This window comes from Microcebus murinus, chromosome 14 (assembly GCF_040939455.1).
Source record: "Microcebus murinus isolate Inina chromosome 14, M.murinus_Inina_mat1.0, whole genome shotgun sequence".
Lineage (NCBI taxonomy): Eukaryota > Metazoa > Chordata > Mammalia > Primates > Cheirogaleidae > Microcebus > Microcebus murinus.
The window spans coordinates 51,721,470-51,865,648 of NC_134117.1; the positions used below are offsets into that span (position 1 = coordinate 51,721,470).

Below are 144,179 nucleotides of genomic sequence, written 5' to 3' on the forward strand. Positions count from 1 at the left end.
TATCTCTCTGTACCTCAGTTTCCTCCTTTTTAAAATGAGGATAATGAAAGTACCTACCTTTTAGACTTGTTGAGAAGATTAAACAATTTTTTTTTGCTGGAAATGTCTTCCACGAGTGTATCACTGTTCTTGCAACTTAGCTTTCCACTTTCCCGTGTGACTGTGGCAACAACGTGCTTCTGATTCAGCCCGTTGACTTAGCTGTAAAAATACGTTAATCAGAACTGCCTGGCATCTTTCTGAACAAGACTTTCAATAGTGCCCAGTATGCTTCACTTCATCCAGAAGTCTTTTCAAGCATCTTCAAAGAGGCTAAAGTACCTTTTCCCGATGGGACTAGGAGCCATCAGGAAAACAGATACACTTTCTCTCAAGACATCTCTCCAGCAGAACTTTTCCCCTCGGTTTCCAAGGCCTTGGCTTTTGTCATCCTTTCCGGTGTGTATGAGCAAGATATAACGCTATCATATAACCGGACATCCCCATGCAGATTTACGAAAAAGAAGAAGCAAGCGGTACTTCCAGCCAGGCCACCAAGCACCATCACTTACCTGCCTGACAGCTCAAAGCCAGCATTATATGTAACTTTGGCAGGATTAATCCCCTTCATTGCTCCACCACTGTTTATGCTGATGACAAAGACTTATATCCCTGTATTAGCTTTTACTCAGATGGCTTATGGAGCCAGTTTCCTATCTTTCTTGGGAGGGGTCAGATGGGGTTTTTTCCTACCAGAAGGTAGTCCAGCCAAACCGGACTATCTTAATTTAGTTAATAGTACGGCTCCTCTTGTGTTTTCATGGTTTGCCTTGCTTATTTCTGAAAGACTCAGTGAAGCCATAGTCACAGTAATGATAGGTTTGGGGATAGCACCTTGAACTTTTCCTCTTGCCACATTATCCCAACTGGTTCAAAGCCCTTGAGGATAGTAGTCACTTTATTGACCTTTTTTTCATTTATAATCACTTTAATAGTTAAAAATATGTATCCAGAGAAAAGACCTAAGAGACCTGGTCAAATAGAATAAATACAAAACTACACTGTAGATAATACTAGTATGCTGGCTGTAAACCTCATAAAGTTGTATTTGTCATCACCTTTTCCTACTCCTGTTTGGCTCTTTTTTCCCTCCCACCAATGGGCAATTTATTCTTCACAGATTGTTTTTCATTTCTAGAAATCATTATTCCATAGTAAGTACTTAAGCAAGGGTGTGAAAATTCCTGAAAAGTGCTTTTCATTTCATATTAGGTTAGTTTTCATTCAGACTTTTTATAGTCACCTACTTAAACATTTCAATGTTTTAATTGTCTTGAAAAATATAAAATAAACAAAGATGAAAAATCTCCCCCAAAACAAACAAACAAACAAAAAATGATTAAACAAATCAATGTATGTAAAGTGCTAGGAACAGTGCCATTGAGTAAGTGATTAATAAACATGGGCTATTATCATTATTTGCACTATAGGTTAACAATATCTGCCCATAGTGGTGTGGTTAAGATTAATTGAGGCAACGTATGTGATATGGTTAGCCCAGTGTTTGGTACATAGAAGGCGCTTAGAAAATTATAATTATGAAATATGTGTTATAGCTACTTCATAAGATTATTTTAAAGATACCATCTATGTGCTAGTTTCTGGGGATAAAGAAATAGAAACACCAGATGATCTTTGTTCTTGAGCTTAGAGCCTAAAAGGGACTGAATGTAATATGTTAGTCTTGCCTGGCACAAAGGAAGGTAGATAGCTGGTAGTAAGCATTATCAGGCACATAGAGGAAATAGTATATAACTTGGGTAGGTTTTTTCTAACTCTTACTCTGTTACATTTTGGGTTCTATTTGTCAATCAACCATCTACCATAATTACAAGGGTTTTTTGCGGGGCGGGTAGAGGATTGGGAGCTTCTTCCAATTCATACTTTTGAGTAACAGTCTAATTCATAGTCACTTTTCTTATCTGGTATTACAACAAAAAGCTACTGAGGACCAAGCCACCAGGAATTAATAGTTGAGACTACTCATAATTTAGTGAAGGAAACCCAAATAACTATCAGACATTTTACATTATAGATATTTCTTTAAATTTATAATAATTATAAAGAGGTAGCAAAGAGGATGATTGATTTTGTAGAAGCTTTTTGTCTCCATTTCCTCAGCATGTTGTTTGTTTTACCATTTGAGTCACTGTTTAAAATATTAATACAATTGATCTTTTAGAACTCTATTTGTCTTCTTAGGTTTATACATACTAAACTAGGATTTATCAGCCCCCATTATTGACATTTTCTTTTTTAATAGAGACAGGGTCTTGCTCTGTTGCCTAGACTGGACTGCAATAGTGCAATCATAACTCACTAATATTGAACTCTTGGGCTCAAGTGATCTTCTTTTTTTTTTTTGAGACAGTCTTGCTTTGTTGCCCAGGCTAGCGTGAGTGCCTTGGCATCAGCCTAGCTCACAGCAACCTCAAACTCCTGGGCTCAAGCAATCTTGCTGCCTCAGCCTCCCCAGTAGCTGGGACTACAGGCATGCGCCACCATGCCTGGCTAATTTATTCTATATATTAATTGACCAATTAATTTCTATTTATAGTAGAGATGGGGGTCTCGCTCTTGCTCAGAGCTGGTTTCGAACTCCTGACCTCAAGCAATCCACCCGCCTTGGCCTCCCAGAGTGCTAGGATTAGAGGCATGAGCCACCGCGCCCAGCCTCAAGTGACTGTCTCACCTCAGCCTCCCTAGTACTAGGACTACAGGTGTATGCCACCATGCCCAGCTAATTAAAAAAAAAAATTCTTTTTCAGAAAACTCCAAAGGCAATCACAGCAACAACAAAAATAAATAAATTGGACCTGAATAAATCAAAAGGCTTCTGCACAGCCAAAGAAATAACCAATAGAGCAAATAGACAACCTACAGAATGGGAGAAAATTTTTGCATGCATAATATACATCTGATAACGGGCTAATAATCAGAATCTACAAAGAACTCCAGTAAATCAGCAAGAAAATATCAAACAACCCCATTAAAAATTGGGCAAAATACATGAACAGAAACTTTTCAAAAGAGATAGACTAATGGCCAATAAAAACATTAAAAGTGGCTAACGCCTGTAATCCTAGCACTCTGGGAGGCCAAGGCAGGAGGATTGCTTGAGCTCAGGAGTTCGAGACTAGCCTGAGCAAGAACGAGACCCTGTCTCTACTATAAATAGAAAGGAATTGGCCAACTAAAAATATATAGAAAAAGTTAGGTGGGCATGGTGGTGCATGCCTGTAGTCCTAGCAACTCGGGAGGCTGAGGCAGAAGAATTGCTTGAGCTCAGGATTCGAGACCAGCCTGAGCAAGAGCGAGACCCCGTCTCTACTGTAAATAGAAAGAAATTAATTGGCCAACTAAAAATATATAGAAAAAATTAGCCAGGCATGGTGGCGCATGCCTGTAGTCCCAGCTACTCGGGAGGCTGAGGCAGAAGGATTGCTTGAGCCCAGGAGTTTGAGGTTGTTGTGAGCTAGACTGATGCCACAGCACTCACTCTAGCCTGGGCAACAAAGTGAGACTCTGTCTCAAAACAAAAAACAAAAAAACTCCTGGACTCACGCAAGCCTCCTGCCTCAGCCTCCCAAAGTGCTGGGATTACAGGTGTGAGCCACTGTGCCTGGCCAATTGTACTTTTGATGCACAAAAGTTTTAAACTTTGATGTTGTCCCATTTGCCTATTTTTGCTTTTGTTTTCTGTGCTTTTGGTGTCACATCCAAGAAATCATTGCCAAGTCCAATGTCGTAAAAATTTTCCTCATGTTTTCTTCTAGGAGTTTAATAGTTTTAGGTCTTTAATACATTTTGAGTTAGTTTCTATGTATATTGTAAGATAAAGGTCCAACTTTTCTTTTGTATGTGGATAGTAAGTTTTCCCAACATCAATTTTGAAGAATTGTCCTTTGAAGAAGTATCTTCTTTAAGTGGTTTTGGTCTTGTCAAAGATCATTTGACCACATACACAAGGGCTTTTTTTTAAAAGACTGTATTTTAGAGAAGTTTTAGGTTCATAGCAAAATTGAATCATATACTCCCTATACCACCCACACACTAATTTGCTTTTTTCAAGCTTCCTGATGTACAAATTTAGATTACTGATTTTTAAACCTTTTCCCAAATATATACATTTAATGCTACGGATTTCCCTCTAAGCACTACTTCAGCTACATCCCACAAATTCTAATAAGTTGTATTACCATTATCTTTTAGTTCAAACTATTTTCAAATTTCCGTTGTTCTCTTCCTTGATCTAGAGGTTTAGAATTATGTTGCTCAGTCTCCAATATTTATGGAAATTTCTATTTTCTCTGCTTCTCTCTAGTTTAACTCTATTGTGGTTAGAGACGGTATTCTGATTTCAATCTTCTTAAATTTGAGATTTTCTTTATGACCCTGCTTCGCAAACTGGATTTTGTTATGCTGAGAAAATTACGGTGCCTTCAGAGTATGAATTTTTTCTTTTTCTGCTTTGGTTATGTACAGAGTCCAGTGTGGTGGTTCCACACTAAGTTATGAAATCCTAACCAGTACTGTATTCAAAGTGAGGTCCTCTAGGCTTACACGACAGCGATGAGGATACAGCTAAAGCCGAGTAGCCTTCAGCAGTCTTCAGCAGCATCGTGGGACTTTTTAGGAAGGCCTTTTCCCCTCCCAGAAGAGCAGGGCAGAACAGTTGACTTGTGAGCCCTCTACAGCAGCGGTCCCCAACCGTTTTGGCACCGGAGACCAGTTTCATGGAATGCAATCTTTCCATGGGCGGGGGTCGGGGAGGCGGAGCTCAGGCGGTGATGCAAGCCACGTGGAGCGGCTATAAATATGTTAGCTCACCCCCCCACACGCTTACCTCTTGCTGTGCGCCCGCCCCCTCCTTTCCTAAATTTCATGCAAGATAATTTTTCCACAGACGCGAAGGGGGAGCTCCGCGGCCCGGACCACAACAGGCCACGGACCGGTACCGGTTCGCGGCCAGGGTTTGGGAACGCAAGCTCTACCTGACCTATGTGTGGGTTTTAGGAAGCCAAGGATGTTGTACCCTAAGGTTTTTTTTCCTTTTGGTCTTCTATTCAGAGGCGAGAAAGCTAACGAGTTCTCAAAACCCAGAAGGTCTTAGGGAAGCTGGGTGGCGGTCCAGAGCGGTGGACGAACGCCTCCTCCCTGGATCAAGGAGCACATCTCTTGTGAGGCCTAACGAAGCAGGGTAACAGCTCCCAGCCGCCTCGCCAGCCCGGCAAGCCAGCCAAGGAGAGCGCCTCCCGAACAAACCCTTCCATTCTTCCTTCCGTCTTTCTTTCCTTCCCAGCCACTCAAACTTCCACCCACAAGAGGAACGGGGTGTGGCCAAGGGGCGGGATAGCGAACCGCCCGTCCCGTGACAGAATGGAGGACAGGAGGACCTAGCCTACCAATAGCCGCTCAGGGCCCGCCCACTCGACGTCACCCACCGAGGCCCCGCCCCGTCCTCAGAAGGTGGAGCATGAGGTCCCGCCTCCAAACGGCCTCTCCTCAGAGGGCCGGGCGTAGGGCGGGGCGGGAGGCCGGGAGCCCGGCTGGGTGCAGTGGAAGGGGAGGAGAGGAAGGGCGTGGTCACGTGTGGCTGGCGGCCCCAGGTCACGTGACGGGGCGCAGTTGCTGAGGGAGCCCGGGCTGGGAGTTCTCCTGAGGGAAAAGGAGTGAAGTGGGGGGGACGCGGCGGCGGCGGCAGCGGCGCTGATAATGGTGAGTGCGCGGCGGCTCGCGCTCTCGCCTCCCACCCTTGTCCCGGAGCGCGCGGCTGGACGACCAACGGCGGGCCGGGCGTCGCAGGAGGAGGGGACGGGCAAGCAGGGCGGAGAGCCGGGTTAGGCCTGTTGGGCCACCCTGGGGTCGGGGAAGAGCGGGCGGCGCCGCCTCTTCCCAGTCTCCGCGAGGCCGGAGCGCCTATGGGCGGCAGCACGCTCTCCTGCCATGTCGGAGCCTCTGCCAAGCGTTCTTCGACCGCCTGTGGGGGCCCTGGCTGGGGGACTCGGACCCCGCCTGCGCGGGGCTTGTCGCTGCCTCCCCTTCCAAGGTAGCCTGTCCCTCGGCTCCTCCCAGGCAGCCTTGCTTCCATACAGGTTGGGTGACGCGAGAGTCCCCCTAGTTCCGGACTCTGCGGGGACTTGGTCACTCAGTGTGTCACAAGCTTGATAAACTCCAATATTTTTTAACCTGGATATGGTGATAGTCTTAGATTGCATTACCCCAATTCAGGCTTTATGTTGACACTTGTAAAATGGGAGAGGAAAAATAAAAGGACATTGGAATGGGGGACGTCTTTAACTCAAAAGACACCAGCTTGGTGCCTGCTTAGCATTGGCTCTCATTTTCTTCCCCAAGCCATTCTATGAACTTCACGCGTTGGGTTGTTGAAATGGCCTAGGAATCAGAGGGAGGGAAATCAGAGCGCTCTGGCCACAGTTAATGGGAAGCACGAGCATGGTGCTTCCCACTAACTGGCCGTGGTGGCGGTGAATTTTGCGTGTGTTGGCAATTTCTTCTAGACTGGATTCATTTGGCTCATTTTATGGTAATATTCGTTAATTCGTTTCATTTAGCAAGCGTACGTTGAGCACCTAAGGTGTACTCTCATACTGTCTGCTTTGCCAAAGCTCACTGGTTCAATAAACTGCTTAAGACTTTTAACTAAAGGCCAAGTCAGGTTTATTTTTTTAAAAAAAAAGTATTTTGAATAAATAAGTTTTAAAGTCATAAGTCGTGTTGCTTTCATTAAAAAAAAAAAAAAGTAAAGACGTATTCATTCTTGGAGCTTTCTTTCATTCAAGAAATACTTAGGTGTGTCCAGGGGCTGGGAGTAAAACTGAAACAGCCCCTGTCTGTTCTCTTATAGCTTACAACCTAGGGAGAGAGAAACATTTATTTGTGTAAATTGTATTTTTAACGTGGAAAGTACAGTTGTGACAAATACTTACAGGGAAGTATGGGGGGGGCCTTGCCTAGTCAGGTAGTTGGGGAAGGCTTCTTTAAGTGAATATAATTTGAAAAGAAAACTTAAAAGGCCCTCCTGTTTTTTGCTTATATATGTAGTTATTTTAATAAGCTTTTTGAATTATGTTCAAGGGCAATTTATTTTTATTTTCAATATACTTGTCAAGCAAAGTTATAAAGCTTTAGAACATTGAAATGGGTACAAATATAATATATATAGGAAAATTTGCTGTTTCATTGCTTATGTATGGGCTAAGTGAATAAATTTTGTCAGCCTCCCACTTCACCTTGAGTTGCATTTCTTTACATCCGTTGTACTTAGTGACATTTCTTCAGTGAGGGCTAAAAAGCTTGTTGTCTTTTTATGTCTCTCCATATAATTTTGCTAGATGTCTTACAAATTATGTGAAAAATCTTATATTAGTCTGAAGTCAGTGATAGGAGGTTTAGGCCAAGATTAGAAAACAATAAAAACAATTGCTATAGTGTTTTTGTGGTCATATATATTACAGTCTAGTTCTTTAAAAGCTCCCTAAGAGTTTTAACTTGTATATTAATTGTCTAGTATCGCTCTTGAAAATCTCACATGCTCCCTTGAAAGATATCTTTTCCAAAAAAAACTGAGTAGTAGTCTTACATTTTAAAGATCTCAAAACTGCCTTCTGTAATTTCAGCAAAAGTCTACATTAATGTAGCATAACCTTTTACAATTTTTATTCCCTTCTAGTCTTCACCATCCTGACAAGTCTGTATTTTACTTCCTCTTTCACATACCAGGAGAAGTATTATTTGATTTGTGAATAATTAGAAAAAATTTGATTTTATGACCTTTTATTTGAAATGACAGAAGATGCACATCCTGACAAAAAAAACTTCGATAACAAGACTTTGGGTAGGGAATCTTTTTATTTCACCTCTCCTTAGAAGGAAAACAAAAATGACAAGCTTCACCCCTCTACCCTGGCAGATATTTTTTTTTTCCTGTTGTCTGCTTGTTAAAATCTAAGACATCCACAATTTTCTGGAGGCTTCTTTTAGTAAGACTAGTTCATTTTTTAAGTTTCCTAATGTAAAAAACTGAATGTTAACCCAATGTTAACCTATTACTTTTCTGCATATGCTATAGTAGGCTTTTAAAAAATACCTTCTAGGCCAGGCACAGTGGCTCACACCTGTAATCCTAGCACTCTGGGAGGCCAAGGCAGGCAGATCATTTGAGCTCAGGAGTTCGAAACCAGCCTGAACAAGAATGAGACCTTGTCTCTACTAAAAGAAACAGAAAGAAATTAGCTGGACAACTAAAATTTATATATATATATATAATTAGCTGTGCATGGTGGCACATGCCTGTAGTCCCAGCTACTTGGGAGGCTGAGGCAGAAGGATTGCTTGAGCTCAGGAGTTTGAAGTTACTGTGAGCTAGGCTGACACCACTGCACTCTAGCCCAGGCAACAGAGTGAGACTCTGTCTCAAAAAAAAACCAAAAAACCCTGCAATTGTGATTGTATTGAAAAGTAAGTCAATTTTTTCCTTTTGGTTATGAAATATTTTGTGCATACAGAAAATAGAGGATAACACCTAGTTTTACGTATATATTTTTTTCTATTATATATATTATTTCGAAGTATTACAGGGTTCATTGTTAATATTTTAAAAAATAGTTTTACCATCTAAATGCATTCCTAAACTGTTCTGGTTGTTATTTAACTTTATTGAGAAGAAGGCTAGTGCATATAGTCTTTTTGCTTTGTTTTTGTCATCTTTTGTTAACATTATGTTTGTTAGCATCATTCATGTTTTCTATAACTTTAGGTTGTTCGTTTTCAGGACTGCATAGTGTGCCATTGTAGAAATAGATGGCACATGAGTTACTCATTCCACTGAGAATTGGGTGAGAATTGGGGATGCTTGCAGGTTTTGGCCCTCACAAACAGTGCTGCAGTGAATGTTTGTGAGTCTTATCATTTGTGCTCATGTGTGGAAGTCTCCTTAGGGTAGACTGGAAACGCTACATCAGAGGGTATGTGTATCTGCAGCTTGAATAGAGGAGGACAAACTTTTTCAAAAGTGGATACATGAATTTGCACTCCTCTATTTTGATGGGTGTGTAATGGCACCCCTACATATATATATATTTTTTTTTTAATTAGAGACGGGGTCTCGCTATGTTGCCCAGGCTGGAGTGCAGTGGCTATTCACAGGCGCGATCCCACTACTGATCAGCACGGGAGTTTTGACCTGCTCCGTTTCCGACCTGGGCCGGTTCACCCCTCCTTAGGCAACCTGGTGGTCCCCCGCTCCCGGGAGGTCACCATATTGATGCCGAACTTAGTGCGGACACCCGATCGGCATAGCGCACTACAGCCCAGAACTCCTGGACTCAAGCGATCCTCCTGCCTCAGCCTCCCGGGTAGCTGGGACTACAGGCGCGCGCCACCGCGTCCGGCCCTACATATATTTTTAATGCTTAAGAATTTTTAATTTTTAAAAATGGTATCAAAATAAGAATTATTTATAATTACATTATTAATTATGAAGTTTTATAAAACTAAATCCATTTAATACTGTTTTAGTGTCAATTTTAGTTTTGTTAAAATTTTGTTTAATTTTTTTTTTTTTTGAGACAGAGTCTCACTCTCTTGCCCAGGCTATAGTGCTGTGGCATCAGCCTAGCTCACAGCAACCTCAAACTCCTGGGCTCAAGCGATCCTCCTGCCTCAGCCTCCCAGGTAGCTGGGATTACAGGCACGCACTACCATGCCCCGCTAATTTTTTCTATTTTTAGTAGAGATGGGGTCTTGCTCAGGCTGGAAATTTTTGATTATTTGATCTTTTAATGTCAGCTTTTAAATTATAAGTGCAGCTTTATGTGTTAAGTATATGTATGTGGAAAAAGTTACTATAGTGTCTTCTTTTTTTTTTTTTTTTTTGAGACAGAGTCTTGCTTTGTTGCCTGGGTTAGAGTGAGTGCCATGGCGGCAGCCTAGCTCACAGCAGCCTCAAACTTCTGGGCTCAAGCAATCCTGCTGCCGCAGCCTCCCGAGTAGCTGGAACTACAGGCATGTGCCACAATGCCTGGCTAATTTTTTCTATATATATTAGTTGGCCAATTAATTTCTTTCTATTTATAGTAGAGACGGGGTTTCACTCTTGCTCAGGCTGGTTTCAAACTCCCAACTTTGAGCAGTCCGCCCACCTCAGCCTCCTAGAGTGCTAGGATTATAGGCATGAGCCACTGTGCCTGGCCTATAAAACAGTTTTTTAGTTTTCTTTGAAGTACCTCTGGGACATTTCAGGGGGACTGAGAATATTAATTTTAATTTTCCTGTCTTTGTTTTATAACTCACACGAGTTAATGTGGTGGGTATCATAGGAAGGAGAGCTCATTCCCTTATTGCCCTCACTGCCAACTGGTATTATCTTTTAACATACCTGATTTTGTTTACCCATCTAACAGAACTACTTGGAGGTGTCTTCCACCCTTTTATAATTGATCCTCCCACACAGCCCCCTTCCTTGCTGGCTCAGTTATTTGCATATAGTTGATAATTGGTAAATAGCAGCTGATTGATTTTGAGCTGCTTATATGTCTCATTTCTCTATCCTTTAGGAGAAAATGTCCTACAATATTTCAAAGTTTGCCATTTTGAGCAAGTTTTGAGTTTAAGACTTGGAGTATGAAAGCTAGTTAGTAAAGGGCATATGACCTATCATTGATACTTTTCATCTTCTCTTTTCTAAATTAATTCAGAATAGTTTTCCGATTAATATTAGTTTTCTGGTTAAATTTGAATTTGTTATTTGTAATGTTGCCAGAAAGGAGTCAAAAAGAAGGTTTGTTTTTTGTGTCTTTGGAATATGTTAGAATTACTAATCTGGCAGTTTTTTCTTTTTTTGGAGACAGAGTCTCACTTTGTTGCCCAGGCTGGAGTGAGTGCTGTGGCTGTCAGCCTAGCTCACAGCAACCTCAAACTCCTAGGCTCAAGTGATCCTGCTGCCTCAGCCTCCCAAGTAGCTGGGACTACAGGCATGCGCCACCATGCCCCACTAATTTTTTCTATATATATTAGTTGGCCAATTAATTTCTTTCTATTTATAGTAGAGACAGGGTCTCTCTCTTGCTCAGGCTGGTTTCAAACTCCTGAGCTCAAGCAATCCTCCTGCCTCGGCCTCCCAGAGTGCTAGGATTACTGGTGTGAGCCACCATGCCCGGCCGATCTGGCAGTTCTTTTATTTGGTTTCTTAAAATTATAGTCCCTTTTGTTAATAAAGGATTTAGGAAAATTCTCTCTCATTTGATCATTGTATCACTTTGCACCCTACAGCTTTAAGACGTCCTACAGCTTTAGGACATCATTAGCTTGCTTGCTGTTACCTTGCCACCTGAGGACAGAACTGAGATTTAACACAAGTTCCATGCTCTACTTTGCTTCTGTATCAATGCTAATTTGCTGGGAAAGGGCTAATCTTACCAACTATTCCACATTTCAGCTAATTTCTCTTGTGTATTCATTTATTATTGTTAGGATGGTATGTGTTTATTCAAAATTAATTTAACATTCAGCAAGTATTTGAATGCCTTCGACTAAATGCCACCCACTGCCTTAGATGAGCAAAGGATAAGGTATCTGTCCTCATGGAGTTTACAGGAGAGTCAGGTACTGTAAATAAGCCTTGTGAGACCTAAGTTTGGAGAGTCCAGTTTTGATTAGGAAGTCAAGGCCTCTTAAAGGAGATGAGTCAAACTGAAACTCAAAGGGTGAATTAGTTAGGATACTTTGTTTGGCTCTAGGACAAGAAGAACACTGGCAAATGTGATGTGTTGTTGCAGAAAGAAATCCGATCATCTGAGGCTGAGTGACTGAAAAGATAGATAGGGACAAGTATATGTAGGCCACATCAGGGAATACATTGTGTGTGTGTGTGTGTGTTTAAAATAACAATTGAAGTTAACTATAAAAAAGTACACAAGTGTATAGCTTGATGAATTTTCACAAAGTAAGCATACCCGAGTATTAAGTGCTCAGCTAGAAAAGACAGAACATTACTATTAATACCACCCCAAACCCTTTGTGCTTTCTTTCAACCACTTCCTGACTTCTAATACTGTATTGTACCTCACATGTTTTTGACTTACTGTATATGTGGAATCATATAGTGTATATTCCTTTTGTGTCTGGCCTCCTTCACTGGACATTATGAGATTCATCCTTATGTGTAGTTGTATGTCTTTAATTCTGTTGCTGTTTGGTATTCCCATGGTATGACTATATATACTAAAATTTATGTATCCATTCTCTTGTTGATTGATATTTGGATTGTTTGAGGCTTTTATGAGCAGTGCTGTTATGAACATTCCTCTAGTTGTCTCCTGGTTCATGTATGTATGTATGAGTTTATGTCTAGGATATATACTGAGGGGTGGAATTGTTTAGGTCATGGGATATATACATCTTCAGCTTTACTAGGTAATGGCCCAACTATTTTCTACAGTTGCTGTTACAGTTTACACACTAGCCCATTGAAGCATTTGTAAGCAAGGAGTGATATCAGATTTATGTTTTTAAAAGATTGCTCTTGCTGTTGTGTAGGGCACAGTAAGAAGGGATGTGGGATAACATAATAGGAAATTATTCTCTGTAAATTTAAAAAGACTAGAAGACTTTCATTGGTGGCAAAATAATCCATAACTATATCCAATATCAAAATTGCTAATGAATGCTGTGTTATTACCAATTAATGTGTTTTAGTATTGATAAGCAATTGATCTTCATCCTTTATTTTTGTCATATTTAGGATTTACAGAACAAAGTATGTATTTTTTTGGAAAAATTAACACAAATTTTATAAGTTTCCTCCATTAGAGCCAATTTTACTCTGAGGGCTTACACAGTGTAACATACCCTGTTCAGACCTACTATGGCAGTAGATTTTATAATAAGCAGTACATTGTAATAATTCATTTGGGCTTTTATGAGTAATTTGAATTGTATAAGTTATATAATGAAAGCACCTGATACAGGTATAACTAAAGGTAACTTTTCAAGTCCAGATGTTAAGAATTAACTTCTTAGATTTCTGATATGTGTTAGTATTTGAGTATTTACAGTGGTTACCAATGGAAATGATTGAAATTATAGCGTGCTTAAATTTGTTTAGGGTTTTGTCTTTTTTTGTGGCAAAAAACACATTACATGAATCCACCCTCTTAATAGATTTTTAAGTGTACAGTATTGTTAACTATATGCATATTATAATCAATTTGTTCAGTTTTGATGTAGCATTTGATATAAATTCTTACCATTTTCTTGTGAACTCACCGATTTGCAGTCTAATGATAGGTCATAGGTAATTAAATTCGTATTACAAAATGTAGTGACTAAACATGATATTTATGAGCATTTTCATTTTATTTCAGAGTTTTCTTGGAGGCTTTTTTGGTCCGATTTGTGAGATCGATATTGTCCTTAATGATGGAGAAACCAGGAAAATGGCAGAAATGAAAACTGAAGATGGCAAAGTAGAAAAACACTATCTCTTCTATGATGGAGAATCTGTTTCAGGCAAGGTAAATCTTTTGCTTGACAAAATTACCTAGTTGTAGGATATTAGAATTAGTCATCAAAATGGTCTGTGCTTTTTCTAAATTTGAATGATTTTATTAGAGCTGAAAATTTTTTTTCTGAAGGTCAGCTAAAATCCTTGATTGATTAGAACATTTACAGGAAAGATTCTTACCCAGGAAGGCGTTAAGGGGTAGAGTCTCTAAATTTCATGCAAAATTTTCTGTTTGTAACTGTGTACATCTGTCTAGCTTCTAAGTTTCTCTAGAATGGGACTGTGATCCACCCAAAGTTGATTTCTTCTATCTGTTGATCTCATTTCTTGTTAGTCTGTAGAGGACCTAAGTACCTTTGGAATGTATCTATGCATGGACAGATACATTTATGATGCCTTCCATAAGGTTTTGCTTTTTTCCCCTTTTCCTTACCCAGTGATGAAGGAGATTATCCTTATATTTTAGAGGCTGTGATCAATACTCAATAGTCTGTGATACTGGGGAATGATAATATCAAAGACAAAAGCATAGCCACAAAACATTTGAAGTAATTTTTAAAATATAAAATATTTACAATCCATGTTTGAAATTAAAAAAAAATAAAAAAATAAAAAAAAAATATAAAATATTATGATTTTTCTCCCTTGTTAAAGTAATATATAAATGTAGTAGACAATTTGGGAAGTAAAATATGTATAGTCTTATCATATGGAAATAATTCACTGTTAATATTCAGTATGTTCTGACTTCATTTCCTCTTCAAAATAAAAAAAAAAGATATTCAGTATGTTTCCTCCTAATCTGTCTACATTAATTAATGATTATGTATATGTAGTATATTAAGCATACCTTTTCCCTATTGTTGGATATTTAAGTAGTTTCTGTTTTTCAGATGGCTTTTAGTATATCATATTTTTGGTAATATGGACATTATATGTATACATTTTTCTCTAGACTTCTGTAGGATAAGATTGTTTCCTTAGAATAGATTCCTGGAAGTGAGTTGCTACACCAAAAGGCATGAATATTTGAAGGGTCTTAAACACATTAATCTGGAATATTTATTTGTATCAAGTAACTTCTCACCTGTAGTATCTTGTTTTACCCAGAGCAGCACTGAGTATGATCACTTTTTAATCCTTGCTAGTTTGATAGGCAAAAATGATCTTACTATTTTATTTTGCATTTTTTTGGGTTACTTAATAGGTCAGACTTAGGTTTTTTAGCTATTTGAGGTTACTTTTTTACTGCATTGTCTATTCTGGTCCTTTGCCAAATTACCAATTGAGGTCTTAGTGTTGTATCTGAAAGTGAATTTTTTTGGTTTTCAAGTTTACTTTCCTGGTACTTTCCTCCTTTAAAAAGATGGAGAGGAAGAGAGAGACCTAAAGTAGAGCAGACAAAATTATCAAAAGGATGGAACAAGGCTGGGTGCTGCTGTGGCTCATGCCTGTAATCCTAGCACTATGGAAGGCCGAGGCGGGAAGGATCGCTTGAACTCAAGAGTTTGAGACCAGCCTGAGCAAAAGCAAGACCTGGTCTCTACAGAAAAATAGAAAAATTAGCCAGGCATGGTGGTGCATGCCTATAGTTCCAGCTACTGGGAAGACTGAGGCAGGAGGATCACTTGAGCCCAGGAGTTTGAGGTTGCAGTGAGTTATGATGTCGCCACTGCACTCTAGCTGGAGTGACAGAGTGAGACTCTGTCTCAAAAAAAAAAATAAAAAAAGGATGGAACATGCATGTCAAATGAAAGAAGAGTAAAAGAAGAAGTGTTTGGCCTATGGAAAAGAAAACTTTTTAATGGTTTGGGTAGGAATACTAGTCTAATCTTTCTAGGGAGAGATTGAACCAGCTAGTAAATATCTTAGATATTTCATTTGTAGATAGAATAAGTATCTCTTTTACTAAGTTGTAAGCTCTTTAAGATCAGGGGATCAGAGTGTTCTGTAGTATCCTTAAAATATAGTGTTAATTGTATAATAGGTTTTCACTAGATATTTATTTCATTTATTTACTGATTTTATAGTTTATTGTTTTACTCTTTTTAGGCTAGTGGAGAATATTCTCTGTTTAGTTCAAAATAATCTTAATAGCATCTGGGCCAGTTGAATCTTCAAGGCTAATGTTTATGGAATAAAGGAAGAGGGGAATGTTTAAGATAAAAATAAGCTACTTCAGTATGTTTTTTAAAAAATAGCTGATGTTGAAATTATAATTTGTAATTGCTAGAAATCATATGTAGACCTAATTAATAAGTACAGATTATTTTTTAAAGATGATAAATTCTCTTACAGGTAATTTTTTTCTGTTCAAAAGTTACTGTATTTTGAATCCGTTTATTGGCCTGAGATATTTTTCATTTTTAACCTTTTTATTATAAAATAAAACCCGTGTACAAAACCCCACAAACCAAAAATAAATTATTATAAGATACATTTCTTTGTAATCACCAAGTAAAGAAATAGTATTTTGACAGCTACCCCATATGTCCTGTCCCAGTCACAGCACCCTCCCCTCAAAAGTAACCACTATGCTGACTTTTATAGCAGTAAACTTTCTTATGTTTTCTTTTTTTTTGGTGATTTTTTTTGAAGACAGGTTCTTGCTCTTTTGCCTGGGCTGGAGTGCAGTGGTGTCTGCAACCTCAAACTCCTGGACTCAAGGGATCCTCCCACCTCAACTTCCTGAGTAGCTGGGACTATAGGTGCGTGCCACCGCACCTGGCTAATTTTTCTATTTTTTTGTAGAAATATGAGGTCTTGCTATGTTGCTTAGGCTGGTCTTAAATTCTTGGCCTCAAGCAGTCTTCCTACCTTGGCCTCCCAAAGTGCTAGGATTACAGGTGTGAACCACTGTACCTGGCTATATTTTTTTCTTTTTAAGCTTTTTTGAGATATATACAGACACCATAAAATTCACCCATTTTAAGTATATTTAAAATTTAGAGTCAGTTTACAGAGTTGTGCAACCATCGCTATTATCTAATTCCAGAATGTTTCCATTACTCAAAATAATCCCAAAAAACAAAACAAAAAAATCTTATACCATTATAGTCACTCTCCATTCCTTCCTCCTAGCCCCTGGCAACCACTAATCTACTTCATGTTTCTATAAGAATTTACCTATTCTGGACATTTTATATAAATGGAATGATACAATGTGTGGTCTTTCCTATCTGGTTTCTTTCACTTAATATAATGTTTTTGAGGTTCTTCCATGTTGTAGCATTTGTTGTCAGTATTTCATTTTTTAAATTGCTGAATAGTATTCCATTTTGTTTACTCACCAATTGATAGTATACCACATTTTGTTTACTCACCAGTTGATGGGCATTTGAGATGTTTCCACCTTTGGGCTGTTTTAACATTTGTTTACCAGTTTTTGTGTGGACTTATATTTTCATTTCTCCTGGGTATATATACCTAGAAGTAGGATTGCTGGGTCTTAGTTAAACTTACGTTTAACTTTTTAAGCAATTGCCAAGGACCATAGGAGTTTTTGGTGGTTTCCTTGCTAACTGGTATGACAATATATTCTAGGGTCTTAATACATTTCTTATTTCAGACCTGAAGTTGGCCAGATCTTTTAACCATAATTTGCATGTTAGGAATGTTCATTGCTACTGGATTGGTCATTGTTTCTAGGCTTTTCAGTGGATAGATTTTATCCTGAGATAAAATACCTCAGGAGTTCATTTTGTGATTTCCTATGTAGTTTCAGAACTATAGGGTTTTTTACTTAACCTCTTTTATATTACATATGTATCTCCTCTCTTCTGCACCAAGAATCCTGGCTTTCAGAGGCATAGGGGAAGATACAATTAGCATATCCCATAATTTACTCATTTGCTTTATTCCACATATATATACATACAATAGTCTCAGAATAACAATACTAGTATTACCAATACCAATATAATTATAAAATTAGTTAAAAACTATTTTGCATCTGCTGTCTCTATTTTACCCCCCTTTCGTAAGTACACCATAAGTACATTGCCAGAGCCCTTTTAGTCCTCATTTAGTTTTCTTTCATAAATAACTGTTCATATAATGCTCACCACCAGTCCTTATGTCTTCGTCTCTTTAGTTGTTTTGTTATCTGAACTCATTCTCTAGTTAATAGAATAGATGAGATTTCTCAGGAAATGCTCATGAGGACAATAGTCCCTAAGTTTTTGCATGTTGATAATGGCTTTTTTGTATCCTTTATATTTGAAGGTTAGTTTTACTGAATATAATAAGCTTGGATTACATTTTCCTAAGTATTTTAAATCTATTACTCCATTGTCTTCTGGCATAGAGTATTCTTGACAAAGCCCAATTTAATTTTCCTTATAACATGGCATACTCTTTTGCCTTGATACCCAAAGGATTTCTTTTTCTTTTGCTTTAAGGTCCAGTGATTTTACTAGAATATGTCTTGATGTTATTCTTCTGGGGTGATAGTCTCAGATCCCTGGTATGTATTTTCCTTAAATAGCTTAATTTTTTCTTTTAAGGAAAGTTTTCTTGAGTTAATAGCTATTAGAATTTGTTCCATTCCTTTGCTTTGGTTTTCTTCTTCATTTATTATCATTATTTTTTATCTTATTTGACTATCTTCAGTATTAGTCCCTTTTTCTTGAGTCCTTTTTATCTCTTTAAATTTCAAAATTTCTTTTCACCTTCTATTTTTAAGATGTTGTGTTTTTTTGTTCTTGTATTCCTTCTAGTTCACCCTTCCTTTGTAAAAAAATTTTGTAAAATTTATTCCTTTCTTTCTTTTTAAGACAAAGTTTCACTCTGTTGGCGGGGCCAGATTGCAGTGGCCTCATCATAGCTCACTGCAATCTCAAAGTCCTGGGCTCAAGCCATCCTCCTACCTCAGCCTCCGAGAAGCTGGAACTACAGGCTTACGCCACAACATCCAGCTTATTTTTTCTATTTTTTGTAGAGGCGGGGTCTGGCTGTGTTGCTCAGGCTGGTCTAAAACTCCTGACCTCAAGTAGTCTTCCCTTCTCGGCTTTCCAAAGTGCTAGGATTATAGGTGTGATCCACCACAGCCACGCTTAAAATGATTTTTTGTTTTTGCTTCTAATTCTTTTCTGATTTTTCTCATCCTAAATTTTTTTTTATGTATTATATCATTTTCTTATATCTTGTAGCCTGTTTTGAAATAAGTTATAGTTTCGATCTGTCTTGTCTATAGAGTTGTTAATATGTTCCTTCACTCTTTTCTTAAAATAACATTGTATGGGATTTGACTTTGATATTTTTATGTGAAATTAGCTTTCCTAAACTTTTGAGGGTTTGATTTAGAATAGTTTTTCTAACCAGCTGTCCTAGATGGTAGATCTGGCTGGTTAGTTTTGAGAGTTCACTTATTAATGGATTGTGCAAAACCCCTTCCAGTTTTAGCTCTAATTCTGTTTGACCCACTGTGCTTTCTAGTGAATATATGATAGCAATTTTGGGGTTCTTAGGTCCATGAGCCACTCCATTGCTTACTTTTGAGTCTTCCTGGTATCATGCAGCCACTGGTATCATGGAGGTTTTGCAGTCATAATGGTTCGTTCCTACTCACTGTATTTTGTTGTCTAGACAACAAAAAAATCTAAGGACCGTATTTACACCCCCCCACACACACACACAAAATCACACAAACAAACAAGGTATCCCCACAATCCCAAAATACAATGAGTAGGAACAAACCAGTTTAGTGATATGTATCAAAAACTTAAAAAATGAATATCATTTATAGTAGACAGAATAGGCTGGATTATACTGTGTTAACAGACAACCCCAAAACTTAGTGACTTAAAAACAACAGCGGCTTCTTTCTTGCCCAGGCAACATGTCCCTTGAGTCAGGTGAGGGCCCTGCTCTTTGCCATGTCTACTTGTGGAGCAGCCACCCCTGGAACATTACAGTCATCATGGTAGAGGGAGAGAAATTTCTACAGGGTCTCTTACAAGCAATGAAATCCCCCATCCTAGAAGTAACAAAGATTACTTTTGATAAAATTCATTATCTTTAGAGTCAGTCTCATACATCACCCAACTACAAGGGGGAAAGGGAGCACAATCATACTATGCACTCAGAATGTATAGAGCTGGAAATATTTGAGCAGTGCTAATAATGATTAGTATTAATTTGACCCCAGAATTCTTCTGATAATAATTTATTTGTACTGTTTATAATATTAAAAAATTGAAAGCCACTTAAATATTCAAACATAAAAAACTCTAAATTATGATAAATAACCATTAAATGCTTATAGTCATTAATGTGATGATATAGATCTGTATTTATTGACATGAAAAGAGGTTTGGTATAATATTTATCGAATACTTGCCATGACTTGGATATTCCTCTAAATTCTTCACAATCACTCATTTTTATTCTTTTCAACAACTCTTTGAGTTGTGGGTACTGTTAATATTTTTGTTTTATAGATAAGGAAATGGTAGCTCAGAGGTTGAGTAACTTGTTCAAGATTGTACAGTTAATGTCGTGTAAAATGCGTTACAGAACAACATACTATGTCTTCATTTTTTGTAAAAAATGCATAGAAGATTTCATTGTGATTTAGTTTTACATATCCTAAAATTAGTACTTTGAATTAGTGTAATAGGAAACTAATAGTAAAAACAAGTTGGAGTAAATAAGATGAACATCTTTGTAGAAATGTGGGACTACTTATCTTTTACATGGTCTCTATGTTTCTTTCATGTTATATGTAGGTAAAGAGAGCAAATACATTAATACAGGTTGAATATTTCTTTTTTTTTTGAGACAGAGTCTCGCTCTGTTGCCCATGCTGCAGTGCCATGGCGTCAGCCTAGCTCACAGCAACCTCAAACTCCTGGGCTCAAGCAATCCTACTGCCTCAGCCTCCTGAGTTGCTGGGACTACAGGCATGTGCCACTATGCCCAGCTAATTTTTTCTATATATTTTTAGCTGTCCAATTAATTTCTTTCTATTTTTAGTACAGATGGGGTCTCCCTCTTGCTCAGGCTGGTCGCAAACCTGACCTTGAGTGATCTTCTGTCTTGGCCTCCCCGAGTGCTAGGATTATAGGCGTGAGCCACCAAGCCCGGCCCAGGTTGAGTATTTCTAATCCAAAAATATAAAATGCTTCAAAATCCAAAACTTTTTGAGCACCAACATGATGCTCAAAAGTCATGCTCAAAGGAAATATGTCCATTGGAGCATTTTGGATTTCAGATTTTCAGATTAGTGATACTGATCCAGTAAGTATAATGCAAATATTCCAAAATCCAAAACACTTCTGATCACAAGCATTTCAGGTAAGAAACACTCAACTTATATATTAATTTTTAAGATTTTTAGCATCATGACCCATATATACTCTTTTTCTAAAAGTACTCAGACATCATTTTTATAATTTCTCTATACATACATTCATTTGCTACTAAAAATTAAAATAGCACATTGCAATTTCCTCTTATTGCAATTCAGATTTTTTTTTTTTTGAGACAGAGTCTCGCTTTCTTGCCTAGGCTAGAGTGAGTGCCATGGCATTAGCCTAGCTCACAGCAACCTCAAACTCCTGGGCTCAAGCAATCCTTCTGCCTCAGCCTCCCGAGTTGCTGGGACTACAGGCACGAGCCACCATGCCCGGCTAATTTTATATATATATATATATTAGTTGGCCAATTAATTTCTTTCTATTTTTATAATAGAGACGGGGTCTCGCTCAGGCTGGTTTTGAACTCTTGACCTTGAGCAGTCCGCCCGCCTCGGCCTCCCAGAGTGCTAGGATTACAAGCGTGAGCCACTGCGCCCGGCCTGCAATTCAGATTTTTGAAAATGAGAAAATCTAATTAATTATTATGCTCTAGCAAACTACCCAATGTTCTCTACATTCTTTCCCCACAAGTTACTTTGGTTCAAATTTTCTTTCCTTTTTCTTTTCCCTTTTCCTTTCTGAGACAGAGTCTTACTCTGTCGCCCTGGGTGGAATGCAGTGGCATCATTACGATGATGCAACAACCTCAGACTCCTGGGCTCAAACCATCCTTTTGCCTCAACCTCCTGAGTAGCTGGGACTACAGGCACGTGCCACGACCGCCAGTTAATTTTTCTATTTTTTTTAGTAGAGAGGTCTTGCTCTTGCTCAGGCTGGTCGCAAACTCCTGAATTCAAGCAGTCCTGCCTCGGCCACTCAGAGTGCTAGGATTACAGGTGTGAGCCACTGCACCCAGCCAAATTTTCTTTTGTTAATGGAAACAGGGTCTTGCTCTGTCACTTAGGCTGGAGTGCAGTGGTGCGATAATACCTCACTGTAACCTAAAACTCCTGGTCTCAAGGAGTCATCTCACCTCAGCCTCCCAAGTAGCTAGGACTATAGTTGCGTGCCACTACACCTGGCTAATTTTTGTTGTTGTTGTTTATTTTTTGTAGAGACCGTTCTCACTATGTTGCCCAGGCTCAGTTCAAACTCCTGGCCTCAAGTGATCCCCTTGCTTCAGCCTCCCAAAGTGCTAGGTTTATAGGCTTGAGCCCCTGTACCCAGCCTGCTTCAGATTCTTTATATTGGGTTTCATCTCAGTGACTTTGGGCTTCTAAAAACCCATGGGAGTACTTGAGACCCATTGGTGCTTCTTTGGGTTAAATCAAAAAGTGGAACTAAAGTATATTGAAGCCATTCAAATATGTTCAAACTACACAGATCCCTTATAAATTACTGGTATCAAGATAGGAAGGAAAAGATACAAGAAGAAGACATCACAACTCATCATAGCTTTTTAGACTACTGGTAGACAGTCTATCCTAGCGTAAAGTAGCTTTCTCAACCTGCTGCAAAAAATTACCAGCAAGAAAGAAAAGTACAAGAATAAGGTTTGTTGCTTAATTGGTTCTGTGTCATTCCCTATTCTAACATTCTCAGAAGCATCCATCCCATCTATGATAAATGCAGCAACTGCAGCCACATTTGAATGGTTCATTTCTTGATTCATTCTGAACTCCTTTAAGCCCCGTGTCTATTAGTTCTCTTTCAAGCTGAGAAAAATCTGTTGAGTAAGAGGTATCTTAGTTTTATTATCCTTTCCACACAGATGACAGTGTCCTTATTCCTCTCCTCCTGTAGGTCAGGCCATCTCTGATCTCTTGGAAGATTCTTTTCTCTTCTGTCCTGCTGTTTGGTAAACCTTCTGGTTGAGGGGAAGGGAATTTGGTACCAGGGTAGAGAGTCAATTTCTTTATTAATGTTTTGGTTTAGATGGGATGAGAGGCCTCTGAATTGTCCTGGGAATTTTCTTCAGTGAGCATTTATGAAGACTCCAAGATCAAGGGTGGGTTAAGCTTTTGTGATGGTTCCATCGGTGATCTAGGTGATCTAGTCACAGCTGTAAGCTCCTCCTGGATCTTTGGGTCCCAGTGGAAAGTGCTGCTAGACTCTCAAATTGCTACAAGGTAGCCTGGAAAGAACTCTTTAGCCCAGAAAAAGCCTGAAAACCCAAACTCCAACAAACAGGGTAAAGGGCTCACCCCATTTGTACTCTTAAAGCTTATTAAGGATTACAACAGCTTTTGTTTATGTGGGTTATATAATTGATATTTACTGTGTTGGAAATTAAAACCGGAAAATTTTTTAAGTGCATAGAAATTCTATGTGGATTATACAAATAAACTTAAGTTAAAAAAAACAAAAGAGAAAATCTACATGGATATATATTAATAAGTTAGTGATTATCTCTGAATAAGGGTGGCTGTCTACCCTTTTTTTATGCTTAAAAAATGCCCTTTTATTTTTAGTTGCTATCTGTGAACAAGGATTAATTGTTTTGAAGGTAATCTTGTGCTCAATAAAATGAGGATAACTAAGGAATATGAAAAAAAGTGGTATTTGTAAGAATAACCTTAAAAAGACTAACTTGAGCTCTCCCCCCACCCTTTTTCTCTCTCTTCCTTTCTCTCTGCCATATGAGAAAAATAAAAAGGATAACAAAAAGACTTGATAATCAGCTTGAAGCTTTTAAAGCTAAGAAAAACATTTTAAACATTATATTTAGAATGAGAAGATAAATAAAGAAAGAATATGCTCATTTAGCACATCATTTAATATAATAAATGTAAAAGAAAGCTTTTTTCCTCATCCCCAAAAATATTTAAATTGGGAAAGGTAGAACATTAAAAGAGAATGAGAGCCTCATTATGATTAAGGAGATTAAAAATAAGTTAATTAGTTTTCAAACATTCTGGTGACTAGACAAGATGAATGTTATGTTACAGTACTGAAAGAATTTTGTAGAACTGATCATAGAATCTCTGTGAGAATCACCTTTCGTAATTGTGGAAAATGGGAATGGTTCTAGAATATACAAAAAGCCTCTATTTTCAAAAGATTTTGTTTCAGGTGAACTTAATATTGATTCCTCGCATGCCTCTAAAAGAGGTTATTAAATGGATGATTTTTGAGCACTTGAAAAGAAAGCTTAAAAGAAAGAGAAGAGGCCGGGCGCGGTGGCTCATGCCTGTAATCCTAGCTCTCTGGGAGGCCGAGGCGGGCGGATTGCTCGAGGTCAGGAGTTCAAAACCAGCCTGAGCAAGAGCAAGACCCTGTCTCTACTATAAATAGAAAGAAATTAATTGGCCAACTAATATATATAGAAAAAATTAGCCGGGCATGGTGGCGCATGCCTGTAGTCCCAGCTACTGGAGAGGCTGAGGCAGAAGAATTGCTTGAGCCCAGGAGTTTGAGGTTGCTGTGAGCGAGGCTGACGCCATGGCACTCACTCTAGCCTGGGCAACAAAGCTGAGACTCTGTCTCAAAAAAAAAAACATAAATAAAAAAAAATAAAAAAAAAAGAAAGAGAAGAAAAAGCATTGGTTATCTATGACCCAGCATGTGTCACTAAGAACATACCTTGCCACTCCAGTCTAGGGTTTCTGAAATGTCTTAGTAGATTAAAAAGGTGACTGGGCTAAAGTTGGAAGAACTAGCCTTGACTTTACCACTGTCTTGGTAGGTACCCTGGACAGTCATTTAGCTTCCTGGATCTCACCTGTAAATCAAGGAAGTTGACCTGGATCATTAGTTTCCAAATGTACCTTTGCATTGGTAGGATTCTCTGCATGAAAATCCGTCATATATTAGATATCATCTTGAGTCTTGGAGGTCTGACATCCTGTCCAAAGCCAGAGTAAATTCCTTTTACAATATTCGTGATGTGTGAGCGTATTTATGCATACTTTTCAGGGTGTGGGGATTCTACTGTCCTGGTAAAACTATCCATTCTGCTTTTTCGAGGTATACATAATAAATCTAATCCCTTTTCTGTGTAGGAGTTCTCTTTAAACATTTTCCAGACCACTGTCTTATTTATCCTAAGTCTTCTCTAAGTTAAACATGCCATTTCCTTTCATTATTGCTCAAGAAACATGGATTTTGAGTCTTTTTTTTTTTTTTTTTGAGACAGAGTCTCACTCTATTGCCCAAGCTAGAGTGCCGTGGCGTCAGCCTAGCTCACAGCAACCTCAAACTCCTGGGCTTAAGTGATCCTACTGCCTCAGCCTCCCGAGTAGCTGGGACTACAGGCATGCGCCACCACGCCCAGCTAATTTTTTCTATATATTTTTAGTTGGCCAATTAATTTGTTTCCATTTTTAGTAGAGACAGGGTCTCTCTCTTGGCTTGGCTGGTTTTGAACTCCTGACCTCAAGTGATCCACCCGCCTAGGCCTCCCAGAGTGCTAGGATTGCAGGCGTGAGCCGCCGTGCCCGGCCTGGATTTTGAGTCTTAATCACTCTTATTATTTTCTTTTAGATAGTGAATTGAGGGTTTGGGGATTCCCATGTGTCTAGGTATCATGGGAAGAGCCTGTGGCCATATTAATTCAGAGAAAATGGAGCTGATGACTATTACTGTAAGCCAGGTTGGATGCAGAGGCTTATGCCTATATTCCCAACACTTAGGGAGGCTGAAGTGGGAGGATTGCTTGAGGCCATGAGTTCAAGACCAGCCTGGGCAACATAGCAAAACAAAAACAAAAATCCTCTAAGCCAGTTCTAGGTTCCTGGAAGCATTCTACTGCTCTGCTGTTAAAATGATTGGATTACTATTACATTAGCACTAAAAAAATGAAATACTTAGGTATAAATTGAGTAAAATATGTATAATATTTGGGAAAATTGTAAAACTCTGATGAAAGTAATCAAAGAAGGTCTAAATAAGTGGAGTGATAGTTCATGTTTGTGGATAGGAGAACACAATATTGTTAAGATGTCTGTACTTCCCAACCTGCTCTGTAGATTCAACTCAATCCCAATAAAAATTTCAACAAGTTATTTTGTGGGTGTCGACAAACTGATTCTGATATTTATATGAAAAGGCAAAAGATTCAGAATAGCCAACACAATATTGAAGAAGAACAAAATTGGAGAACTTGACACTACTGAACATTAAGACTTACTATAAAGTTATAACTCACGACAGTCTGATATTGGTAGAAGAAGAGACAAATAGATCAATGGAACAGAATAGAGAGGGCAGAAATCGACCTACACAAATATAATCAACTGTTCTTTGACAAAAGAGCAAAGATAATTTAGTGGAAAATAGTCTTTCCAGCAGACAGTGCTGAAACAACAGGACATCTACATGCAAAAATATGAATCTAGACACAGATCTTACGTTTTACAAAAATTCTTTTAAAATGGATCATATACCTAATTAAATGTAAAGTGCAAAACTGTGAAACTTCTAGAAGATAACAGAAGAAAATCTAGGTAACCCTGGGTTTGGCAATGAATTTTTAGAAATAAACCAAAGGCACAAGCCATGGAAGAAAAAATAGATAAGTTGGACTTCGTGAAAATTTAAAACTTATGCTCTGAGAAATATAACATTAAGAGAATGAAAAGACAAGCTACAGACTGGGAGAAAATCTTTATAAAATACATCTGATAAAGGACTTGTGTCCAAAATACATACAAAGAGTTCTTAAAATGCAATAATAGGAAACAACTCAGTTAAAAAGTGGGCAAAAATATCTGAACAGACACTTCACCAAAGATATAGAGATGGCAAATAAACATATGAAAAGATGCTCAACATTATATTATTAGGGAATTGAAAATTCAAACAAAAGTGAGATAACACCTATTAGAATGGTAAAAATCCAAAACACCGACAACACCAAATGCTGGTGAGCTTGTGGAGCAACATTAAGTCTCATTCACTGGGGGTGAGAATGCAAAATAGTATAGCCATTTTAAAAGACAGTTTGACAGTTTCTTGCAAAACTCTTACTGTACATTCTAGTAATTGTGCTTCTTGGTATTCACCATATTGAGTTAAAAACTTATGTCCATACAAAAATCTACACATAATGTTTATAGCACTTTTATTCATTTAAGGTTCCTCCATATCTTTTTGTGACTTAATAACTCATTTATTTTTAGTGATAAATAATATTAAATTCCATTGTATAGATGTATCAAGTTTGTTTATCCATTTACCTACAGAAGAACATCTTGGTTGTTTCCAAATTTTGCTCATTTGTCTACTTAGTTTACTCTTTTTTTCTTACTGATGAAGATACTTTGTATGCTCTCGATAAGAGTCTTTTATGTATTTGGATATGGAGTCCTTTGTCTATATATGTATTGTAAATATCTTCCACTTTCTGGCTTGACTTTTCACTGTCTTTTGATGAACAGAAGTTCTTCATTTTAATGTACTATAAATGTTTATTGTTTCCTTTTTGTTTATGCTTTTCATATCCAGTTTAAGAAATCATTGTATACCCCATGAGCATGAAGATATTCTCCTGTTTTCTTTCTCTTATACATTTTTTTTTTTTTTTTTTGAGACAGAGTTTCGCTTTGTTGCCTAGGCTAGAGTGAGTGCCGTGGCGTCAGCCTAGCTCACAGCAACCTCAAACTCCTGGGCTCAAGCAATCCTTCTGTCTCAGCCTCCCAAGTAGCTGGGACTACAGGCATGTGCCACCATGCCCGGCTAATTTTTTCTATATATATTAGTTGGCCAATTAGTTTCTTTCTATTTATAGTAGAGACGGAGTCTCGCTCTTGCTCAGGCTGGTTTCGAACTCCCGACCTTGAGCAATCCACCCACCTCGGCCTCCCAGAGAGCTACGATTACAGGCGTGAGCCACCGCGCCCGGCCTCTTATACATTTTTTAATTTTATACTTCACATATAGATTCTTGGTTTGCTTGGAATTGATTCTGTCATTGGTGTGACATAGAAGTGAAGATTTTTCTCCCATATGCATAGCTAATTCACCCAGGACATTTATTGAAAAAAACATCCTTCTCCCGCTGTATTGTAATGTCACCTTTGTCATAAATCAGAGGTCGTTTGGGTCTATTCTGGCCTCTCTGCTCTGTTCTGTAGCCTATTTGTGGCTTATACTTTTTTTTTTTTTCTTTTTTAAAAAGTACCCTTATTGAGTTATAATTCACATACCATAAAATTTAGCCTATTAAAATGTGTAGTTCAGTAATTTTTACTACATTTGTAGAGTTGCGGAAGCCATCATCACTATGTAATTCCAGAACATTTTCATCACCCCCCAGAAATATCCCATACTTTTAGCAGTCACTCCCTGGGAACCACTAATCTATAAATCTACTTTCTTTCTTTCCTTTTTTTTTTTTTTTTTTTTTTTTTTGAGACAAAGTCTCACTTTGTTGCCTGGGCTAGAGTGCCATGGCATCAGCCTAGCTCACAGCAACCTCAAACTCCTGGGTTCAAGCCATCCTTCTGCCTCAGCCTCCCAAGTAGCTGGGACTACAGGCATGCGCCACCATGCCCAGCTATTTTTTTTCTATATATTTTTAGCTGTCCAAGTAATTTCGTTCTATTTTTTAGTAGAAACAAGGTCTCACTCTTTCTCAGGCTGGTCTCGAACTGCTGAGCTCAAACGATCCACCTGCCTCGGCCTCCCAGAGTGCTAGGATTACAGGCGTGAGCCACTGCGCCCGGCCCCATAAATCTACTTTCTTTCTCTATGAATTTGCTTATTCTGGATGCTTCATATAAATGGAATCATACACTATGTGGCCTTTTTGGGTCTGACTCCTTTCATCTATCTTAATGTTTTCAAGGTTAATCATATTGTATGTATTAATACTTCATCCTTTTTTTTTTTTTTTTTTTTTTTTGAGACAGAGTCTCGCTTTGTTGCCCAGGCTAGAGTGAGTGCCGTGGCGTCAGCCTAGCTCACAGCAACCTCCAACTCCTGGCTCAAGCAATCCTCCTGCCTCAGCCTCCCAAGTAGCTGGGACTACAGGCATTTGCCACCATGCCCGGCTAATTTTTTGTATATAGTAGTTGGCCAATTAATTTCTTTCTATTTATAGTAGAGACGGGGTCTCGCTCTTGCTCAGACTGGTTTCGGACTCCTGACCTCGAGCAATCTGCCCGCCTCGGCCTCCCAGAGAGCTAGGCTTATAGGCGTGAGCCACCGCGCCGGCCAACTTCATCCTTTTTTATAAAAAAATTGTGGTAAAATGTGTATTTATAGCATAAAATTTGCCATTTTAACCATTTTAAAGTATATACTTCAGTGGCATTAATTACATTCACAGTATTTTGCAAAACATATATTTCCAAAATTTTTTCATTACCCCAAACAGAAATTTTGTATCCACCAAACAATAAGCATTTGTTTTATTTATTTATTTATTTATTTTTAAAGAAACAGAGCCTCACTTTGTTGCCCAGGCTGGAGTGTAGTGGCATGATCATAGCTTACTGCAGCTGGGAACCCATGGGCTCAAGCAATCTTCCTACCTCAGCCTCTCAAGTAGCTGAGTGTACAGACATGAGCCACCATGCCCTGTATATAACTCTGTATTGCCCCTTTTTCCAGCCCCTGCTAACCTCTACTTTTTGTTTCTATGAATTTGCCTATTTTAGATATTTCATATAATATTTGTCCTTTTGTGCCTGACTTATTTAGCATGTTTTCAGGGTTCACTCATTATAGCATGTATCAGAACATCATTCTTTTTTTTTTTTTGACCTAATAATATTTATTCCTTTGTATCATATCCATGTGGTACAAGTATAATACCACATTTTGTTTATCCATTCATCAGTTGAGGTCATTTGGTGTTCTACTTTTTGCCTATTATAAATGATGCTGCTGTGAACATTCATGTGCAAATTTTTGTGTAAACATATGTTTTTACGTCCCTTTGGTATATACTTGGGAGTAGAATTGCTGGATCATATCTTAACTCCATGTTTTAACTTCTGGAGGAACTGCCACACTTTTTCCAAAGCAGCTGTACCATTTTATGTTCCCTCCAACAATGTATGAGGGTCCCAATTTCTCCATGTTCATGGCAATACTTATTATAGCTATCTTAGTAGGTGTGAAGTGGTATCTAATGATTTTGATGTGCAGTTCCCTAATGGCTGATAATACTGAGCATCTTTTCTTGTGTTTGTTACCACTTGTGTATCTTTTTTGGAGAAAAGTCTGTTCAAAGTTTGATTATTTTACAGTTGAGTTGTTAGTGGTTTTTTGTTTTTTTTGAGACAGGGTCTCACTCTTGCCCAGGTTGGAGAACAGTGGCACCATCACAGCTCACTGTAACCTTGAATTCCTGGGCTTAAGTGATCCTCCAGAGTAGCTGGGACTACAGACATGCGCCACCATGCCTGGCTGATTTTGCACTTTTTTATGGAGTCTTGACGTGTTATCCAGGCTGGTCTTTAACTCCTGGCCTCAAGTAATCCTCTTGTCTCAGTCTCATAAGGTGCTGGGATTACAGGCATGAGCCACCTTGCTTGTCCAGAAGTTCTTAATGTATTCCGGATACAAGTCTCTTATCAGATAGGTGTTTTGCATATATAATTGCCCATTTCGTGAGTTGTCTTTTTACTTTTTTTTTTTTTTTCCAGAGAGGGTCTTACTCTGTTGCCCAGGATAGAGTGCAGTGACGTCATCATAGCTCACTGCAGCGTCAAACTCCTGGGCTTAAGTAATCCTCCTGCCTCAGCCTCCCAAGTAGTTGGAACTACAGGTGCACATGACACTTGGCTAATTTTTGTAGAGACAGAGTCTTGCTCTTGCTCAGGCTGGTCTCAAACTCCTGACCTCAAGCAATCTTCCCACCTCCACATCCCAAAGTGCTAGGATTATAGGCATGAGCCACTGTGCCCTGCTTCGTTTCATCTTCTTGATGGTGTCTTTTGTAGCACAAACTTTTCAATTTTTATGAAGTCCAATTTATCTATTTTTTTCTTTTGTTGCTCATGCTTTTGGCATCATAATCTAAGAAATCATTGCCTAATCCAAGGTCATGAGGACTAATATCTTTTTTCTCTCAGAGTTTTGTAATTATAGCTTAGGTATTTTTATCCTTTTTAGTTATTATTTGTCTGTGGTGAGAGATAGGAGTCCAGCATGATGATACCTAGTTGTTTTAGCACTTTTTGTTGAAAAGAATATTTCTTCCCCATTGAATTATCTTGGCACGCCTGTGGCATATACTTTTAAAGGTTAGAACTAGTTGCTGTCTGGCAAAAGTTTTTTGGAGTGTTTTTGAAGTATTATTCCTTAAGACTACTGGAAATATTTAGATTACCACAAAATCAATAGGGAAATTCTTAAAAGTGACTTACTCAGGTTCTTTTTATCCTTACTTAGAGTATTTACTTTTTGGGTTCATGTCAAGTAACCAATCTTCTTTAAATCTAGTTCGACTGGACTGTATCCTAAATTTTTTATGCTCTAAGACTATATCTGATTTAGGTTCTCCCTTTTAAAAATAGAGCTTATATCCCTGTACCTCTGAGTAGTTTTGGGAGAGTCTTGTTGACTGTGTTTAATTAAGTATTGAGGTATAGTGTTTTTTTTAATTGTGAAAACTTTGACTAGTGATTTATCTGGGAATTTTTTGTGGGGAGGGCTTCATAAATTATAATTCCTTAACCAAGACATTATTTTTTTTTTTTTATTTTTTTTTTTGAGACAGAGTCTCCCTTTGTTGCCCAGGCTAGAGTGAGTGCCGTGGCGTCCTAGCTCACAGCAACCTCAAACTCCTGGGCTCGAGTGATCCTTCTGCCTCAGCCTCCCGGGTAGCTGGGACTACAGGCATGCGCCACCATGCCCGGCTGATTTTTTTTTATATATATATCAGTTGGCCAATTAATTTCTTTCTATTTATAGTAGAGACGGGGTCTCGCTCTTGCTCAGGCTGGTTTTGAACTCCTGACCTTGAGCAATCCGCCCGCCTCGGCCTCCCAAGAGCTAGGATTACAGGCGTGAGCCACAGCGCCCGGCCCCAAGACATTATTTTTAAAAAAGGAAAAAAAATCCCAAAAGTATTAATATTAAAATTCTTATTAATCCACAGCTTAATTTTTTTTAAGTTCTGATCTTGGCTTGCAATCCAAGCCAAGTAAAGTAAGTAGAAGTAAGTAAAAGCCAAGTAAAGAAAGTAAAAACTCACTTTGAGGAAAGGATGGCTCTCCTTTAATTTATACAGTTTCCAGACAGCAGCTGCTTTAAGAAGGAATTATTTTTCTTCCTACATTGTTTTTTTCATGTGAAAACAATCCTTGTCAACCTGTTTAGGTATTGCTGAGACAATTATTCATTCTTTAAATATGTAATGACTATTGTTACAGTAGACAATGAATAAAAGAACCTCCAAGGTAAAAGAGATTATTTCATAATTAAGATAGTTGGTAATTATTTCAAAGTGATATTAGTTAAGAAGTCAGTTTTCACTGTTCTCTGCTTCCACTTGTAAGACATTTTTATTTTATTTGTCTTCAGAAATTGGATCTGTAATAAGTAAAATGTCTTAAACTGGTAGTATTTGTAGTGCCAAGCCACCTATAGTGAACTCTGCTTCTACTCTTTGTTGCAAAAGTGAACAAAGGTGTACGGTTAGTCTGAGATTATGAGTTTTATAGTTAATTCTTTAAGCAAGGAATATTTTTGTTGTATCTTTAATCAACATGCACATGGACCATGCTCTTCTGGCAGCACTTTGAAACTAATCTTGGATAACCACAATATCCAGCAACAATAATGTACAGATAATTTTGTGTCTCACTGTAAAATGAGTCATTTAGTAAATGGTCTATAGTACATTTGATATTATATGTTTGTCTTAAACACAATGTAGAATACTACTCCTTAAATAAATCCTGAACATAGCATTGTTTGAAACTTCTATAGAATGTTATATGCTGAGGCATGAGCTTTGAGACTTGTTAGAACAATGAGTATGTTTTATATATAGATTTGGTTTCCCTACATTCATTTTTCATTGCCCCTTAAACATGTATACATAGTCTCAAGTATCTGCACACAAGTTACTCGTTAATAGCAAAGGGAAAAATAGTAACTTTAAATAGGAGAAACCTGGTAGATCACCTTATCCAATTGACCAAAGTTAATGTCACCAGTATTGGGACACACTGGCATCACGTGCCTCTTAAGGTGAATGCACTGAGATGGATACAACTTCACTTCTGTGTTGTTCTTGCCAAAAATGCATAAGCTGAGTCTGTGATAAAACATCAGACAAACCCAAATTAAGGGACATTCTATAAAGTAACTGATCTGTATTCTTTTATTTATTTATTTTTTGAGACAGGGTCTCACTCTGTTGCTCAGGCTAGAGAGTACAGTGGTGTCATAGCTCACTGCAACCTCAAACTGCTGGGCTCACGCAATCCTCTTGCCTCAGACTCCCAAGTAGTTGGGACTATAGGACACACCACCATGCCTGGCTAATTTTTCTATTTTTGGTAGAGATGGGGTCTCGCTATGTTACTCAGGTTGGTCTGGAACTCCTGAGCTCAAAGATCGCCTGCCTCGTCCTAGAATTACAGGCAAGAGCCACCATGTCCGACCCTGATCTGTATTCTTACAAACCATCAGGGTCAAGAAAGGCAATGATTGAGAAATGTTTTGATTAAAGGATACTAAAGAGATATCACAATTATATGTAATATGTGATTCTGGGGAGGAGGGAAAAAAACTGTAATACATTATTGGGACAATTGATGGAATTTGAATATAGATCATGGAATGTTAACTTTCTTAATTTTGATAGTTGTACTATAATTATGTCCATTTGTACTATAAGAATGTCCATTTTCTTAGGAAATTTACATAAAATGTTTATGGGTGATCGGACATGATGTCTCCAACTTATTCTTGTGTGGACAAAAAAGGTGGTATATAATGCATACACATGTATATGTAGAGAGAAGATGTTAAAGCAGACAGAGCAAAATGTAAACATGGTGAATCTGGGTAATGGTAATGTGGGATTTCCTTGTGCTGTTTTTGCAACTTTTTTAAAAATTTGAAATTACATCGTAAAAAGTTACAAAAGTGTAACTTAATTGGTGTTAAGATTCTTTGACACAGTTTACCATCATAGTTTGATTTACTTTTCTGTACTCCTTTGCAAAATAATTTTTAAACCAAAATGCTCAATTATACCTTCAAAATCTAGGATCCTTCAGATTGCAGAATAGCTTGTATTAAGCTTAAAAGCAACTGTGTTTTAACAATGGGAAAAAAGGGAAATTTCAGATTTTCAGGCGGTTCTGTAACAAAACTGAAAAACTTTGCATTTCTGCTCTTATGGTGTGGTTTCATAATGTTTTTTGAAGAACTGTAAATTTAAAAAATATCAGACAGCCATGTTGAAGTAAAAACATTCTCAAAAATTGCTGCCAAATATTTTAAAAAATGTAATATTTCTATTTGCTCTATGGGTACAAATTAAAGAATAGCTCTAATTACTGCCTGGTTTATGAAGCAGCTAGGATTATACTTATTATTAGTGGTTCAAACCTAAAGATTTAATGTATGTGAAGCTTGTCTAAGTACTACCTTTATTTCTTAAATGCTTTTCTAACTTTGATAGTATTATTCGCCTATTGTGGAAAAAAAAAGAAAACAACTTGAAAACTACAAAGAAAAAAACCAAAATTACTCCTAATCATGCATTCAGAAGTAACTGCTATTAAGAGTATTTCTTTTCAGCTGGGCGCAGTGACTCATGCCTGTAATCCTAGCACTCTGGGAGGCCGAGGCAGGTGGATTTTTGAGCTCAGGAGTTCGAGACCAGCCTGAGAAAGAGCGAGACCCCAACTCCACTAAACATAGAAAGAAATTACTTGAACAGCTAAAAGTATATAGAAAAAATTAGCCAGGCATGGTGACGCATGCCTGTAGTCCCAGCTACTCGGGAGGCTGAGGCAGGAGGATTGCTTGAGCCCAGGAGTCTGAGGTTGCTGTAAGCTAGGCTGATGCCAATGGCAACAAAGTGAGACTCTGTCTCAAAAAAAAAGAGTATTTCTGTTTTATAGTTTCAAAAAATATAATTGGCATATACTTGTATACAATTTGACCATGCTTCTTTCACGTAACATATCATGCACATTTTCCCACATGATTAAAAATTCTTTGACATTCTTTTTATTAAACTTTTAATAATATTCCATCATATAATGTACCATAGTTTATTTACTTCTTTTTCTGAGGTATTAACCCTTTGCACTCGCTTGCTTTTTTCTCAATTCCTTTATTCTACTCAGGATTTAATTTTTTAAATACCCCAGATTTTACAAAGCACGGCAATAGAATAAAAAACTGGAGTTTCTTTTCATACAAACTTATTTATTTGGATTTTTTAAGATTTCAAATTATTGATACATTCAAAGAGTAATTTTAATCTCTATAATTTTTGCTAACCATCTCGAGTCACACTCGACATCCCAGTGCAAAGGGTTAATTTTGCAGGCAAGTAAGTAACCTATATGGATTATAAGATGTGGGAGATATAGAAGAGTGAATAATTTATGTAGTTTACAGATAAGTAATTAGACTTCTGCGTTTTTTGGCCCTTGATTCCTATTTTCTTTTGGGAAGCATTGTATGGAAAAAAAGCTTTTTAAGAGTCACATTATTAGTACTCCTTATACTAAAGAATAAACTTGGAAGTGTGCTTTTTGTATACAGAAGGATTCTTTGTTAGCTAATTCTTAAATGTTTAAACTTTTATTTCTAATACATGTATTCAACAGATACTGTTTCAAATTTAAAAAGTATAAATTGAAGGTTTGCATTTGGCAGATAGATGAATTTAGAGATTTTGAGATTATATATTTTACTTCAGAAGTACATAAGATAAATCATACTCAAAATTTAAATCTTTAGGCCGGACGTGGTGGCTCACACCTGTAATCCTAGTACTCTGGGAGGTGGGGGGGAGGGGTTGAGGGGATTGCTCCAGGTCAGGAGTTTGAAACCAGCCTGAGCAAGAGCGAGACCCCCGTCCCTACTATAAATAGAAAGAAATTAATTGGCCAACTAATACATATAGGAAAAATTAGCCAGGCATGGTGGCGCATACCTGTAGTCCCAGCTACTCAGAAGGCTGAGGCAGAAGGATTGCTTGAGCACAGGAGTTTGAGGTTGCTGTGAGCTAGGCTGATGCCACAGCACTCGATCTAGCCTGGGCAACAAAGCGAGACTCTGTCAAAAAAAAAAAAAAAAGAAAATGGGTTGGTCCGAGTGCAGTGGTGTTTACAACTAATTGATCACAACCAGTTACAGATTCCTTTGTTCCTTCTCCACTCCCACTGCTCCACTTGACCAGCCTTAAAAAAATAAATAAATAAATAAAAAAAAAAAAAAAAAAAAGAAAATGATCAGGAGTTGGAAACCAGCCTGAGCAAGAGTGAGACCCCGTCTCTACTAAAAAAATAGAAAGAAATTAATCAGCCAACTAAAAATATATAGAAAAAAAATTAGCCAGGCATGGTGGCGTATGCCTGTAGTCCCAGCTACTTGGGAGGCTGAGGCACGAGGATCACCTGATCTTAGGAGTTTGAGGTTGCTGTGAGGTAGGCTGATGCCATGGCACTCTAGCCCGGGCAACAGAGTGAGACTCTGTCTCAAAAAAAAAAAAAATAAATAAATAAATCTTTAGACATTCTGTTTTTAGGATGAATAGCAGACTCAGGGTAATAAGCATTGCTTTTAAGGTCAGGAATTAATATATTCTTGGTTACAAAAAACTAAAAGTGATATTAATACTTCAGGTACAGTAGGTATAAAGCTATGATTTGACCCATAGATTTCTGTGCATTGTCCATAATATAGTCCTGGCTGTGTGGATTTTAGGATTGCTTGATTTAAATGTCCTGGAATTGTGTCTATCTTTAGGTCAATTCTTGGAATTAGTGATTACTTCACATTAAAATGTTATTACTAGTCATAGAGTTGTTTATTTGACCAGAAAACACATATGAATAGTTGAAGGTTTTTCCTTTCTTTGACTTTTTATACTCCTCCAACTATAAAGAAGGATTCCTTCCTGACAGAACTGATGCTTTAAGTGTATATGTAAATATAGGTTCATTAGTAATTGGATATGCATAAATTATACCTTTTCTGGTGATATAACATCATCCTGATCTAAGTATATGGTGCTTTCTGAAACTTCATAAATGAATATGTGAAATACTTATAGATTGCATTCATCTGGAAGGAATCTACTAGTAGGCCCACTCAAAGGATTGTTAACATCTCTTATAATTTCATGTTTTGGCAGGTAAACCTAGCCTTTAAGCAACCTGGAAAGAGGCTAGAGCACCAAGGAATTAGAATTGAATTTGTAGGTCAAATTGGTGAGTTTTAAAATAGTATTACTTTTTTTCTTTTGATAACTAAGTTTGAGGAGGGTTAGCTTTGGCACTTTAATGACTGCATTAAAGCTTAGCTTTGTGGAAGGAAGGAATTGATTGTGCATAATAAAAGAGAGGACTTACTTTATAAATATATTAAATCATGCTTCTTTTACTTGTATTAAATATTTGACTTACCCTGCCTTTGTTATTGGACTTCATTACTAAAAATGAAAGGAGTTAAGTAAACTACCAGCCTTGAAAAATAATTCAAGTAAATTAGTTGACTTACTGAAATTTCCATCTGCCTACATTTTTTACCAGCCTTACAATTAATTAGCAGCCTCACCATCACCCTTCATTTTCTAATTACCCATGCCATTTGTTTTCCAGATCTTTTGTGTGCCTGTAGCCAGACTTACCTATCAGAAAATTCCATGTGAAAAGGAAAAGTGTAATTTCTTCTTGACTTAGATCAACTTGTGTACATTTCCATACATATTTTTCAGAGACATGCTTGATTTGGCAGGCAGTTAAACTGTATATAAATCTTTTGGCATTGGCGATTCAGAAAAGAGAAAAGAAAATATGTCTTTATTTATGTCTACATAAATAGATGTTTAAATCTAGCTTTCTAAGTTTTACGCTACAGTTTTAAAGTACAGTAAAACTTAGAAATTGAAATGGGTGGATATTTGTTTATATATCTATTTTGAATGGGATTGTACTTGAGGGGCAAGTTGTAATTAATTGATAGTTGGCTTTAGTCTTTTGTGTTTTGTAGTTTTATTCAGGTAATATATTTGCCTAACTAAAACAAAACAATTTTTGCCTTGTCTGGAGGAAGTTCAAATAATTGCTGGTAATGTGTCAAATAGCTTCATTTTGATCAAAGAAATGAACTAATTTTTTTTTATTAAATCTATCCTTGTATGAACTAGTTTTTAATACAAATTTTCATTGTGCTATGCCACTTGAATTTTTTATGCCTAAGTAGAGCTTAATAATGAGAAGGATAATGATATTTAGATTATAGCTATAGTTTATTAAAGTAGAGACAAATCCAATAATTCTTCTGGTAAAAATTATTTGCTTTGGAAGTAGAAGCTTGGGTTTTATTGAAATGGATATTAAATATAATTGGTCTTTTTGCTTTTTTAAATTTCTTAGAACTTTTCAATGACAAGAGTAATACTCATGAATTTGTAAACCTAGTGAAAGAACTAGCCCTACCTGGAGAACTGACTCAGAGCAGAAGTTATGATTTTGAATTTATGCAAGTTGAAAAGCCATATGAATCTTACATCGGTGCCAATGTCCGCTTGAGGTATGAATGTGTATCAGAAGCTGTAATATGGGCCTGGGCAATATAGCAAGACCCCATCTCTGCAAAAGACCAAAAAAAAGAAAAAATTAGCTGGGCCTGATGGCATGCACCTGTAGTCCCAGCTACTCAGGAGGCTGAAGCAGGAGGACTGCTTGAGCCCAGGAGTTTGGGGCTTCAGTGAGCCATGGTGACACCACTGCACTCCAGCCTGGGAGAGAGTGAGGCCCCCGTCCCAAAAGAAAGAAAGAATCTGTAAACATAGTCAAAACCAGAAAGTAATGGTTACTATTGATACCTTATTCAAACTTCTAATTATAATTCTGGATTAGAAGACTTAAGATTCTTAAAATGTCTGTCACATATTTTGAATGGCTAATGCTGATACGAGGTTTATTGAGAGCTTTCTAACATTATAGAATTGGAGAACTCCTTATGAGAAGTTGTAATCATACATTTCCCTTGTGTGAATTATCCCTTAGGTGCTTCATTTGTCATGTATACTGAATTACCTTCTAAATCCATGAGATTCCCAGAAATTCTCATTTAGTATATGATTAAGAAGTGATCTGGCCGGGCGTGGTGGCTCACGCCTGTAATCCTAGCACTCTGGGAGGCCCAGGCGGGTGGTGGATCCCTCGAGGTCAGGAATTCAAAACCAGCCTGAGCAAGAGCGAGACCTGGTCTGTACTATAAATAGAAAGAAATTAATTGGCCAACTAATATATATAGAAAATATTAGCCGGGCATGGTGGCACATGCCTGTAGTCCCAGCTACTTGGGAAGCTGAGGTAATAGGGTTGCTTGAGCCCAAGAGTTTGTTGAGCCCAGGAGTTTGAGATTGCTGTGAGCTAGGCTGATGCCACGGCACTCACTGTTGCCTGGGCAACAAAGCGAGATTATCTCAAAAAAAAAAAAAAAGAAGTGATCTGAAGCCCCAAAGAGGTTATCTGACTTGTGTAGCAGAACCGGAGTAGAAACCACAATTTTCTAAATTCTTAGTCCAATGTCCTTTCCCTTTACCAAGTGTTCAAGCAGGAAGCCACGGATGCCTCAGAGTCCAGGGCAATTGGAAATATGAATGTATCAGGTCTGAGATTCTTCTTTCATTGTTTAACTTGGATTATCCATCAAAAATGATTCAAAATTCAAAGTAGCAGTGCCTTAACTAGATAGGGATTAAACAAAAATTATCTGGAGAGATTTCTTCAAGTAGGCTTGATGACAACCCTCTAAACTCATCTGAAAAGCATTTATACTGTTCTTAAAATCGAACTTTATATTTTTTTCATGTTGGGGGCATTTAAAAGAAAATTAGAATTCCTTTATGAAGTAATGAAGTAAGTTAGTCCCAAGGAGTTCCAGTAAGAAGGAAAAAGCTGAGTTGCAGTTAATGTTTGCTCATTTAAAACTCTAAAATTTATCACAGGTGATTTAACTCGTCCTCTTCATTTTGTAGGTATTTTCTTAAAGTGACAATAGTAAGAAGACTGACAGACTTGGTAAAAGAATATGATCTTATTGTTCACCAGCTTGCCACCTATCCTGATGTTAACAACTCTATTAAGATGGAAGTGGGCATTGAAGATTGTCTGCATATAGAATTTGAATATAATAAATCAAAGTAAGTACCTTTCACAGATAAATGTTCAGGAAAAACTAAAAACTGAACTTTGTAAGTGTTTGTAAATTGGTCAAAGTAAGGATAGAATTGACATTAATCTGATACTAACACACCAACAGTCTCTGAGCTAAGAGAACCTTCAACGGTTTGGTCTGGCTTCCACCCAGTGCAGATGTTTTTCATGTTCTATTCCTGGTAACTTTACTTGGCTACTTTTTTGTAGAGATCTCACCATCTCAGAAGGCAGCCAATACTATTGTGTCTGTAAAATTTTATCTTACTGGCTCGATACCACATCATCCTGGCTATCTCTTTTCACATATTTTCACTTTTACCACTTAAACCATTACAGTATCCTTTTGTATATCTTTCCAAGGGGGGAGAATGAGAGTATATATGTTTATGTACATGGTATTATTACATAATCAGCTTATATTTTGTTTATTGTTTAATGCCTTTTTTTTTTTTTTTGAGACAGAGTCTCACTTTGTTGCCCAGGCTAGAGTGAGTGCCTTGGCGTCAGCCTGGCTCACAGCAACCTCAATCTCCGGGGCTCAGCGATCCTACTGCCTCAGCCTCCCGAGTAGCTGGGACTACAGGCATGTGCCACCATGCCCGGCTAATTTTTTGTATATATATTTTTTTAGTTGGTCAATTAATTTATTTCTATTTTTGGTAGAGACGGGGTCTCACTCAGGCTGGTTTCGAACTCCTGACCTTGAGCAATCCGCCCGCCTCGGCCTCCCAAAGTACTAGGATTACAGGCGTGAGCCACCACGCCCGGCCTGTTTAATGCCTTTTTAAACTTAATTATGGGAAATTTCAAACATGTACCGAAATATATGAACAGTATACTGAATAATATAATGAATACTCATGTAAACATTGCCCAGCTCCAACAGTTATCAATCCATGGTCGGATTTTTTTAAATCTGTATTCAGCTTCTGTACTCCCATAGATTATATTGAAGCAATTTCCAGATTTATAATTTAATTCATAATTTGCTTCAGTGTAATCTATAGAGGGAGTGTATGTTTCATGCATGGACCAAGATGTTTTCAGAAATATTATTTGTAAGAACGAAAAATCAAAGGCCATTCAATAGGGCCAATCAAAGTCCCTATCAGTAAGAGACCAGTTAAATGAATTATGGCCCAACCATACTATAGAATGCCAAAGAGTTAAAAAGATTGAGATAAATGTGTATTTACTTCTCTAGAAGGGTATCCATGACATATTAAGTGAAAAGGCTAGCCATAAAAAATAGCATGTATAGTATTATAGCATTCCATTTTTTTTTTTTTTTTTTGAGACAGAGTCTCGCTTGTTGCTCAGGCTAGAGTGAGTGCCATGGCGTCAGCCTAGCTCACAGCAACCTCAAACTCCTGGGCTCAAGCAATCCTGCTGCCTCAGCCTCCTGAGTAGCTGGGACTACAGGCATGCGCCACCATGCCCGGCTAATTTTATATATATATTAGTTGGCCAATTAATTTCTTTCTATTTATAGTAGAGACGGGGTCTCGCTCTTGCTCAGGCTGGTTTCGAACTCCTGACCTCGAGCAATCTGCCCACCTCAGCCTCCCAGAGTGCTAGGATTACAGGCGTGAGCCACCGCGCCCGGCTAGCATTCCATTTTTGTAAAATAATAATAATGTATTTAGATATGAACAGAAAAGAGCCTGCCATGATACACACCAAGCTTATAATAGTGGTTATATTTAGAAGATAAATTATGTGTTTACCATATATATCTGTTATTTGAATGTCTATGTCAAGCTTATATTCTGTCTATTCAGAAAAATGTTTTTAAAAATAAAAAAATGTATCATTTTATTATAAATATAATACTGTCACATCTAAAAATATTAATAATTCCTGTCTTCATATATTCAGTGTTCACCTTTCCCTAATTATCTCATAAATGTCTTTCTTTTCTCACATGATTTGTTCAAATCAGTATCCAGACAAGGTCCATACATTGCATTTGGTTCTTTGGGTCTTAAATCTCTTTTAATTTATAAGTTTTCCCCCTATTGTTTTCATTAAACTTTTATTTGTTGAAGAAATAGATGTAAAGTACATTATTCCCCTCCAACACATTCTTCTGTTATGTGATTTTTTTATTAGTTGTCACTCCCATGTTTATACCACTGACAATGTGATATGTATGCCTTCAGTGTCTTAAAATTATATTGTTGATAAAATTATCAGGTAGTTTGGGACCTAAAATTTAACACTGATGCCTCTCTTTAGACTAACATAATTGTATTAATCAACTCTTAGGATATTATTTTGAGATCCAAACCTGGGAGGAGGCTAAAAAGTCCTCTAGATGTATTGTAGGGATTCCTAGGTTTATTACCACATCATTTCAAAGTACTTGGGAATAGTCTTTGAGTTAAAACTCAACCTATGGAGGTAACCTTATTATTGATTTACATTACAGATGATTTACATTAGCTGAACTATTCTTTCACTTAGAATAATAATAATGTAAACTCTCATGTAGAGCTTTTAATGATGAAAAATATCTTTATACACCACATAAATATTTCAAGCACAAAAATCTTAATTTTCGACCGGACACAGTGGCTCAATGCCTATAATCCTAGCACTCTGGGAGGCCAAGGCGGGAGGATTGCTTAAGGTCGGGAGTTTGAAACCAGCCCGAGCAAGAGCGAGACCCCATCTCTAATAAAAATAGAAAGAAATTAGTTGGCCAACTAAAAATATATAGAAAAAATTAGCCGGGCATGGTGGCACATGCCTGTAGTCCCAGCTACTTGGGAGGCTGAGGCAGGCGGATCCCGCCTGAGCCCAGGAGTCTGAGGTTGCTGTGAGCTAGGCTGACGCCATGGCACTCTAGCCAGGGCAACAAAGTGAGACTCTGTCTCAAAAAAAATACATATACTTCAGAGGGAATAATAGCCTGACTAATTGTTGGTCCTATTTAAAGGTTAACTTAGTTTCCAGAGAACCTAAGCACTTAACTGAATGGAAAATGAAGGCTTTTTTTTTTTTTTTTTTTTAAGACAGAGTCTCACTCTATTGCCCAGGCTAGAGTGCCGTGGCATCAGCCTAGCTCACAGCAACCTCAGACTCCTGGGCTCAGGTGATCCTCCTGCCTCAGCCTCCTGAGTAGCTGGGACTACAGGCATGTGCCACCATGCCTGGCTAATTTTTTCTATATATTTTTAGTTGGCCAACTAATTTCTTCCTATTTTTAGTAGAGACAGGGTCTCTCTCTCTCTTGCTCAGGCTGGTTTTGAACTCCTGACCTTAAGCGATCCTCCCGCCTCAGCCTCCCAGAGTGCTAGGCAACTTTAAGTTCTTATTTGCATGGTGAAATAAGTACTTTTTTGGAAAAAGGGGACATTAAACAATGTGAATAGTATAAATGGTATTCTTAAATAATTATTATACTAAAGTTAGCTTTCAGGACATGTTTCCCTCTTTTTGTTTAAACTGATATTTAGTGAGATATCTTCTTTCCCAATAGGTATCACTTAAAGGATGTGATTGTTGGAAAAATTTACTTCTTATTAGTAAGAATAAAAATACAACATATGGAGTTACAACTGATCAAAAAAGAGATCACAGGAATTGGTAAGTTAAAAAGAGTATTTGAATTAAAATTCTTTGTTTTAGTTGAAATCACAAAATATCATTTAAACTGGCAGTAAGTTACTCAGTGCTTTTTTAAGAATTCATTTTTGAATAGGTAATAAATTCACATGGTTCAAAAATAAAGTGTAAAAGACTATACAGTAACAAGTGCCCTATTTTCGGTACTCTAGCTACTCATAGGTATTTATAAGTTTTAAAATTTTTCTAGGTAATTATATAAGTACCTGTATTTTATACATGCCCCTTTTTACTTAAATGGTAATGTATAATACATACTTTGCTTTTTCACTTAACAGTGTATCTTAGAGATCAATATCATCAATGTGTGGGACATTTCATCTTTTTTTTTTTTTTTTTTTTTTTGAGACAGAGTCTCGCTTTGTTGCCCAGGCTAGAGTGAGTGCCGTGGCGTCAGCCTAGCTCACAGCAACCTCAAACTACTGGGCTCAAGGGATCCTCCTGCCTCAGCCTCCCAAGTAGCTGGGACTACAGGCATGTGCCACCATGCCCGGCTAATTTTTTGTATATATTAGTTGGCCAATTAATTTCTTTCTATTTATAGTAGAGACGGGGTCTCGCTCTTGCTCAGGCTGGTTTCGAACTCCTGACCTCGAGCAATCCGCCCGCCTCGGCCTCCCAGAGAGCTAGGATTACAGGCGTGAGCCACCGCGCCCGGCCTATCTTTTTTATAGTATTCCATTTTATTGATATACTAGAATTAAATCAGTTCACTATTAGTGGACATACAAGTTGTTTCTAGTCTTTTGCTATTACAAATAATGCTTTAATTAATAATGTCATTTTGGATGTATATGGACATGTGTGCAAGATAAAATCTTAGTGGAATTACTGGGTCAAAGGATATATTTGTTTATAATTTTTTTTACATATTATCAATTTGTTCTCTTTAGGGATTATGCCAATTTGCATTGCTATGAGCAATGAATGTAGGAAAGCCTCTTTTCCCCCATATTCTCACCAGCACAGTGTTATAAAAACTGGAAGCAAATTTCATGGATAAGGAAGAAAAATACTCCATTGCACATTGCAGTGTTGAGTTATTTTTTTCTTTTTGAGACGAGTTTTGCTTTGTTGCTTCCAGCTAGAATGCAGTGGTGCCATCATAGCTTACTGCAACCTCAAATTCCTGGGTTCAAGTGATCCTCCTGCCTCAGCCTCCTATTTTTGGTGGAGACAAGGTCTCACTCTTGCTCAGGCTGGTCTTAAACTCCTGACCTTAAATGATCCACTCACCTTGGCCTCCCAAAGTGAGCCACCGTACCTGCCGAAATCTTTTTTTATGGATTCTTCCCCTCCCTCCAGCTTTATTGAGGTAGAATTGGCAAATAAAGATTATATATATTCAAGGTGTACAATGGGATGTTTTGATAAATATATATATATATATATGTATGTCGTAAAATGATTACCACAGTTAAGCTAATCCACATATCCCATTGTAATTTTAATTCACAATTTTCTCATTCTGATTGAGGGTGAGCATCTTTTCATGTGTATAAAAACTATTTGTATTTCTTTTCTCTAAACTATTTATATCCATTGCTCCATTTTCTATGGGACTTTTACTGTTTTTCTTTCTCATTTGTAGTAACTATATTTTAGAGAAATCATTCCCTTTTTCTGTAGTAAGAGTAGCAGAAATTTTCCCCAGTTTGTCTTGCCTGTGGTGGTTTATGCCATATAGGAGTTCTTGGTGTTTATATAGTCAGATTTATCAGTTTTTCATTTTATGGCCTCTGGGTTTTGTACCATGGTTAGAAAGGTCTTTTTCACACTGAAGTTCTAAAAATAATTTTCTATGCTTGATTCTACTAAAATAATAAATTGTGGTTTGGGGATTTTGTTTTATTTTTGTTTAAAATTTTAATTCATTTGTAATTTGCTCTGAGGGTAAGGTATGAGGTATGGATCCAGCTTTACCTTTTTCCAGACCGTTGACCAATTGCCCCAATATCATTTATTGGTTCATCACTACTTTTTAATTTTAATTAGTATATAGATTTACTTTGTCCCCTTTAACTTTGTTAATTTTTTGCTCAAAATAATTTTAGGCAACACTTTTTAAGAATTTATAATCAGTAGGCTAAGCATGGTGGCTCATGCCTATAATCCTAGCACTTTGTGAGGCCGAGGTAGGAGGTTTGCTTGAGGCCATGAGTTCAAGACAATCCTGAGCAAGAACGAGACCCCATATCTACAAAAAAATAGAAAAATCAGCCAGGCGTAGTGGTGTGCGCCTGTAGTCCCAGCTACTTAGGAGGATGAGGCAGGAGAATTGTTTGAGCCTAGGAGTTTGAGGTTGCTGTGAGCTATGATGATGCCACTGCACTCTACCCTGGAGACAGAGGGAGACTCTGCCTTAAAAAAAAAAAAAAAAAAAGAATTTATAATCAGTAGTTACAATTATAAACATTTATGATTTCTTAAGTTCCATATTTCTACCTATTAGTAAATTTAAGTGATTTTAAGATATTAAAACCAAACTTCAGGTTCCCATTTGTTGTTTTAAAAGAGATTGTTTAAACTTTTTTCTAATTATAAAAATTATATGTTATTACAGAAACATTTTAATAAAAGATAAATAATCTATACTCATCCAGAACAGACTTTAGTCTTTGCATATTATATATTTTATAGCATTGAGTTTTGATATATTTTTTTTCAGTTACTGTTGACTTTTTAAAAATGTCTAGGTTCAAATAATTTCTTAGAGAATAAATCCCCAAATTTATACATGTCAGTCAGTTATTCAGTTTGGTGTTTTGTGTGTGTTAAAATTAAGTCCAAGAGAAGATAGTTTGGGGTGTTGCACAGAAAACTAGTATGTAATGCTTAATTCTGATGTGTATTGATAGTTACTAGTCTACACATTAGAAATAATAGGAGGAACTTTATGAGGAAGATTCTTCTTGAACTGTATCTTACCTTTGGACAGAAGGGAGTGAAACATTCAGTTGAGTGATGAGTATGTTAAGTGTAGATCAAGAAATAGAAAGTGGTCAACACTTTTTACAAAATGGGAAGATAAATTACAATAGTATTAAAATAATGTTAAAATAGGAAAAAATCATAAGGCTGGAAATTATATCCTGGAAATATTTAAATTAAGATCATTTATATTGTGGCACTAGGACCCAGTACTACAACAGAAACAGAAACAATCGCCAAATATGAAATAATGGATGGTGCACCAGTAAAAGGTAACACACTTTTCAGTTACTACTTTTGTGTAGTGTAAACAGCAGTGTTTGTGGCATTTAGTTTGTATTTATTTAGTGTGAAACTATCCATGAATTCTTAAAACTGTTGTTATGATGGTTTTTAAGGTCATCTTTGTATAGCTTCTAAGAAGACTGTAATCGTACTTCCTAGTCTGAAATAAGGTTTAATTTTTCACTCAGTTTAAAGTTAGAATGTAGAAAAGACAGTTGTGTGTGTGTGTGTGTATTATATATAGAGAGAGTTCTGAATTTGTAATATTTGTATTGTCTTTTGTTATAATAGTTCATCTTTGTAAATCTTTTCTCTCATGCTGACCACAGATGCAGTATGGCTGAGCATTACTTCCTGTGGGATTTTGGAGTTATTATAGCCCCATGAGAAAATAAACATTCCATTACTAGATAATTTATGGTGTCTGAGGCAACAAAGCCAGTATTTATCATGTTTAATTTATGTCTTTGGGTTTTTCTCACTGTTTGTAATTTCTGCAGAAAGCAGCTACTATGTATTGAGTGCCAAGTGTAGATGAGGCATTGTAGTCTCAGGTGCTCTAAAGCTCCTTACCACTCTTTGAGTTAGGTGATGGTTCCATATTTTGCTGATGAAACTGAGATGTAGAGAGGTTAAAAAGCTGGCCAGAGGTGATACAGCTAATCATTGCAGAATTTAGGGTTGAGCCCAGTTCTTTCTGACTCCATGACCCATGCATGTATGTGTACTCTTGTGTTATGCAACATTACTTTGTAAAATTCCAGTAGCCATAGATTTTTATGTAAAAAAAAATTTTACGTAAAATATTTTTCAGCAAATATATATACATGAGAAAAGTATTACATAAAAAATACTCAAAAGAGAATGTGCAATTAATTACCCTTGGGAAAATAAAAGCAATGAGAATCTGAATGGCAATATTTTTGGTAATGAAGGAATATCATCATTCTGTACATGTTTGTTGCTTTGAATGTATTAGTAATAAGGATTCAAGAGTTTTATATATATGATTAGAAATTATGGTAAACTTCATGAAAGCAGAAAATAACAACTACTTATATACCACTTATCTGCTGACACTGTTCTGAGTTCTATATTAACCCATGTATTCCTCACAGATTGCCTGTGAGCACTATTGTTATTCCCCATGTCATAGATGAGGAACTTGAAACATAATGGTTAAGTGATTTGGTCAAGGTCACACAGCCAGTGAGCAGTGCATGAGATTTGAAGCCAGACATTCTGGCTCTAGAGTAGTAGTTCTCATCTAGGGGCAACTTGTTTGGAGACATTTTTGGCTGTTATGACTGGGGGGTGCTGCTGGCAACTAGTGGGTAGAGGCCAGGGATGCTGCTAAACATCCTACAGAGGATAGGCCCTTCCCCACAACAAAGAATTATCCAAGCTAAATTGTCAGTGCTGCCTGAGGCTGAGAAACCCTGGTCTTTATGCTGTACCTAATAAAGCATTAGTGTCTACTCTATAATGCTTAGTCCTAAGTGTTATGTGACTATATTTAATCATCTTTTAGAATTAAATGGAAATTCCTTTTCTTTCAGGTGAATCAATTCCAATAAGACTATTTTTAGCAGGATATGACCCAACTCCAACAATGAGAGATGTAAACAAAAAATTTTCAGTAAGGTACTTTTTGAATCTAGTGCTTGTTGATGAGGAAGACAGAAGGTACTTCAAGCAACAGGTATGGTGCTACCCAGGCTGGTATTTTATTCTGTGGCAGATCTAGAAACACCTAGAAAACTTTTTTGCCAAGCTTTACTGTACCGAGCCAGTGGGAGTTTCTAAGTAAATGAAAATACTGAGGGTATGATAAAGAAGTAGATGAGAATAGAATTGTGTTGCGATCATTCTGCAGGACTCAGAATGAGCTACAATTTGTCAGGGCTTTTATTTTTCTCTTAAAAGTTTTGGGTTTTTCTTGTTGTTTTAAATTAAAGGCATCTGTTTGTTTAAAAAAAATCAGGCAATAAAGAACAGAAAATCAAGTAAAGGTCAATAGGAATTCTGTCACCATTGTGGTTAATTTTCCAGACAAATTTGTATATGTATGTTTAGATTATATAATGCGTATTCTTTAATTTGCATTTTTACTCTTACTGTCTTGAATAGCTTTCTCTTTTCAGCAAATACAGATCTGTATTATCACTTTTTTTTTTTTTTGAGACAGGGTCTCACTCTGTCTCCCTGCCTAGAGTACAGTGGTAGCATCATAACTCACTGGAACCTCAAACTCCTAGGCTTAAGCAATCCTCCTGCCTCAGCCTCCCAAGTAGCTGGGACTACAGGCACATGTCACCATGCCACTTTTGCTAGAGATGGGATCTTGCTCTTGCTCAGGCTGGTCTCAAACTCCTAGCCTCAAGTAATCCTCCTGCCTGGGCCTCCCAAAGTGCTAGGATTCCAGGTGTGAGCCACAGCACCCAGCCCATTATTAACTCATAATGTCCTTATTTACTTGATAGATTTTTTTTTTTTTTGCTTTTAATTTTTCCCTTATTTTCTTGTTTAGAGATAGGCTGGCCTCAAACTGTTGGGCTCAAGAGATCTTCCTGCCTTAGGCTCCCCAGTAGCTGGGGCTACAATCATGTACCACTGTGCCCAGCTCATTTTTCCTTTTTTTTTTGAGACAGAGTCTTACTTTGTTGCTAGAGTGAGTGCCATGGCGTCAGCCTAGCTCACAGCAACCTCAAACTCCTGGGCTCAAGCAATCCTCCTGCCTCAGCCTCCTGAGTAGCTGGGACTACAGGCATGCACCACCATGCCTGGCTAAGTTTTTCTATATATATATTAGTTGGTCAATTAATTTCTTTCTATTTATAGTAGAGACGGGATCTCGCTCTTGCTCAGTCAGGCTGGTTTCAAACTCCTGACCTTGAGCAATCCGCCCGCCTCGGCCTTCCAGAGTGCTGGGATTACAGGCGTGAGCCACCGTGCCCAGCCTCGTTTTTCCTTTATTAAACAATTCTGTTATGAATGTCCATGAGAAGAGCCAATTCTAATAATTTTTATCATAAAATTCATTCTCATTTGAAAATCAGTTAATTTTTGTTGAATTTTGAAGACTGTGATTAGAATGGCCTTTTATATTCTGAATCAGATTAATACATATGTATTTGGATGTCAGTTGAGTGTTCAAAGCTGAGTTAGAAATTATTCTGTGCTAAGTACTATGAAGAATAGAAAAACTGCTTAACAAAAAAAAAAAAATGAGATTCTCAAATTGGGTTTAACAAAAAAAAAAAAAAAAAGAAAAACTGCTTTTAATAAACATGATTTGTCCTCCAGGTCCTCACATTGCAGATATGTGGAAAAAAGAAAAATGTACAACTAACAGAAAATTTGATAGGTTGACAGTAATTTAGAAGAGAGAAAACTTACTCTTGTACTGCTGCCATATTCTGTATAATTAAACATAGGTAATTTATAACTGCAAAATAAATTATATGATATTTATTATACAATTTCAAAATCAGTTGCATATCATGTAGCACTATTGGAGTAAGTGTATTGTTTCACATGGGCACTCCGTTAGGTTTAAGTATTGATATGTTGGCTAAAAAAACCCCAGCCAAAGCCGGGCGCGGTGGCTCACACCTGTAATCCTAGCACTCTGGGAGGCTGAGGCAGGCGGATTGCTCGAGGTCAGGAGTTCGCAACCAGCCTGAGCAAGAGCAAGACCCCGTCTCTACTATAAATAGAAAGAAATTAATTGGCCAACTAATATATATAGAAAATTAGCCGGGCATGGTGGCGCATGCCTGTAGTCCCAGCTACTTGGGAGGCTGAGGCAGAAGGATTGCTTGAGCCCAGGAGGTTGAGGTTGCTGTGAGCTAGGCTGACGCCATGGCACTCACTCTAGCCTGGTCAACAAGCGAGACTCTGTCTCAAAAAAAAAAACAAAAAAAAAACCAGTAAAACCCCAGCCAAGCCTTACTTTATGAAACAAATAATTTTAGAAGTTTAGAAGAGAGAAAATCTCAGGATGAACTGGTTAGGGTAAGATTTAGATCGGCAGAGGAATAGGGATTTGGAGACTAGGGGAAGATGTAGGGCATGTTTATTTGGAGTGCACTGGAGGCAGAGAGTAACTCAGTGTGGCTGGTGGGGGAAAGGGGATAGTGTTGGTAAATTGAATAAAGGTTATGGAGGGCCATGAGATTCATCCTGGAGGAACTAAGAGCTATTGAAGAGCAATCCAAGCAGTATTTTAGAAGATTAGTCTGATAATGGTAATGAAGGATTGATTTGAAAAGAGGTCTCTCAGGCAAGAGAGGCAGAACCCTCTACCAGAAAGCTGTTTTAGGATATAAGAGACAAGGGCTTGAACTTGGATGAGGGCAATGGAACAGAAATCAAAGAACAGATTTTTGGGAATTCTTTAGAGCAGTAATAGCTAGGACTTCTTGCCAGATTGGATTGATGGTGGTGATACTGCACGGGTGCTGGTGTTGGGAGCACAGAAGACAGAAGGGGCAGTCAGGAGTCAGAAAAGATGAAGGCTTTTGTAGGGAAGAATTTAATTTTGCTATGGTTAGAATCGAAGTGGCAGTCAGTATTTCAATAGAAAAAATTTAATCTTCATAGAGAATATTAATTTGTTAATATCTTGCATTTGTTTTATTAGGAGATCATTTTATGGAGAAAAGCTCCTGAAAAACTGAGGAAACAGAGAACAAACTTTCACCAGCGATTTGAATCTCCAGAATCACAGGCATCTGCTGAACAGCCTGAAATGTGAACTGAATAGGAGAAAAAAAGAAAAACAAAAAGCTCCTATAACCATTGAGATTAAATTCAGCAGGTTAAAGATGGTTGCAGCACATAGGAGGGAAAAGGCCAAAACTCCATATATATTAGTCTTCCTTTATATTATATAGTGCTGCATTTATTTTATGATATAATGAAATGTTCTTCATGTATATACATTTAAAAAAGTGCTTTCTTTGAAACACTGGAACTTTCTTAAGCTGCCTTTTTTTTTACTGCACACTTTGATTTGATGATAAGCACTCAGATATGCATCAGCATAAACATTAAAGATTTTCACGTGAGGAGGCTGGTATTTGTAATTTTGCTTTTTTCTGCATAATGTTAATTAGAAATCCTTTTCTTCTCCCTTTTTATGCTAATGATTACCTCTTATTCTCTACATGCAAAAAATTAAATATTTTGCGTTCAAATAAAATTAGAAAACCTGAGTGGTCCTTACAACCTGCAAAGATTGAAAACATGGCATCTCAATATTTTTGAGAATTACATTTGTTTTTACATTTGTGTTTGAGAAATGTATATGGAGTGTCTCACTGTGGGTGCTTCTGAGTACCATTCCATGGCTTCCTGAATTTTATCCTCTTTGAAGTCTCCTCTGGTATGAATATTAAATTTTTCACTAAGGGATTACATAGCATGTCATTGTGGCTACCTTTTTATTTTATTTTATTTTTTTGCCATTTTAAGTCACTGTTTTGCTACTACTTTCCAGTAGTACCGCTGTATGTTTTCTGCAATGTGGAGTTGACTTATGTTGACATTTTAGAATTTGTAAAAACTATTTAATTTTTCTATAAATACTTTGAAACATACATATATTTCAACTTAAGGAATCTTTTTTGCCATAGGAATGCAAGTATCATTTTCTTCACAAATTTATTCTCTTTACTTTTCAGGTGAAAATTTGGGGAAGGGGGGGATTCAGGAGGACCTGTGAAGCATGTAGTTATCTAGATCTGGACAACTTCATGTTTATCTAACTGGAACTTTGGCTAGTTCAAACTCACATTTAAACTTCACCCAGGCTTTTAATTTTAAAACACTAAATTCAAGTCATTTATTTAGAAGTCTCTAGAAAAGGTTACAGTCATCTGTTCATATGCATGGAGTCTGATCTCAAATACACTAAATGTAGTGTGGGAACCAAAATGAAGCCTGCTGTATGGAAACTACTTTAACTTATAGTTCATTGGTTTTTGTACCAATATTTTTTATACACTTCAGCGCAAGTTTTGTCAGTTAACCTTACTTTATGAGTAAGCTAAATAATCCAAATTACATTTCTTTAATCCTGTTTTACTACTATGGCACTTTGATAAAATGGTCAGTAACCAACTTCTTTACTGGCAAAACCTTCCATGTACCATGTGCTGGAACATCTATTTTAAATGTGGATATCTATGAATGGTAATGTTTTCCTTCATTTAAGTGCCTATTCAGAGTTACAGAATTTTAAAATGCCAAATATTTTCATGGTCACTTGCATGTAGTAATCTAGAAAATATTCAAAGAGATTTTGAAAACCAATTGTATTTAACCAGCCTCAAATTGTGCAACATGATGTATAATAAAGAATTTGAAACAGAAACTGAGCTTCCTATTTGAATGATTAAGATAGCTGTGTTCTCAAATCTCTTCTCATTGTTAGACTTATAGTTGAGGATAGGATTGCTCAATAGTTGTGGAAGTTGTAATTTTGACAAGTTTTTATAAATATACTGGTTTCAATTTTAAATAGCTATATAGTGGTTTTAATCAGCTGCCCTAAAACACTTATACACAGGATGCTTATTCACTTTGCTCAAGACTTTCTGTTACGTAGCCAATTTGAAAAATAAAAATTTGAATCAATATTTGGTGATTTTAGTCAAAAGTCAGCCACTGATTTAGAAATAATAAACTGAAAAAGAAATTTGTGTCTTTAATAAAAGTACAGGCTAGGCGCTGTGGCTCAGTCCTGTAATCCTAGAACTCTGGGAGTCTGAGGCGGAAGGATCGCTCAAGGTCAGGAGTTCAAGACCAGCCCGAGCAAGAGCAAGACCCCGTCTCTACTAAAAATAGAAATTAGCCAGACAACTAAAAATATATACAAAAAATTAGCTGGGCATGGTGGTGCATGCCTGTAGTCCCCGCTACTCTGGAGGCTGAGGCAGAAGGATTGCTTAAGCCCAGGAGTTTTAGGTTGCCATGAGCTAGGCTGATGCCACGGAACTCTAGCCCTGGCAACAGAGGGAGACTGTGTCTCAAAAAATAAAATGAAAAGTACAATGTCTAATCCAATGGTTACCACCTCTGGCTGCATGTTAGAATCACCTTAGGAACTTTAAAAAATAACCATGCCTACCCAGGTCCTACTCAGACCAATAAAATCAGAAACTGAGGGGCTGGGACATCAGCATTTTTTTTTTTTTTCGAGACAGCATCTCACTTTGTTGCCCTGGCTAGAGTGAGTGCTGTGGCGTCAGCCTAGCTCACAGCAACCTCAAACTCCTGAGCTCAGGTGATCCTCCTGCCTCTGCCTCCTGAGTAGCTGGGACTACAGGCATGCACCACCATGCCCAGCTAATTTTTTGTATATATATTTTTAGTTGGTCAATTAATTTCTATTTTTAGTAGAGACGGAGTCTCGCTCAGGCTGGTTTCGAACTCCCGACCTCAAGCAATCTGCCCTCCTCGGCCTCCCAGAGTGCTAGGATTACTACAGGCGTGAGCCACCATGCCTGGCCTGGGACATCAGCATTTTAAAAAAAGCTACTGGGGTTAAAAACCACTGATCTAAACCACTTAAATTCTTATATCTCTAGCAAAGAATTTTCTCTTATTGTTTTGATATTGTTGAGGACAAAAAGCTTTTCCCCTATCCTCTTTAGTTTGAATGCTTGAGGGCCTGCAAATTAAACTGACAAGAGACACACAAGAGAAAAGACTGACTTAATCATATACCTATACAAGTACACAAAAATGTGACTCAAAAGGGTGGGTAGAATTTGTGGCTTATGTACCATTTTAATAGGTAAAGTGGTGGGGAGAAATGGTACTTACAGGAAAACAAATGACTTTTAGGAAAGGTGAATGGGCCTTTAGGAGAATAGATGGAAGATGTTAATTCTCAGGATAAAAGTCAACTTTCCCTGGTTGGTCCTAGTGAGATTTACGACAAATTGATTTCTTTTGAGAGGCTGGGCTTTTAGACAGATAAAAGATTTCAAGAACCAAATGCCTTCTGCTCAGAATAATTTTTATGCCTCAGAGGTGTATTCTGGATCCCCTTCAATATAGATCTAGTAGTTGGAATATTCAATTTTAATTCTCATGTGGGTCAATAAAGTCTAGCAGGGGTGGGGAACCTTCAGCCTTATGCGAAATGTGGCTTTCTAGGACCTTAAGTGTGTGGCCTTTTGACTGAATATAAATTTGCAGAACAAATCCTTTTATTAAAAGGGGTGCAGCAGAGAAAGATGAAGTTTTCTTGCCACCTTTGGTGCTTAAAAAAAAAGAATCTTGAAAGAAGGCAGCAGATTCCCCTATGCTGTTCCTTTTATATTCAACTTCAATCTGTTGAGCATGTATAAAAGTTCCCTTCAGGGGTTTATACTAGTTTGGACTGGAACTTAACATTTTAAGTTTCTAATCAGATAAAAACCTAATGAGGAAAATGCGTACCCTTAGATATAAATCCCTTTTTTAGTCTTGGAGTCTTTTATGAGCATAATTCTCTTCATGTCACTCTATCTAAAAATAGTTTAATGGCCAAATTCCACCTTGCAAAATACACCATCAGCTCCAGTTGTGGCAGACTCCTTGAATACTGCCCAATCTTCTGCCTGCACTCCAGCTGACTAATTTCCAGTAAGACTGTCCTGGCATATCTTGCTTGACACCATCTCCAAGATAGGGTTATCCCTTTGCTGTACTGCTAACGCATGCTATGCACACCTCTGGGACTACTTTTATTTATTTATGTTTTTGGAGACAGGGTCTCTCTCTGTTGCCTGGGCTAGAGTGCTGTGGTGTCAGCCTAACTCACAGCAACCTCAAACTCCTGGGCTCAAGCAATCCTTCTGCCTCACCTTCCCGAGTAGCTGGGACTACATGCATGCGCCACCATGTCTGGCTAATTTTTTCTATATATTTTTTAGTTTTCCAGCTAATTTCTTTCTATTTTTAGTAGAGACAGGGTCTCACTCTTGCTCAGGCTGGTCTCAACTCCTGAGCTCAAACGATCCTCCCACCTTGGCCTCCCAGAGTGACAGAATTACAAGTGTGAGCTACTGCGCCCAGCCTAAACACTTTTAAAAGATGTTTAATTCTTTCTGGTACCTGAAATGGTGTAAAGAAAAAAATAAATTGTGTAATTATATGGGTTTTAAGCCTCTTGAGGGCTCATACTGTTTTGATATACTCTGCTCCTTACATACACTCAATAATTGAATAAAAGGATGAACCTTATCTTCCTAGTGATTATAAAACTAAAGGTGCCCTCCTGATCCAAAATGTAATGAAACTAAGAACTATTATGAAACTAAGAACTATTATGCACTCAGCATTAGAATAAAGGAAATGGACAAGGTTTTCTAGGAGTGTTTATCAGGCCCAGGAGTGAAAGCAAGTCAGAGCAGAGTGGGACCCTATGGGTGTGATCTGTACAAATGCATCTGATAGGTTGCCTCCACCTCAGGTTTGGGTAAACTGTAACCAGATTTGGGTGAACTGGTTTACCCAAACCAACAGGTTTGGATACATTGTAACTGTAACTATAATCTCTAAGATCCCTTCCTATTCTAATATTCCATGGTTTTCAAAGTAAATCATAAAAGTTCACTTAGGATAAACAAAAATTTAGTGGCTAGATCATAATAACCTTTAAGTCAGGCCAATAGTAGAAACTTCGAAAAAAATTTGCAGGCAAGGGCCGGGCACGGTGGCTCACGGCTGTAATCCTAGCACTCTGGAAGGCCGAGGCGGGTGGATTGCTCGAGGTCAGGAGTTCAAAACCAGCCTGAACAAGAGCGAGACACCGTCTCTACTATAAATAGAAAGAAAATTAATTGGCCAACTAATACATACAGAAAAAATTAGCCGGGCATGGTGGCGCATGCCTGTAGTCCCAGCTACTCTGGAGGCTGAGGCAGTAGGATTGCTTGAGCCCAGGAGTCTGAGGTTGCTGTGAGCTAGGCTGCCGCCATGGCACTCACTCTAGCCTGGGCAACAAAGTGAGACTCTGTCTCAAAAAAAAAAAAATTTTTGCAGGCAAGGAGTGAGGGAGGGAAATCTATAGGATGTGCTTTTGTGAGACCTTTTTACACCAGGTTCTTTTTTTTTTTTTTTTTTTTTTGAGACAGAGTCTCGATTTCTTGCCTAGGCTAGAGTGAGTGCCATGTACACCAGGTTCTTAATAACAAACACAAAGGCAAAGAAGAGGGAAGAACTTGTTTTATTTCCTACCACCTGGGTTATCTAATCTTCCTTTTCCCCTCACCTATTTATTTATTATTATTTATTAAGTGTGGTCTCTCAGACCATTAGAGTTGCATCACCTGGAACTGTGTTAGAAACGCAAACTCCAGTACTCCACCCCAGACCTACTGAATCAGAAATTTAAGGGATGAGACCCAACAATCTTGTTTTTAACAAGCTTTCCTGATGATTCTGAAGCACCCGAAAGTTTGAGAACCACTGATCTAGAGACACAATTATGATATAATTTTAGTGCTATGACAGAGCCTGTACTAGGTCCTATGGTATGTAAGAGAAGCACTCAATGTGTCAGAGGTACAAAGGTGAGAAATGACATAACTGGTGTGTAGTTCTGGCATGAACAGAATGGTAAATGTGGGGAGTAGAGAATTGAGGCTGGAAGAGGCATAAGGGCCAGGGCTCAGATGCCATACAAATGAATGGAGTGTGAGCTTTATCTGAACACTTATCAGAATCACAGAGGATTTTAATCTGGGGTAACCTAATCAGATTTGTGTTTTCAAAAGATCATTATGGTGCCACTGTGATGTATGGAAGGACACTTGAGAGCACAGAAGGATACCAGTTACATGGTTATTGCATTCACTCATTCATTCAATAAACAAAACATTTATGGCCATTCTAATATATGTTAGGTGCTGTTTATATTTCAATAAATGACACACACTGCCAATAATATGACTGTTCTTTATTTTGTTTAGCAAAGATTTTATGTTGAATTTTCCCATTTCAATGTTTATAGATCTCTGAATGGCTGATGGGGAAAACCTGTATGCACTATCATAAAAGTCAGACTGTATTTTATATCTACAAGGAAGTGCAAATTTACAGTTAAAATAGTTGTGAAAAAAAAATTTTTTTTTCAAAACTATTCTAGGGTTGGACTAGATCTAGAAGACGAGTTACAACTGTTGATTCTGGCCCAATAATTAGTATGCTGCTCCTGGCCAAAAACTCATAGGGTTTGAATAATATTGTTAAAAATGAACAAACAATAAAACACCAAAAACATGCTAAAAGCTATGCAGTGATCATCCACAAGTATAATTATACATCAGCTCATCATCTGGACTATTTCTGCCACTGTTAGCATGTTATGGTGAAAAGCGTATTTCCTTTGAAGCCAGATCGATATAGATTAGTATCTGACTCCACCACTTAATATATAACATTGTGGCAAGTTACTTAACCTCCTGAACCCTATCTATAAACCTATTTACAGATTGAGACTAATACCTCTAAATAGTTATCAGGCATCGTTAACACATTAAAAGAAATTACACAGTGCTTTCCTCAGTTGCATATTAAATGTTTGGTTTATTCCTCATTCTCTCAGTTTCCAAACCGATGAGACATCCTTGTTTATTGACATTTTCTATCACATTCTCAGGGTGGGGAACCTGCAGCCTTCTGATTTCAAGATTCTTTTTAAGCACCAAGGGAGGCAAAAAAAAAAAAAAAAAGCTTTCTCTCTCTCTGCTGCATCCCTTTTAATAAAAGGATTTGTTCTGCAAAATTTGTATTCAGTCAAAAGGCCACACTTAAGGATCTAGAAGACCACATTTCACCTTAAGGCCGCAGGTTCCCCACCCTATTTCTTTGCAAAGTCTCTCCACTCCACATGCATGGTCTCTACCATAATTCAGACACACTCACCCACCACCTGCAGCTAGACTTATTGCTAGGATTACAATTGGTTTTCCTATCTCCATACTTTTGTTTGTTTCAGTCTTTCCTATGCACTTCCTAAACTAATTTTTCTTCTTAAGTAAATCACAGAATGAGGCCTGCCTCAACTCTGTTATTTAAAAAAAAAAAAAAATTTTTTTTTTTTTTTTGAGACAGAGTCTCACTTTGTTGCCCAGGCTAGAGTGAGTGCTGTGGCATCAGCCTAGCTCACAGCAAACTCAAACTCTTTGGGCTCAAGTGATCCTCCTGCCTCAGCCTCCTGAGTAGCTGGGATTACAGGCATGTGCTACCATGCCCGGCTAATTTTTTCTATATATATTAGTTGGCCAATTAATTTCTTTCTATTTATAGTACAGACGGGGTCTCGCACTTGCTCAGGCTGGTTTCGAACTCCTGGCCTTAAGCAGTCCGTCAGCCTCGGCCTCCCAGAGTGCTAGGATTATAGGCGTGAGCCACCAAGCCCAGCCTAAAATTTTTCAATATGCCTTTTCCATGCCTTACTTACCACTTTTCTATGTCTTGTTTCATTTGCTTTCAAGTCTGGCACAAATTTCCTTATGGCTCGAAAGTCGCTTCTTTCTTTGAACTGTCATTAGCCTATTAGAATAATAAATATTTGTATTATTTAATGTGTGTTGTTATTACAAAACCAGATCAGAAACTCTGAGGGCGAGGGATCATCTTGTATCTTTTTTTTTTTTTTTTTTTTTTTTTTTTTGAGACAGAGTCTCGCTTTTGTTGCCCAGGCTAGAGTGAGTGCCCTGGCGTCAGCCTAGCTCACAGCAACCTCAAACTCCTGGGCTCGAGTGATCCTTCTGCCTCAGCCTCCCGGGTAGCTGGGACTACAGGCATGCGCCACCATGCCCGGCTAATTTTTTTTTTTTTATATATATATCAGTTGGCCAATTAATTTCTTTCTATTTATAGTAGAGACGGGGTCTCGCTCTTGCTCAGGCTGGTTTTGAACTCCTGACCTTGAGCAATCCGCCCGCCTCGGCCTCCCAAGAGCTAGGATTACAGGCGTGAGCCACAGCGCCCGGCCCTCATCTTGTATCTTGATGTTAAAAATTATTTTGTATATCAAAGGCACATAGTAAATTGTTACTAGAATCCTATTTAACATACAATGTTACATAACACATTCCTTCTAGTTGCAAGAGTTTAATGATTTAAGTGGGAAAAGCTAAGCTTGTTTCGAATTTAATGTGTTGCAACCTCATGTGAAGACACAGTATTCAACTAACGCAAATAAGACTACAGCATTGCAGAGCAGATACTTTTGTCATATGGTTGTGACAAATCAGCTGCTAGGATGATATAAACAAACTGCTCACATTAAAGAGCTTACACGGGTGTCGTACAAGGGGTTTAATAGCACAACAAAATTTCTCAGCGACCATTCTGAGGTGCAGGTCAAGTTATGTTCTCCAACGTTATCCTATTAGGAAACGATGGTTCATAATGCAAAACTTTGGGGAAATGCTCCTTGGTGTTTGAGTCCGCAAGCCACTGCTCATGCTCTGAGCACAGGCACTGGCTGCTCCAGCAGCCCTGCCAGCACCGCTCCCCTCAGTGCCCACGTGCTTCGGCGCACGTGCGGACCAAACACGCCAATTTGCGTCACGTGACACAGCTAGCAGGCCCCCTCTTCTCAGTGACGTCACAAAGATGCCTGCTTATTTTCCCTTCTTTAGAGAAAGCTAACCTCAATCGCTTAAAGAGAGAACGAGAACACGAATTGATCTTTACTGGTTTTCTCGTCGAAGCTTCTCTGTCCGTGTGAGAGCAGACTTACGGCGCTACTTTCTCTTTCCTGATCGGGCGTTTTCCTGGGCAGCTCACCTGCCCGGCTTTGGGGCTTTCCGGGCCGCCGGCGCCGGAGGAGTGCGTCACTGTCCACCGCCGTGTCCACGGGCTGTTCTGGGCATCCTTAGGGCCTGCGGCCTCGATGTCCTTCCCCCGGTGTGCCCTGTTGTGGGCTCGGTTCCCGGCGGGGCGCCAGGCTGGCCACCTGGCAGCCCTCTGCTCTGCCCTTCGTCCCCACTTTGGGCCCTTTCCTGGGGCTCTGGGGCGCGTTCCTGCCGTCGCCACCGCCTCCTCCTCTGCCTCCGGTGGCTCCAAAGCCCCGAACACGTCCTTGTTCGTGCCCCTGACTGTGAAACCTCAGGGCCCCAGCGCCGATGGCGACGTCGGGGCCGAGCTGACCCGGCCTCTGGACAAGAGTGAGTGGGAACTAGCGAGGGCGGCGGGGGGTGGTGCCCGCCGGACGGAGGCGGGCAGGTAGGACGCTGCACCTCTCTGCCTGGGCGACCCAGGTATCCTCGAGCGTTGTCATCCTGAGTGTCAGTGTCTGCCTCCCTCGCTGGTTTGCGAGCCCGCAACGCTTGAGGCTGAGTCATCCTTAACGTCTTGTCCCTGAAGTGGCCTTTTCCCTTTCGCCGTCCTGCTCTCTTAATGTTTTAAACACTCTTGTGTTGGGACGACTTTACTTTGAGTCGTTAGGTGGACCGACTTCTTGTTCTCCCATTCCTCTTTGTTCCTTCCCCGCCCCCAGAACTGTTGCTTGTGAGAAGGGGCGAGAGGATGAGGCAGTGGAAAGCCAGCAGGGGACTTCTTTCAGGATTATTTGTCATTGACCTGGCGCTGATGGAAACCAAACACTGTTAGGCTGTATGGTAGTTGCCAGGAGGAACCAGGCTCAGATCCAGATCTCCTCTTTTCAAGAAACCTAGTGGTCTTGTGGGGAGGAAGGACATATGGATAATCCGCTGTAATACATGGTGGAACATGACAAGATAGAAGAAGGTAGGGTGTCTAAGCCAAAGGTGGTAGGTGCCCTACTCTTCCCGGCTCCAGAGAGAAAGGGAAAGTGTAACACCGGTGAGTGGCAGTGGGTTTTGTTCCGCAAAACTAACTTTGGGTAGGTTTGACAGAGAGGCGTGTGAATGTTGTCAAGGTAGATTTTGGATTATATGGGCGATTAGGGCACGAGGGGGAGTGTGCTCTGACCAAGTGAAAGTCTGGGAGGTTGAGGGAATGCTATCCAGGAGGTTTCCAAGCAGTTCACCTCAAGAGGCAACACTGGTGCCTACTGTAACTTTAAAATATAGACTATAACATGCTGTGGGTCAAATCTTGTTTTTCAGAGCAGAAGTACAGTACTTTCACTCAAAATGTGATGAAATTCATAGTAAATGTTAGTCTTTGACTTGTTCTTCCAAGTCAGGGATAAGCAAGGCCTTTCACTTTACTTGGAGTTGGGGATTGTCTTAGTTCTTTTTCTGCTGCTATAACAGAATACCTGAGACTGAGTAATTTATAAACAATAGAAGTTTATTTGGAGCACAGATCTGGAGGTTGAAAAGTCTAATATTGAGGAACAGCATCTGGTGAGCCACAGGTCCTCTGATCAAATACCTGGTAGTCTTTTGTTTCTTCCACCCCTCACCTCCTACATCTAATAATAATCCAGGCTTCCTCAAACTACGGCCCATAGGCTACATGTGGCCTGCTGAGGACATTTATCTGGCCCGCCGTGTGTTTTTGCCACCGCTGCCTGTTCTGCTTAGTAGCCGACTCGTCCCAGGCCCACAGTGCACATGTGTGGAATGTGCACTGCACTCTCCAACGGCCCTCCAACGGTCTGAGGGACAGTGAACTGGCCCCCCTGTTTGAAAAGTTTGAGGACCCGTGTAATAATCTGAAAGTCCAGTTGACAAGTCTTGTTGATTCTACCTCTTACATATTCAATTCATTCATTTTCCTCCTCCACTACAACCGACTTAGCCTATATTACCAGGTATGTCTTTTAACTGGACTGTCGACATAGCCCTTCACATATCTCCTGTATACCTTTGATCTCTGCATTCCATTCTCTACCTGCAGACAGAATGTTCTCTTAAAAAGATCTTAATTATGTTGCTCCCCTGCAAAGAATTGCTTAATGTTTTCTATCGTTCTTAGTTGAAAAGGGTCCCCGAGCCTTAACATGGCCTGAAAGGCCCTGTCTTTTCTAGCCTGGGTACCTCTTTAGCTTCATTGCCTGCACTCTCCATGCTTCAGTCATATGGATGAAATGTACACTTCTGCTCCAGGCCTTTTACACATGCTTCTCCTTCTGCCTGGATTACTCCTATAGTCCCTTCAGTTTTAAAAACTTTATTTTATTTTTATTTATTTATTTCCATGTTGCCTAAGCTGGTCTTTGACTCCTGGGCCAAATAATCTTCCCACCTCAACTTCCCATGTAGCTGGGATTACGGATGTGTGCCAATGTGCCCAGCTCTTAAATTTTATTTTTAATTGACAAATGATAATTGTATATATTTAATGGGGTACAGTGTAATGTTTTGACATGTGCTTACATTGTGAAATGATTGAATCAAACTAATAAATTCATCAGCTCGCCTACTTTTTTTTGTGTGGTATGAAAAAATGTCTATGAAATAACAGAACTAAAAAAAGCAACACACACAATTAAATGTTCTCAAGACAGGAAAATGTTGGACACACTCTCCTAGACATCAGCCTAGGCAAAGAATTTATGAAGAAGACCCCAAAGGCAATCACAGCAGCAACAAAAATAAATAAATGGGACATGATCAAACTAAAAAGCTTCTGAACAGCCAAAGAAATAGTCATGAAAGTAAACAGACAACCTACAGAATGGGAGAAAATTTTTGCATCCTACACATCTGATAAGGGGCTGATAACTAGAATCTACTTAGAACTCATGAAAAACAGCAAGAAAAAAATCAAACAACCCTATCAAGAAATGAGCAAAGGACATGAACAGAAACTTTTCTAAAAAAGACAGAAGAATGGCCAACAAACGTGAAAAAATGCACATCTCTAGCTGACTCTTCTTGATTTTTTAAAGTAGCTTAAATACTTCTTTCTGACAAATAAAGTAGATTAAGTTTCCAAGCTTTGTTAGCATCCTCTATTTCCCCTGCTTAACACTCATCACGTTGTAATTCTTGATCAGTGATTGTATTCATACACCAGCTTCCATGTTGGCTTCAGGAGGACATGGCCACAAGGGTCTTGTTCACTGCCCTATCTCCAGTTTGACACATTTATTCAGTTCTCCAACAAATATTTACTGAGTATTTTATGTAGTAAGCACTGTCTAGGCATGCAGTAAATGCTCAGTGTGTGTATATCTGTCTGTATATTGTAGTTGATTGTAGCTCATTTAGCCACATGGATATAGATTGACTACAGCTAGTAAAATAGTGTGTATCTGTGAGAGTCATTTAGCACTTAAATGACTGGCCTAATTTGCAATTTGCTTACCTTTTCTTTATTCTTTTTTTTTTTTTTTTTTTGAAACAGAGTCTCGCTTTGTTGTCCAGGCTAGAGTGAGTGCCATGGCGTCAGCCTAGCTCACAGCAACCTCAAACTCCTGGGCTCAAGCAATCCTCCTGCCTCAGCCTCCCGAGTAGCTGGGACTACAGGCATGTGCCACCATGCCTGGCTAATTTTTTTTTATATATATATCAGTTGGCCAATTAATTTCTTTCTATTTATAGTAGAGACAGGGTCTCGCTCTTGCTCAGGCTGGTTGCGAACTCCTGACCTCGAGCAATCCACCCGCCTTGGCCTCCCAGAGAGCTAGGATTACAGGCGTGAGCCACCGCGCCCGGCCCCTTTTCTTTATTTTTAATTGGTAAAATGAGAATAATATTTTCTCCTCCTATATCTCTGGATTGTAAAAATCATTATAACATTTTTGGCAAAGCACTTTGAAAATTGTAGAGGGATGAACAAATGTAAACTAGTATCATTTGTACTAAACATTTTCTGTTTGGGAAATGGAATTAAAAGATGCTAGGTTGTCACCGTGCAGTAGAAACTGTGATGTATGGAAACTGGGAAAATTATTCTTCTAGGGGCCCAGATAATCTGTCCTACGTATATAAAAAGTTGATGTGAGGATTTAACAAAGTAATGTATGTTTTTTAGGTTGTTATACAAACAGAATTTTTTTCTAAGCCTCTCTTTCCTTAGGCTGTTAATAGCTGGTCTAAAATTCCTTGGACATACTTCTACTCATAGTCAGCTGGCTTCAGAGCAGTGTTTTTAAACCTTTTTGTTTTTTTGAATTTTTTCCTAAGCACTGTTATGAATTTTTAAAGTATTTGGAAGTTCTAGCAGTGAAGTACAGCTATCTGGGATGGCAGAGTGGCCCTCTACTTTCCGGGAAAGCTGACGAATATGGGAGCTTTTGGCATCTCAAGTGGAGTAGTGAAGGAGACATTCAGATCAGCCAGGTTGACTCTTGGCTGTCCACAGGTGACAGATACACTTCCAGAGCATGACCTCATTCTGATTTTTGAATATTAGGAACAATGAAACAGATAAAGTTTAATTCTTATGAAAAACAAAACTATGTTTCCATATACTTCTGTAGTAGATTAAAAATTTTTTCAGCACCATTTCCATTGTGTTCATGTTTTGCAGTTATTTTTTAAAAACTGATAATGGATTTTGGAAAATCGTTTTGGATAAAATAAAGTGGGGTTGCCAGGCGTGGTGGCTCACGCCTGTAAATCCTAGTACTCTGGGAGGCCGAGGCAGGCAGATTGCTCAAGGTCAGGAGTTCGAAACCAGCCTGCGCGAGACCCCGTCTCTACTATAAATAGAAAGAAATTAACTGACCAACTAAAAATATATATACAAAAAATTAGCCGGGCATGGTGGCACATGCCTGTAGTCCCAGCTACTTGAGAGGCTAAGACAGTAGGATCACTTGAGCCCAGGAGATTGAGGTTGCTGTGAGCTAGGCTGATGCCACGGCACTCACTCTAGCCTGGGCAACAAAGCGAGACTGTCTCAAAAAAAAAAAAAAAAAATACTTTATTTTATGGCCAGGAGCAATGGCTCATGCCTATTGCCCTCTAGCCTGGTCAACAAAGTGAGACTCTGTCTCAAATAAATAAATAAAATAAAATAAAATGGGATTTTTTGTTTGTTTGTTTTTGAGACAAGGTATTGGCCTCCAGAGTAGCTAGGACTATGGGTGTGCACCACCATGCCAGGCTAATTTTTAAAATATTTTTGTAGAAGTGGGATCTCACTATGTTGCCTAAACTAGCTTCAAGCCATCCTCTCACCTTAGCCTCTCAAAGTGCTGGGATTACAGGCATGAGCCATTGCTCCTGGCCATAAAATAAAGTTTTTTTTTTTTTTTTTTTGTTTTCTTTTTGAGACAGAGTCTCGCTTTGTTGCCCAGGCTAGAGTGAGTGCTGTGGCATCAGCCTAGCTCACAGCAACCTCAGACTCCTGGGCTCAAGTAATCCTGCTGCCTCAGCCTCCCAAGTAGCTGGGACTACAGGCATGTGCCACCACGCCTGGCTAATTTTTTCCATATGTATTAGTTGGCCAATTAATTTCTTTCTATTTATAGTAGAGACGGGTCTCGCTCTTGCTCAGGCTGGTTTTGAACTCCTGACCTTGAGCAATCCACCCACCTCGGCCTCCCAGAGTGCTAGGATTACAGGCATGAGCCATAAAATAAAGTATTGATATAGAGAATTCTCACTTTTTTGTGGGTAATACTAAATTTTTAAAATAGCTCTGTTAAGATATAATTTACATAATTTTCAAAAAGCTCACCCTTGGATTGCTTGAGGGTCAGGAGTTCGAGACTAGCCTGAGCAAGAATGAGACACCCATCTCTACTAAAAATAGAAAAGTGTTAGCTGGGTGTTGTGGTGCGCACCTGTAGTCCCACTTTCTCAGGAGGCTGAGGCAGGAGGATCACTTATGCCCAGGAGTGGAGGTTGCTGTGAGCTAGGCTGACGCCATGGTGCTCTAGCCCAGACAACAGAGGGAGACTCTGTCTCAAAAAAAAAAAAAAAAAAAGGCCCAAAACCTCACCCTTTAATGTATATAATTCAATGGGTTTTAGTATTATTGTATTTGCAGGGTTGTACAATCATCACCATAACTTCATTTTAGAACATTTTCATCACTTCAAAAAGAATGATATTTATTAGCAGTCACTCTTTATTTCCCCAATCTCATCTTCCTAGCCTCAGGCAACCACTGAGAAACCTCACTCTTTTTTTTGAGACAAGGTCTTGCTCTGTCGCCCTGGCTGCAGTGCAGTGATGCTCGCTACAATCTCAAACCTCAAACTCCTGGGCTCAAGTGATCCTCCTGTTCCAGCCTCCCTAGTAGCTGAGACTACAAGTGTGTTCCACCATGCCCGGCTAATTTTTCTATTTTTTTTTATAGGGATAGAGTCTCAGCCTTGCTCAGGCTGGTCTCTAACTCCTGACCTCAAGTAATCCTCCCTCCTTGGCCTCCCAAAGAGCTAGGATTATAGGCGTAAGCCACCATGCCCAGCTGAAACCTCACATTTTTTAAGCACTTAAATTTAGTAAGGTAGCATGATTCTTATATAGCATTGAGTGTTAGTTACAGAAAATTGGTCAATTCTAAATAAATGTGATCTGTCTTTAATTTTTATTGAATTTGTAGGTCAGCAGAATTTTCTCCAACAATTGCATGTACTTTATTCCAATCTGTTACTTGTTACTGATTTTTCCACTCTTTATACACAGAAACTATTGCCCCCACTAGGTACAAAGTAACAGAGACCCAGAGATATCAGGATAGCTGCCTGTGATCCAAGGTATATACTTTGTGTGTGTATCTCATATATAGTTATAGGCAAATCCACTGGCTAAACCAGCAACTTTGAAATTCCCTCATTCTACAAAACAAAGTTTTGTAAGTAGGATGCTTTGTTCAGGCATGATTTCTTCAGTGAGTGTTGTGTGTGTGGTGGCTGCATGAAGATGTGGTTGGTACATTTGTGGGAGGTAAAAATACAAGCCACTTGGCCTTTCTCGGTTTCATGGGCAAAGACTACATCCTCAATTTTGGCCTCTTTTCCCAAAAATGCATAGTGTGTGGCTGGGTGAGGAAAATGTTTATTTCTATAGAATAATGCTGTAGTATTTTAATGTGTACAACATTAATACTTAATATAATCTCAGCTTGATTAGTTTAAAATATTTTCATCTCTAAAATTATTAATTCATAATGACATGTTGCCTCAGCAGGCATCTAATTCAACCTCCCTCGGACATTTTTCAGCACAGACATTTCTCTGTTGTCACCCTTAAAATACAGTCACCTGACCCTTGCATGAGTACTTCCATTCACAAGGAGCTCTCACTTTTCATTGTTCTAATTGCCAAGAAGTTCTTATCTACATTCCACAGAAATCTGCTCCCCTCGCCTCCCATTGGCTTTAGTTTATGCCATCTAGAACAAAACTAGTGTAATGTGTTCTCCCTGAAATCATCATTTAGTCACTTGCACAATGCATGATGATGGGTCCTTGCTGTATTGGTTGTCTTTCTGAGTGGTTTGGTGAAGGCTTGAGGCTATCTCTGATTCCTAGTGTCTTGCTCATTCCTCTGCAGTACAACAGGTGTTGTATTATTTGACTTTATCATTTTTCTGGACACTTGTCACATATCAACCTATAAAGAGGGATCAACTAAAACCTTCAAGTTCTTGGCAACATTATTAGCCTGTTGCCTTTAGTGTAACAACGTCAAGTTTCTTTTGCTTTTGGGGCATTTCTCTATCTAAAGTAGGAAACGAATGTTAAATTTTGATGTCTCTCTTCTAGATGAAGTAAAGAAGATCTTAGACAAATTTTACAAGAGGAAAGAAATTCAGAAACTGGGTGCTGATTATGGACTCGATGGTAAGGCCAATAGTAGCATCTTTATAGAGAGATTACATCTTAGAGTACAGTTTTGTCAGGATTGTGCGAGACCTCATGTGGCCTGGAAATAAGAACATAGTTGTGGTCTGGAGACATGTCCCTGACCTTTGCTTCTGCCTGGCCAAGAGACTGGCAGGACTTGCCTGGTAGGCATACTATACCGAGAGGAGCTGCATGCTCAGCCTTCCTGCATTTTGTGCTAGTATTTCAGCTTTAGCCCAGATCATAATAAACTAGCTGTACTACAAAAAATAAATATAGTTGGGTGAGTTTGGTGTTGTGTGTGTATACTTCTTAAAATGAAAAAATAAGCTTTATGCATTTGGATTTTGTGTTTTTTGCAGCTCGTCTCTTCCACCAAGCTTTCATAAGCTTTAGAAATTATATTATGCAGTCTCATTCCCTGGATGTGGACATTCACATTGTTTTGAATGATATTTGCTTCAGTGCAGGCAAGTGTTTAGAGAATTTTTTAAATCTTGTTGAACATACTTTCTATTTCTTCCCATACTTCATATTTATTTCTCTAACAGGGCTTTTTGTTTTAGAATAGGTCCTGGAAACAATCTCTGTAAGTAATTCAGTGCTTTGCTGGGAGGCCTTCTAGGTCATTTGCTTTATGTTGGGTTCCTTAGCTAATAATTAAATCACCCATATATCTTAGATTGGTGGAAAACTGAGACCATGATCTGTCATCATGAGCTCTCTACTGTGTGTTAACAGGCTATAGTGAAATGAGCTCTCCTGAAAGATGGAATTAGTGCATAGCAGATTCCATGTGTTTCTGCCACTGGCTTCTTTCTCCTTCATATTAGAACAGAGTTCTTGCTATAAATGTAAGGCCGGGCGAGGTGGCTCACGCCTGTAATCCTAGCACTCTGGGAGGCCGAGGTGGGTGGATTGCTCAAGGTCAGGAGTTCGAAACCAGCCTGAACAAGAGCGAGATGCCGTCACTACTATAAATAGAAAGAAATTAATTGGCCAACTAATATATATAGAAAAAATTAGCCGGGCATGGTGGCGCATGCCTGTAGTTCCAGCTACTCGGGAGGCTGAGGCAGCAAGATTGCTTGAGCCCAGGAGTTTGAGGTTGTGTGAGCTAGGCTGATGCCACGGCACTCACTCTAGCCTGGGCAACAAAGTGAGACTCTGTCTCAAAAAAAAAAAAAGAAAGAAAGAAAATGTAAGAACATTGTCATTTTATTTCCACAAGCATTTTGGCTTAGGTTTTAATTTTTGAATGTATTTAACTGTTGGACCTTGACCCTGTGTCAGGCACTGAGGGAGAACCTGGGTACAAAACAGAATGGGACATGGCCCCTCTCTTCTCTCAGAGCCACTAAGACGTGGAGAATTCTTGCTGAGGAACCAACTCACTTTCATGTTTTGTCTCTCTGTGGTCTTCAAAGTTTAAAAAACGTTTGCACCTTCAACTCTCTTCATGTAGCCTCAGGCCTTCTCACTAATGTATATTTCTAGGTTATTTATTTTTAATTTAACTTTTACCAGTGCTAATCCTTTGCCTGTTTGCAACGATTAGAAGGAGTAGAATATGGTGGTTGGCAGCTAATTTTCTGTTTTCCTGAGAATGTAAGTGAAATTAAGAGGAAAAAGTAAGACAAAGCAGGATCCCAGAAAAGGATACAGGGTTCCCTGCTCCAGGACTTTTCTTTTATCCAGGCACTACCCCTCTAGCTTAGCTCACTATGAAAAGAGGTTTCACCAAATTGAGTTATGGATAACATGTAGATTGCACATGTTAATGCACCGTTGTATTTTCCAGCTCATGTGGATGATTTATTTCCATTCTTCTTGAGACATGCCAAACAAATATTTCCTGTGTTGGAATGTAAGGATGATCTACGTAAAATCAGTGACTTAAGAATACCACCTAACTGGTTAGTTTCATCATTTGTGGGTTTGAAATCTCTGGTTTCTAATTTTGGGTGATCAGTGATCATTATTTTTTTTTTATTGTATTCTAGATAACAAATTATAAAGAGTCTGGATTATGTTGTTTTCCCTAAAAAAAAAAAATAGGCAGTTAATTCTGTCAGGCAATTAACTAGTATCTCCCCTTGACACCAGAAGCTTGGTTTTAGGTTTTATTAGGGCAGATCTAGAGTAGCCCTGATGAATGTTGTCCTTACATCTAAGGTATGGCCTTTCTGGTGTCTCAGCTGAATGCCTGGGCATTAATGAGTTCTTTCCACCATGGCTAGAACTGCAGTATCTCCTTGCACTTTGAACTGTCTTTGAGTCTTTCTGCCCAAACCTTTGGTAAGCTGTGCTTTTCTAGGCCCTGCTCATTCTTCCCTTGCACATGTTTAGCCCAGCCCTTGACCAGGAACTCAAAGGGAACACCCATACAGACTTCAGGGCTCCCCCTCTTTGCATTCTTTCTTCTCTTCCACATTCTGTCCTTCAAATTCCAGCTGCTTCAGCAGGTCTGAATTTGATCTCTACTGCTTGCTTCAGTGGGACTAGTGTACTCCGCTTGGGTTCCACCTTCCTGTTTCCTCCTGAGGTGCAGTAGGGCTTATCTCAAGTGTTCCCTTTTTTCAGGGGTTGCGGTCCGGCACTGTCTGTGTGTCCATGCCCCCCAACAGTTGCATGTATTTTGTCCATATTTGTACTTGTTTGTGGTGGTAGGGCAAGTCCAGTGCCTGTTATTATGGCCAGAAGCAGAAGACTCAGTTATATTTATGAACATTGCAGTTCAGAGGCCTGGGAATATTTGCTTTTAGAGTCATGTGTTCAGAGCTGTGGTAATGATGATGTGAATGTATCTGTGGAACTGATAGCAATTTGAACTTATCTTTAGTAACTCCCGAGAAAAAGATTTGTACAATGAGAAAAATATCTAAGACATTAATTTGCATTTGGGTTTCTCTGTCCTCTAGTTAGTAAATGGTATTCTTGGAAATCAGTCATTACTTTAAGGTGGATATAAAACCCATTGTTTAGTTTTTCAAAGATTGTCTTGTGAATGTTAAGAAGATGTTCATTTGGAATTTTTTTCAATGGTTATCTTTACCAGGATGGATTTTGAGGTCAATTGAATTAAGTTGTGTACTTACTCATGTTTTAGGTACCCAGAAGCCAGAGCCATACAGCGGAAGATAATATTTCATTCGGGCCCTACAAACAGTGGAAAGACATATCATGCAATCCAGAAATACTTGTCAGCAAAATCTGGAGTGTACTGTGGCCCTTTGAAATTACTGGCACATGAGATCTTCGAAAAGAGTAATGCTGCTGTCAGTATATTACCAGATATTTGTTTATTTTTTCTTGTTGATTTTCTTTTTTGGGGGATGGAGTGAAGGTGGGGTTGGGGAAAAGACATGTAGTTATTTACTGTTAATAAGAAATTACAAGCCGGGCGAGGTGGCTCACGCCTGTAATCCTAGCACTCTGGGAGGCTGAGGAAGGCGGATTGCTTGAGCTCAGGAGTTCAAAACCAGCCTGAGCAAGAGTGAGACCCCGTCTCTACTATAAATAGAAAGAAATTAATTGGCCAACTAATATATATAGAAAAAATTAGCCGGGCATGGTGGCGCATGCCTATAGTCCCAGCTACTGGGGAGGCTGAGGCAGGAGGATTGCTTGAGCCCAGGAGTCTGAGGTTGCTGTGAGCTAGGCTGACGCCATGGCACTCACTCTAGCCTGGGCAACAAAGGGAGACTCTGTCTCAAAAAAAAAGAAAAAAAAAAAGAAATTACAGCTGGGCATGGTGACTCATGTCTGTAATCCTAGCACTCTAGGAGGCCAAGGTGGGTGGATCATTTGAGCTCAGGAGTTCAAGAGCAGCCTGAGCAAGAGCGAGACCCTGTCTCTACTAAAAATAGAAAGAAATTACTTAGATAGCTAAAGATATATAGAAAAAATTAGCCGGACATAATGGCACATGCCTATAAGTCCCCAGCTACTCAGGAGGCTGAGGCAGAAGGATTGCTTGAGCCCAGGAGTTTGAGGTTGCTGTGAGCTAGGCTGTTGCCACGGTACTCTTGCCCAGGCAACAAAGTGAGACTCTGAGCCGGGTGCGGTGGCTCACGCCTGTAATCCTAGCTCTCTGGGAGGCTGAGGCGGGTGGATTGCTCGAGGTCGGGAGTTCGAAACCAGCCTGAGCAAGAGCGAGACCCCGTCTCTACTATAAATAGAAAGAAACTAATTGGCCAACTAATATATATAAAAAAAAAAAAATTAGCCGGGCATGGTGGCTCATGCCTGTAGTCCCAGCTACTTGGGAGGCTGAGACAGAAGGATCGCTTGAGCCCAGGAGTTTGAGGTTGCTGTGAGCTAGGCTGACGCCATGGCACTCACTCTAGCCTAGGCAACAAAGCGAGACTCTGTCTCAAAAAAAAAAAAAAAAAAAAGTGAGACTCTGTTTCAAAAAAAAAAAGAAAGAAATTACCATATTTCATTGTATCTAAGAAGCTATCACGTGTAAGATGTACCATTACTTTATGTACAATTAAGAAAGAGAAAGATACTGCCAACTGAATTCTGACATGCCATCAATTCTTAAGATGCATCCTGATTTGAGAGATACTAAAACGTGAAAAACATACACAGTAGAATGAATGAAATATGGTATTATAGAATATTTCACGTATGTGGAGAATGACATACAAATAACCTTGAACCCACTACCCAGCTCCCTTAGATCCTAACATTTTGTCATACTTGCTTCACTTACTTTTTTAAGAAATAAAATATTATTGATAAGAGTTGGAGCTCCCTCTGGACTCCTCCTTTGCCTCCTCAGAGTTAACCACTACTCTGTTATAATGTTTAATTTACCTTTTTTTAGATTAGACCTCTAATGCTATCAGCTAGAACTAATGATAAAGACTGAAGCCATCTTTTCAAAACTGAAGGGACTGAAGCCCTGTGGTCTGAGGCATCATTTCACTAATTGGGCCGCATTTTGATTCATTGTTTTATTATGACATTATAATGTGAGATTAACCAGTTTTGGTAGATAATTTGTAGTCTCTATTTTTTCCTGAATAATTTGAGTAATTTGCAAACAATGCCTTTTTATCCATAAATACTTGAGAATGTATTTCCTCAGAGTAGACTTTATTTACAGCATATTTAATATTGATAGGATACTGTTATTTAATACACTGTCCATATTTAAATTTTGTCCATCGTCCAACTACATACCACCCCTCCGGGATTCTGTCAAGGGTCTCACACTGTTTTTAGTTGTCATGTCTCTAGTTTCCATTAATCCTGTACATTTCCTCAGTCTTCCTTTGTCTTTCATAACTTGTACATTTTGGAAGACTACAGGTCAGTTGTATTATAAACTGTTGCTTATTTTGGAGGTATTGATGTTCCCTTCATTGTTAGATTCAGGCCACAGGGTGATAAACCATCCCAGTTTGGCCTGGACTTTTGCAGATTAGCACCAAGAATCCTTTGTTCTGGAGATCCCCTTACTCCTGGACAAACTGGGATGGTTGATCACCCTAACATAGCATTGATGTTGGTCCTTCGTAGGGAATTATATTGGGAGGTCCTTATAGTTTTAAATTTTATTTGTGATGTTCTTCTTGAATACAGAAACAATTCATATTGATTTTAATAAAGTCAGATAGTACAGAAGTGTACAAAGTTAAAATGTGAAACTGCTGCAGTTTCTTATGCGTTTGTTACTTGAGGATTTAGCTGATTTGAGCTGTTTCCAAGTTTACCCCTATAGATTACATAAGAGAATGGCTCTTCTTTTGTTTTTTTATAAAAAGGGGAAAAAAGCATTGGGAATATTTTGTTTTCAACTGTTAAATAAATCTGATGGTAATGGAGAAAATACTCTATTAAACATCTAAAACTTCTTTTTGTCATTGTTTTCAAGATAAAATTAATTCTAGGTTTCTTTTCGTTATTCTAGGGTGTGCCATGTGACTTGGTAACAGGTGAAGAGCGTGTGACAGTTGAACCAGATGGGAAACAGGCTGGCCATGTTGCTTGTACTGTTGAGATGTGCAATGTTATAACTCCTTGTATGTATACACCATTTTAAAAATTATGATTTGGTATTTTTAATTTTAAAATGCACTTGAACATAGGAATTTTTTGAGAGAGACAGAGAGACAGACTGACTTAATCCATCTCCCCAGGTATAAATAGTGCAGTGGTGTCATCATAGCTCACTGCAACCTCAAACTCCTGGGCTCAAGTGATCCTCCTGCTTCAGCCTCCCAAGTAGCTGGGACTACAGGCTCATGCCATCATTCCTGGCTAATTTTTTCTATTTTTGGTAGAGACAGGGTCTTGGTCTTGCTCAGGTTATCTTTGAACTCCTTACCTCACAGAGTGCTAGGATTACTGGTGTGAGCCACCCTGCCCAGCCAAAATATGTTTTTTAATTGTGAAAAAAAAATTATTTTAATCTAGGGAAAAAAGAGAATAGTACAAACATCCAGTTGCCAGCACTAACAAATGCCAATGGGCATTCTGCTGTGCCAAACTTCTGAATGTTCTTTTCCTTTTTCTCTTAAAAGAGCTAAAATGTTTATAAGTATGGGAAGTTTCCTTTGTACTGTTCCGCAGTTTAATTCTGCTCCCCTCTTTTGATGTAAGCAATATCAAGTATTTGGTGTATAGCTTTCCTGTCTGCTTTTATATCACTGATACATGTTACCTATCAGTACTGTAAATTGTCATGTTTTAAAACATTCATGTGGGCCGGGCGCGGTGGCTCACGCCTGTAATCCTAGCTCTCTGGGAGGCCGAGGCGGGCGGATTGCTCGAGGTCAGGAGTTCGAAACCAGCCTGAGCAAGAGCAAGACCCCGTCTCTACTATAAATAGAAAGAAACTAATTGGCCAACTAATATATATAGAAAAAATTAGCCGGGCATGGTGGCACATGCCTGTAGTCCCAGCTACTTGGGAGGCTGAGACAGAAGGATCGCTTGAGCCCAGGAGTTTGAGGTTGCTGTGAGCTAGGCTGACGCCACGGCACTCACTCTAGCCTGGGCAACAAAGCGAGACTCTGTCTCAAAAAAAAAAAAAAAAAAAAAAAAAAAAAACATTCATGTGATTATTATATTGTATTACTCTTCTCCAACTTGCTTTTTTACTCTACACATGTGTTTAGATCTAGTCTTGTTGAAATATCTATATATATCTGAAGTGTATTCATTTCAACTGTTAGGTAGTATCCTACTTTATAACTAACATTATTCATTCCCTGATTAAAGAATATTTTGGTTATTTAAAATTTTTCCCTGTTATATACAATGCCATAATGAACTTCTATTTAAATAGTTTTGAAAACATTTTAAATGAAAATTAACTTTTTCCTTATGTAAGCAATCATATCCTCATTATAGAAACTATAAAAATACAAGCAAAGAAAACAAACATATATAATCTCCCAATCCCACCTATCCAGAATCAATAAGTGCTAATTAACTCTGTGGTGTATATTTTCCAGACTTTGTCTATATTTGTGTTCATATTATATATGAATATGATTATCTATACATTGTATGTATATATATTAAATAGGGACTATATATTATTTACTATTTGATAGCTTTTATCGTTTTAATAATCAACTTTCTAAGTAAGTGGATAGATTTTTTTTTTAAATCAATGTTTAAAAAAGTAATACATTATAAAAATTCAAACAGCACAAAAGTTTATAAATCAGGCTGGGTGTGGTGGCTCAGGCGGGTAATCCTAGCACTCGGGAGGCTGAGGCAGGAGGATCACTTGAGCCCAGGAGTTTGTGGTTGCTGTGAGTTGTGATGACCCCACTACACTGTAGCCCAGGTGACAGAACATGACCCTATGTCAAAGAGAAAAAGTTTATAAATCAAAATTTCTAGCCGGGCTAGGTGGCTCACGCCTGTAATCCTAGCTCTCTGGGAGGCTGAGACGGGCGGATTGCTCAAGGTCAGGAGTTCAAAACCAGCCTGAGCAAGAGCGAGACCCCGTCTCTACTATAAATAGAAAGAAATTAATTGGCCAACTAATATATAAAGAAAAAAAAATTAGCCGGGCACGGTGGCGCATGCCTGTAGTCCCAGCTACTTGGGAGGCTGAGGCAGCAGAATTGCTTGAGCCCAGGAGTTTGAGGTTGCTGTGAGCTAGGCTGGCGCCATGGCACTCACTCTAGCCTGGGCAACAAAGTGAGACTCTGTCTCAAAAAAAAAAAAAAATTTCTTCTTCTGCTCTGTCTTTTCTAGTCTTGTTTGTATGTCTCCAGATGCAATAAGTAATTCTTTTTTTTTTTTTTTTTTTTTTTTTTTTGAGACAGAGTCTCACTTTGTTGTCCAGGCTAGAGTGAGTGCCGTGGCGTCAGCCTAGCTCACAGCAACCTCAAACTCCTGGGCTTGAGTGATCCTTCTGCCTCAGCCTCCCGAGTAGCTGGGACTACAGGCATGTGCCACCATGCCCGGCTAATTTTTTATATATATATCAGTTGGCCAATTAATTTCTTTCTATTTATAGTAGAGACGGGGTCTCGCTCTTGCTCAGGCTGGTTTTGAACTCCTGACCTTGAGCAATCCGCCCGCCTCGGCCTCCCAAGAGCTAGGATTACAGGCGTGAGCCACAGCGCCCGGCCGAGTAATTCTTAATCTGATGGTTTTTCAGAATAAAATTAGTATTCTTCAGTTTCCTAAATGTTATTGTAAGTATATTAAATGTTTTTTCTCAATTCTGTGGTATTTTGAGAAGAAAATAAAAATACAATATATTTTATATATACTTACAGAGAATAAAATAATATAGTTGGAAGCATTTTGACATTAGAAATAAAATGAGGCACTAATTTTCGCCATAGGGATGGGTTTAAAACACCTAAGAATGAGTATTGCTGGGGCCCAAGGAAGTATACCTTCTTCCACTTCTCTTTCTGCTCCTGAGAGCGGTCTGGTTTCCTGTTGTAGAGATGCTTCATTTATAAATCTACTCATTGTTCTGGAAGCATAGATACTTGCTTTCTTCTTTGACTACTGTGTAGATGTGATAGTTCTTATTAGGCAGATTCTTCAGGCTGTCTCTGAGACTGCTCAATTTGGGAGGCAGTGCAGTAAAGTGGTTGAGAGTATGGACTTTGGAACTAGATGGCCTTTTTTTTTTTTTTTTTTTTTTTTGAGACAGAGTCTCACTTTGTTGCCCAGGCTAGAGTGAGTGCCGTGGCGTCAGCCTGGCTCACAGCAACCTCAATCTCCTGGGCTCAGCGATCCTACTGCCTCAGCCTCCCGAGTAGCTGGGACTACAGGCATGCGCCACCATGCCCGGCTAATTTTTTGTATATATATTTTTAGTTGGTCAATTAATTTCTTTCTATTTTTGGTAGAGACAGGGTCTCGCTCAGGCTGGTTTTGAACTCCTGACCTTGAGCGATCCGCCCGCCTCGGCCTCCCAAAGTGCTAGGATTACAGGCGTGAGCCACCGCGCCCGGCTAGATGGCCTTTTATATACAGCGCCATGATGAACTTCTACTTAAACAGTTTTGAAAACATTTTAAATGAATATTAACTTTTTCCTTATTATGTAAGCAATCATATGTTCATTATAGAAACTATAAAAATACAAGCAAAGAGAAGAAAACATACATAATCTCCCAGTCCCACCTATCCAGAATCAAAGTGCTAATTACCTCTGTGGTATAGGTTTGTGCAAGGCTGCACACTTACTAACTATATAACCTTGGCCAGCTAACATCTCTGGGCCTCAGTTGACTCTTCTGTCAAATGGAGATAATGATAACACTTACCCTCATAGATTTGCTGTGAGGATTAAACGAGGTACAGTTATAAAACACTTCAGAATAAGCTTGCCAGAAAAGAAGCACCCAGTAAGTGATGATGATGATGGTCCTGGTGGTGGTGGTGATGATGGTAATGAAAGCTTAAATTTTGGTATTGTGATTTGTCATATTATTCAAGTACATTGTATTGCTGATGATAAATTTTTTGTTTTAAGATGAAGTGGCTGTAATTGATGAAATTCAAATGATTAGAGATCCTGCCAGAGGATGGGCCTGGACCAGAGCACTTCTAGGTTGGTGATCCTAATCTTATAAGAACTGTGCTTCATGGTATCTACACTAGATGCATTTTTATTTGTTTGACATCGCCAAATAGTCAGCTAGATCTCTTTTTGACACAAATCAATCAAAAAATTCAGGCCGGGCGTGGTGGCTCACGCCTGTAATCCTAGCACTTTGGGAGGCCGAGGCGGGCGGATTGCTCAAGGTCAGGAGTTCAAAACCAGCCTGAGTGAGACCCTGTCTCTACCAAAAATAGAAAGAAATTAATTGACCAACTAAAAATATATATACAAAAAATTAGCCGGGCATGGTGGCGCATGCCTGTAGTCCCAGCTACTCGGGAGGCTGAGGCAATAGGATCGCTGAGCCCCGGAGATTGAAGTTGCTGTGAGCCAGGCTGACGCCACGGCACTCACTCTAGCCTGGGCAACAAAGTGAGACTCTGTCTCAAAAAAAAAAAAAAAAAAAATTCAGCTAAGTGTGAGTTTTTATTTTCTAAATATTATTTCATTAATGAGAAATCTTGGCTGGGCATGATTACTCCCACCTATAATCCCAGCATTTTGGGAGGCTGAGGCAGGAGGATCACTTGAGTCTTGGGAGACTGGCCTGGGCAATACAGTGAGACCCTGTCTTCACAAAAAATAAAAAAATTAGCTGGACATAGTGGTACCTACTTATAGTCCCAGCAACTCGGGAGGCTGAGGCAGGAGGATTACTTGAGCCCCAGGAGTTTGAAGTTGCTGTGAGCTATGATGGTGCCACTGCACTCTAGCCTAGGCAACAGAGCAAGACCCTGTCTCTTAAAAAGAAGGGGGGGAAATCCATTTTTTCTGTTACAAAATTAGCATAACCATGTAATTAAAGTTAAAATATTCAAATCTCACCATATATGCACAACTATTTACATTTTGGCATGTTTCCTGCCAGTTGTTTTTCTTGTGCATGTGGTGTTTTGAGAACATTTTTTTTAATTTCAGCATATTATGGGGGTACAAATTTTAAGGTTTCAAATAATGCCCTTTCCCCCCTTCCCCCACAAGTCTGAGCTTCCAGCGTGACCATCCCCCAGGTGGTACACATCTCACTCATTATGTATGTGTATACCCGCCCCCCTCCCACCTGCCCAATACCCAATTACTGTAGTACCTATGTGTCCACTTAGGTGCTACTCAGTTAATACCAGTTTGCTGGTGAGTTTATGTGGTGCTTGTTTTTCCATTCTTAAGATACTTCACTTAGTAGTATGGGTTCTAGCTCTAACCAGGAAAATATAAGCTGTGCTATATCACTGTTGTTTCTTAGAGCTGAATAGTACTCCATGGTATACATATACCACATTTTATTAATCCACTCATGGATTGATGGACACTTGGGTTGTTTCCACAGCTTTGCAATTATGAATTGTGCTGCTATAAACATTTGAGTGCAGATGTCTTTTTTGTAGAGTGGCATTGGATCTTTTGGGTAGATGCCCAATAATCGGATTGCTGGATCAAATGGTAGATCCACTTGTGTCGCTTTAACATATCTCCATATTGCTTTCCAAAGAGGTTGAACTAGTTTGCAGTCCCACCAGCTGCAAACATATCTCTCCGCATCCACGCCAGCATTTATTGTTTGGGGACTTTTTTTTTTTTTTTTTTGAGACAGAGTCTCACTTTGTTGCCCAGGCTAGAGTGAGTGCCATGGCGTCAGCCTAGCTCACAGCAACCTCAAACTCCTGGGCTCAAGCGATCCTGCTGCCTCAGCCTCCCGAGTAGCTGGGATTACAGGCATGCGCCACCATGCCCGGCTAATTTTTTCTATATATATTAGTTAGCCAATTAATTTCTTTCTATTTATAGTAGAGTCAGGCTGGTTTCGAACTCCTGACCTCAAGCAATCAGCCCGCCTCAGCCTCCTAGAGTGCTAGGATTACAGGCGTGAGCCACCGCGCCCGGCCTTGTTTGGGGACTTTTTGATAAAGGCCATTCTCATTGGAGTTAAGTGATATCTCATTGTGGTTTTGATTTGCATTTCCCTGATGATTAGAGATGTTGAGCATTTTTTCATATGGTTGTTGGCCATTCTTCTGTCTTTTTTAGAAAAGTTTCTGTTCATGTCCTTTGCCCATTTCTTGATAGGGTTGTTTGATTTTTTTCTGTTTGTCGTGACTTCTAAGTATATTCTAGTTATCAGCCCCTTATCAGATGTGTAGGATGTGAAAATTTTCTCCCATTCTGTAGGTTATCTGTTTACTTTCATGACTGTTTCTTTGGCTGTGCAGAAGCCTTTTAGTTTGATCATGTCCCATTTATTTATTTTTGTTGCTGCTGTGATTGCCTTTGGAGTCTTCTTCATAAATTATTTGCCTAGGCCGATGTCTAGGAGAGTGTTTCCAACATTTTCCTGTTTTGAGAACATTTAATTGTGTGTGTTGCTTTTTTTAGTTCTGTTATTTCATAAACATTTTTTCATACCACATATTAATGTAATGGTATATTCTCCATTGAAGAGCAGTACTGTTATCTGTTCCATAGAGTTGAACATTTTCCCCCCATTATTTATTAATAGAATGTTGCAGTAAAAGTCTTTGTGGCCTTAGTTTTTTATTTTTTATTTTTTGTTATTTCTTTAGGATAGACTCTTGGAAGTAGAATTCTTGAGGTTCATGAGCATGAATGAACAATGAACATATCTACTATTTGATCTTGGAGTGGATTTTTTTTTGAGACAGACTCTCACTTTGTTGCCCTGGCTAGAGTGAGTGCTGTGGCATCAGCCTAGCTCACAGCAACCTCAAACTCCTGGGCTCAAGCGATCCTCTTGCCTCAGCCTCCCAAGTAGTTGGGACTATAGGCATGTGCCACCATGCCCTTCTAATTTATATATATATATTAGTTGTCCAGCTAATTTCTTTCTATTAGTAGAGATGGGGTTTTGCTCTTGCTCAGGGTGAACTCCTGAGCTCCAACGATCTGCCTGCCTCGGCCTCCCAGAGTGCTAGGATTATATAGTCATGAGCCACCACGCCCAACCTGGAATGGATTTTTGATCAGCATGTTTTAGGGCAGGCATTTTCAAATTTAAAAACAAGTAGCTGAACTCTTTCTTCAAACAAGAGTATCCATTGAAGCCCATTTTGTAGAATAGGTGAAAGTGGATCTGCTCAGGGATAAGGAGCTTAGAGTTTCTTCTGCCTCCAGCCCTCAGCCTCACAGATGCCTCACTGATTCCAGGGAGCCTAATTTGAAAAACACTCGTATAGGACCTGTGTTAGTACTAAGCATGAAAATGCCAGAATTCTAGTCTTGGCTGGCTTCACTGTATAAGTAGACTTGAAACCTTGGCCAAAGCAATTAAAAGCCCTGAGATGTATAAAAATGGGGCTAATTAATATTTGCCCACTAGAAGGTGGTTTTAAAGTTTGCATCAAAGAGATAATATTTATGAAAACACTTGGCAAAGTTGTAAAGCAATATAATGTATTTTTGCTATATGAAGTGTTAACATATTTAATTATAAATCTTTAAAATTTGCATTTACAGGACTCTGTGCTGAAGAAGTTCATTTGTGTGGAGAATCTGCTGCTATTGACCTGGTTACTGAGCTTATGTACACAACTGGGGAGGAAGTAGAGGTACTAGATTAGATCATATACTTCATCCTCAAGGTGGCATATCAGCCCAGGGTACCTAGGCATTGTCGTCATAGGCCCTGCCCAAATCAGAACTTAACTAAAGATGGGGCACGATGGGTCACGCCTATAATACTAGCACTCTGGGAGGCTGAGGCGGGAGGATGGCTCAAAGTCAGAAGTTTGAGGCTGGGCACGGTGGCTCACGTCTGTAATCCTAGAACTCTGGGAGGCAAAGGTGGGCGGATTGCTCAAGGTCAGGAGTTTGAAACCAGCCTGAGCAAGAGCAAGACCCTGTCTCTACTATAAATAGAAAGAAATTAATTGGCCAACTAATATATATAGAAAAAATTAGCCAAGCATGGTGGCACATGCCTGTAGTCCCAACTACTCGGGAGGCTGAGGCAGAAGGATTGCTTGAGCCCAGGAGTTTGAGGTTGCTGTGAGCTAGGCTGATGCCACGGCACTCACTCTAGCCTGGGCAACAAAGCGAGACTGTGTCTCAAAAAAAAAAAAAAAAGGCAGAAGTTTGAGACCAGCCTGAGCAAATGGGAGACCCCATCTCTACTGAAAATAGAAAGAAATTAATTGGCCAACTAAAAATATATAGAAAAAATTAGCCAGGCATGGTGGTGCATGCCTGTAGTCCCAGCTACTTGGGAGTGTGAGGCAAGAGGATCGCTTGAGCCCAGGAGTTTGAGGTTGCTGTGAGCTAGGCTGACGCCATGGCATTCTAGCTTGGGCAAACAAGAGTGAGAGGCTCTGTCTCCAAAAGAAAAAAAATAATAAATGGTTTTCTTTTGAAAACGTTGGTACTTATTAGTTTTAAGTTAATAGCCTCAAGAAGTGGAGTTGGGTGTGTTATATAATACTTGACCATTTCATGTCTTTATTGTAGGTTCGAAGCTATGAGCGGCTTACCCCCATTTCTGTGCTGGATCATGCACTAGAATCTTTAGATAACCTTCGGCCTGGGGACTGCATTGTCTGTTTTAGCAAGAATGATATTTATTCTGTGAGTCGACAGATTGAAATTCGGGGATTGGAATCAGCTGTTATATATGGCAGTCTCCCACCTGGTAATTATTGGCTTTCATTGTGGCAGGAAATGAAATCTTTTTGTAGTTTATGTTGGGATAAACATATATAGAAAACACATGAAAAGATATTGAATTAAGCAGCTTGATGTATTATGTATTGGTAATTAGTTATAGGTCTTATAAAATAAATATATTTCTAGTTCATCTTGGTGGGAATAGAAGTATTTTAATTATTTAGTTCTTGTTATTTGCTGCTATTTATTATTAGACTATATTTTAAATGTTGAGTTTATGAGTTTCTTACAGAAATGTCATTAAACTGCGGATGTGGTAATATTCTTCAAGTTGTAGTCTTAAAATCTGTTAATAAGTGTCCTCAGGAATGATAGGCTAGCGTGGTGTGGGATTGTGATCTATATGAGTGGGTATTTAAAGGAGGGGAAGTAAAGGGGAAGTGGGATTTTGAGGATTTAAAGAAAAAGTTTGAAACAGTAAAAGTTTTATCATTAAAAATGGGAAGAACAGGAGGTGAGGGATTCCAAGATGTACTTAGTGTAATGTCGTAAGAAACTAAGAACACTAATTTAATATAAAATGTTTTTATTTTAGGGACCAAACTTGCTCAAGCAAAAAAGTTTAATGATCCCGATGATCCATGCAAAATCCTAGTTGCAACAGATGCAATTGGCATGGGACTGAATTTGTAAGTAATTTGTTTTTAATAAGCAAGGATATTCTGTAGGGTAGGTGGCAATGTTTTGTTTTTCCATTTTCTAATTGGCTTTAATGACCAAACTTTGATTTAGGAGAATAGATATAGATTTCAGATTTATCTTGTGAACACCTATTGAGGGAATGAAAAGATGATATTATATAGCACCAGGACTTTAGAGTGCTGTCCCCCACTGCTGCTACCCTGTGATATCACCTCACTTTATTTTCAATCTCTCAGTCAACAGGTGTCCAAGTGCCTATTTTCCATATGGAGCAAAATTACCATTACCTCTAGTGATAATAAGGTTAAGCCTATTCCATTCCTGTGTGAATATGTTAAAAAAAATTAAAAATTAAAAAAAAAGGTTAAACCTAACTATTCCTCTTTAAGTAATTAAGGCAACTATACCTCTATGAATCAGAGAACTATTAAAAGCTGTTTTTAATGGCGCCCAACTTTTAAAAGCCGTATGGGAACATTTTATTTGGGTTATTTGTTAAAAAGTCATTTTCTGTAGCTTTATTGGAGTATAACTTATATACCATACAGTTTACCCATTGTAAGTATATAGTTTGATGATTTCTAGTAAATATACACAATTGTTAAAAAATACTATTTGGGCCGGGCATGGTGGCTCACACCTGTAATCCTAGCACTGTGGGAGGCCGAGGTGGGCAGATCAATCAAGGTCAGGAGTTTGAAACCAGCCTGAGCAAGAGTGAGACCCCGTCTCTACTATAAATAGAAAGAAATTAATTGGCTAGCTAAAAATATATATAAAAAATTAGCCGCGCATGGTGGCACATGCCTGTTATCCCAGCTACTCGGGAGACTGAAGCAGAAGGATTGCTTGAGCCCAGGAGTTTGAGGTTGCTTTGAGCTATGCTGATGCCATGGTACTCTAGCCCTGGCAACAGAGTGAGACTCTGTCTCAAAAAATATATATAAGTAAAATTTGAAGGGAAGGAAAAGAATTACCAACAGACCTCTTTTCCTTATTTTTAAATGGCAGGCAAGATTGCAAGTGGGCCTGAACTAGAATTGCAGTGAGCATTTCTGAGATGACCCAAGTGATGGAGTGTTTTTCATGCAGAGTGTAGGATCACTTTTATTTCTGTTTCAGGAGCATAAGGAGAATTATTTTTTACTCCCTTATAAAGCCCAGTATAAATGAAAAGGGAGAGAGAGAAATAGAACCAATCACCACCTCTCAAGCCCTACAGATTGCTGGCAGAGCTGGTAGATACAGCACACAATTTAAAGAAGGAGAGGTTACAACAATGAATCGTGAAGACCTCAGTTTACTGAAGGAAATTTTGAATAGGCCTGTGGATCCTATAATGGTAAGAGGTGTAATGTATTAATTACTACTTTTTTGTGGAGAACAGGCATTCCTTCCATCAGTCACTATCCAGACTTTTGTCTCAGACACCTGCAAATAGAAATAACCAAAAGAAAATTTTATGCCTTGGAAAGCACATCCAGAAAGCCCTACTTTATGCTTTGGAGAGGCAGATACCCCTTGCTTGGAGAATGGTGTGCAAGTAAAAGACCCAGATTGAACAAGTTTAGTTAACCTGATTTTCCTGTAGTTCTTCCCAGATCTAGCAGCAGGTGGGCACATAGAGCCATGTCGGTGGATTGAAAAGTTACCAGAAGCTTGAATGTAGAAGAAACCTATGAGTGTTTCTTCTGTATTCTTAGTGTACAGCACTAAGCAATACGACTTCAAGCCAGTGAAGACAAGGTTAAATTCTGGTTATATAGTTAATGAGTCAGGAGTATACATATTTTAAAGTATCTTCAAAAAAATAGTTAAAAGTTGCCTGGAAAATTCACTTACATGGCTCAGCTCATTTGTCATTGACACTAGATAAAAGGGAATATGTATGTGAGATGATGCAAGAAAAAGTTCACGGGTTTGTGGAGGAAAGCTGTGGTTGAAATTATTTCAGTAGCATTTGTTAAGAGTACGGTTAGGTGTGATCCCAGTGCTTTGGGAGGCCCAGGCAGGAGGATCACTTGAGACTAGGAGCTAGAGACCAGCTTGGGCAACATAGCAAGACCCCTGTCTCTACAAAAAAAATATGAAAAATTAGTCATATATGGTGGCACATGCCTATAGTCTCTGCTTCTCAGAAGGCTGAGGTGGGAGGATTGCTTGAGCTCAGGAGTTCAAGGCTGCAGTGAGTTTTAATGATGCCACTGTATTACAGCCTGGGTGACAGCATGAGACCCTGCCTTTTAATAAATAAATAAACACATAAATACATAAATAAAATAAAATAAAATAAAATGAGTACAGTTAGGTTCATGGGTGACTCCCAGGGCAGTTGACAGTGACACACCCTCATTTCCCTTCAGTGTGCCTCATTTCTTGTACTCATACTTTTCTTCCTTTCCTTTTTCTCTTTTCCATTTACTTTCTTTTTTCTTGTTTCATTCCTTATACTTAGCTGTGAGCATTTCTTAATACTGTAGTATACAGTTAAAGAGGTAACTGACCTCCATTTTAACATTTTTCTTATGTACTTATGTATATATGTCAGTTTTATTGCTCTGATTAAAGTGACTGGGGGTTTTTTGGTTAATTTTTATTCAGTGGGAAGAATTGAGACTTGGAAAATGATTTTATCCTAGAAAGCATTTTTGATACTCCATTAGATCATCATAGATTTTAGAAATGTGACTAAAATGTGAACAAATGCCTACTCAGTGACCATAATCTGTCATTTTTACTAAATCATCTTATCAGCTTTTTATTAATAGTTGGTAATAAATGGTAAAATGATGGGGTTTTCTATTTTACCCAAATTCTTGGCATCTAATTTAACTCATTCCATGAGAGCTTAGCCTGAATGTAGGACTTTCTGTTGAAATAACTTAAGAAAATTTGTCCTTTTTAAAAAGCAAATCAGCTTATTATTATTTTGTTTTACTTTTACTAAAAGGCAGCTGGTCTTCATCCAACTGCTGAGCAGATTGAAATGTTCGCCTACCACCTCCCTGAAACAACACTTTCTAATCTAATTGTAAGTAGAAACTCCGTTTCAATCTTTTCTAAAATGTCGATATGTCAGACAATTACTGGTTAACCTCATGGGCATGAATGGATAGTCTGCTTTTGTGAAGCTGCTGTTTATGAAATTTATCTTATAAATAAAACCTTTTTCAAAATCTGGGACTTTTGTCCTAAGGAATTCTCTCTTTGACTATTTCAGATTGGAATGGATATGGGGGAAATGTGTTAGCTTCAGGAAGCAGTAAGGAAAGCAGGCCTCTCTGGAAGTCTGTCTTAGATTAAGGCAATCATCTTTTGTAGACTCGAGTCCTTTATTCATGCCCACTTAGGCAGTCCTATAATTTCATATATCTTTTTTTCCCAGGATATTTTTGTAGATTTTTCACAAGTTGATGGGCAATATTTTGTCTGCAATATGGATGATTTTAAATTTTCTGCAGAGTTGATCCAGCATATTCCATTAAGTCTACGAGTGAGGTATGTTTTCTGCACAGCCCCTATCAACAAGAAGCAGCCTTTTGTCTGCTCTTCATTGCTACAGGTAAGCCTTTACGTTTAAATATTTTGAGTTGTTTTAGCTCAGTGCATTTTCCCAAAACAGTACTTTGTTATTCAAAATAAAATAATTGAGAAAGTACCCTGTAATAAGAGACTTTATCAAAACTTATATATATAGTGAATTTCTTTTTCTTACAGGTAATTTTTGGGGATGGGGAGAACACTTATATTTGGGGTTATATGGTAGCCTCTGTGAAGAAACTAATACAAAAATAATTAAATAAAATTGTTTGAGAGAGGGGATTTTTCCTGATGTACATTTTTTCCTTTTTGGTGTTGGGTAATATTAGAGTTGAGAAGGAAGGGAATTAGGGGTTAGTTGTAGCAATAGTATTTAGTGAGTGGCTGTCTTGGAAAGGTTCCAGACCCTTTTCTCTTAACCCATTTGGGTAGGTATGCAAATCTCTGACTTTGGCGAAGCACAGGATTCTGGGGAGGCCAGGAAGGGCAGTGGAAACTGAACTTCCTGACCCCATTGGCTGTTCTTTCACCTCTGGGCTTTCGCACACCTGTGCTTCTGCTTGGTGTGCCCTCCCCACCCCACTAAACCCAAAGGCCTCCTCTTCTCTGAATCTTGTTGTGACTCATTGGGGTTCATTGCCATCTCCTCTATAAGCCTTAGCATCCTGCATACTAGCTCTATTCTAATCAAATTTATTTTAAAAATTATTTTTAAATTACATAAATAATCCATAAATGCATTCTACCCATAGGTTAAATTTGGCTACCTCCCCTAATCTCAGTCCTCTGAAATAACTACATTGCAGACCTTTTTCCATTGCATTCTACATGTACATATATGAACATGTAGAAATACTAGTGGTTTTGCGTGGGTGTATTTCCCCATAAATGTTATCATTATGAATTATTCTGCAACTTGCCCTTTTCTTTTTCTTTTTTTTTCCTCCCTCTTTTCTCTTAACAGTATGTCTTAGAGGTCTTCCATGTCTAGGTGTTTACCTAGAAAATGTTTCTTAGAACTGGCATTTGTGAAAGACTTAGCTCGCTAAGGGTGACGTTTATGAACAGAATCTCAGACCACTGTGTAAGCTCCTTAGTGGAGCTCGATCCCATGGCCTTGGCCTCATTCACACCATCCTTCAAGCAGCTATTCTAATGAAGCAGAAACTCTGTACTAAGAATAGGGAATCTCTGAAGCAGTGCAGGTCATTAGTTGCTTATGTTTTCTGTTTAAAGATTAAAACGTGAAATCTAGAAGTTTTTTTTTCCTTGCTCTTTTTCATTACTGAACTATAAAAGAGCTCAATCCCAACCATGTTTTTTTCTTTCTCTCTTTTTTCGCCCTGGGTAGAGTACAGTGGCATTATTAATAGCTCACTGCAACCTCAAACTTCTGGGCACAAGCCATCCTCCTGCCTTAGCCTCCCAAGTAGCTGGGACTACAGCTGTGTGCCACCACACCCAGTTAATTTTTTTTTTTTTTTTTTGAGACAGAGTATCACTTTGTTGCCCAGGCTAGAGTGAGTGCCGTGGTGTCAGCCTAGCTCACAGCAACCTCAATCTCCTGGGCTCAAGCAATCCTACTGCCTCAGCCTCCCAAGTAGCTGGGACTACAGGCATGCGCCACCATGCCCGGCTGATTTTTTTAAATATATATATACTACATATATATATATTTTAGTTGGTCAATTAGTTTCTTTCTATTTTTAGTAGAGACGGGGTCTCACTCAGGCTGGTTTTGAACTCCTGACCTTGAGCAATCCACCTGCCTCGGCCTCCCAGAGTGCTAGGATTACAGGCATGAGCCACTGCGCCCGGCCTCAGTTAATTTATTTTTATTGTTTTGTTTTGCTTTTTAGTAGAGACAGGGTCTCGCTCTTGCTCAAGCTGGTCTTAAACTCCTGAGCTCAAGTGATCCTCCTGCCTCAGCCTCCCAGAGTGTTAGGATTATAGGTGTGAGGCACCGTGTACAGCCCATCCATGGCTTCTGATGCCCCTTAGGACTGCGATTTTGAAATTGTGCTTATGGAGCTCCTTTAGGGTTGGCTGCTGGGTGGATGGGCATCTCCCTGCCCTCTCTGGGCAGCTCCTTACTTAGCTCTTGTACATATTGGACTTCCACTAGTTGTTTGTGGCCAAAAATAAAAACACCACTACCTTTTATAAGAGAACTTGAGAACTCATGCTTGGCATGTCCTGCTTAGCAGGTTAATATGGTCACATTTCTATCCTTCATGGGTATCTTACTTGGTATTTATTAAACTTAGCAGAATGCACCAGACTGAATTTAATAAAAATCACAGTATTATTTAACCACAGTTGGTCTAAATAATTAGACCAATTGACCTTGCTTAGATTAATTGGAGATAATTTGGAGATAATTTAAACTTTTTTTTTTTTTTTTGAGACAGAGTCTCACTTTGTTGCCCAGGCTAGAGTGAGTGCCATGGCATCAGCCTAGCTCACAGCAACCTCAATCTCCTGGGCTCAAGGGATCCTCCTGCCTCAGCCTCCCAAGTAGCTGGGACTACAGGCATGCGCCACCATACGCAGCTAATTTTTTCTATATACATTAGTTGGCCAATTAATTTCTTTCTATGTACAGTAGAGACGGGGGTCTCGCTCTTGCTCAGGCTGGTTTCGAACTCTTGACCTCAAGCAATCCACCCGCCTTGGCCTCCCAGAGAGCTAGGATTACAGGTGTGAGCCACAGCGCCCGGCCTTATTTAAACTTTTACGAGAGGAGTCTTCTTATGTGGTTGTAATTTCTATCTTCAGTAGTACAGGTGGTGTGTAATAACAACTAGTGTTGTCTAGGGTACAATGTGGTTTTCCAAGCACATTCCTCAAAGTGTCTCGTGGTTGAAGACAGGGTTATGGCATCTCATGTTTTGATGAGGAAGCCGAAGCACAGAGTGGTGATTGGCCAAAGCCACACAGCTAGGAGGGGATAGGTTTCAGATTGGCTCATGACCAGGCCTACACCAAGCCACCTCAAATGGTTTCTTTATAATAAAGGAGGACATAAACAAGATAGAGAAACTTGAGCTCATATTTGAGGTTATGGGGCTGTTACATGTTGACTTAGGAATGGGAGTCTTCACGTACTGTCTGCCCATAGCTTAGAACATCAAATATCCGTAAATAAGAGTTAAGAGACTTAGGCCCTGGAAAGTTAGTCCTTGAACAACTTCTGATGTACATATTATTGTCCCCATTTTGTCAAAAGAGGAAAATCATTCTTTCTTTAAAAAAAGTATCTTTATAAAGTATTAAGTGTTCTTAAAAATACAGAAAAGTATATCCACATTCTTGTCCTTCATGAAAAAAATAGAAATAAAAAAAAAAAAAACAAAAAAGAAAAGTATAAAGGAAGAAAGAAACCAGCCTATTGGAACACAACCACAGTTAATGTTTTTTGTGCTCTCTTTTTCTTTTTAATCACAGACTTAAGGGAATTCTGATACTTTTACTAAACTCTTCTTTTTTTTCTCTCAGTTTGCCAGGCAGTATAGCAGGAATGAGCCCCTGACCTCTGCGTGGTTACGCCGATACATCAGATGGCCTTTACTGCCACCTAAGAATATTAAAGACCTTGTGGATCTTGAGGCTATTCATGATGTCTTGGATCTTTACCTGTGGCTAAGGTACCCAAATTTTTCCTTTGTGTGCTCTCATTTTTCTGAGTAATAGGGCAAATCAAAGGTTTTATGAGTGGTTTTACTCAAAGAATGGTCTTTGGCCAAAAGTGTTGTAATCATCTGGGAGCTTGTTAGAAATAGAAATATCAGGCCCATCCCAGACTTAATCAGATTCTGCATTTTAACAAGATGCCCAGGTGATTCATTTGTACATTAACCTTAAAGAATCCCTGCTCTAGTCTACTGATTCTCAAAGGAGGGGCATGTTCCCCTCAGGGAGTATGTCAGAATCAATTGAGGTACAGTGCTGACCCACCCTCATAATGACATATTCCTCAGGTATATTGGGGCAGAAATAAAGTCTGAGCAAAGGCACTGGACAGAGTTGCAAAAAGAGAGAAGATTTGGGATTAATCAATGGCAAGATGTAGGTATATGCCATTGTGATTAGTGCAGTGACTGTGATAAGAGCTGTTGCCATAATGTAATGTGTCCTTTTCACAGCTACCGATTCATGGATATGTTTCCAGATGCCATCCTTGTTCGACACCTCCAGAAAGAACTAGATGGCATTATTCAAGATGGTGTACACAACATCACCAAATTGATTAAAATTTCCGAGACACATAAGCTGTTGAATTTGCAGAGCTTGCCAACAGGGAGCCAGTCGCGATTGTCAGAAACTTTAAAGGGCCAAGCTAGAAGGACGCGCAGCTCCAAAAGAGAGAGTAAAGCTGCCGCGCCACCCAGCTGCAATGCAGGAGAGAGATCCCTTGCTTCCAGATTGGTGCAGCAAGGACTGCTCACGCCAGACATGCTCAAACAGCTGGAAGAAGAGTGGTTGACACAACAAACTGAACAGGGCAAAGAAAGAACAGATTCTGGGTCTTACTTAAAAGGGACAAGAAGAAAGAAGAAGGAACCTGATTCAGAGTAGTTTTTTGTTGTCTTTTTTTTATTTTGCAAATAAAAAATCTATTTTAAATTATTTTCTTCATATGTATTTACTGCTTGCTATAGTATTGTGACTATCTGATACTGGGATTTTTTTGCACAGATAAATTAACTCTTAAAAATGACTAAACTGTTTCAACATTTAGAAAATACTAGGATGTCTTAGAGATTTTATTTAAATCTTTATATAATGGCCATTTGTAATATAGCATTAAATGCACTAAATGGAACTCTGCATGGGGATAAATCACTGTGGTGAATTGTTTGACCAATTTCCTACACCATTGCTGAGGATGTCATGGGTGGAATTCTTTGACAAATACTGCTGTTTGTTGTACCCATGTACGGGAGACTGTTCTGGGTGCTGGAAATATTCAGTAAGCAAGAGCTCCCTCATGGAGCACTTACGTGGTAGGGGGAACAGATAGGAACAGGTTAACAAATAGATAATGTCAGCTCTGTGAGGACAGAGATTGTTGTCTGTCTAGTTCACTGTCTGGAATATAGCAGAAGCACAGTCAGTCTTTGTGAACCAAATGGGTGTAATTTCAGAAATAAATGCTAGAAAGAATAAGGAAAGAGTGATGAGGGGTGGTGGTAGTGCGCTACTTTATTTAATAGGGTGATCTTCCCTTGTCCAAAGGCCAGTCTGATGTATAGTGGCCTCTACTTGTGCAAAAAAGTTTTCAACCCTGGTTAGAAATGCAGCTAAACAAGAGTTTAAAGGTATAAGCTGTGAGGCCAGGCATGGTGGCTTGCACCTATAATCCTAGCACTCTGGGAGGCTGAGATGGGAGGATGGCTTGAGCTCAGGAGTTCGACAAAAGTGAGATCCTGTCTCTACTAAAAATAGAAAAATATTAGCCAGTTATCGTGGTCTGTGCCTGTAGTCCCAGCTACTTGGGAGGCTGAGGCAGGAGCATCCCTTAAGCCTAGGAGCTTGAGATTGCAATGGACTATGATGACACCACTGCACTCTACCTGGGGCAACAGAATGAGACTCTGAATGAATGAGTGAAGTACGTAAGGTATAAGCTTTGGAGTTGGACAAACCTGGTTCAGTTTCTGTCGTCACTGCTAGCTTTGTGACATTGCCCTGAGCACATCGCCACAGCTGAGGACGATGCTCAGTACAGCTACTTAGAGTTGTTCAGGAGGTTAAGTATGATGACATGCCATTTAGCACAGGGCCTGGCACACAAGGAGTGTTTTATAAATGGACCTGAAGGTTTAGGTTCATTCTGGGCTGTGAATTGAGCTCTTACATCATTTTGAGAACAGAATGAATTTCTCTAGCAACTGCTGCATTGAGGCTGACTTGAGTAGGGATTAAACCTGATTTGGTTCAGATTGGTCAGGGAACAGAGCCGAGGTCTGTCCAGGCAGTCATCTTTCTCTGGCTTTTTCTTTGGTAGTTCAGAGCTAAGATAATATTTCATTTAACTGAGATGACAATTTATTCTTCTGACCTTTGTCTTCATGGAAATAAAGGCTGAATGGATGGAACTGACTCTGTTTCTCCCTTGCTTGTGAGTAAATAGTGAAATGCCTGGAAGGACATATCTCTTTTTGACATTCTGTATTAGGGCAAACTGCAGCTTCTAGAATTTGCTTTGGTAACTTACACCATAACAGACATAGTCCTTCTTGTACAGGTGGTTTCAAGAAATACCCATGAACTGAACTGCATAATGGATTTGGTCCCATTGTATTTAAGTGATGAGGCTGTTGTTAACCCTCCCATTTTCTTTAGTTTGGGATCAGAGTTGGTAATTCAGAGAAGGGACTTAGGTAAGACACTTGCAAACTTAGGCAAGTTAAAAGTTTACAAAGCGGCTCACACCTGTAATCCTAGCACTCTGGGAGGCTGAGGTGGGAGGATTGTTTGAGCTCAGGAGTTTGAGACTAGCCCAAGCAAAAGCGAGACCCTATCTCTACTAAAAATAGAAAGAAATTATCTGTACAATTAAAAATATATAGAAAAAATTAGCCAGGCATGGTGCTGCATGCCTATAGTCCTAGTTACTAGGGAGGCTGAGGCAGGAGGATCGCTTGAACCCAAGAGTTTGAGGTTGCTGTGAGCTAGGCTGACACCATGGCACTCACTCTAGCCTGGGCAACAGAGTGAGACTCTGTCTCAAAAAAAAAAAAAAAGTTTACAAAGCCTCAAATAGGAGAGATGGGGGTGAGGGATGCTGAAGGGAAAGGCTGCTCAAACATTTAGCTAAAGAGCTTTTATAAATAAATAGTGATCAATAGTTTGCCCTTTCCCTTGGGAAAGGAGAACACTGTAGTTAAGCAGAAGAGACTAAAGAAAGATGGCATATGAAGCAAAACAATACTCAGTGGCCCTGGATAATTCTCTGCAATGTACTTAAAATTGTCACCAAGAAAACAGCATTGTTTTCCTTCTTTGCAACAAGCTTAAGATGTCATTTATCTTTCTTGGCAGGCTACAGGGCCAGCTAAGTTCCAGGTGTTCATTTCACTATGGTTGTGTTCTCTTTCTAAAACACAGCCCTTTTTTTCTTTGCAGTTTTCTAACAGGTTTTGAGGTACTTGGCTGAAAGCAACTGTCTGGGTTATTGGAGGTTCCGCTGAACGTCAACTTGGGGTGTGAACTGAGGCTTAGATGCTGATCTCAGTTCTGTCACCACAGACCTGGGTAACTTAATAAAATGTGGTTGGCACACAACTGGCTGGGGATAATAACCAACGACTTGTAATGTTTTGTACATTGTATTTGTGGAAGAGTATAAGTCTACAAAATGAAACTGGGCTTCTGAAAAATGACTTACTGTGCATCACAAATACACAAAACTGTCATCACAAACAATCAAAGTCTTATGGCTCAGAACTGGGAGTCTGTAATTATGATGCAGTCATTCCGTGTGTGTCCAACTCAAACCTATTAGGAGCAAGTGAATAAGGGAATCGGGCTAAGGTTTCCCTTCCCTGTTTCAAAGTTTTAAAATATATAAACCTCTGCCTGTAATATCTCCAGATACTATAGTTTTCAGTTTTCATCTGTTTCCTACATTCTTTCTAATTTTTTTCCTTGTTTGGTTTGATTTCTACCTTTATTGTTGGAAACTTCTCTCGAGTGTCTAGTGATCCTTGGCTGTGTCCATGTTTAAAAGTGAGCAACTAAGCTAATGGCCAGCTCTGTTTACAGACTTGTTGCCTTTTGGGTTTGGGTGCAGGATGATTGACTGGTAGTCTGGCTTTTTGTTGTTGTTGTTTTTTAGCTTATTCCCCAAATGTCAGTATTTATACAGTTTTTTAGAATTAAACTTTAAAAAATTTTAGAAAAGTTTTAGATTTATAGAAAAGTTGCAAAGATAGTACAAAGAATTCCCATATACTAACACCCACCTACCCCTACTGTTAACATCTTACATTAGTATGGTACATTTATTATAATTAGTGAACCAAGATTGGTACATTAGATTATTTAGATTTCCTTAGTTTTTTACCTAATGTCCTTCCTCTGTTCCAGGATCCCATCCAGGTTACCACATTGACATTTAATTGTTGTATCTCCTTAGGCTCCTCTTGGCTCCTCCTTGCTTTTTTTTTTTTTTTTTTTGCTTTTTTTAAAAATTTTAAACATTTTTTAAAATACTAAAACTTTTTAATTACTTAAACTTCTCTGCTTGTTTTTATTATTAATACTAGTGAGGTTGATATTTTTCTTATTTTCTTTTTCAAAATTGAGTGGATCTGTGGAATCCTGCTTGCGTTTGATGACTTTGCTTTGAAGATTACTACTTACGTATTATGTGGAATATTCCTCAATTGGGATTTGTCTGTTTTTCTTATGATTAGATTGGGGTTATGGGAGGAAGAGCACAGAGGTAAAGTGTCATCTCATCACCTCAAATCAAGGGTATATACTGTCAGCATGACTTAATCACTGTTGATGTTGATGTTGATCATGTGATTGAAGTAGTTTGGCAGGTTTTTTCACAGTAAAGTTGCTCTTTTTTCCCCTTTCTGTACTGAACTCTGGAAGGCAGTCACTATGTACAATATGCTCCACTTCTTTGAGGGTGGAGTATCTGCATAAATTGTTTGGAATTTTTCTGCTTGGAAGATTTGTCTTTTCTCCCTGTGTGTATATATATTCATTCAGTTATTTATATCACTATGGGGTAATGGAAATTGATTTTATACTTTGGGTTAAAATCCAATAATACTTCATCTCGGTCAAATTGTTCTAGCTTTGGTTATTGGGAGCTCTTTCACTTTCCATTGGCTTCTGTGTCCCTTTGACATATCCCCATCATTTTGGTGTTTTGTTTTGTTGATCACTTACTTTCTGGCACTACAAGATGCTCCAGGATCATCTTGTATATACATGGTTCCTTTTTTTCCTTTCTTTTTGTAGAATGATTACAAATCAAGATCTGGGCACTAAGTATGTTTGTTGCTACTGGATGTCATTGCTTCTAGGACTCTTAGCTGTCAAAACAAGAAAATATATGTGTATACTAACCTATGTTTATATATATGTATATATCCATCCATTATTAGCTAAACATGAGTTTATACTTATGTCCTCAACTCTAATGCTGTAACATGGATCATTCTAGCCTTTTCCCTTGCTTGTCTGAAACCTCTCATTACAACAATGAGAAACCTACCTCCTACCATCCACCATCCCTTTACTTAATTGTTCAATTCCAGTATACACGTAGAGTGGTTTCAGAGTTGTTAGGCTGTTTGTGCCCTGCTGGGAAACGACTTTATCAACCAGAGTACAATGCCACATACAGTTCCTTTCCCTTGTGGTCTTACAGGCTCTGTTCATTTCCAGAGTTACTTAGGTGAGCATATTTTCTCTCCCCTTCCCCATCAATGAAGCTATTTCACACATTTATAATACAGTTAGGTTCTTCTTTTAAGTTTGTGTTGCATTCCTGACCTCTTAGATACTTTTTAAAATTTACACACATTAAAGTTCAGTCTTTGTGCTGTAAAGTTCTATGGGTTTTGGCAAATGTATCATTCACTGTTAGACTATAATACAGAATAGTTTCACTGCCCTAAAAACTCCCCTGTGCTTCACTTATTCAACCTTTCCCCCTCTCCAAGTCCCTGGTAACCACTGATCTATTTACTGTCTCTATAGTTTTGACATTTCTATATCTGTAGGTTTTAAATTTTTTCTCTGAGGCCATTTAGTTGTAGCTGAAGAAAAATAAGATCCCCATCTCCTCCCAGTGAGGGAGGAAAGGGAGGTATATGGACAGATGTCTGCTGATGGAAGCTGGACAGAAAAGAATGATTTGGGGTCCCATTGTTCAATTTCAGGGTTTCACTTAGTGGTCCTGGTTTCAGTCTTGAGCCTCACTCCCGTGGTGCCTGATGGTTACAAGTCCAGAGCCTGTTGGGTTCAATCTCTCTGGAAAATAAGTACCCAGTCTCCTAGAGGGGTGGGGGTTGGGTGGTTTCATTGCTTGAGGTGGAGGGCGGGAGTCCTGGGGCCTATCTGCTATTTTTTTTTTTTTTGAGACAGAGTCTCGCTTTGTTGCCCAGGCTAGAGTGAGTGCCCTGGCGTCAGCCTAGCTCACAGCAACCTCAAACTCCTGGGCTCAAGCAATCCTCCTGCCTCAGCCTCCCAAGTAGTTGGGACTACAGGCATGCCCCACCATGCCCAGCTAATTTTTTCTCTATATATTAGTTGGCCAATTAATTTCTATTTATAGTAGAGACGGGGTCTCACTCTTGCTCAGGCTGGTTTTGAACTCCTGACCTTGCGTGATCCCCCCCCCCACCTCGGCCTCCCAGAGTGTTACAGGCGTGAGCCACCTCGCCTGGCCCTATCTGCTATTTTAGGTACATTTTAAACCAATCTCCTGTCTTCAGCTCCATGTCTTTCCCCTGCTTTTCTCAGGTATCTGGGCCTCCAATTCCTGAGCATTTCTAGAGTTTTATCACTGTCAGCTGACTTAGCATCAGTCAGGCACCCTCTGCAGGTGCTTAGGTTTCAGTCTTTCCTCTGCTAACCTATTACTTCTCTGTCAGCTTTCTGTCTTCCAGAATTATTTTAAGATCTCTTATTGATCACTATTTCCTTTTATTTATCTTTGTCTTTGTGGGTTAATGCCATGTTTAACCAGAAGTCTAGTTTGCTTTTAAAAGTTGATTATAAAGCTAGGTGTGGTGGCGCGTGCCTGTAGTCCAGGTTACTGGGGAGGCTAAGGTGGGAAGATCGCTTGAGCCCAGGAGTTCAAGACCAGCCCGGGCAACAAAGCAGGACCTTGTCTCCAAAATAAATAATATAAAAAGTAAAAAAAAAAAAATTAAAGTTGACTATTTTGTGCAATTGAGGTTGTAATTATGCTGAAAATGTTAAAAGCTATGTGAATCACATTTTTTTTTTGGTATGGCTTTTCTTTCCTTGATATGTGTTTTGTAAATATGACTCTTAATGTACAGTGGTGGTAAAAAAGATTGTGTTTTAATTTCTTCATAAGCATTCCCTGATTCTTCACATAGGTTAGGAATAAACCTATGAAAAATGATCAGTAGCATTCTTTTGAAACTTGCTGAGGTTAACATTTCTGTTTCATTTGTGGTCGCTCCCATGGATACACCGTAGTAACTGTAACCACTGGCAGAGTTTGGAAGTTTCTACATTGATTTTCTTTTCATGGAAGTTTGCTTTCTCACACAGTCTTTCTTATTATTTTGCAGCAAGCGGAATAGCAGCGGGTCAGACCAATTTATGTTATGGACAACTCATCTTTGGATTTACCATTAAAAAGGATACAGGGCAGAATTCAAGATCTGTTTTCTTTAGTGATAGGAATAGATTTTTATAAAATTCCTAACTGTTCTCATAATCCCAGTAAGTGGAACTAGTACCTTCTAACAGTTTACAGTTTGTTTTACTGGATGTTCTGAAAGGGCTGCACACATTGTCTTAACCCAAGGGGCCAAATGGGATGGGATGAAAGAGGAATTTTAAGAAGGGGTCCCTAGCCAGGTAGATTCAGGAGATGCTTTTAGTGTGCCCACTGTGGGTCACATGCTCATTCTTCTGTGATCTCACTCATTTACCTTCATTCTTTTTTTTTGAGACAGAGTCTCACTTTGTTGCCCAGGCTAGAGTGAGTGCCATGGCATCAGCCTAGCTCACAGCAACCTCAATCTCCTGGGCTTAAGCGATCCTACTGCCTCAGCCTCCCGAGTAGCATGCGCCACCATGCCTGGCTAACCTTTTGTATATATATTTTTAGTTGGTCAATTAATATATTCCTATTTTTTAGTAGAGACGGGGTCTCGCTCAGGCTGGTTTGGAACTCCTGACCTTGAGCAATCCGCCCGCCTCGGCCTCCCAGAGTGCTAGGATGACAAGCGTGAGCCACCGCGCCCGGCTTCCTACCTTCATTCTTATAATGACCACTGAGGTAGCTGTGAACTCTTTATAGATACGAATATGAACTTGGATCTTCATCTTCTCACTGAGAGCACAACAGAGGCAAAATGGGAACGCAGGGCCTGTGCACGTTCCGCTGTGTCACCGGGCTTTGGGGCAGGTTTTCCAGCTTAGGTCCCACCTTTCCCCTGTGCGTGGCTTCCAGGTTCCCCAGTGTAGCACAGTGGTTAAACACGGACTCTGTAGCCAGACTGACTGCATTCAAATCTCTATTCCACCATGCCCTAGTTGGCCTCTGTTTCTCCGTCTGTAAAATGGCAAGAACAGTAGTTGCTATGAGAATTAGAACACCTAGGAAACACCATATAAATGTTCGCTAAATAAATAGGTAAATTTTATTGGACTTCTAAAAAGTCCTGCCATGCTCAGTGCCTAAAGGAAAGCAGATATGATCTTCGGGCCTTGCCAAAGGGACCATGTGGATTAAAGTGGAGCTTTGTGAAACAGAGATGTGTATAGAGATGAGAGTTTCCCTTCTTATATGAAGGTTTTTGGGCCAGGTAGGTGATACACTTTAACTAAAATGTCACTTGTCAGTGTCAACCTTCAGATGGGTGTTCCTAAGCAGAATCCAAGTGCTTATAAGACACCCAGAGGGGGCAGGCATGGTGGTTCTTGCCTGTAATCCTAGCACTCTGGGAGGCCAAGGTGGGAGGATTGCTTGAGGCCAGGAGTTTGAGACCAGCCTGAGCAAGATCGAAACCCTGTCTCTACTAAAAATAGAAAAAATTAGCCAGGCGTGGTGGCATGCTCCCAGCACTCCAGTATGAGCAATGGAGCGAGACTCTGTCTCAAGAAAAAAAAAAAAAAAAGACTTACACCCAGATATCCTTGATTAGCTACACAGAGCTTTAGTAAGGGTGAAAAATTCCAAGGGTTGGATTTGGAATAATCAGATGAGGAATGGTAAAATAATCTAATTATTTTGTCTTGATTTTGTAAAGTGAGGGGGCTGAGCTGGATGACTGCAAATGCACATGATTTTTATAATCATTAAACGTATTGGTTAGTCAGCTTACTCAGACCGGAAATGCAGATGCTAATGTGCCTAGATTAAAAATGAAATGATGTAACTGATTAAAATCCTCCGGTGTCGTTTGCCTGATTAAAATTCCAAAGGCTGCACATCTGACTCACACAAGCAACCACGGGATTGCAGAGACCTTTGGTTACAGCTCGTGTCCTTTTGTCCACTGGTCATTGTAACCTCTTATCCCCATGTTGAATAAGTGAACAACAGTTGGTGCCATACTGCATGGTGGAGGTTACTTTTTAAGTGGGAGAATTAAAAGCTGGGTACGGTGGAGCACACCCGCAGTCCCAGGTACTCAGGAGGCCGAGGTGGGAGGATCGCTTGAGCCTAGGAGTTCAAGTCCAGCCTGGGCAACATAGAGGAGACCCTGTCTGTAAAAAAAAAAAAAAAAAAAAAAAATTAGATCAATGCAGGAATGAAGACAAGTAATATTATCACTTATGGGCAGAAGACCTGGCCCAGAATGTTGCCTCAGTCAACACAGGCTAAGGCACAGCATGCCCGTTGCAGAAAACCACCAAGTTCTACCTGATTTGGGGAACTGAATGGTTTTGGGAAGTAAAGGTTGACCTTTGCTTGTGTCATAAAGTAGAGGAGCTAGAAGTCATAGTCTGGGGGTAAACAGACTGAAGAGGATGGGGGTTCAGCTTTACATCGATCTGAGAAAGGTATCTGGAGTAATTTAATCACACATCCCCCGCACCGTGGGCTGACGCTGGACTCCTGACGGCCCGCCCGCGTGACGGATGGGCAGAGCCACCGAGTGCAGAATCAGTGGCTTCTGAAGAGGCAGCTGTTGAAGGTCCCCTTGCCAGGCGATCATTTGGTAATTGTTTTGATGAATGAGATCATGCAGTAGAAAAGCTAATGAAGCTGAGGCAATTAAGCTGACCTTTTTTCCCAGAGGTCCCTCTTACTGAAGAGCAGGTGCCATGGGGGAGTGAGGAACACTGGGGTGCCCAGCAGACCTTTGTTAACAGCTGGTCAGTTGCCAGTTTTGGGGAGTGTTGGATTAATATTTGGGTCATTGTGGTCAGGAATTTCTTCATTTGCCTTTTCCCTCTACTAGGAAGACACTGTTTAAGTGATAGCTCTGTATTTAGTATTTCAAGTATACAGTTAGTATGCAGTTGAAATTCTTAACCCAACAGAATGCCGTTGCTACTAATAGTTGTTGATTTAGTACCTATTGCGTGAAGACAGAGCAGTTTGAGAGCCAATATTATGCATTGGTTAGGAGCTGGGCTCTGGAATCAAACTCCTAGGATGGACGGATTCTGTGCTGTCCAATCTACAAGCTTGCTGATTTTGAGTAAGTCACTTAACCTCTCTCTGGACCTCAGTTTTCTCATCTATAAAATGGGGGTGGTAAGTGCTCCATTCATGTTGGCTGCTGTTGTTGACACTTGTGGATTTCATTAGCCGGCCAATGGCTGTGGGAAGAGAGCAAGGTTTATTGCGCCCACACATTGGCCACTTTTGGGGTCTCTCTCACATCAAGTATAATGAGTGAACCAAATATCTCAGTGGCATGAGACATCTTTCATCTGTAACTTCTGGTGACTTCGGTTCATTCTTTCTCATACATATTTTTTTCTGGGTCACTACCCGTGGAATAAGGTTGTCCAGCTTAACCTTGTGAATAGATCAACCTTTGTGGATTGTTTTCCATTAACCACGGGCTGTTAGCTAAGAGATCAGATCTGTCACAAATGGAAGAACTTGCCCCTAACATTCTTTTTTTTTTTTTTTTTAAGCCAGCCAAATTTAACAGTGGGACATGCACAACATTCTCGAAATCTGCCTGACCAAAAGCAATGTTTAGCCTTCATTAAGACAGTGCTTCAGAGGAGCAGAGAGTCTCGGAGTTATGCCAGTGGGTTGAGGAGAAAAAGATAAGAGAGAAAAAAGCCCGGGATGGGAAAATTTGCAGAGCAGCTCAACTGGCTGAAAGTTGGCTTTGTTCGGTGCCCAACTTCTCAGAAGATTTTCCTCGCCTGAGTGGGCTTGGTGGAGCACTGGGGTGAGAGTGTTGCTTAGCAACAAGATTTTGTGGCACCCGATCCTCAAATAGTCAAGCCACCCATCAATTCCCTGCTTCCTCCTCGCCAACCCTCAGCTACCCTCCAGAGAGCCTCCCATAGGACAACCCCGTGAGGAGCGGAGGGAGGGACCAGCGAGAGGGCGTGAGGTTTAATCATTGAACCAGGCAGGCTGGGAGTATTTAGTGGGAACACCTAGCTCCCCGGGAGGCCTCCCAGCCCCAACTGGAAGTGTGCAGCGCTCTGCAGGCGTGGGAGTAAACACTGCACGGAAATCTCTGCCCAGCTCAGGAGGAAGCAAACTTCGGGAAAATGTTTGCGGTGCACTTGATGGCCTTTTACTTCACCAAGCTGAAGGAGGACCAGATCAAGAAGGTAAGGACTCAGGTCGCTGAGAGATGCCTCGGTGGTCATTCCACCTGGGCAGAGGTGACTGATTGCCTGCCTCCCTCAGAAAGGATCGAAGAGGGCTTGTTAGAAAAGATGCCGGGAGCACATGGCCAGGAGAAAACTCACGGAGGGGGAAGAGGAAGGAACTCCCCCCGCCCCGTCCCGGGCATTGCACTCCTGTCCTGAACCTTAAATTTCACGCAGAACTTCTCCTCGGGGCAGGTATCTGGGGAGAAAACAGGTGAGGAGAGTCGTTAGAAAGCTTAAAGAGGGTTGTGTTGATGGAAGGGTTGTGTTTGCTGGGAGAGGCCACAAAGGAGGGGAGAGCGATTTTTGAAGAAGTTTTAAGAACTTGTGAGCAGATCTGATTATTCCTGTGTTTGAAAGCCTATGAATAGGGGCACCAGGAGGGGTACGAGTTGTCAGGTACAATAACTGGAGTATTCATTACTGGCACCTGCTGTTTGCCAACGGTATGCTATTAATGGCGTGCGTTGTTTTGTCACTTTGCTCAAGGAACTTGTCTGTGAAATATATTCTAAGGTGGGCTGGCTAACGGTTACCAAGGGTCAACTGAGGGTCATCAGGTTCTGTCCAAGCAGCTCCTCTGGCCACTGGCCGTCAGGGCCCTGGGCAAGTAGCATCTCTCAGTTTAGATAACAGAGGTCCTCCTAGCAGGCCGACTTAGCCAAAGTCACCAGGTATTTAAGGTGGAATGAGAGTTAAACCCAAGCCGGCTGACCCCACCTGATGCCTTCGTGCTTTTCAAAATGAGGACGTACGGCCCCTACAGCCTTCGTGTGCCTGGTGGCATAAACTCCAGCTAAATTCTATTCATTAGTGGGTTGGGGTAGAAGTTACAGCAAATTTTAAAATATTATAAATCAATCAGATTTAAGCTGGCTTAATTTTTACTTGTTAATTCGATTAACAAGTAGTCAGATACAGAGACCTCTACTGGCTACTTAAGAAGGTGAAATACTCCTATATAGTACTGCTTTAAGAATCCACTTTCTTAGAACTTGGCATCCAATGGAAAAAAAAAAAAGAAAGATAAAAAATTAAAATTTTTAAATTATAAAATAAAAAATGTAAAAATGTAAAAAAGCATCCACTTTCTGTTATTAACTGCTCAGTAGAGATGCAATCTGCACCCCCAAGGGGGGGGGTCTTTGGAACCCTCAACCTTTAGTCTTGCAAATCCACTTCATCTCCTTGGGCCCCTTTGCCACATTTACCCTTTTGTTGGACTGTAGCAGCAGGCAGGACATGTTTGTCCACCAGCCCAGGTATAGGCTCAGGAGGTCCTTTTGACTGGAAATACAGCCTCCATTGATGTGTTCCAGGTCTTTCTGGAAGGAGAGTCAGCTTTTGTCAATGCCTGGAGTTGACTTCCCTCTCCCCCACCGCGGGGGTGGGGGGCCAAGAAAGCTGGGAGCACTTTGTAGCTACCTTAAGCAAGTACCTCAGCAGGTCTGGGGGGTGTGGGAGGGTGGTTTATGGTTGCTGGGCTGAGTCATGATTCTGAGAACACCCCTCCATGTGGTGGAAACTGTCCTGGTCAAAAGGCACAGCTTACACTGCCTCTGTGGTCAGGTGGTCAGTCGCCTTCATCATCCTTTCCTGCCTCAAGGGTTGTCCAGACCCAGGGCCATGCTTGCCTACCAGGGCTACTGTTCAGAACCAGGAACAATTTTTTTTTTTTAAATCTCCCCATACCAACATTAAAACAAAAATAAAAAGAAAGAAAATAGAAACCACTCTGACAGCTTCTTTTCCAATTCAATATATTGACATTATTGACCTATTGCTAACACGAGGCTGGCCTGGTCACTGACCTTCAGATTGTTCATCCACACGAGAAGAACTGGTTAGGTTTTCAATGTGTATTTTTTACAGTTTAGTAAGTCAACATTACGAAAAAGTGGAAATGTTACCTTTAATCCCAAGCTTAATTTTTTTTTTTTTCCGAGACAGAGTCTCACTCTGTCACCCCAGCTAGAGTGCAGTGGGGTCAGCCTAGCTCACAGCAACCTCCAACTCCTGGGCTCAAGCAATCCTTCTGCCTCAGCCTCCCAAGTAGCTGGGACTACAGGCACATGCCGCCACGATCAACTAATTTTTCTATTTTTAGTACAGATGGAGTCTTGCTGTTGCTTAGGCTGGTCTTGAACTCCTGACCTCAAGTGATCCTCCCTCCTTGGCCTCCCAGAGGCTAGGATTACAGGCATGAGCCACCACGCCCACATACAGTTATATTTATAATATACTTACAGTTCTGAATCTTGCTTCCTTCACTTATTGTTATATTGTAACCACTTATGTACATTTCTCCTTTATCTGCATAATTATCATTTTAATGTCTTCCTAATATTCAATCAAGTGGATATGCCATAATTTATTTAACCTTTTCCCTCTTGCTGGACATTTGAGTACTTTCAAAAACATTTTAAAATTCATATTGTATGATAAACACTGGAATATATGTATTGTTCTCTGTATTTAGAATTATTTCCTTAGAATAGATTCCCAGAAGTGAAATCATGGGTCAAAGAGTAGAAACTTTTTATGACTCAATTCATAATATGAGACCTTTGGACTAAATGATCCCTAAGGCACCTACCGGCTCCCACATTCTATAATTCAATGGCTCTGAGTTTCAATGTTTTATTTGCTCTTTCTAAATTAAATACCCTACTCGTAGGCTTTCTTGTTTAGAAGATATCCACTATTGTGGGTTGCGACTCTCTCCAAAAGTGAGCTTGGTTTTCTGCAACTCAATTACCCTCCGTTAGTGCCTGGGGCTGTGTGTCCCTGGTTACACATGCCCCAAATCCCTTGCTTGGATTTAAGATGTAGCTTTCTTTTATGCCAGCATGTGTTTCACTCTTCTGGTCCAGCCTCTGTGCCAGGTGCTGTGGAAGATACAAATAATAAGGAAGACATTGTTGCAGAGTTGACGTTCTTTCTGTCATAACTGTAACTTATCAAAAGAGCAGTAGCTGCCCAAAGCGCCAAAGGACACAGTTAAACTTTTAGCAGCTCACAAATGACCCCTTCAGGGCCTCGAAACCATTACTTACGTAGAAGGGAAAAGCATGACTTACCATCCGCACGATGTGGATGCCGGCAGGAGTGCTCCACACTCTCAGGCTGCACAAAAGCGATCGGTAGGTTTAGGGGCACTGCTTGAGGGGCTTCGGGGTGGGAAAGGATGAAGTCCAGTTCCCACGTAGGGCATCCCACCCTTCCCCAACTCCAATTACTTGGGTCATGTCCCTGCTGTCCAATTTTCTCCATCTGTGTGTGGCTGTGCCAACCAATTAGTCATCAACAGACTCCGGGTGCGCAGGAAGCCCTTAATGAAGCGTGACCTGGTTATACCCTGTCTTCTCAAACATGCTGAAAGCTCAACTGTCCTTTTCTTGATAATGGCTCTCTGATGGTTTTCTGGCATTCCTCTCCCCCTCGCCAAGTCCCCAGAGCCATGGGGCCACTTTACTGTCTTCAATCTTTGTACTGGCGCCGACTGGGCTGGGTCATTCCATCCTCTGAGGCCTGGCTGGTGGCTGTCCTGGGACGAAAGTGACACGAGCCCTGTGCTTTTGGTCTAATTTGGCTGTTGAGTTTGTGGATCCCCCAAGGAGCTGTGAGCCAAAACCGGGCTGTGGGCACCAAGAGTGTGGAGACTGCGTCCAGAGCTCTATTAATGGGCACCGAATGGCTCTGAGGCTCGTGTTAATTGGAGACCAGAACTTTGGCCTTACCTGGTGGCCTCAAAGGAACGTCGTGGAGATTGAAGACGTGACATAATACATGAAAGCACTTTGTATACTGTAGCACACGTTCTTAGCTGTAGATGAAAGTGTGCTCCCCATGGGAATGTGCTTGGGATCAAGTCTCCCTGCAGCCTGGATGGGTGGGGAGGGAGCTCAGTATATAAATATGGGTGCATATGCCGCTGTCTCTCCTCCTGGCCCCATCCATAACCCATCCCAGCGAGCCCTGGGAATCCAGACTGCCACCACCAACTGATCATATGGGGGAGGAAGCTTTTTGGTCGCTCCTGATGTGACACGTTACCTTCACATGGACCAAGCACAGCCATAGTGATTTTTACAACTTCCATCCATTGGGGCAGTGGTCCTCTGCCCCAATTTCCTGGTTACTTGAAAGACATCCAGTCATTTTCAATAGCAATTTGAGCTGACTTTAAAAATTAAACTTGGTCTTAATCAGAGCCACCTCAGCTAAACCAAAATGCAATTTTAAAGGACTAGATTTTAGAGCTTGCTGCTGGAAACTGAGCTTCCTAGCAGCCAGTAAACAAAGGGCAACATGTTTGTATGTATCTGTTGTCATCACTGGACAAAAGAGAGTCCCCGTGTTTAGGAATCGAAGGTTTAGAGGCGATGAGGCGATGGTGAGGGCCCTGCCTCAGGAGTTAGATCCTGAATCCTTAGTTTCTGTCCCTCCATTATCTCATCAGAATAATGGGGGAGGCACTTCCTCTGCAGAGCTTGCCCTGCAGAGGAATAACCCACACCTTCTCAGTCTTCCGTGCCATGCGGCTCTCCCAGTGCCCTGCCTGTCCTCAGCCTTGGGAGGGGGTCAGGGAAGGAGCCCTTGGGAGTCCCCATCAGGAAACTGTCCCCAGAGCATGGAGTGAGCTTCGAGAGGGGAGTGGGAGTTTGCAGCCTGGATGGAGGGCGGGCAGCCCGCAGCCAGCCCGGGTCGCCGGCGTCTGTTCCAGGTGGACAGGTTCCTGTATCACATGCGGCTCTCAGATGAGACACTTTTGGACATCATGGCGCGCTTCCAGGGCGAGATGGAGAGGGGCCTGGCCAAGGACACCAACCCCACGGCCTCAGTGAAGATGCTGCCCACCTTTGTCAGGGCCATCCCCGACGGCTCAGGTGAGTGGGGCTGGGCTGCCGGGACCCAAACCCCGGGTTCCTCCCTGCTGATGGACCCCTAAAGTGCCTCAGTTCGCTCCTGCCCTTGGCTCATCTCGCAAGCCCTCGCCCCCCTCTCACACTCCAGTCCACTGAACGCCACCAGCTCCGAGGCCCAAGACACCTTGTCCTCCCCCTGCCCATCTTGCCTGGCACGTTCTGCCCCCTCTGCGGCTGGAGCGTCCCGACACTCGTCCCCTCAGGAGCCCGGGTGGCTCTTCCCTCTCTGCGTCGTCACAAGTGCTGCCTCACCTGGGAAGCATCACACACTGGGCTAGGTGCTTGTCAGGGCACTTGTCACCCTGCTGTGTGCGAGTCCCCACCGCGCCAACAGCTCCACGAGGCCGGGTCCTACTCACCTGTGTTCCGAGCACCCAGCACAGTGCCGGCTGCGTACGAGGCAGCGGGTCTCACTGGGCTAAAAGCAAGGCGTGGCAGGGCTGCGGGGAGAACGTTGCCTTGACTTCCCCAGCTTCTAGAGGCCTCCTGCTTTCCTTGGCTTGTGCCTCTTTCTGTCTTCGGCGCCAGCAGTGTAGCATCCTCAGGTCTCTCTGACCGACCCTCGGCCTCCCTCTTCCACGTGGGAAGGCCCTGTGACCACATTAGGCACCTCCGCTAGCCCAGCATAATCTCCCAACCGCAAGGGCAGCTGGCGGGCAATTGTGAGTCCCTCTGCAACCTTAATTCCCTTTTGCCGTGCACCCTAACATATTCACAGGATCTGGGGATTAGGACATGGACATCTTTGTGGGTAGGGGGACATTATTTTGCCCACCATAGCCCAGAGCTCTCTAGAGGGCATCTATGAGGTCCCAGCCAACTATTCCATTCGTAGCCTCTGGGCAAAGCCATAACAGGGAAAGGAACTGATACTTACTGAGCACCTCCTGTAATCATGGGGTGCAAGGGACTCACTGCGTCATTGACTCCCGTAAGAACTCTGGGGTGCAGCTGCCATCCCCAGGTCAGAGGAGAGCCCCAAGGACCAAGGGGCTTCCCAATGTCAGGGTCCCAGTGCACGAACCAAGCACCTGCAAGAGGCTTTGGGGCCCTTGAAGGAATAGGGACTGAAGTTTGGGGAGCTCTCTGGGGAGGGGGCTTTGATTGGATTACCTGGGTTCTGGACCCCTCTTGGAGCAATGCCCGGGTCAAAGTGGCTTGGCTGTGCTGGCCGAGAGGCCCGTGGTGAGGGACACCGTGGTGGGAACAGCCTGTTCCCTCGCCGGTGGGTGGGTGCTTGGGGCGGCCAGTGTACCGCCCGGGGGGAGCGTAGCTTTGGAGAGAGACAGCCCTACTTTGAAATCGTGGCGCTGTCCTTGACACAGAGGGATGAGAGTGCTGAAGGGACTGCAGTCCTCCACGGGTCATCCGGGGCCATTCGGAAGAAGCACCTGAGTCATGGCGGGTGAGGAGGCTGGGACACCCGGGGCTAAGTCCTCCCAGCTTCCTGTGCCGCCGCCGCCCCTCCAGATAGGGACGAGGAGTGTCCCCAGAAGCAAGCGACAGTGGCCTTGGATGGGGCCTGTGGGGCAGGAGGTGTCTTCCTGGCCCTGGCGGCTTCAGGAAGTTTCGATATGAAACCAAGTTTTAGAAACTTCCCCCTCCTCAGGCTGGGGGACCCCCATCTCCTTTCTTCACTGCCTCCTCGGAACCCCCCACCAGGCAATAAGTCTCCCCATGACTCTGCTGTGGCGATGTCCCTGGGCCCGGCGTCCCCACCGAGCCAGGTGCCCCTGGTAAATGCCAGAGCCACAGCACGGTCGTTAGGACCCAATGAGGCCATGTGGAGGGAGTGCCGTAAAATCTGTAAAATGTCCAAAGTCCTCCATGGCGCTTGTGAGCTGGCGCTACGATTTCACGATTCCTAACAAGACCAAACAAATAAATCTCTCCCGATCCCTTGTCACTGCCACTTCAGAAATGTATGCGGTTTCCAGAGAAATCTGAGTTTGCCTCCTCTCTGCAGTTTCTCTTCCCTTCACCTGCACCTCCCTGGCAGGGAGTCACCTGTCAGAGCCGTGGTTACTTCCCAGGCTTTTGGTAGGGGCTGGGGTTGACAGTGCTCGCTTAGGATCCAGGTCCTTAAAAGTGGTGTTAACATTAGAGCCTCTACCGGCCATGGAGGGAAGCCGGGAGGTGACCCGGATTCTTTGGCTGGACTCCAGGTGGTTGTCTTCTCAGCCTCTGCCTCCAGGCAGCCTCCCAGGTCCCCAAGGAGGCCCTGGGGGTAAGCCCAGGAGCCCTGAGGTAGTCAGCCCAGGGCCGGGGTCTTGCACTAGGACAGGATCCTCCCATTCTTGCCCGAGCATACAGTTCACCTGGAGCGTTTCCTAAACACATGGTTTCCCAGCCTCTGCCCCTAGAGGCTGAACGTCCAGGAACCCACCTACTCAGCCACTGTGCGCCTTTGGGAGACACTGCACTGGGGATGGGGGGGGGACAGGGAGGCACGTGCCCTGGCAGTGGCTTAGGAGAAGGAAACCCTGGGCATCTAGGGCAGGTCATGGAGGACCCATCCAGCAAGCAGATTGTCAAAGGAATCTCCTCTCCTTTGACTGACTTCTGACTAAATGCTGTTAATACCCTGAAGGCCCCACTGCTGCTGTGGCCTGGGAGGTCCTCCCTCCCCTGGGGTCCACTGGATCCTTTCTCTGGGGTCAGAGTCACGGAAGGGGTCACGCCACACGGTTTCCTTGAAATGGCATCTTGAGTCACCAGTGGAGTGAGGAGTCTGCGCAGTGATAGCAGGCGGCGGAGGGAGGGGTGTCCCGAGCAGACGCGGGCGGGTCTCAGCACAGCGGCCTCCTCTTTTGTCAAACCCGCAGTCTGTCCTGGGTGGTGCCAGAGGCTTTTTTGCTAAAGTCTCAATCAGGTCTTGGCGCTCCCTTGCTTAAAGTCTGTCTGCGGCTCACTCTCACCTCTGGATGAAGCCCGAGCGCCTTGGGGTGGGGTGGCTTTTCCTGTCCTTCCTAATTTTACTCCACACTGTCTTCCAGCTGCATTTCCACCCCAGCAAAATCACTCGCCATCCTGCTCTCTCATTCCTTCACTCATGGTTTCCTCTCCCCCTGACCCCTGCTCGCCCCAGTCTGGCGGCCTGAGTCCCTCTCATCCTCATTGCTCAGCCCTGTGTCACCGCTGGGGGTCAGCCGCCTTTGACTCCTGTCTCTGATTGGGATGGCTCTCCCCGAGCTTCTGCCATCTGAGCCCGGGGGAAAATGGCTGGTTTGGGCACCTGTAGTGCTGGCGGACTCCCAGGGAGCACACACTCTTTCTCCTTTGTGTCCCTAGCACCTGGCGTGTTAGTTGGCACTGAGTAGGTGCTCAGCAAATGTCTCTCCGTCCGTGGGCTGTGGGATCTACCCTGCTTCCTGCACAAGATAACATTCGTGAAAGCTCCTCTGGCTTGGTACATAATAGGCGCTAGTAAGACTTGCATAGGATTAGCTCCCTGATGTCCCTAACAAATAATAAATGGCTCCTTCAGGCTCCTTTGGGAGCTGATCTGGGGAGGTGAGAATCTCCAGATGTGTCCACGATTTCCAGGTGGCTCCACAGAAACAAAAGACAGAGCCGGCTGGGTCTGTAGATGAGGACTCTGCACCTCTGTCCCCTAACTGTGGTCCGCAGAGCAGTAGCAGCAGTAGCACCTAGGAGCTTGTTTGGAATTGCAGAGTCCTGGCTGCGAATCGCAGTCTGCATGTTCACAGATTCCCGGGAGAGTCACATGCGCACATTAAAGTGTGGACAGACTGCTCTGGGCCATGGGAGCGTAGGGGCTTGCCTCCAGCTCTTTCATTGCTGGGACCAAGGGACCCACTGGAGGCTGGTCAAGGGAGGGTTTGTGGTGCGAGGGCAGGTGGACCAAGAAGGGAGGCACAGGGATCTCGAGGGAAACTGAGGGCAGGGGCTGTGCTGCATTTGGGTCTTTTTGTTTTTTTTGAGACAGAGTCTCACTTTGTTGCCCAGGCTAGAGTGAGTGCCATGGCGTCAGCCTAGCTCACAGCAATCTCAGACTCCTGGGCTCAAGCGATCCTCCTGCCTCAGCTTCCCAAGTAGCTGGGACTACAGGCATGCACCACCATGCCCGGCTAATTTTTGGCCAATTAATTTCTTTCTATTTATAGTAGAGACGGGGTCTCGCTCTTGCTCAGGCTGGTTTCAAACTCCTGACCTTGAGCAATCCGCCCGCCTCGGCCTCCCAGAGTGCTAGGATTACAGGCGAGAGCCACCGCGCCCGGCCTACATTTGGGTCTCAGGAGAGCTGGACCGCAGGAGTTCTCCTCCCCATGACGCCAGTCTGCGTGCGGCTGCCTCGGCTGCCCAGCGGACCTCTGGGTTTTTGGATGCTTCCGTTTCGGTTTTTGCCACCTACTGTTGACTTCCGTCTGTGTTTTATTTCACATTTCACAAGAAGTAACCTGGATTGGCCCGCTGGCCCCTTAGGGCCAGGCAGCTGTGGCTGGGGTCACTTGGTATAAAACAAGGCCACTCACGTGCTGGGTTTATGGGTATGGAGTTGCACTTACGCTGCCTTGGGTGTGCATCAGGGAGCAAAACTTGTACCTTGTACCTGCAGGCGCTTCTCAGCACAGGTAATTCTATACAAAGGCTTGTCGGTTCACCCTGAGCTCCCATCCCACATCTGCGGCTGTCGCTGGAGGCACTGGCAGGGTCTTGAGCAGAAGTCCTCAGGGTGGGCTGCCTCCCCCCAGCGCATGATCTCTTCCCCCTTTTTATTTAATTAATTAATTAATATTGAGATAGAGTCTCACTAGAGTGCAGTAGCATCATCATAGCTCACAGCAAGCTCAAACTCCTGGGCTCTAGTGATCCTCCTGCCTCAGCCTCCTGAGTAGCTGGGACTAGAAGTGCACGCCACCATGCTCAGCTAATTTTTCTTTGTTGTAGGGACAGGTCTTTCTTTTGCTCGGGGTGGTCTCAAACTCCTGACCTCAAGCAATCCTCCTGCCTCTGTCTCCCAGAGTGCTAGGATTACAGGCCTGAGCCACTGTGCCCAGCCCCCACCTTTTTATTAATAGCATCTGTCTTGGGCTGGGCTGTGTTCCAATTTCTCCTTTTGGAGTGCTCTGGCCTAAAAAGCTGGGCATCCTTGGCACTTCGAGGGCCATCATTTGGCCCCTGCTTCCCTTCCCCTCCTGGAGTGTTTCCCCCCTGCCTGTCAGATTGAGGATGTGTGAGGCTGGTTTCTTGTCTCCCTCGTGTCTTTATCTGAGTTTCCCACAGGCTTGCAGAACCGGCTTTCTCCTCCTGGTCGTGGTGTCCTAGGGCAGGATCCACCCTCCTGGCCATTTCTCATGACACCTACATGAAGTGTGTTCACATTGGCCTCCTCCAAATGAACGTCCTAAAGCGTGACCCAGTGGGACAGGCTTAGGCTGCAGGCTCAGGCAGATGTGGGCTCACACCCCAGCTCTGCCCCTTACCTCGGGGGCTCTGATAAATGGCCGCACCCCTTGGCCTCAGCGAGTGGGCACAGTGATACCCAGCTCATGGGTGGCTGCAAGATTTAATGACATTTCTCACATGTCCAACTTCTAACACAGAGCTTGCCACAGAGTAGCAGACCCTCAATAAATGGTCACTGGTTTTGTTTTTCAATAGAGAATGGGGAGTTCCTTTCCCTGGATCTTGGAGGATCCAAGTTTCGAGTCTTGAAGGTGCAAGTCTCGGAAGAGGGGAAGCAACAGGTCCAGATGGAGAGTCAGTTCTACCCAACACCCAATGAAATCATCCGAGGGAACGGCTCGGAGGTACCAGGCAGGCGGGGAAGGCCTTGGCATCGTCCTGTAAGGAACCGTCCCTGAGCCCGTGCCCTTCGCTTTTCCTCTCTGCAGCTGTTTGAATACGTAGCTGACTGTCTGGCCGACTTCATGCAGACCAAAGATTTGAAGAATAAGAAGTTTCCCCTTGGCCTGACCTTTTCTTTCCCCTGCAGACAGACTAAACTGGAAGAGGTAAGGCCGGCGCCAGGGGAGGGAAGAAGCCGTGCAGGCTTTGGGGTCTGGGGGACGTGGGCAGGTGCAGGAGTCAGGCTGGGCTTCTTTTGCCCCTCGGTAACGATGAGGTGGCAGTGTGCTGCAGATGCCTTGCGAACACGGCGGCCCTGACTTTACAGGTAACGTGGGCACAGCGAGAGGGAGCGAGATGGCTTTCACCGGCTCTCAGACCTTGTGCATCAGATTCCCCAGAGGGCTTGCTCAACACACTGCTGGGCTCCCCCGGCATCCCTGGTTCTGCCCCACATTTGCTTTTCTAACAGCTTTCTGAGAATGCGCCATGCTGCCTGTCCGAGGACTGCACTGAGAACCACTGGCATAGCCGACTAGAGTGAGAGCAGGGAGGCCTGGGAACATCCTTGTAGGAGGAGGACTGTGGTGGGGCCGTTGGAGTGACATGTTCTTGAGCAGACACAGAGCCTCGCATCTCTGGTCTCAGTTGTGTCACCCAGGCTGGAGTTCCTAGTAGCCCATCTTGGCGTGTCTCAGAGTTTCTATTTGTTTTGTTTGTTCTTTTTTTTTGGAGACAGAGTCTTACTCTGTTGCCTGGACTAAAACGCCGTGGCGTCAGCCTAGCTCACAGCAACCTCAAAGTCCTGGGCTCAAGCGATCCTCCTGCCTCAGCCTCCTGAGTAGCTGGGACTACAGGCATGCGCCACCATGCCTGGCTGATTTTTTCTATATATATTTTTAGTTGTCCAGCTAATTTGTTTCTATTATTAGTAGAGACGGGGTCTCGCTGTTGCTCAGGCTGGTCTTGAACTCCTGACCTTGAGCGATCCGCCTGCCTCGGCCTCACAGAGTGCTAGGATTACAGGCCTGAGCCACCACGTGCTGCTCAAACTGCCTTTCAAGAAAGCTAAAGTTAGGCCCGGCGTGGTGGCCCACGCCTGTAATCCTAGCTCTCTTTGAGGCCGAGGCAGGAGGATTGCTCAAGGTCGGGAGTTCGAAACCAGCTCTGAGCAAGAGGGAGACCGTCTCTACCAAAAATAGAAAGAAATTAATTGGCCAACTAAAAATAATTAACCGGGCATGGTGGTGCATGCCTGTAGTCCCAGCTACTCGGGAGGCCGAGGCAGGAGGATTGTTTGAGCCCAGGAGTTTGAGGTTGCTGTGAGCTAGGCTGACGCCACGGCGCTCTAGCCTGGGCGGCAACAGAGTGAGACTCTGTCTCAAAAAAAGAAATAAAAGAAAGGAAACCTAAAGTTAAGCAGAAAATCTTCAACCACAAGCAAACTCACTACTAACAATATCGCAGTGTGGGCCTGTCCTGTGGCCATCTGACCAAGGCGCTGCTGCAGACGTACATCCGGGACACGGAAGCAAGGGCTCCTGGGGAAGGTGGGCGGGAAGGTGGGCTCCGCTGCACTGCGCAAGTGCAGAAGGTGGTGGGAAGGGGAGGCCTTCATCAGGAGGTGTGATTAGGGAGTTTCTTTGAGAAACTAAAAATGATTAAAGAAGGGAAAGGCATGCGAATTTTTTTTTTATTTCCAAATATTAAGGGGGTACAAATGTTTTTGTTACACAGATACCTTTTCTAATGCTTCGGTCAGGGTTTTTAGTGTGCCCATCCCCCCAAAGGTGTTCGCTGTACCCGATAGGAAGGTTTCTATCCCTCCCCTCGTCGCTCTCTTCTTGATTTCCTATGACCTTGACGACTCTTTGTGCCTGTGTGTGCCCATCGATTAGCTCTCAATTATTAGAGAGGACATGTGATGTTTGTTTTTCCATTCCTGAGATACTTCACTTAGGATAATGGTCTCCAGTTCCATCCAGATTGCTGCAAAAGATATTATTTCAGGGCATGAGAATTAAAAGGAAGAAGTTTCTTGTTTGTTTAAATAAGGGAACACAAAAGACAAGAAATTTCTTTGTGTGTGTATGCATTTTCTGATGATGAAATTGCAATAGTTTTTCAAGCTTAAAAACAAATAGGATAGGAATTGGAAAGTTTAAATAAGAAAACTGGAATCTCTCTTTTTTTTCTCTTTTTGACAGTTTCACTTTGTTGTCCAGGCTAGAGTGAGTGCTGTGGCATCAGCCTAGCTCACAGCAACCTCAAACTCCTGGGCTCAAGCAATCCTGCTGCCTCAGCCTCCTGAGTAGCTGGGACTACAGGCATGTGCCACCGCGCCTGGCTAATTTTTTCTATATATATATATATATATTAGTTGGCCAATTAATTTCTTTCTTTCTTTCTTTTTTTTTTTTTTTTTGAGACAGAGTCTCACTTTGTTGCATAGGCTAGAGTGAGTGCCGTGGCGTCAGCCTAGCTCACAGCAACCTCAAACTCCTGGGCTCAAGCAATCCTTCTGCCTCAGCCTCCCGAGTAGCTGGGACTACAGGCATGCGCCACCACGCCCGGCTAATTTTATATATATATATTAGTTGGCCAATTAATTTCTTTCTATTTATAGTAGAGACGGGGTCTTGCTCTTGCTCAGGCTGGTTTCGAACTCCTGACCTCGAGCAATCCGCCCGCCTCGGCCTCCCAAATTTCTTTCTATTTATAGTAGAGACGGGGTCTCGCTCTTGCTCAGGCTGGTTTCAAACTCCTGACCTTGAGCAATTTGCCTGCCTCAGCCTCCCAGAGTGCCACCGTGCCCGACCAGGAATCTCCTTTAATCTCAACATTTGGTAATACTCACCACCAGAATTGTGAGGTCTCCTTCCAGACATGTCTGTATTAAATGCTGATGTTACGCCATATCCATGGTTAAAAAATATATAGCAGTGTGTAATTGCTTTTTTAAAAATTTATCATTATATCATAAGCACTTATCCCTCACTTCCCCATACATCTTCCCCCTAGAAGGTCTCACATGGTCTCTAGCACCTTTTTAGTGGGGAAAGCTGCTGGTGCCTCTCTGCTGCCCCTATTGGGTGAAGCAGAGACGTTGCTGTAGCCCATGGAACAGAAGTTAGGGAAAGCTGCCACACGGCGGCGCTGTGGTGCAGGGAAAAACCCTGGGGACTAGTTGCTAGTCAGAGACCAGCATCTAATTGGGCCTGGTCCTTCACTCATTTCCTTCCTCTCTAAATCTGTTTCTTCTTTTTTTTAAAAAAATTATTATTATTACTTTATTTTTAGAGGCTTGGTCTTGCCCTGTCTCCCAGGCTGGAGTACAGTGGCACCATCAACTCCTGGGCTCAAGTGATTGTCTAGCCTCAGCCTCCCAAGTAGCTGGGACTACAGGTGTGCACCACCACACCGGGCTAAATCTCCGTGTCTTTAACCATAAACTGAGGGGATTTGAGGAGGTGCGGTCAGGGAGTTTGTGAGTTTGAGGCCAGCTGCTCTTGTCTGAGCCGACACGGGTGATTCTCTCAACTTCCAAGTTCTCTTCCAGTCTGAAAAATTCTATTATTGTTTGCAATTGTAGTACAAAACTCTTGAGAAACACCACTTGTAAGCAGAGAATTGATCATGCAAATTGAGAACTAACTTTCCCTCCCTCCCTCCCTCCCTCCCTCCCTCCCTCCCTTCCTTCCTTCCTTCCTTCCTTCCTTCCTTCCTTCCTTCCCAGACTTGGGTCTCTTTATGTTTCCGGGGCCTGGACTCCTGGGCTTAAGAGATCCTCCCACCCCCAGCCTCCTGAGTAGCTGGAGCTACAGGCGCACACACCACCACACCTGGCTGAGAAGCATTTTTCTAAATTGAAATTAAGTTCCTGAGAGAGTCTTTAACCACTTCGGTACGGCGCTCACCAGCCGTGAAACCTTGCCCACAGCCGGCACTCACAGTCCGCACGACAGTTTGTGCTGTGCATTGACGACGAATCCGTTTTGCTCTTGTGTGATGAGGAAAGCTTTAAAGCACTGAAAGTTTGTTTTACTTTACACGCAGCTTTAGGAAAATAACTATAATAACTCCTACTAAGGACTTGTTAAAGGGTCACAGATTCGTAGTAACTTATTAGCTGAACGTACACACTGCAGCTGCAGAGATAAAAGCAAAAGCTGTTGGCTGTCGGCTAAAGTCGACGCTGGGCTGTGCGCGTTCATCTGTGGCTGTCGGCTATAGTCGACGCCTGTACCGAAGAGGTTAAGGTTACACTGCATTAGTTCTGTTTAGTGGACCTAGCAAACCATACAGTCTGCACAAATAATACACCAGGTATTTTCATATATTACCAGGCAAAGAGGCGATATTTTCACTTTATAGGTGAGCAAACTGAGGCTCAGACCAGATATATGACTTGTTCAATGTCTCCTGAATCCGAGCGCTCTAACTCTTCAGCAATTGTTCTTTTTGCTACTATATATATATTGCTTCAAACTGCTGAGACTAGTTGTTTACATTACTAGGAAAGGCCTCATGAGCAATGTTAAAAGAACTGGGTGACTCAGCTCAGACGAGAGAGGGCCATGGAGGATGCGCTGTAGGCATGAAATGTCCGCAGCTCACTTCCTCCTCTGAGCGCCTCCTGCACTGGGACTGGATCTGAAATCTTCCCACAGGGTGTCCTGATTTCGTGGACGAAGAAGTTTAAGGCCCGAGGAGTTCAAGGCACAGACGTAGTGAGCCGCCTGACCAACGCCATGAAAAAACACGAGGTGAGGCATTGGCCCCAGTGTGGGACGCTCTTCCAGGCCTAGCCCCTTTCTCTTGGGGAGGTTCCATACTGGGCCTGTCTGGAAGGAGACTCGGAGAAGGCGCAGTTCTTAGGGCAGGTCACATCATAGCACAGATGTGGCTATTTCAGATAAACCCACCAGTAGTAGCCTTGCTACGTGGGGCTTGAACCAGTCACTGTTGAAAGGTGGCCTGGCACTTCCCTGAGCCTCCTTTTGCCATGGATAAGCCCCCACCCTCCTCTCTGAGGCTGCAAAGATCACTTTCCTTCCAGTCTGTTCTCTATTCATTGAATATCTCTATTCACTGAATATATTTTATTATAACTTAAATAACTGCAAAAGCAAGACCTGCTCGTTGCTGAGCTGAAAAGTTCACAAATAAATCCAAATTGCTTGTTACCCCAACAGTAGGAGGCATATTTTGCTGCCTACCCTTCAAGTCTTCTTTTCTCTTTAAAGCTGGGATCATATTCTTGTGTAGCCTGCATTTTTCTCTTATTATTTTCATCTTTTTATTTTTTTGAGAGACGGGATCTTGCTATGTTGCCCAGGCTGGAGTGCAGTGGGTATTCACAGGCATGATTACAGCTCACTGCAGCCTGGCACTACCGGGCTCAAGTGATCCTCCCACCTCAGCCTCCCGACTAGCTGGGACTACAGGTGTGCACCACCAGTCCTGCTTTCATTTTAGTTTAAAATGTTCCTCCAAACCTTGGTGCATTTTGGTGCAATCACACAAGCCGACTTGGCAGAACAGGAAGCCCGGACAGGAAGCCGGGGTGCTGCACACAGTGAGGACTTGGGTTGAGGCCGTACCTGTTGGTTGAGATATCGATGTAGGCGAAGACTTTGGTGTTTTCCCCTGGAAATGCCATTGCTCCCAGAATAAACATGACTTCCTCAGTGTCATCTCAGGGTCCCTCAAACAAGGGCTGAAAGCTGGGTGCTGTGGCATTTATCTGTAGTCCCTGCTACTCAGGAGGCTGAGGCAGGAGGATCGCTTGAGCCCCCAGGGGTGGAAGGCTGCGGGGAGATATGATGTGGCACCACTGCACTCCAGCCAGGGGACAGAGAAACACCCTATCTCTTAAAAAAATAAATAAATAAAAAATTTTAAAAACCAAAACATGAAAGGCTAGGGGCCTGGAGCTCTGCCTCGCAAATCTCCATTGTGCAGAGGCCTTCAGCCACAAAGCAAGGGCACGGGCTCTCCTCTTCTGCCTCAGATGGCTCTTTCTCTGCCCTAGACCCTGAACCCCGAAAAGGCCTTGTTCCTCCCAGGCAGGCAGTATCTAGCCTCAACCAGTCGCCTTCACTGGGGGCAAAATGCAGGGAAACTCCCCCCTCCCCTACTGATGCCCTCTGGCCTTGTGTTCGGCAGGACATGGATGTGGACATCCTGGCCTTGGTTAATGACACGGTGGGGACCATGATGACATGTGCCTATGACGATCCCTACTGTGAAGTTGGTGTCATCATAGGTAACCCAACTGGACTTGTCTTTGAGGGGTGTGGGAAAGGGGTTGTCTGGGGGCTTGGTTTCTTCAAACTCCTAGCAAATTCTGCGGGAAGGGCGCTGACACTATTTAGGAGAAGCGGCATTGAGAGATGGAACAGGAACGCACTCATTCCTTCCTTCGTCCGGTTATTCTGCGCGTGTTTACTGAGCACCTGTTGTGTGCCGGGCCCTAGCCGGGCGCGGGGTTCACAGGCGTGAGTTCCTGTGCTCCGGGAGCCCTCAGTGCGGAGGTGGGGAGGGGCCAGAAAGGCCTAAACTGAAAAGATAATTTTGGGCGGCGGTTAGGGAAATAAACAAAGCAGGGTGATGTGACTGAGAGTGGGGCCAGGCGGTCAGGGAGAGCAGGGACCTCAGTGACGGACACGAAGTGGAGGGAGTCCCTGAGAAGGAAAGGGGACACTGACAGCCTCTGCCTGAGACTGGAGGGAGTCAGGGTGGTGCTCAGGGACCCCCAAAAGGCTGGATGGTGGCGGAATCAAGTGAGCACAGGCTGAGGGTAGTAGGCGATGCAAGTCAGAGAGAGTGGGACTGGGCTGATGGCTCGGGATGTGGGACACAGTCCCTGTAAGGTCTCCAGCTTGTGCCCCAAGGGAGACAGGAAGGCACTGGAGGACTTTGGGTGGGGGATGGATGAGTGGATGTGCATTTTTAAGAAACCCATTTTGGCTGCTGTGTGGAGTATTCGTTACTGGGGACGGCAGTGGAAGCAGGGTGACCAGTAGTCAGGGGGCCATTGGACTGCCAGGTGAGAGGCACTGGAGGCCGGGACCAGGGAGGTCGTGGGCAGCAGGGTGCCCAGTGGGTGGTCGGATGTGCTAGAGGGACCCATGGGAAGACAGTTTGGGGTACAACAAGACCAGATTGCTCTGACTTACAGCTGGTTCTTGAATATCCCTTCCCCTTTTCTCATTCCTTTACCACTGTTGGGGGAAGTTTTCTGAATTGCTTCTTCTTAATTTCCAACAGCACCCTCCTCCCCCCAACTTTCCCAAAGGGCAGGGCTTGCAACCTGAGGGGCTTCATCTGCCTCCCCGCTTCTGGGAGCCCCACCCCTCAGAATGGGACAGTTGCTTGCCGGTCATCAGCGGCTGTCCCCAGTGTCTGTCCTTGTGACTGCGTCTGGGAGCCCACAGATTTCGTGCAAGCCCTCAACAGTGCCATTCTTACCTGGGAGAAGCTTTTTTTCCAAATATTATTATACATTACATATTATTTTATATGACCAAATATTATTATACATCCTGCCTTTTGCCATTTCTCATTTTTCACGTTGGCATTTAAAATACTCAGACCAGAGTATCAGCCAGGGGATGATGCTAAAAAAAAAAAAAAAAAATTTTTAAAACAGTTTTATTGAGTCATAAAAATCCTCTTGTTTTAGGTGTGCAATTCAATGATTTTTAGTAAATTTACAGTTTCATAACCATTGCCACAATCCAATTTGAGAACATTTTCATCATCCCAAAAGATTCCAGAAAGACTGCGCCCATTTGCAGCCGTCCCCAGTGTTCAAGCTTTTGAGGCATTGCCTGGAGTGATGCATTTGAGTACTGGAATGTCGCCATCCTAGACAGTAGCTAATCACTGTCAAAGATAAGGATGTAGCTTATGCTAGGAACTATTTCTGGCAGCCATAAGTAAAGAATATTTTTAGTATCAAACAGAGAGGAAACTAAGTAGCTTAGGGAAAGAATTTTAAAAACTACTCTGGGTTGCTTTTTTTTTATTATTATTATTTATTTACAAGGTTAGCTTAATTTATCCTCCTCTTGTGAGTGTGCTCTGTCAGCTCTCATACATATTCATCAGGGACTTCACAATTGACTCCATTCATAGCAGCAAATCATTAACACCCTGAGAAGTACAGACTTGACATGTCAGCTTTATTCCCCATGAACTTGCCAACTCGGCTTCCCTCGGAGAGAGACCTGGCCCCCTCCCCGGAGAGAGTCACAAGCAGTCCGTGGTCCCTTCAGGAGGCCTCCCGGGCAGTCAAGAGTTCTCTGTCTGTGCCCAGCGCGGAGCCGGCTCTCTTTGCACATTCTCCCCCGTCCCTCGTTCAGGAACTGGCACCAACGCGTGCTACATGGAGGACATGAGCAACATCGACCTGGTGGAAGGCGACGAGGGCAGGATGTGCATCAACACGGAGTGGGGCGCCTTCGGGGACGACGGGTCCCTGGAAGACATCCGCACTGAGTTCGACAGGGAGCTGGACCTTGGCTCGCTGAACCCAGGGAAGCAACTGTGAGTGCGCCCTCGCCACACCCTCACTCAGGTGCCCCTTTGCCCGGGAGGTGCTCTGGTCGTCACACGATGCGTTTGCAAGGCAGGGCTCCTATTGCAGTCTCATTTGACGAACGAGGAAATGGAAGCCAAGGACGCCAGTGATTTCTCCCAGGTCATAACCCCAAATCTAATTCGGTCGATGTTTCTGGAGTTCGTGTGTGCACACGAGGCACGGGGGGAGATAAGGCTGTGAGCCAAATGACATGGGTCCTGCCCTCTTGGAGACCTCAGACAGAGCTCCACTGAATTCCTCGGATTCCCGTTTCCATGGCTCCCTGGCCACCCTGCTTTCTCCGAGGCCTCCTCAGATGGCATGGGGTGGCCCTGTCCGGGCCTTCCCTCCTTGGGAGCTGTCCGCATGCCTGAGGTCCACTGCCAGCTCCTGTCCCATACGCACCTGCGGTCTGATGACATCTAGGCGCTGGCCTCGGCTCTGTCTGGAGCCGAGCTCCCTGAAGGCAGGCTACGAGGTTGATTTTTCTGTCCTTTCTACACACAGTGTCTTACCCATTATTGCAGCTCAGTAAGTGTTTATCAAGTTTAAACTTTTTTTAAATTTAAAGTAATTTCAGACTTATAGGAAAGCTGCAAAAATAGTACATTTCCCACACCCTCTTCACTCAGAATCCCTAAATAGTGACACACACTTTCTGTATGTGTGTGTACATAGGTAAGTGCTCATGTATGTACGTATCACATTATTTTCTCTGCACCATTTGAAACTAAGTTGCAGGAATAAGGTCCCTTCACCCCTGAATTCTTCAGGGTGTATTATTGGAAAACAAGCACATTCTCTTACAGAACCCTACGGCAACGATCAAAATTAGGAAACCAGCACTTAATCGTTTCTAATATCTAATTTACAGATATTACACAAGATTCACCAGCTGCCTCATTAATGACTTTTATAAAAATAGAAAAAAGAAACGTCACGATCCGAGCTCCAACCCAGGGTCTCAGGTTACATTTTGCTGCTACGTGTCTCTTTAACCTCCTTTAACCTGGAGCAGCTCCTTAGTATCTCTTTGTTTTTCATGACCTTGAAGCTTAGAGGCCACTCATTTTACAGAATGTCCCTCCGTCTGGATTTGTCTGGTGTTTCCTCACGCTGAGATTCAAGCTATGCCTTTTTGGCAGAACCTCACACACAGTGTGTGTCCTTCCTGATGTTTTGTGTCAGGAGACACATGACATTTGTTCCTCCGTTGCTGGTGATGCTAACTGGAATCACCTGGTTAAGGAGACACCCAACAGGTTTCTCCACCATACGGCTATTCTCTTTTTTTTTGAGTCTCACTTTGTTGCCCAGGCTAGAGTGAGTGCCGTGGCATCAGCCTAGCTCACAGCAACCTTAAACTCCTGGGCTCAAGCAATCCTTCTGCCTCAGCCTCCTGAGTAGCTGGGACTACAGGCATGCGCCACCATGCCCGGCTAATTTTTTCTATATGTATTAGTTGGCCAATGAATTTCTTTCTATTTATAGTAGAGACGGGGTCTTGCTCTTGCTCAGGCTGGTTTCAAACTCCTGACCTTGAGCAATCCGCCCGCCTCAGCCTCCCATAGTGCTAGGATTACAGGTGTGAGCCACCGCCCCTGGCCCGTAAGGCTATTCTTATTCCCGTTGTAATGAGTAGATATCTGGTGAAGAGATATTTTGAGAGTATGTAAGTATCCTGTTCCTTATTAAGCTTTCACTCACTAGTTTTAGCATCCATCGATCCATTGGTGAACCTCTAAACCCATCATTACTATTGTGTTTATTCGTTTTGTTTTGTTTTGAGAGTCTTGCTCTGTTGCCCAGGCTAGAGTGCCGTGGTGTCAGCCCAGCTCACAGCAACCTCAAACTCCTGAGCTCAAGCAATCCTTCTGTCTCAGCCTCCTGAGTAGCTGGGACTACAGGCATGCGCCACCATGCCCAGCTAATTTTTTTCTATGTATTTTTAGTTGTCCAACTAATTTCTTTCTATTGTTTTAGTAGAGATGAGGTCTCACTCTTACTCAGGCTGGTTTCAAACTCCTGAGCTCAAATGATCCACCCGCCTCAGCCTCCCAGAGTGCTAAAATTACAGGCGTGAGGCACCGCGCCCGGCTATGTTTATTAGTTCTTATTCTGCTATGAGAAAGAGCTTTCTTATCTCCTTTATCTATCTATCTATCTATCTATCTATCTATCTATCTATCTATCTATCTATCTATCTATCTATCTATTTATGGAGACAGGGTCTTGCTCTGTCACCCAGGCTGGAGTACGATGGTGTCATTAGAGCTCACAGCAACCTCAGACTCTTGGGCTCAAGTGATCCTCCTGCCTCAGCCTCCCAAATAGCTGGGACTACAGGCTCACACCACTTCTCATTTTTTGTAAAGATGGTATCTCACTATTGCCCAGGCTGGTCGTAAACTCCTGGCTTCAAGTGATACTCCTGTCTCAACCTCCCAAAGCGTTGGGATTACAGGCGTGAGCCACCGCCCCCACCTCCTCCATTTATCTATACTAGTGTAGACTCATGAGTTGTTGTTGTTTTTTTATTTAATAGGTTCTAATTTCTTTCTATCATTGTTCATTTTGATGCTCAAATTTTTTCAGATTTGTCCAAAGTAAGCCCTTTCAAGTTGGCTCCTTTGTCCTTTTGGTGGGTTCCATCACTCTTTAAGTGCTTCCTTATTTTCTGGAACAGTGCGGAGTTCCAGACTCTTCTCAAACTTCCCCAGCCCCAGCCCTGGAATCAAACGTTTCACCAAGACATGCTGGTGAACTTTAGGCACCTCCTAGGAGCCAAACACCAGCACTGCACATGTATGTACAGCACATGTATGCTTTGGCGGGACCTGCTCTGAGCACACGCCTGGGGCACTGGTGATCCAGAGCAGTCACATCTCAAAGATGTGGGGTCCATTTTTTGGATTTTATCATCCTCACTCATTTCCATTTCACTTAAAATAAATTCCATTCCCCTAAATTCAACCTGAATTTCTGTTGATTGTCTTCTGTCTCTTCCATGAGCTAAAACTTGTTTTTTTTTTGAGACAGAGTCTCGCTTTGTTGCTCAGGCTAGAGTGAGTGTCCTGGCGTCAGCCTCGCTCACAGCAACCTCAAACTCCTGGGCTCAAGCAATCTTCCTGCCTCAGCCTCCCAAGTAGCTGGGACTATAGGCATGTGCCACCATGCCCGGCTAATTTTTTCTCTATATATTAGTTGGCCAATGAATTTCTTTCTATTTATAGTAGAGACGGGGTCTCGCTCTTGCTCAGGCTGGTTTTGAACTCCTGACCTTGAGCAATCCGCCCACCTCGGCCTCCCAGAGTGCTAGGATTACAGGCATGAGCCACCGCACCCGGCCAGCTAAAACTTTTTATAGTGAACTATATAAGGTTGGTTATGAAATAGATAGTCCTTGATTTTGTGTCTTACTGTGTTTGGAGAATAAAATTTGCATTTAATAGTTCACCTAGGAAGCAGCCAGCAGCTGTTTGCCGTGTGCACACTCAGAGCCGAGGTGTCAGGGAGCCTCAGGGATGTCTCATCCTCGTTACCGTAAAACCTCTCTGGGGCTCCCAGCCGGTCTCACAGACGCCGAACCTTTCTCGCTTAAATGGAAGCTCGATGCAGAGCTGGAAGCATCTGAGTGTGAAATTGCATTTGTTGTGCCATGGTTGGGTGATCTGGGGAAAGCACCTGAAGTCTGCGAGGTTGAGGCTCTTTATACCAACAGGAGAATAGCGAGAACGGCGCCCCATGGCCAGGGGTGGTTTGAGACAAACATTCTTGGAATCCAGTGCTTCGGGAGCAGGAAGGAGTCTTAGATCTCCTCTAGCTCAGCCCTCTCCTTTTATGGGTGAGGACAGAGAGGATAGCGTCTCAAGGGCACACCAAGCTGAGGCTGGACCGGGGCCTCCCTGTCCTCGGTGCGGCCCTTGCCCTGCGCATGCTCCTGACCCCGGGCGGCGGCTCCTGCTCTTTGGGAAATGACAATGCATAACCGCGGGGGTTGCCGCCACTGATCGGCTCACCAAATCACAGGTTCGAGAAGATGATCAGCGGCCTGTACCTGGGAGAGCTCGTCAGGATCATCTTGCTGAAGATGGCCAAGGCCGGCCTCCTGTTTGGTGGCGAGAAATCCTCCGCTCTCCACACTAAGGGCAAGATCGAAACACGCCACGTGGCTGCCATGGAGAAGTAAGCCGCGCCGGAGCCTCCGCTTTGGCTCCGCGGAGGGTGGGGAGCGGTGGCCAAGGCCTGGTGTGCTCGGGGTGGTGGAGCAGAAACAGGGACCCGATCTTCTTCACCAGGAGGATTCCAGACCTGGGCCTGGCTTCAGATGGGTTAGCAATTTCTGCCTTGACTCAGATGCGGCATTCTCATTGGTGTCATCAACCAGGGGCTCTGCTGTCAGAGGGCCACCCTCTCCCCACATTTTGTTGCCTTCTTCCTAAAGTGGTGATTTGTAACTTTATCTAGGGTCACAGATCCTTTTGAGAACTTTATTCAGGTTCTGAACCCTTCACCCCAAAAATGCACATTTGCACACAATTTTGCTTATAACATAGGGCATCTGTGGGCTCCTTAAAGGCTGTGTATGGAATCGAGTTAGAAACTCCTGCTATCACAGAGCTTTTCCACCTGCTTCCGTCGGGGACCTGGTTTGGTCTGGCCATTCAAGGCCTATGCACAGGCCCCTGGAATGGGGAGCTGGCTGGCTGGTGAAGGCGCAGGCCCCAGTCCACGCAGGGTCCTGTTCCTCAGGCTTAGAAACCTCGCATTGCTCAGAGCTTTGTACTTGGTTTAGATTCTGAGCTTAGCACAGTGGCATTGACCCCAGGAGTCTGTGTCTGTGCAGAGTTTGGCAGGATGGAATGTCTGTGAAAGACATTATAGCTAGGGTGGTTAAAAGTGTGGGTGCTACAATCTAACCGCTTGAGTTTAATCCTGGTTCTAGCACTTACTAGCTGTGTGGCCATGGACAAGTTACTTACCCTCTCTGTGCCTCACACCCCTCATCTGTACAATAGGGTAATGACAGTACTTCCCCCAGGATGGTTGCGAGGACTAAATGGATTAATACATGTAGAATCCTTAGACAAGTACCCGGCACAGCAGGATTGCTCAGTAAATGGGTGGCTGCTATTGTCAACGTTGATATTGTTGTTATTATATTGCCCTGTGCCAGCCTGTTTATTTTCACAATCCTGAGAGGTGGGAAAGCCGGTTCCCTCGGGAGGATACTGAAGCGATGGAGAAGTGTGGTCCTGCCCTTCCTGTCCCCTGCAGGTATAAAGAAGGCCTTGCCAATACGAGGGAGATCCTGGCGGACCTGGGCCTGGAGCCGTCCGAGGCCGACTGCATCGCCGTCCAGCACGTCTGCACTGTCGTCTCCTTCCGCTCCGCCAACCTCTGCGCCGCGGCCCTGGCGGCGATCCTCACCCGCCTGCGGGAGAACAAGAAGCTGGCGCGGCTCCGGACCACGGTGGGCATGGACGGAACCCTCTACAAGATACACCCTCAGTGAGTGCCACCTGCCAGCCCCCGCCCCACGGGCGCGTCTCCCAGAGCAGGGTCCCAGTGTTCTTTCTGGACCACACGGCTTTTTCCGAGCCAGCCTCCTCTTGTTGGCGCTGAGATTACCGGGGAAAGGGTGACTCCAGGGCCGCATTCATCTAGCTGGCGGGGTTGCTTTTGGGAATCACTATTTTTTTTTTTTTTTTTTTACTTTTTTATTTATTTGGACCACAAACCACCTGAGAAGGAATCACTATTTTTTTTTTTTTTTTTAGAGACAGAGTCTCACTCGGTTGCCTGGGCTAGAGTGAGTGCCGTGGCGTCAGCCTAGCTCACAGCAGCCTCAAACTCCTGGGCTCAAGCGATCCTCCTGCCTCAGCCTCCCGAGTAGCTGGGACTACAGGCATGTGCCACCATGCCTGGCTAATTTTTTCTGTGTATTTTTAGTTGTCTAATTAATTTCTTTCTATTTATAGTAGAGATGGGGTCTTGCTCTTGCTCAGGCTGGTTTCGAACTCCTGACCTTGAGCGATCCTCCCACCTCGGCCTCCCAGAGTGCTAGGATTACAGGCGTGAGCCACTGTGCCCAGCCGGGAATCACTCTTAAATAAATATTCTGTCCATGTGTGGTGACTCATACCTATAATCCCAGAGCTTTGGGAGGCTGAGGTGGGAGGATGGCTTGATGCCAGGAGTTCAAGACCAGCCTGGACAACATAGGGAGACCTCCATCTCTACAAAAAATTTAAAAATTAGCTGGGCATGGTGGTGTGCACCTGTTGTCTCAGCAACTTAGGAGGCTGAGCCAGGAGGATCACTTGAGCCCAGGAATTCGAGGTTACAGTGAGCTATGATCACACTACTGTACTCCAGCCTGGGTGACAGAGCGAGACACTGTTGAAAAAAAAGAGAGAAACATTCTGCCAAAGCCAATTGCCCATCCATCCATCTATCCATCCATCCATTCATCTACCCATTGTTTTTTTGGTTTTTTTATTTTTTATTTTTTGAGACAGAGACTCGCTTTGTTGCCCAGGCTAGAGTGAGCTCCATGGCGTCAGCCTAGCTCACAGCAACCTCAATCTCCTGGGCTCAAGCAATCCTACTGCCTCAGCCTCCCGAGTAGCTGGGACTACAGGCATGCGCCACCATGCCCCGCTAATTTTTTCTATATATATTAGTTGGCCAATTAATTTCTTTCTATTTATAGTAGAGACGGGGTCTCACTCTGGCTCAGGCTGGTTTTGAACACCTGACCTTGAGCGATCTGCCCGCCTTGGCCTCCCAGAGTGCTAGGATTACAGGCTCAAGCTACCTCGCCCGGCCTACCCCTTGTTTATTGAACACCTGCTATGGAGTAAGACTGGGAGGTAAGGTACAGCTAGGCATAGATGTGGAAGGATAGGGATGACCAAGGTGTCCAAGTTCACATAAGGATTCTGGCAGGAAAACACAGGGCGATGGAAATTTCCCAGAAGGAAAGAGAGTGAAAGCTCCTTTTTGGCGAATAGAGGTGGAACTGGAATCAAGTGGCTACACTCTGGAAAGAGCTGAGAAAGAAAATCCTTCCCTTCGTTCAGACATGATGCTCAGCCAGTACATTATGCATGGACACGTCCTACTGGTTGAAATGTCAGTTGATGAACTAGGCACTTCCCTGAGCTTCCCAAGTGCCCTTCCACTGCCCAGCTCTGTTAGCCCCTCCTGTCAGCCCTGCCCTCCACCGTCCAGCACATAAAGGCTGGGCTCTGGCCGGGCAGGCCACCAGGATCCGGTCCACTGCCATCCCCAACCTGTCCCCTTGGCCAAGCCTGGCCTTTATGATTGCTAAACATTTTGGCATCTCCCCTGCCTTTAGGTACCCAAAGCGCCTGCACAAGGTGGTGAGGAAACTGGTCCCAAACTGTGATGTCCGCTTCCTCCTGTCGGAGAGTGGCAGCACCAAGGGGGCTGCCATGGTGACCGCGGTGGCCTCCCGCGTGCAGGCCCAGCGGAAGCGGATCGACCAAGTGCTGGCTCTGTTCCAGCTGACCCGAGAGCAGCTTGTGGGCGTGCAGGGCAAGATGCGGGCTGAGCTCGAGTACGGGCTGAAGAAGCAGACCCACCCACTGGCCACGGTCAAGATGCTGCCCACCTATGTCTGCGGGATGCCAGACGGCACAGGTGGGCCAGGCACAGCCCCTCCTCTGAAGAGCTCCCATCCAAACTGCTTAAAGCCAGTTAGGTTTTTGGTTTTTAGAGCCTTGGATTCATATCTGTAATGGAGAGCAGGGTAGAAGGTTAGTACTCCTTCTGAACCTGTTGGCCTTGGTTAATCCAAGGCATGTGCAGTGAAAAAATATCTAAGTTAGGTTACGTGTGTGTGCATGTGCACACGTGTGTGTGTGTAGGTGAGAACATGAGTGTAGCCCAAGCTGTGAGCAGACAGAAGACCCAGCACCTGTTCCCGGGAGCTCTGGTCTAGACACCTGCTATTGTCTGGGCTTGTCTTCCTGCTGCTTCTCTGTTTCCTGGGCTTGGCTCATTTCCTCTCCTCTTGTCACTGCTGCCCCTGACTCTTCCAACCCTGATCCTTCTCCTGGTTCTTGGTGCTCAGCCGAGAGACACCACTAAATAGCGAAGTCAGTTCTTTGGACAAGTTATTTTCCCTCTTTGTAGCTCATGAGCCTCTTCCAGAAATAATGACCTTAGTAAAATGCTCTACATCTTATCGTTTGCTTTTGAACCTTTAATTTCCTTTCATCCTCACAACCACTTTGTATGTTACTAAAGAGGGAATGGTTCCCACTTCATGGATGCTAAAACTGAGGCTCAGAGAGGTTAGATGGCCTACTCGAGGTCACGAGGCTGGACATTGGATCTCTTAACAACAGAGATCTTTTCCAGAGGCAACATGGGAAACAAAAACTGAGAACAGTAAAAGATACTGTTTAATCATTCATTATCTTATCTCTTTAATTCTTCTGCCTTCATATCTCAAAGTTTGATTAAGCACCTTGTCCCTGTCAGGCTGTCCAGGCACAGCGGCAGAGCAGGGAAGCGCAGGCCCTGCCCCCAGGGAGCTCGCAGCCCATGGGTTGGCAGACGGTGAACGAATGAATGCCATGCGATGTCAGGTCGTGGCAGGTGCTATGAAGAAAAATAGAGCAGGGTAAGGGGTCAGAGAGCTGGCTGGGAGTGACGTCTTTGGCAAATTCAAGGAACAGCAAAAAGACCAGTGTGTCTAGAACAGAGTGAGTGAGCAGAGAGCTGGGTGAAGGGTTCTATAGAGCAGATTCAGATGCTTCGAGACGTCAGAAAGAGGAGAGGCCCTGCACTCGGGTGGCCTGTACGTACTGAAAGGCAGGACTTGATGTGGTTTCTTATTTGTCAGGCGGTGGTGTGGGGATCGGGGCAAGGGGAGGGGCAGGATCATTTCATGCCTGTAATGAGCAATTCCCCCAGGCCAGACGGGCAGGCTGGAAACACTTTCCAGAGCCCCTTGCAGTCAGGGTAGCCTGGCCTAGGTTCACACTCTCGGAGGCTCCTTGAGTTTAAGTATCACGCATGTCCTTTAGCAGATATCCTACACCTGAACACAGTCACCTGGGCACCCTAGAAGGCCATCAGAGCCCAGAGCTGGCAGAGCCTTCAGAGATCCAACCTCCTTACTCGGCAGATATGGAAAGACGGAACCTGGCCCCTCTTGCTCAAGATAGAAAGCTGTTTCTTTAAATCCCAGATCCCTGGACTCCGGTGCAGGGCTGTTTTCATGGCAGCTCACGGGCGATAGTGTAGGTGGGGCCTGGGCCTGTGCTACAAAAATGAAGGCCACGAAAGCAGTCTGGCTGCAGACAGGCTAAGGCACCGCCCAGGGCCCCGACTCTGTGCTCGGTGACCGCCATGACCCTCTGGTCTGCGAGCCCCAGGAGGGCAGTCTCTGGGTCTGCATCTCCTCCTCCTCCCAGTGGCCTGACGTGCGTCCCTGCTTGGTGCCTGCCGGTGGAATGCAGCCCCCACTTTCTCCACCACAGAGAAAGGAAAGTTCCTCGCCCTGGACCTGGGGGGAACCAACTTCCGGGTGCTCCTGGTGAAGATCAGAAGTGGACGGAGGTCGGTGCGAATGTACAACAAGATCTTCGCCATCCCCCTGGAGATCATGCAGGGCACTGGCGAGGAGGTAAACGCCAGGTGGGGGGTCCTGGGCCCTGCAGGTGCCAGCCTGTCACCCCGAATCAGTGCCAGGCTGCCATGAATGCCACTCTCTCCCTGCAGCTGTTTGACCACATTGTGCAGTGCATCGCCGACTTCCTGGACTACATGGGACTCAAGGGAGCCCAGCTACCCCTGGGCTTCACCTTCTCGTTTCCCTGCAGGCAGACGAGCATTGACAAGGTAAGTGCCCCACCAGGCTCACAGCCAGGCCGGAGGGGCTCCCTTCCTCCACCAGGGGCATCTCAAGGTAACTCTGAGTCACTCTTCATTTTCTATAAGGGTCTGAGGTTCAGGACAGCTGGGGACACCTGATAGAGAATTTCAACCACTTCATTGTTTCTATTTATTAGGTTCCATTTCTCACTCTTGTTTGGATTGAAATTCACGAAAGAATTTAGAGTAGTATGCAATGAAGGGACTCATGCACAATGCTGTTGTTAAAAGAGAGGTCTCCTGCTTCTTGTTTGAGATATAATAAGCTACACTTTTGATTCAAAATGGTCATTTCATATTTAATGACCTAAGAGCAACCTAAATTTTCATTTAGGATAATGGTCTCCAGTTTCATTCAAAAATAACAACAACAACAAAAAGAGAGGTCTTATTATATTATGAAGAGATGGAAAGAGGTTATAGTTAAGACCTTAACCAGTTATAACTGGCCTTAACCAGTTAAGGCCAGTTATAACAATTGGGGAGTAGTATTATCTGCGTGTTCCTGGACAGCCAGCATAAATGGGGAAACCCAGTAGGTTGTAGGGTTGTTGTGTCTGATGAAAGAAAGCTCCCCAGTGCGGCATGAGAAACGCGTTTCATTCCTGATATTAGCATCTCAGAAGGAATCCATCATATGGCTACTCTAGTTGACATTGAAGAACATCATGAGTAATGTTTAATAGATAATTCATAATAATTTAGAAACAGTTATCCTACTGTGGCTTGAAAAAGATATCCTACAGTTATCCTCAGTGGCTCGTGCAGGGGAGCGCTGTCTCTCTGACAGCCTCACAACAACCAGGCTTCCAAGAACTGGCACAAAGCAGAAAACCCCTTCCTAAATCTACAAAGAGAACTCTGGTCGGCACAGCAAGGCAGCCAGAGAGCTCATGACATTAGTAAGTAGAATAGCCCCAAAGATTTAATAAGATTTTGTCTAATACACTCAATGTCCCCGTGACGAACACACTGGGGTTTTTTTTTTGAGACAGAGTCTCACTCTATCACCTGTGTCAGCATGCGGTGGCATCAGCCTAACTTACAGAGAGCTAAAACTCCTGGGCTCAGGCGATCCTCCTGCCTCAGCCTCCCAAGCAGCTGGGACTACAGGTGTGCACCACCATGCCCAATTAATTTTTTCTATTTTTAGTAGAGACGGGGTCTCGCTCTTGCTCAGGCTGGTCTCAAACTCCTGAGCCCAAGTAATCCTCCTGCCTCGGCCTCCCAGAGCGCTAGGATTACAGGCGCGAGCCACTGCACCCGGCCAACACATTGGATGTTTTGTTTTTGTTTTTACCATTTTCTTATTGTGGTGAAATATATATAACATAAAATTGACCACTGTAACCATGTTTTAAATTGTATAGTTCAGTGGCACCAAGTACACTCACACTATCGGGCAACCGTCACCACCATCCATCTGCAGAACTTCTTCATCTTTCTCAGCTGAAACTCTGTACCCATTAAACACAGATTCTTCATCCCCCATCCTCCAGCCCCTGGCAACCACCATCCTCCTGTCTGTCTCTGGGAATTCGATGACTCCAGGTATCTCATGTAAGTGGAGTCATATAGAATCTGTCCTTTTGCGTCTGGCTTATAATGATATAATGTCCTCAAGGTGCTTCCATGTGGTCGCATGTGTCAGAAGTTCCTTCTTTTGTAAGGCTGAATAACATCCCTGAAAATGGTGGCTAAACACCATTTTTAATCAACTATCATTTTGTAGTTGAGAAAAATGGAGGCACAGAGAGGTCACCTAAGTACCCCGTGTTGCCGTAACTGTGAATGGTGGGGGAGCGTTCCAATCCTGGACACCGGCCTGCAGAGCCCAGCCTGTCGCACTGTACCTTCTTGGGGACCAGGACCTGGAGCCCAGGAAGCACACTCTTGATGCTAGTGTTTTGAACCACTTTGGGTGTAATATACTGGACACCCACATGTATATGATCAAAACAAAAACTCAAGAAATAATACCCTTGTTATATGCATTAGATTCTATTCACTATTCTATTTCATTTTTCACACAGGAAAATTGAGTTTTGCAGGTCTCATCTGATGGGTAGGTGCCAAGTCAGAGCTGAAATGGGGAGCACTCTGGGGCTGGGAGTGCTGTCAAAGCCCATGCCCCAGCAGGCTGACCCTCCTGCCCCATCACTCAGAGAATGGGGTGAGAAGGGTTCAAAAGACTCAACCCGACTGAATCTGGTATATGGCTGGATCTCTCAAAATTAAAAATGCCCACATCCTTAAGAGCCAGCAGATCTCCTTCTCAAACACATGCCCCAGGAGGAATGAACAAGGACATTCACTACAGCACCACTTTAGTAATGAAAAAAATCTCGGAAGCACGTGTGCCTGGCTTCTGGCCGAGCCTCTGCTTTGCAGCCTGTTGGAATGGCCGCCCAACAGGCTGCTACTCTTTATGAGAAATAAAGCTCTTCTTTTTCCAAAGTGAAAAAAAAAGAAAAAAGAAAAAAGCCAACTGGGCACAGTGCCTCATGCCTGTAATCTTAGCGCTTCGAAAGGCTGTAGCGGGAGGATCGCTGGAGCCCAGGAGTTAGAGGTTGCAGCGAGCTGTGATGATGCCACTGCACTCCAGCCTGGGGAACCGAGTGAGATCCTGTCTCAAAATTAAAAAAAAAAAAAATCTAGTTTTTTTTTATCTAATTTAAAAATTAGAAATAACCCAAATGTCTGGCAATGGGGAATGACTAAATTAACAATCGTATATCAATCCTACAGAATTAACTACTTGATTTACTTAACAAACACATACATAGTGCCTGTTCTGTGCGAGACATTGTTCTGAGTGCTCACAGATATTATCTTACCTGATTGGGAGGCAGTGGATGCAGGAGTTAAGAGCATGGCCTGCGATCAAATCTTGGCTTCTCTGCTTACTGGACGTGTGACCTTGTGTCAGTTATTTTATTTTTGAGACAAGGTCTCACTCTGTCGCCAGGGCTAGAGTGCCGTGGCATCATCATAGCTCCCTGCAACCGCAAACTCCAGGCTCAAGTCAGCCTCCCGCCTCAGCCTCCTGAGTAGTTGGGACTAGAGGTGAGCACCACCATGCCTGGATAATTTTTCTCTTTTTTTGTAGAGATGAGATCTCTCACTCTTGCTCAGGCTGGAGTTGAACTCCTGAACTCAAGTGATCCTCCCTCCATGGCCTCCCAGAGTGCTAGGATTACAGGCATGAGCCACCTTGCCCAGCCCTTCAGCCAATTATTTAATTTCTCTTTACCTTGGTCTTCTCATTTAAAAATTGAGAATAAAATAGTACTTATTTTATAGGTATGTTTTGTGGATTTATTTCTGTACAATTATATTTGAGGAATATTTTGCTCAGTGAAGAAATGTAACATATCCATATTAACTGTCGTGAAAGGTCTGGAAGATGCATGATTGAATGAGAAAAACAAATTGCAGTAGTTCACACACAGTGTCAACTTATTTACTTAAAAATATGTGTGTAAGTGGGCCGGGCGCGGTGGCTCACGCCTGTAATCCTAGCACTCTGGGAGGCCGAGGCGGGAGGATTGCTCAAGGTCAAGAGTTCCAAACCAGCCTGAGCGAGACCCCGTCTCTACTAAAAATAGAAAGAAATTAATTGACCAACTAAATATATATATACAAAATGTTAGCCGGGCATGGTGGTGCATGCCTGTAGTCCCAGTTACTCGGGAGGCTGAGGCAGGAGGATCGCTTGAGCCCAGGAGTTGGAGGTTGCTGTGAGCTAGGCTGACGCCACGGCACTCACTCTAGCCTGGACAACAAAGTGAGACTCTGTCTCAAAAAAGAAACACAAAAATATGTGTAAGTGGAGAGAAAAAGGTCTAGAAGGATTCCTATCAGGCTGGTAATAGAGGTTACCTCTCAGATTAGAGAGATGGGAAGTTAAAGGAAACTTTATCCTTATCAGTATCATTTTAATTTTTTACACGAGTAATGCTTTCCTGTATTGCTGCTGCCATTAATAATTAATATGCTGTGGGGAAGGGGGGAGGCGGGTGCCGCGTGCAGCTGTCCGAGGTCCTGACTGGGCACCAGGACGCAGCTGCTGCTCCCGAATAGGACACTGGGCCTCGGGCCCCTGCTGCCAGCAGCTCTGACCCGTCCGTGAAGACACAGGTAAGAGGGAGAAGGATGCCAGGGGCCAGCTGGAAGCAAAGCCACCGGTGGCTGAGGAGAAAAAAGGAAGACTTCAAAAATATATTGTTTTTGTATAATTGCAATTAATAAAAAGAGAGGGCTGGGCATGGTGGCTCAGACCTGTAATCCTAGCACTCTGGGAGGATGAGGCAGGAGGATAACTTGAGTTCAGGAGTTCGAGACCAGCCTGAGCAAGAGCGAGACCCTACCTCTACTAAAAATAGAAAAATTAGCTGGGTGTAGTGGTGTGCACCTGTAGTCCCAGCTACTTCAGAGGCTGAGGCAGGAGGATCACTTTAGGCCGGGTGCAGTGGCTCATGGCTGTAATCCTAGCTCTCTGGGAGGCCGAGGCGGGCGGATTGCTCAAGGTCAGGAATTCAAAACCAGCCTGAGCAAGCGCAAGACCCCGTCTCTACTATAAATATTAAGAAATTAATTGTCCAACTAATATATATAGAAAAAATTAGGCCGGGCATGGTGGCTCATGCCTGTAATCCTAGCACTCTGGGAGGCTGAGGCGGGCAGATCGCTCAAGGTCAGGAGTTCGAAACCAGCCTGAGCAAGAACGAGACCCCGTCTCTACTATAAAAATAGACAGAAATTAATTGGCCAACTAATATATATAGAAAAAATTAGCCGGGCATGGGGGCGCATACCTGTAGTCCCAGCTACTCGGGAGGCTGAGGCAGGAGGATTGCTTGAGCCCAGGAGATTGAGGTTGCTGTGAGCTAGGCTGACTCCATGGCACTCACTCTAGCCTGGGCAACAAAGCGAGACTATGTTTCAACAAAAAAAAATGGAGGATCGCTTTAGCCCAGAGTTTGAGGTTGCAGAGAGCTATGATGACGTCAGCGCATTCTACCCCGGGCAACGGAGCAAGACTCTGTTTCAAAAAAAAAAAAAAAAAAAGAGAGATTTTCAGCTGGGCATGTCTCTCTGACATTCCACATATATCAACCAGGAAAGGAGCTGGGAGCCCAGTTTCCCAAGGGCTAGAGAGGAGTGGGGAATGGGCCTTGCTGGCTTTGGCCCAAGTGAGGTGGCATCTGGCCAGGGGTTGGTTGGGGTTGCTGTCCCAGGGTCTCGCCTGGCCTAGACACCCCAGCCTTGCCTGCCCTCACCCCAGCCCCTGCTTTCTAGTCTGTGGAGTCTGGGGCCAGACTAACTCCTGCCTCAGTGTAACCTTGTAACAGTGTAACCTTGGGCTTCCTTTTAAAAATTAAAAATACTACTCTCTCAGTATTATAAAAAATTATGCATGTTACTTTTATAAATATTAGAAAATATAGACAAACAAAAAGGAGAGACTAAAAATCACCCATAATCTTACATCCAGAGGGAAACACTGTCAACACCCTTGGTGTGTATATTATTCCAGACCTTTTTTCCAGATCCAAGTGTGTATGTGTGTAATTTTAAAAATAAAAACAGAATAATTCATTATTGGTATTTGCTTGATATGCTTGCACTTAACAGTGTATGGTAAACATCTTTCTCTAGCATCCAACATTCTTTCACAGCATGATTTTTTATAGGTGTATAACATCCTATATTGATATACAAGATGATTGACCTATATTGTTGGAATTATAGGATGCCTCTGGTTTTTCACTGTGGAACTTGCTTTAATCAGCATTTTGCAACTTTGCCTGTGATCACATCTCGATCTGTCCTTGACTAGATTAGAAGTGGGATCACTGTGATCCCAGGCCTTTGTTCTGTGGAGTCATGGTCAGAATACAATATGAGTTGCTGCAGTGATTCCACTCAGCAGTGGACCTTGTCTGAGCATTGTGCTCTGGGTCACCTCTGAGCCCAGGGTTAGGGCTGCGGAGGTGGAGCACAGTCCAGAACACACGCGCTTGCACTTGGCTAGCAATCAGCCGTAGTGCCTTGTATCTAGTAGATGCTGCGGTTGTGCAGTGGCCCTTGCAAACTATTGTTCAAATGAATTTCCCCTCCTTTCTTTCAGGGAACACTCGTAGGCTGGACCAAAGGCTTCAAGGCCACTGACTGTGAAGGGGAGGACGTGGTGGACATGCTCAGGGAAGCCATCAAGAGGAGAAATGTAGGCTATGGTGTTGAGGCTCTTGCCTGACCTTGCCCCCTTCCCCAGCCCTTCTGCTCTGCTATCCTGTGCCCAGTCCCTGTGACTCTGGCCTCTGCCCGCCTTGGGCTGGGGTGCCCCTCCTAAGCCTGTTTGGCTTGCACATTCTGCTTACAGTAGAGCTGCTTCTTTTGCAGGAGTTTGACCTGGATATTGTTGCAATTGTGAATGACACAGTGGGGACCTTGATGACCTGTGGCTATGAAGATCCTAACTGTGAGATCGGCCTGATTGCAGGTATATGGTCGGGCATAGCCCATTGGCCTAATCCCATCTGGTCCTTTGGAGGTTCCCTTGTAACATAGCGAGGAACGGGTGGCATTCATTGTTCCATCATATGAAGGCTCTGTCCACGGCAGCGATAAAAGTCAAGATTGGAACTCTATCTTGCCTACCTTCTAAATCTTTACTTAATATCTTTCTCCATGAAGGTCCTAAGCCAAGGTCCTCCTTTCTGTTGAGGAAGGAGAATGATGTACGAAGAAGGGATTTTCAAGTTAGGGCCTTGGGGCAGAATGTCTTGGGAGGAAGAAGACCACAGTTGGATCGTGTTGGCCTGGGGCTGAGGGAGCTAGATTTTCACTCTGGCTCCAATGTGCACCTCCTCTGTTCTCTGAATTCTTCTGGTTCTCAGAGTACACAGGAAGGGGAAGGTTGGAAAGAAACTTAGAAGTGGGAAAGGGAGTGGCCTGAGGTAATACAGGCATACCAGGGGTCTTTGGGAGAAGTCTGGCAGCGATTAAGGCCCAGGGTGGATTCCAGGGGATGACTCTCTCTAAGAGGTGGGGGATGGGTGGAGATGAGGATGAGGGCATTCCCGGTGACAAGCAGGTGTTTGAGTAATGATAGAATCTGGCGAAGTTGTTCCATGTGGTTGCCTGAGCTTCCTGAATATAAGGAGCAGGTGGAACAAGGAGGCAGGGCTTTACTGAGATAACTTTGATGCCAGGTACATTTCATCTCGGCCCCTACCCACTCTGAGCTTGGGCAGGTTGCTTATACTGTCTGACTTGAGTATCCTCATCTGTGGGAGGGTTGGCCTAGATCTAAGAGGGCAAAGAGGTAAGGCCTGTTGGAGTAGAATAGTTGCCGGGACTGCTGTGTTAAGAATAGTTCTGGGGCCAGGGCAGGGGCAAGGAGGAAGAGGGTGGCTCACAGATGCCAAGTGTTTGTGAATCCAAGACTAGATGATTCCCGTGGTCCCTTCCAGCTCTGACTGCTAATTCCATAACTACATGGAAGCTCGTGTGCCTACAGCTTAACAGTGGTGATGATGAGGAGGGGGAGGAAGACGGCTGGTACCCTTTATTGAATGCTTACCATGTGGAGGAAACTTACAAATACCACCTCAGTTTTTCTTTTTAACAAATCCATAGGGCAGGTATTATTTCCTTTTTTACAGATTAAGAACCTGAGACTCCAAAAGACTGGTCTGAGGTCAGCCAGCTATGACAGTAAAGCTCAAATCACCCCTAGTAGTGTCTGACTCCAAGCCTAAATTCTCGTTGGCTGCGCTCCGCTGCCTCTCTAAGATCTGGCGCTGTCTTGGAAGACTAAAGTCCCTTCGCTGCTCTTCCTAGGAACAGGCAGCAACTTGTGCTACATGGAGGAGATGAGGAACATCGAGCTGGTGGAGGGGGACGAAGGGAAGATGTGCATCAACACGGAGTGGGGGGGCTTTGGAGACAATGGCTGCATAGATGACATCCGCACCCAGTACGACACGGAGGTGGACGAGGGGTCCCTGAATCCTGGCAAACAGAGGTGAAAAGGGTGAATGTGTACACTTACGCAGGTTGCATAGTGAGCAACTCAGATCGGGGGTGGGAGGATACCATTTTCATATCATAGACACTATAGCTTTGTATGTGTATTACAACACTCCATCAAGTGCCAGTGAAACATCTTATTGGGACAAAAGAAGAATATTATGAGGCCGGGCGCTGTGGCTCACGCCTGTAATCCTAGCTCTTGGGAGGCCGAGGCGGGCGGATTGCTCAAGGTCAGGAGTTCAAAACCAGCCTGAGCAAGAGCAAGACCCCGTCTCTACTATAAACAGAAAGAAATTAATTGGCCAACTGATATATATATAAAAAAAAAAAAATTAGCCGGGCATAGTGGCGCATGCCTGTAGTCCCAGCTACTCGGGAGGCTGAGGCAGAAGGATCACTCGAGCCCAGGAGTTTGAGGTTGCTGTGAGCTAGGCTGACGCCACGGCACTCACTCTAGCCTGGACAACAAAGTGAGACTCTGTCTCACAAAAAAAAAAAAAAAAAAGAAGAATATTATGGTAAATTTCCAGCAGGTAGAAGGGAGGGGTCCCTTTCCTCTAATGACCATAAGGTACCATAAGGGCTAGTGGTGGCTCTGGAAGTGAGGCAGAGGCTGTCAGAATGCCCATTAGCCAGGGACATAGTGACTTAGTAAACCCTCTCTGGATGGGCTTCTAGTAGGTCTAGTTTACAGGTCAACATCCTCAGTCTTTCAAGAGCTGGCTGCCAGGTTGGTGACCTCTTCTGGGGGTGGCAAAGTGGCTGCCTGTGACGGATGAGGCTGCTGATTCTCCACTGTGACATCATGTCCTACTATGGGTTACAATCGCTTGTGAGGTGTATTCCAATTACTAACCGCACTAAAAACACTGAAAATAATGAATGGCTTAATAAATCAATTAGAGTAGATTTTGCACTCTGGTATACCTTCTTGAGCAGGAGAAAAAACGGTAGATAGAGGCAGAGCTAGCATGCCAGGACTTGATAATTACCCTGGCCCGTCCGGTAGGACAGGGGTTGGCAAAGCTATTCAGTAAAAGACCAGATAGTAAACGTTTTAGGTGTTACAAGCCATAGGGTCTTTATCACAACCAAGCTCAGCACCTTAATGTATAAAATAAGGGAAAACGGATTGATTGCGGTGGGTGCTCTCGGGGGTGAGAGGTTGAGCAGACGGGAACTGTGACGGATGCCTGGGCTGGGGACACCTTGGGAGCTGCTGGACTGGGAATGCTGTCTAGGAAGAGGCTCGGGCAAAGTGGGAAGCCCAAATCTGGTGGTTCCTTGCCCTCCTTTGGCTCTAGTCTTTGTAGCTGGAAGGCAGGTGAGTTACAGCAAGCCCGGCTGAACCAGAGATTACTCCAACAAGAGGGGGCCTTATCTTTGAGTCCCAAATTGGTACAACTGAGTATCATGGCTCTTCGCAAGAGGCCGTGTCCCTCTGACTCAGTTTTGTGTTGGTGTCCACCGAGGGCTCGCGTTTTTGGGCTCTGGTTTTGGAGAGTTTAAGGGGGCAGCACACTTGAACCTGCCTTGCAGCCACCATCGTTTGTTTCTTTTGGCGTTGGTTTCTTAGACCCATGAGGTCCTGAGCAGTTAAGAGAACCCAAGCAGGCAGTGGCAGTCCAGCTCTGTGTCATTGCCATTAACGATGGCGTGTGTCACTGTGACACATCCCTGTGTAGAGAGCCTTCCCCAATGCCTGGTCGGTACGAGGCCCCTTTCCCTAATGGTGCTCACAGCCTGATGGATCGGGGGAAGTAAACTAACACCTTTTAGTGCCCCTGGTGTTGTGCAGACAGTTGAAATGTGCTATCTCACGGAGCAGAATTTCTAGTGGAGCAGATTTGTAATAGAAAGCCAAGGAGAACTGGCTTTGGGGCTGGGAACGGGACTGACTGTTGCTAGTGCCTGCCGTACACCAGCTGCTTGGCGCCTAACAGGGCTGCCGCTCTGTTCCACGACGCAGATGAGCGTTTACGGGCTCACTCTCCATGTGCACCCAGTATGTGGCTGGGACCTGGGTCCTGGTCACTGTGGCTCCAAAGCCTGGCTTTCCTGAGTCGTGCTGCTTTCTGCTTTGCATTTCTGGCCTCCCCAACCTTATTCCTCCTCCCCAAACAGATACGAGAAGATGACCAGTGGGATGTACCTGGGGGAGATCGTGCGGCAGATCCTGATCGACCTGACCAAGCAGGGCCTCCTCTTCCGAGGGCAGATCTCAGAGCGTCTCCGGACCAGGGGCATCTTCGAAACCAAGTTCCTGTCCCAGATCGAAAGGTGATGTGTGATCAAGTTCAGCTCTGACTGGGGTGTGCTGCCATGAGACTGGGGGCAGTCCAATTTGAGATTTAAAAATAAAAACAGAATCTCCAGGTGGCAGGGCAAATTAAAAAAAATAGATAAAACCAGAAAAGCCCTGGCCAGGCAAGGAGCCACCTCCCGGGGCCACTCGTCTCTCCAGCTGCATCAGGGTCACTGTGCTGAGGTCCATGCACACAGCTGTGGGCCAGCAGCCTGCCTGGGCTGCAGAGTGCTTAGAGAAACGACCAAGTCCTCCTCTGAGGGTCTCACATGGTTAAGACAGGAGTTAGAGTAAGACTAAAAACTAATACTATTTTATTCCTGAAAAAGTAATGTGTCCATTATATGAAAGAAAAGTCCGGAAAAAAAAAATCACCCATATGCTCACTACCAAATACAGCTACTTTGATTTTTTGCATATGATGTTCCCTTTTAAGTTCTTGGAAGCATGCATAATCACAATCCTACTACATGTAGCACTCTGTCTAGTATTTATTCAGTGCTTGTTTATGAAAATTTTCATTTACAATTTTGTTTTTCATTTTACTTTCCATTATGGAAAGTTGTAAGAATATACAAAAACAGAGGTAGAAGTAAAATGAATTCAATGTTTCCGTCAACACCTTCAACAATGATCAACTCACGGCCAAGCCAGGCTTATCTATATACTCCTGCCATCCCCATGCCCAGGTTGGGTTAATTTGAAATGTATCTCACATTTTACATCAGTTCATCTGTAAGTGTTTCAAAATGGCTGGGCGAGGTGGCTCACACCTGTAATCCTAGCACACTGGGAGGCTGAGGCAGGAGGATCATTTGAGCTCAGAAGTTTGAGACCAGCTTGAGCAAGAGTGAGACCCCGTCTCTACTAAAAATAGAAAGAAATTAATTGGCCAACTAAAACTATATATAAAAAGTTAGGCCGGGCGCGGTGGCTCACGCCTGTAATCCTAGCACTCTGGGAGGCCGAGGCGGGCGGATTGCTCAAGGTCAGGAGTTCAAAACCAGCCTGAGCGAGACCCCGTCTCTACCATAAAAATAGAAAGAAATTAATTGGCCAACTAATATATATAATATAAAAATCAGCCGGGCATGGTGGCTCGTGCCTGTAGTCCCAGCTACTCGGGAGGCTGAGGCAGGAGGATCGCTTGAGCCCAGGAGTTTGAGGTTGCTGTGAGCTAGGATGACGCTACGGCACTCACTCTAGCCTGGGCAAGAAAGCGAGACTCTGTCTCAAAAAAAAAAAAAAAAAAAAAAAAAAAAAGTTAGCCGGGCATGGTGGCACATGCCTGTAGTCCCAGCTACTTGGGAGGCTGAGGCAGAAGGATCACTTGAGCCCAAGAGTTTGAGGTTGCTGTGAGCTAGGCTGACGCCACGGTAC

The 144,179-nt window shown here is 42.1% G+C and overlaps 3 protein-coding genes and 1 pseudogene across 3 annotated transcripts in view; all 4 read left to right on the top strand.

Moving 5' to 3' along the window:
- Positions 1-267: 267 nt before the first annotated feature.
- LOC105870347 (transmembrane protein 69 pseudogene) lies at positions 268-1,220 on the top strand (annotated as a pseudogene).
- A 4,544-nt stretch (positions 1,221-5,764) lies between these two features.
- Positions 5,765-52,102, top strand: VPS26A (VPS26 retromer complex component A). The gene is given in 10 exon segments (XM_076010060.1): positions 5,765-6,003; positions 6,005-6,088; positions 13,425-13,574; positions 37,148-37,223; positions 38,391-38,547; positions 40,004-40,168; positions 43,669-43,775; positions 46,949-47,017; positions 48,590-48,732; positions 51,676-52,102. Coding segments are annotated over 10 exon segments (1,083 nt in total). The 5' UTR covers positions 5,765-5,985; the 3' UTR covers positions 51,790-52,102.
- Positions 52,103-60,773: 8,671 nt separating this feature from the next.
- Positions 60,774-92,311, top strand: SUPV3L1 (Suv3 like RNA helicase). The gene is made up of 15 exons (XM_012762661.3): positions 60,774-61,210; positions 68,644-68,721; positions 69,087-69,194; positions 70,526-70,640; positions 71,834-72,002; positions 74,648-74,759; positions 78,701-78,778; positions 82,298-82,389; positions 83,285-83,465; positions 84,036-84,129; positions 85,265-85,484; positions 87,093-87,173; positions 87,528-87,704; positions 91,181-91,329; positions 91,828-92,311. Exons 1-15 carry the CDS (start codon positions 60,937-60,939, stop codon positions 92,258-92,260), a joined length of 2,361 nt encoding a protein of 786 aa, XP_012618115.1. The 5' UTR covers positions 60,774-60,936; the 3' UTR covers positions 92,261-92,311.
- A 10,450-nt stretch (positions 92,312-102,761) lies between these two features.
- Positions 102,762-144,179, top strand: part of HKDC1 (hexokinase domain containing 1) — a 52,438-nt gene continuing 11,020 nt past the window's right edge. The window contains exons 1-16 of the mRNA XM_012762656.3: positions 102,762-103,174; positions 107,943-108,105; positions 113,770-113,918; positions 114,003-114,122; positions 118,626-118,721; positions 120,124-120,223; positions 122,325-122,508; positions 126,572-126,727; positions 127,820-128,053; positions 129,906-130,210; positions 132,061-132,206; positions 132,302-132,421; positions 138,588-138,683; positions 138,860-138,959; positions 140,303-140,486; positions 142,619-142,774. Of these exons, the coding sequence (XP_012618110.2) occupies positions 103,112-103,174; positions 107,943-108,105; positions 113,770-113,918; positions 114,003-114,122; positions 118,626-118,721; positions 120,124-120,223; positions 122,325-122,508; positions 126,572-126,727; positions 127,820-128,053; positions 129,906-130,210; positions 132,061-132,206; positions 132,302-132,421; positions 138,588-138,683; positions 138,860-138,959; positions 140,303-140,486; positions 142,619-142,774 (2,372 nt within the window). The 5' untranslated portion in view covers positions 102,762-103,111. The remainder of the gene's footprint in view (positions 103,175-107,942; positions 108,106-113,769; positions 113,919-114,002; positions 114,123-118,625; positions 118,722-120,123; positions 120,224-122,324; positions 122,509-126,571; positions 126,728-127,819; positions 128,054-129,905; positions 130,211-132,060; positions 132,207-132,301; positions 132,422-138,587; positions 138,684-138,859; positions 138,960-140,302; positions 140,487-142,618; positions 142,775-144,179) is intronic.

Excerpts from the sequence above, each read along its gene's own strand:
- SUPV3L1 (XM_012762661.3), top strand. The coding sequence starts at position 60,937 with ATGTCCTTCCCCCGGTGTGCCCTGTTGTGGGCTCGGTTCCCGGCGGGG. Across the intron at positions 74,760-78,700 it reads GTGCAATGTTATAACTCCTT|ATGAAGTGGCTGTAATTGAT; the intron begins GTATGTATACAC and ends TTTTGTTTTAAG. Across the intron at positions 87,705-91,180 it reads TCTGCTCTTCATTGCTACAG|TTTGCCAGGCAGTATAGCAG; the intron begins GTAAGCCTTTAC and ends TTTTTCTCTCAG.